This window comes from Rhipicephalus microplus, chromosome 10 (assembly GCF_043290135.1).
Source record: "Rhipicephalus microplus isolate Deutch F79 chromosome 10, USDA_Rmic, whole genome shotgun sequence".
NCBI classification, from domain to species: domain Eukaryota; kingdom Metazoa; phylum Arthropoda; class Arachnida; order Ixodida; family Ixodidae; genus Rhipicephalus; species Rhipicephalus microplus.
This window is the reverse complement of record NC_134709.1, coordinates 67,586,308-67,694,774: the sequence shown is the minus strand read 5'-3', so window position 1 is coordinate 67,694,774 and position 108,467 is coordinate 67,586,308. Positions and strand designations below refer to the sequence as shown.

At 47.6% G+C, this 108,467-nt stretch overlaps 4 protein-coding genes across 4 annotated transcripts; 1 reads left to right on the top strand and 3 right to left on the bottom strand.

The window, feature by feature from the left end:
• Positions 1–5,415: 5,415 nt before the first annotated feature.
• Positions 5,416–45,117, bottom strand: LOC119185131 (ATP-binding cassette sub-family A member 2-like). Its single transcript, XM_037434238.2, has 15 exons — positions 45,018–45,117; positions 43,807–43,916; positions 42,540–42,640; positions 40,947–41,223; positions 38,501–38,671; positions 37,312–37,508; positions 35,056–35,352; positions 33,452–33,577; positions 31,415–31,672; positions 30,145–30,298; positions 29,023–29,230; positions 22,253–22,611; positions 14,315–14,488; positions 6,959–7,181; positions 5,416–5,774 (listed from the first exon to the last, which is right to left on the bottom strand). Exons 1-15 carry the CDS (start codon positions 45,084–45,086, stop codon positions 5,547–5,549), a joined length of 2,952 nt encoding a protein of 983 aa, XP_037290135.2. The 5' UTR covers positions 45,087–45,117; the 3' UTR covers positions 5,416–5,546.
• Positions 45,118–47,962: 2,845 nt separating this feature from the next.
• Positions 47,963–69,883, bottom strand: LOC142774295 (phospholipid-transporting ATPase ABCA3-like). The gene is made up of 8 exons (XM_075874692.1): positions 69,598–69,883; positions 68,083–68,271; positions 67,324–67,505; positions 66,967–67,092; positions 65,267–65,384; positions 56,719–56,873; positions 49,576–49,731; positions 47,963–48,253 (listed from the first exon to the last, which is right to left on the bottom strand). Exons 1-8 carry the CDS (start codon positions 69,881–69,883, stop codon positions 47,963–47,965), a joined length of 1,503 nt encoding a protein of 500 aa, XP_075730807.1.
• A 2,102-nt stretch (positions 69,884–71,985) lies between these two features.
• On the bottom strand, positions 71,986–103,215 carry LOC119185132 (uncharacterized). Its single transcript, XM_075875783.1, has 4 exons — positions 102,844–103,215; positions 99,279–99,515; positions 94,487–94,572; positions 71,986–73,265 (listed from the first exon to the last, which is right to left on the bottom strand). The coding sequence occupies exons 1-4, from the start codon at positions 103,163–103,165 to the stop codon at positions 72,933–72,935; spliced, it is 978 nt and encodes a 325-aa protein (XP_075731898.1). The 5' UTR covers positions 103,166–103,215; the 3' UTR covers positions 71,986–72,932.
• LOC142774760 (uncharacterized) lies at positions 76,917–80,535 on the top strand. Its single transcript, XM_075875782.1, has 8 exons — positions 76,917–76,974; positions 77,893–78,022; positions 78,152–78,327; positions 78,781–78,840; positions 78,912–78,971; positions 79,035–79,140; positions 79,196–79,309; positions 79,618–80,535. The coding sequence occupies exons 2-7, from the start codon at positions 77,907–77,909 to the stop codon at positions 79,236–79,238; spliced, it is 561 nt and encodes a 186-aa protein (XP_075731897.1). The 5' UTR covers positions 76,917–76,974; positions 77,893–77,906; the 3' UTR covers positions 79,239–79,309; positions 79,618–80,535.
• Positions 103,216–108,467: the final 5,252 nt, after the last annotated feature.

Sequence of the window (108,467 nt, the reverse complement as noted above, 5' to 3'; positions counted from 1 at the left end):
CCCATCCTACCTGCTGACTTCCACGTCACCTTCTGGGGAGCGTCATCGACGGAGAACCTTATAAATTCGCCGGCTTGGTCCTGCAGCTCCAGTGGGCAAGGTGGCAGCGCGTCTGCAACTATGCGCTACAAGCCTTTTCTGTTTCTTATACACGTTAGTCATTTACCTGGAGATAAATCATTTAAAAGTAATGTCTTTCTCGTGCTGCTACTTTGCCCACAATGTGTAGAGCGTATTGTTGTGATTTGCCTGCACTTACTGGATTTATTATCTTTCTGTGGTGACGTTGAGTCGAATCCTGGACCCAAGGGATCTAGTGAGTCTGTGCGTGGCAAAGAATCATCATCAGAAAACTTAAGTGATCGCAGCCTACTTCTCGAGGTACTCGCGGGCCAAAAAGAGTGGATGAAGCGAATGGACAAATTTGACAGTTCACAGAAAGACATAACAAACACATTAGCTCAATTTAAATATCGACTAGAATCATTGGAATGCGGTTTAGAAAATCTATCAGTATGCCAAACCAAGGTTGCTGCTGTTGAGTTGCACGTAAGCACGATGAAAAGCGCCATTACTTCTATAGCAGAAAAAGTAGATGACATTGAAAATCGATGTCGGAGGAACAACATTATCATTCATGGTGTCTCTGAACCTCAAGATGAAACATTGCCATCGCTTACTTCACGCATAACTGATGACTTCTTTAAGGGCAAGTTAGACTTAACAGAAACCGGAATCGAAAGATGCCATCAGCTTGGCTCAAAGCGGCCTAATAAAACAAGACCTGTAATCGTCAAATTAATAGATTATCGTAAAAACTGGAAATTTTGAGGAACTGTGTCAAACTTAAAGACTCGGGCCTATATGTAACTGAGGACTTTTCACAAAAGGTGCGTCAGGCCAGGAAGAATCTATGGGACAGCACAGTTGTAAACAGGGAACGAAATGAACGTGTTAAACTACTCTTCGATAAGGTGTCTGTGAATGGAAAGCTGTTCGTTTGGGACGAGGCCAAGAATGATATGGTTGCCATTCCCAGGTACGTGCCAAAGTGACAGGAAAGCCTGCATTCATTGAAACTGTTAAATGTGAATTGCCGTAGCATTCTGAACAAAGAGCTCGATCTTGAACACCTGGTAGCACTTCATGACCTTGACGTAGTCGCGCTCACAGAAACATGGCTTCATGACGGTGTCTATGACAGCGAAATTGCGCCTTCGGGGTTCAACGTGTACAGAAGGGATCGTGGTTCCAGAGGGGGCGGAGTTGCGTTGCTGGTTAAAAATATTTACAGGATAGCACGCATGCCTGATGCCCCTGGCGTTGAGGTTTTATTTTGTAAGCTTATCGATCGAAAAGAAAGCCTTGTTATTGGAGCTGTGTATAGGCCCCCCGACTCAATCCCTGAGGTTTTAGAACAATTACAGCTGTATCTTTCGTCTAAAACAAATCAAACTACCAAGCTTATTTTATGTGGAGACTTCAACCTTCCAGGGATCAACTGGTCTTCGTTTAGCGCAGGAAGCTCTGATACCATTAACGCTGAAGCGCTTATTGACATTGCCTTCCGTTTTGATTTAACGCAACTAGTTAGTGATTGCACTCGTGTGCAAGGTAACAGTAAATCTATTCTTGATCTTGTCTTTCTGAATGGTAATATTTCCGGAAAAATTGACAGCGAAGTGGTTACAGGTATTTCAGATCACATGGCAGTCTTGGTTGAGCTTCACTCGCTGAAGTACAAAAATTATGTTAAATACACACGTGTGCCAGTATTTCATTCTTCCGACGATGCATTCATCATAGACAGACTGGAGATAGCCTACGACGAACTTTGCGAAAGTGTTAATCTGGGTTTGAGTGATGTTAAGGCTCTGTGGTTAAAGTATAAGAACACTGCGCATGCGTGCATGCAGCTTTTTGTTCCTTTCAAGAAAAAGAAGGTACATATGTCGAAACCCTGGATTACACGAGATATAATTCACATTAAGAGAAAAATTAATCGTCTTCGGAAATCACTAAAGAAGCACAGGAGTATCATAACACGTTCTCTGATCCGCGATCTGTCTCGACAACTAAAAGATAAGATGAAGATCGAACAACGCAGTTTTTACGATGTAAAGTTAACTCACATGATGACGGAATCGCCGTCTCATTTTTGGCATTTTATAAGGCCAAAGTCATCCAATAGAGACACGCTTGTTATAAATAACGTTTGCACATCAGATGAAACGGAAATAGCCAATGCATTTAACGAACACTTCGCATCTGTTCTTACTAGTGATGACAAAACCACCCCCACTTTTAGCAAGTTTAAAGACCTGCCTCCCATTGAAAATCTGGGAGTCACAGAAGCTGGCGTATTTGAATTATAACTGAATTTGAATGTAAGAAAATCCTGTGGCCCAGATGACTTACCAAATGCCTTTTTAAAGAGATATACTGAATGGTCCTCAAAATTTTTGACAATTATTTTTAATGAATCGTTATCCAGAGGTGTCCTGCCTGAGGATTGGAAATTCTCTAAAATTAAGCCTTTATTCAAACATGGAGATAAACAGTTGCTTTGTAATCATCGCCCAATAGCTTTGACTTGCACATGCTGCAAGTTATTGGAACACATAATACATAAACACATTTCCTGCTTTTTGGAGTCACACTCACTACTTTCACCAGCTCAGCGTGGTTTTAGGCGTGGGTTTTCCACAGCAACACAATTGGTTGAAATTGTCCATGACTTCGCGCTAGTCATAAATAACCAGTCACAGATAGATGCTGTTTTTTTAGACTTCGCGAAGGCCTTCGACAAAATCTCTCATTCCAGACTACTTATGAAACTTTGGGCAGTAATAAAAAACCCACAGCTTTGTCAACGGATACAAGCATACCTGCGATCTCGAAAACAGTATGTTGTTTTTAATGAACATTTCTCACAAAAGCTGCCTGTAAATTCGGGTGTCCCCCAGGGATCCGTTTTAGGACCGTTATTGTTCCTTCTTTTTATAATTGACATGGTGGATGACTGTGGCGTTAAAATAAGACTATATGCCGACGATTGTGTTTTGTATAGTGAGATAAATTCAACTTCAGATCAAAATGCACTGACATTTGAATTAGGTAAAGTGATGCGTTGGTGCAGGACGTGGCAGATGGCTGTGAATTACGACAAGTGCGCTGTAATGACCATAAGTAACAAGAAAAATCCTCTTTTATATACATATACAGTTGATCGTAAATCATTAAATCGTGTCAATGAGTTGAAATATCTAGGTCTTATTATAACTGATAACATTCACTGGGATAGTCATATCACAGCTATTTCTATTAAATCATTGTCTAAACATCATTTTTTGAGGAGGTCTCTCCAGAGGGCATCTACCATCTGTAAGCTCGCCACTTTCAAAGCAATAATCCTGCCAATTTTAGAATATGCAACTATTATTTGGGACCCGTTTACACAGACGAACACACGTAAGTTGGATAGAGTTCAGAGTAAGGATGTACGATTTATTTTTAACAGTTACGGTCCATCATCTATTACTCAGTTACTTCACCAAGCAGACTTAAAAAGCATTACAGTTAGAAATAAAATCGCTCGCCCTAAGTTCATGTTTAAAATTGTCAACGGTAAGTTACAGAGCCGAACATGTGACTACATTTATTTTTCCAGCGGTTATTCTACAAGGCTACGACATCCATACTCATTAGTGCCATTTAATTGCAAGAACAATGTTTTTAAATATTCTTTTTTCCCCGAACTGTAACAAAATGTAATGAACTCGATAAAGACGTGGTAACGGTAGTTGACTGTGATACATTTCGGGCTCTCCTTCAATTGTAACCCTGATGTATTTTGTATTACAAAAGGCTTGTCTGCATTGTCAGTTGAATTTTGTATTGTTTGAATTTGTTAAGAAACCTTGTTATATGGTTTGTACCACCCTGCTAGAGCACATATCATTGGGGTTAGCAGTATTGGAAATGAATAAAATACGTACATACATACATACATACATACATACATACATACACACACACACACACATACATACATACATACATACATACATACATACATACATTATTTAGATAGACTACGAATTCAAACGGGGACTATTCAAGGAAGAGCAGCAGAAAAATATGCAGGCTTCATGCGAATGTGCAACATCTGAAAAGTCAGTTTGCTTAGAAAAAATTATTTAGGAACACGCTGTACATGACATGTAATTGATTGATTGATATGTGGGGTTTAACGTCCCAAAACCACTATATGATTATGAGAGACGCCGTAGTGGAGGGCTCCGGAAATTTAGACCACCTGGGGTTCTTTAACGTGCACCCAAATCTGAGCACACGGGCCTACAACATTTCCGCCTCCATCGGAAATGCAGCCGCCACAGCCGGGATTCGAACCCGCGCCCTGCGGGTCAGCAGCCGAGTACCTTAGCCACTAGACCACCGCGGCGGGGCTGTACATGACATGTATGTCATTATTATCGTGTTACCCCCTGTCATTCACGTTCGTCCTACAGTCATACCAAGCAAAGCCGATTCCATTTCCTTTACTCACCTCGACAGCCCCGGAGTGGTGTTATTTAATCGGAAGTTATATAAACAAAAATTACAATATTTGTCTGCAAAAAAATCATGTTTCTTTCATAGGGGCAGGTGATGAAGTATTGGAAACTGGTGGGGCGGGAAAGGCTGTGCGATAGAAAAAATGACGATGACCAAGAAAATGTACGTATACGCACACAATTGGACGAGCAACGTTAGAATAATGGTCTGCGTGCAGTGCCCGTAGGAGGTAGGATGCAAGGTGTTCGGCTATAATGAAAAGTCACAGTACGACGGTGCACGCTGTGCTAGCGAGTCAAAACCAGAGTCTGCTTCTTAATGACGAATGACGGAGCGACGCACGGCACTTTTACGAGCATGGGAATGATGTGCGTAGTACACGTACTTTTGGATTCATTTGGCTTCACGTGGCTTAGAGTTGATTTGTTACGAGCCGACAATTGGCAAATGTTCAGCAGTCCCACTTCGCCACCTTAATGTCTTATGCTTACCATTTCAAGTTGGGTCACGAAGTTTCATACAGTCAGTTCGTTCTTTCTAAACGAAGCCACAAGTGCGTTACTCAGACTGCAAAGCCCGCAAGAACGAATACTAGGCAAATCTGTTTTACCCATCGATCCCATGGTCGCTTAACGATTGTAGTGTCAGAGTCCTCTCTAGGTAATTTGAGGAAACTCTACGGTAAATCTTATGAGAATTCAATGTGGGAGATGTATATTCGCGTTTGGGCCTATCCATTGTTTTATATGCGGGTATGTTCACGTGTTGAGTACTGCAAAGGTCACGTTTGAGAAATCGTAGAGTTTTGGTTGAACGTGGTGTGATGTTAGTCACATATGATAGCCATATGATAGAGTCACTTAAGAGCCATAATATCTCGCCATTTATGTTGCGTATTTTTGGCTTCCCAGAGAACGAACCCGCGGTTTAAATTTCTTTTTTTTCATATAACAACGCTTTTTTTCTTATCACCGGCGTGGAGTGTCGACGCGCGAGGGCACTCCACTGAGAAAGTTGTGCGGCCGGACGCCCGTGAATAGGATCTGTCGGCGAGCGAGTCCCACGAATATGTTCTCCAGGGTGATGTCGGAGATGGAGAACTCTGGCAGTTCCTGGTCGTTCTTGATGGCCACCATTTTGGTGAAGAGCTCGCTCCAGCTGGTGTACGTCTTGCCCACGGTGAAGCTCATCATGCCCTGCGCACAGTAGATGGGAGGAGGTATATGGAATTCAAATAATACAGCAGAGATGCTATACGCTCGCTGTTTGTCTTCAGTCGTACATTGCACATTATCATCATAAACTAGTGGGTCTCTGTTATTCCTCTTCATGTCCTCATTCACTGCCAGACCAAGTGCGCAGATTTGTCCGGCGTGAGCTCTGATGGGCGACAGAACGAATACACAAAGATAAAAAAAAATAGAAATAAAGGGAGCAGGAGATAAACAAAGGCAAGTGTTATGTCTGGGCTTGTTTTCGTCCCATACACGTACTCCTGGAACGGTATTGAAAGGCATAGGCAACCTTGAACGGTTAAAACCTTGTTTATTCCTACTCAGACGGGGGTGGCAGCCGAACTGCCGTGGGTAAACGAGCGGCGGATCGTTGTGTCGAGCGGGGGACGGAGGAGGAGGAAGAGGAGGAGTCTTAATGGCCGGAGTCGTTTGCAACCGGTCGTTCACCTCTTTATTGTGTACCGCTCGGAGGATTGCTCGGAACCCAGGGGTGGTGTGGGACACAACAGTATGAAAAGGCAAAAATGTAGACAGTTGAAGAAATAGAGAGAAATCAATTGAAAATGCAAACAAAAAAGAAAGAAGAGCTCGTAGATTCCTGTTTAGTGTAGCATTATAGCAAGGGGTGAACAAGCGACGGGTGAGGGGGTAAAAGCCGAGCCAAGACAGGACCAGCTTGGTGGCCGCCAGTCTTGATCAGAGCCAGCCTTGCGCGGCTTATTGCGTAATGTGACAATCATCAACATTACTTCACGAAGTAATGAACTTTGGAAATTCTTTTTAGAATATTTTCTTCAATAATGGTCAGTTTCAAGTTAGGACTCTTCGAAGAAACCAGGAGCGGTTGGGTGTTCTCCTGTTTGGTTTGATCTCGCCTTAAGCTGCTTGTGAACCTCAGCTGTGATATCCTATCTGGTACGTGACATCTTCTAAATGACGTCACGTAATGTTGCTGTAAACAATATGAGGTGAAAATTGACAGAAACTCGCAGTCCCTAAAGCACGCGCCCGATGGAACTCGAAGGCTAAGTCTACCCGTGACGCCATAGCGTCACTTTTCGAAGTTTTGTGCTTCAAGAGGATAGGCCAATCATACGCTCACGCCTAGTAGTGGCGTGTCTGGTAGTGTAGGATGCAATACACACCTTGTAGTTATGGTTGAAGGTGCACTGGTGAAACTCCTCCTGCATCAACTCGATCAGGCTTCTCTGGAAGTAGTAGTCGAAGCGCTTGTCCAAGGGCAGCCGCAGCGTCACCATGTAGCTGCGCCCGTACTTCTGGTTCATCTGCAAAGCGTCGCCCAGAGCCTCGATCTTCCCGGCCTCCATGACGCCCACCCGGTCGCAGAGAACCTCGCAGTGGGTCATGCTGCATATGTGTCATACACTTATTACGGCATATATACTAAAACCACCATGTCTTCGCCAATGACCTCCAAAATAATGCTCCCGTGAGCGTCTCCATTTTCCTGCTATCACTCATGGACCTCACCCTATTCTACAGGTCAATAAATAAATAAATAAACATGGTTGTTTAAACATGTAGGCTGCGTATATACAGGTACACCAGCGTCATTCTAGAAATACTTTGAAATTTTAGATTTGCCACACCATAAATTTTCTTCGTTTTGAAAGATACCACGTGGCTGCCGTAAGTGTTTTCACAACCGAAAGCGGAAAACGGAAAGAATAGGACGAAGGTGTGTGCAGGAGAGTGACCAACGTGAAGATCCTGAGCTTGGGAACGCTGACAGGCTGAGCGAGTGAGGTCATCGAGCCAGAAGCAGTACGATCGGCCCAAGGAAGCAGCCAGACTAAGCTGGTGCCATTATACCAGCAAGGAAGAAGCATGGCGTTTCGCTAGAGCGAACGAGCGTTCCGGTCCGAGCCCTGCAGGCTCTTCCTGAGGTGGACGTGCGCTCGGGCAAGGGTGATAAGCTGATCCCGCGCCAAGTGGTGTGTTCAACTATGCTACCAAAGCCGTGGCAATGGTGCTGAGTCGGCTCGGGTCCGCACAACCAACTGCCAAGGGGGGCGCTGCGAGCGCTCGACGGTGACGGACGCACTCCACATCGCCTCCGTAGATTTTCTGCTATTTCTGCGGACATCCACCTTGGTACCCCTGAAACTTGGATTTATCGTCACCGCCAAGTTCTCCGCTTCGCCTAGACAACACCTTCGTCCAGGTGGGTTCAGTTTTGACAACTTGAGGGACGTCCTTCACTCCCGGCTACAACGCCGCCTCGCTGAGGGCTCTCAGCCCGGCGATGGCGACCGCCAACGTGGTTACGGGCTATGATCCTACCTCAAGCCAAATGCTGTCCATGGACATTTCATCCTCCGAAAACACTATGCCATCAGAAGATGAATACCTCGACGACATGGTGAGACTGTGGCAACGCAAGCAAGCGAAATCGAAGTCTGCGTCTCAACAACAACGAGACGCCACGGCGGGCCACCATTCCCCAGCCTTGCAAGGAACGCCGGCGTGCCATCCCTCCAGTGGTGTGCCTACCTCTGCTCCGTCCTCGCAGCCAGCGAAGCAACGCAAGTGGCGTCTGCGTCAAACTCCTCGCCTCTCTCGCGACGACTACATCGTAGTAGTGAAACCTCGCGTTCCCTGCGAGCTACGCACATTTGTCCCGGCCGATCGCGCGGGCGACGCCATGCGCAGCTACCTCGGCGACCAGACTACCACGCAAATTCAAGTGTGGCCAATCTGGGAACAAAACATCTTGGTCTGTAGCACCACCATTTTGCCTATGGCACAGCGACTCCTCGGGGACTTCCAGCTGCAGGTGGGGGATCAGCAGCTGCCCGTTCGAGGCCACGCCAAGGCACCAGGGGATACATGCAAGGGCGTCATCAATGTAAACCCTGCTGAAAGCCCGGAGAAGATAAAGTCTGAACTTTATTGGCCTCAAGGTACTACCCTTGCGGTCCGCAAACTCGGAGATTCCGCGGCGGTGGTGGTGACTTTCGAGGGCACGAAGTTACCCCGCTTCCTCTTCTACCACTGCGTGGCGACGTATATCCGCGCCTACAAGAAAACGGTCCCTGTATGCACCAAGTGCGGTACCATCGGTCATCGACCACCTCAGTGCCCTCATGCCGCTCCAACCCAGTGTGCCAAATGTGGAACCCCCGCACCTGCAGGTCTCAATGCCCACGACTGCCACCCCAAGTGCCTCCTCTGCCACGGCGCCCAAGAGACTGGGACCAGTGGCTGCACGGCAAAATACCGAAAATGTCGGAAACGCAAGCAGCCCTCAACATCTCCTCGAGGGACCACCTCATGTTCGTCACAGCCAGACAGCAGCACAAACCTGCATCATTCGGCTCCACCACTCCACGCCGACTCGCAAGCATTCCTACCGCTCGAAGCACCAGCGGCGGTACCTCAGGTGAGCAGTTGGGCAGGGAAAGCTGCTGCTAAGCCTCTCTCACCCCCTTCTGTCGATCCTCTTTCTCCCGAACTAGCGGCCCTTCGCCAGCAAGTTGCGGCACTTCAAAAGCAAAATTCTCTTTTAACTAAACAACTCGAACTCTTAAATAAGCGACTTCAACCCCAACAACAGTGTACTGCAAGGCCATCCGGTATTGCCTCCTCTGTCCAGGCGGCTACGCCAGCTACGTCCAAGCTTAGTCCTCGCGCTAAGTCCACTCCCATTAAACCACCGGTTCAAGCAGCCATGTGTACTCCAGCACTCGGAACCGGTGCCACGTCTACTCCAGAAGCTCTTGAGGCTCCTGGGGCACCTCAGGTTCTCTTGCCCGCTAACCAAACTCTCCTTAGCGAAGAGCACACCCCGCGCGTAGAGGAACGCCTCACGCGCGTCGAAGCTTCGATTAATCACCTCCTCACCAGCTTCTCGGTCCAACGCATAGTAGTAGAGGTTACCCAGGCTATTCATGCCTGTGCAATCACCCAGTTTCAACCCAAGGCATCGCGTTCCCGCTCCTGCTCGGTGAGCAGTGAGGGTACAGCTCCACGGCGTCGTCGTAAGGTGGCTACCACTACCCCGCCGTCGGACAATCTGGCCTCTGTGCCCCTCCCTGCCTCTGAGGATTCCGAGCGGGACAGGGAGGACCAAATATAAAACCTATGACAGTCACGATGGCTACCAATCGTACGTCCCGTTCAAACATTGCGTCTAAATTCGAGATCATACAGTGGAACCCTGGAGGCTTCGGGAACAGGCGAAAGCGTTCACATCTTTCCCTTTTCCTCAGCTCACTTGGCTCTCAGCCGGCCGTCTTGGCGCTCCAAGAATCTGGCCCTGCTCCATCCCTTTCTGGATACTGCTCCTATGTAGGCGGCACCACCACATGCCTCCTCGTGCATAAAGCTTACACGGCGATACAGATCGACCTCGATCTGGATCTTCCTTACGACTACTGCATGATATCAGTGCTGTCTCAGCGGAGGGGCCAACCATCAATACATATCTTAAACGTGTACTGTCCCCCTCGCCTTGCGAGGGTTTCGTTTGCGCATCTCTTCCATCGGGCACTGCGTATAGCGGCCCGACAACCACTGGTGATTGTCGGGGACTTTAATGCCCCCAGCCCTCACTGAGGTTACGACTAGGAGAAGGCCCGGGGCAGAGAGCTCAAGGAGCTCATTTACTCGCTGAGCCTGACGCTTCTTACCGATCCGGCACAACCCACACGTTTCGGCAACTCGGTCACGCGAGACACATGCCCCAACCTCTCCCTCACCAGTCACATCAGCGATGCTACATGGGAAAATTGAGGCGAAACCCTAGGCAGCGATCACTTTTTACTCCGCGTTTCGTTCACACCGCGGCAGAAAATGCGCCAACACTGGGGCCAAGCCCGTCTCACCGATTGGACTCAGTTCAGAATGCAACCATTCCCTGCCGGCCTCTCCTCGACTGAATATGCAGCGTGGGCATCATACGCTGTTCATATGAAACAAGCGAACACTCACACCCTTACAACCTCTAATTTGACTCCTGCAATCGATCCACACCTCCTACATCTTTGGCACGCTCGCCGCGGGCTCATAGGTCGCTGGAAACGCAACAAACTTAATCGGAAACTTCGCGCTCGCATTGAGGCGCTCACTGCAGAGGCGGCCGCATACTCCGCACAACTTTCCGATGCTAACTGGGCAGACACCTGTTCGAAGGCTGCAAACCAGATGAGCTCTAAGAGTGCGTGGCGACTCTTTAGAAGCCTTCTCGATCCCTCCACCACCAGGGGAGAAACGCAACGCCAGCTCCACCGTGTTCTGCATGCATTTCAGGGCACTACGGATGAACTCGCGCGAGAACTTTGTGACCGCTACATCTGCCGCACAATTGATCCCGCAGGCCCAGCATATACGTATTCCGGCGCCCCTAACACCGACCTCGACGCCCCATACATGCTTTCTGATTTACGATTTGCACTCACGAAAATGCGACGGGGCACGGCCCCTGGACGCGACGGAATCACAGTATCGCTCCTGGCAAATCTTCCCGACCAAGCACACCTCTCGCTACTCCTGCTTATAAATTCGATATGGGACGGTTCTCCGCTTCCAACGGAATGGACCACATTGGTCGTGACATTCATTCCCAAATCGGCAAAGTCCGTCAGTATTGAGGCACTGAGACCCATCTCACTTACGTCTTGCGCAGGCAAACTCATGGAAACCATGGTTCGCGAACGCCTTTCCGCCTACTTGGAGGCCAGGAGCACCTTTGCCGACACGATGTTTGGCTTTCGCCCGCATCTATCGGCGCAGGACGTCTTGCTCCAGCTTAAACACGATATCATAGAGCCGACTACTATGCGCCATAACGATAAAGCCGTGCTCGCTCTCGATCTCCGCGGGGCGTTCGACAACGTCAAACACAGCACTATACTCGCTAACCTGTCTACCACAAACTGCGGGCAGAAGACTTTCAACTACATTCGCGCCTTTCTATCACATCGCACCGCCTTCATTCGCCTTAATTCTACCGAACACGGCCCGTACTTATTAGGCACGCGGGGTACACCTCAAGGGGCAGTCCTGTCTCCTCTGCTTTTTAACCTGGCGATGATGAACCTCCCCTCTCTTCTAAGCGAGGTCGAGGGAATACAACACGCACTATATGCGGACTATATCACAATCTGGACCAACACCGGCTGCTTAGCGCAAATCGAAGAACGCCTGCAAAAGGCTGCCCTTCTGGTGGACACCTACGCAGGTTCATGCGGCCTGGAGTGCTCTCCAGCTAAATCGGCTCTTCTTTCAGTCTCTCCGCTACCGCCGCCTCAAATTTTTCTTCCGTTCGGGCCCGTCCCGTCAGTGCAAAATATTCGGGTTCTTGGCCTTCACCTCACATCGTCCTTGGATCCAAAGGGCACAATAGCAGGCCTCAGACGCACCAGCGAACAGGTGAGCCGCATGATACGGCGAGTTTCTACCAAGCGCGGCGGCCTCCGCGGGTCTCAGTCCCTCCGATTGGCCCACGCGTTTGTGACCAGTCGCGTCCTCTACGCCTTGCCTTACCTTCGCCTGCGTCGTCGACACGAGCACCAGCTGAACGTCCTTCTTCGTTCAGTATACAAACGCGCTCTGGACCTACCTATTGCAACTTCCAACAGCCGATTCACGGCTCTGGGGACACACAACACCTTTGCAGAGATGCGCGAAGCTCATCGCGTTAACCAAATCAATCGACTGTCGCAGACACCTTCAGGGCGCCGTCTTCTACACAGACTTGGCCCTAACCCGATATCTGACCAAGACCCTCTGCAGCCGGTACCAGAGCTCTGGCGTCAAAAGCTATGGGTGGAACCTCTACCCCGTAATATGAACCCTGACCTCCTTCCTGGCCGTAGACTAGCACGCGCCGCGGCCCTTCATACGCGACACTCCGATCGTCCTGGTGTTTTCTACGTGGACATCTCGGGTCCCCCCCCCTCGGGTCACTTCACGGCTGCCGTGATTACAGAGGGCAAACACGTAGATGGCCTCTCCTTTCGAGCAGACACAGTAACGCACGCTGAAGAGGTTGCCATAGCTTTGGCCGCCTCTCACCCTGCCTCACGCACCATCCTGACGGACTCGCGCTCGGCCTGTTCTCAGTACCTTCAGGGTTCCATTGCTCCGCTGGCGGCTAGCCTACTACAGGCAGCCTCTTGGCGCTTTAACCCTCATCCCATTCGTATAGTGTGGACCCCAGGCCACTCGGGCCTGCCCGGCAACGAGGCGGCAAATGCCGCTGCCCGCGCTTCTCCGGTTCGGGCCGTTGCCCCTCCATGTCCCGAGACGGAATCTGGCAATACCAACCTGACGCGCTTTCGCGAAATTTTGGCTTATTACCGGGCTTCGCGCCGCCTCTACCCGGACCCCGCACGCGGTTTGGAGAATGTGGACAAACGACTGCTACGCCGCCTGCAGACGAACACCTTTATCAGTCCGGTGGTCGCCAGGCACTTTTTGCCGGAAATCAATGGCACCTGCTCGACCTGTCATGTCCTCGCCGACACATATCACGTCGTAGCATCGTGCCCAGTTAATCCCATCCCTTTCTCATTCCCTTTTCCTATCCCAACTAGAGAGGCTTGGGAGGAGCACCTGCTCGGCTGCTCTACCTTGGCTGCACAACGCTCCTTGGTGGAGCGCGCACGGGCAGCTTCCAGCTCCATTGGCGTCCCGGAATAGGGTCTTGCCACTCTAGCACGCCTATGGGCCACGTCGGCACTCTCTAGTAAACTTTTTCTGAAATAAATGTTTTTACCACCACCACCACCACCAACTGCCAAGGGTGTGGGCTCAGTGCCACGTATGTTCCAGTACGGTACAACCAATAGCTGCGAGCATGACCTCAGAGCTACGTCGGGTTGATTGTGTGGTGGTGCATTCCTGAGTGAACAGTGCTTAATATGCTTACGCCATCAAGACCCATCGCGTCGTCCCCTGCTCATAGCTTGCGTCACCATCTCTCAGTACTATGCTGACATCTGAAGGACCTCATAGACTCAATTCAGATATTAGAGACATCCTGGTTAATAGAGTGAGCGTAGGTGAAGGCTAAAAGGACGAAGCATTATTGGAATATTAACTGTATTGAAGACCATTTCCATTTTATGTATCTGCTACTTCGTGTTCTCGATAAATGTTTGCTTATCCGCGCATTGACACGAGCAGTTGTGCAAGATTACCGCATATATTTGTATATTACCAGGACAGTACAACTCTCGGACGTGTTGCCTACTAGTGGCTGATTGTTACCCCTCATCAGCTGCATCTGCTAAATGGCACCTGAAGCGGGGTAACACTGCGTGGCTAATATCTCAATTATATCCAATGTTGGGCAGCATTAGCATTAATTTCTGGATCGCCAGTGTTTCGCACAAAATATACAAATGTACAGAGACGTATACACGCACGCGCAAACACACGCGCGCACGCACACCAGCATACAGTATGCGCATGTGTGTTCAATGCTGGCCGTCACGCAGATATCCCTCGAAAATCAGCCATCGTCGAGCCCATACCGGTGCGACGTCATGATGATAGACGTGGCCTGGCTACTCTTGAGAAGCTGCAGCATGTGGATTATCTCGTTTCGGTAGAGCGGCTCGACGTCCGAGTACGGCTCGTCCAGGAGCATCACGGGAGGCACGCCGATGGCTGCTGCCGCAATCAGCAGCGTCTTCAGCTCGCCGTGGCTGCGTGAGTTTTGCGTATTGTAGCAATTGAGTAATGTTAACTGATTTGCTGTATCAAAAGTCTGCCTCTCACGACCCAGTCATACGAACATCAACACACTCGACCAAACTAATTATCTGCCCAGTTGCTGCATTAAGGTTCTCCTAAAACCACCCAACCATATCAACATCAACACATCCGACCGGAAGTTCGGTAATTTGTTGTGGTTTCGCAGTTGTGCATGGGCCTACAATATACACGCATACGCACCAGGATATTGTGCAATATTGCTGCAACAGAGATACAAATGCTTAATCATCGTAACATGGTCCTGGCTCGTATCGCACTTTATACCTCTACGCTGTGTTCACCGGTTGGTCTCTCCACCTCTCCAAGTGCCCCTCTTTTCTGTACCAATAAAAGAAGCAAAGAGCGCACATACCTACCAGCAGACGGACGGGTTCTCATTCCCTTCAGATCGCAAGATCAAACTAGTTCCATTACCAACATTGTGGATGCAAGAAAAGCCCGCAGTGGAGCACGGGGTGTTCTTTTTGTTGGGGGGAGGGGGAAAGAGGGGGGAGCTTGTTTTAGATTGTTAAGACGCATTCTGAAGGCAATGTGCGTATTTACTTGAAATGTTAAACAAATATTGGATGTTGTATCGGGGTTTTTTTTAACCAGGTATTATTCAACCATCATTATTGTCACATAACTGGGAGTGAACACCGGTGTTCTCTTTCGGGTGCATTATTCTAAGCGCACTCAAGTTATTGCTTCTCGTTACAATTAAAGTGCACCGCTGCGAGAGTCGAACCGGTGACCTTGCACCATCCATAAATTTCATGTATATAACCTAGCTTCTTTTATTCCCGCAAAACCATTTCGCGGTACTATGTATTCTTTTGACCCATTTATCACACGCGGTGCGGCCTGCGAACAGTTTTTGCGGAGTTTGGTCACGTCACAGCACAGCCAACAAGCGCACGATAGAGACAGATTCAGTAGCGTACCAACTCTTTCGTAAGGGGGGGCGGGGGGGGGGGTCAAATAGCTTAGTTCACACGTCAGGCGGGATATATATACATATATGAGCACACGGATCTACGGCATTTGTGCCTCCGTCAAAAATGCAGCCATCGAAAAGTGCTATCGAAAACCTGATAAAGATTTGTATATATATATATATATATATATATATATATAAGATAAGGGAAAGAAGTGTATATCTAAGGGCTCGTTTTTCCGTGTTTTGACACAATATTATAGAGATCTAACAGACAGTACTGCCAAGGAATGTACAGGGGAAGTTATTAGAACCAATGGAATGTAAATAAGAAGAAAGAAAAGTGGATGAAAAAATAACCAGCCGTGAGCAGGAATGGAACCTACGACTTTCAAATAACGCGTTCGATGCTTGAACCACTGAGCTACCACAGCGGCCTTCCCTCCATCCACTTTTTTGGGTTTAAATGTGAATGTAGAAGTATGAGTGTCAGTCAGCGCCATCTATAAGCCAAGCGACGAGTGTGACAACACTTTTTATGCGCATGTTTGGCGTCACGTAGCACGTGAACTTATTACGAGCGGGCAGCTGATCAATAGTCCCTCGTATACAACCTAATGACATCAAGTCTGCCAGTACAAGACCCTCGTTCAATGAAATAAGGGAAAGAAGTGTATACCTAAGGGCTCGTTTTTCCGTGTTCTGACACAATATTAATGAGATCTAACAGACAGTAATGCCAAGGAATGTACAGGGGAAGTTATTAGAACCAATGGAATGTAAATAAGAAGAAAGAAAAGTGGATGAAAAAATAACTATATATATATATATATATATATATATATATATATATATATATATATATATATATTGTAGCGATGCTGACGCCGACAGGTTAAGAAAACAAGCGTCTTTATTAGGGCGAACTTGTGCCCACGATTCTAAAAACTATGGTCGTCAAGTTCGAGTAGCCGAGTGGCACAGATCCGACTATCTTCCTCTTCCTCGTTGTTGAACGTGCGAACGCGTGGCGCATGCCAGCCGAGCCGGGTCTTGCTGGTGCTGGTGCCACGATGATTGTGGCGGGCCACTTGAATGTGGCGAGCCTGTCGCCTAGAAACGGGAAGTCTTCCTCTTCAGGTACACTTGGATCGACGGGAGAGCGTGATAGGCAGTCGGCATCGCTGTGTTTCCTTCCCGATTTGTACACGACCGTAACATCGTACTCCTGCAGCCTAAGGCTCCATCTTGCTAGTCGACCTGACGGGTCCTTGAGATTTGCCAGCCAGCATAGATTATGGTGGTCACTGACAGCTCTGAACGGTCTACCATAAAGGTAGGGTCGAAACTTGTTTATGGCCCAGATGACTGCGAGGCACTCTTTTTCAGTTGCAGAGTAGTTTGCCTCAGCTTTTGATAGTTTGCGGCTGGCATAAGCTAACACTTTCTCTTGACCATTTTGCCATTGGACAAGGATGGCGCCGAGGCCGACATTGCTGGCATCGGTATGGACTTCTGTGTCGGCTGTCTCATCAAAATGGGCAAGTATTGGTGAACCCTGTAGTCGTTTCCTTAATTCGTCAAAAGCTTTCTGTTGTTCGCTTTCCCACGTGAAGGGCACGTCGTCTTTTGTCAGTTTTGTAAAAGGTTCCGCAATCTTTGAGAAGTTTTCCACAAATTGTCTATAATAGGCAGATAAACCCAAAAATCGACGCACTGACTTTTTGTCTCTGGGTGTAGGGAACCTCTGAACAGCGGCTGTCTTTTCGGGATCGGGACGAACACCCTCGGAACTAATGACATGTCCAAGGAACCGCAGCTCTTCGAAGCCGAAGTGGCATTTTTCGGGTTTGATTGTCAATTTCGCTGACCGCATGGCCTCCAATACTGTGCGTAGTCGCTCTAGATGTTTGTCGAACGTTGCAGAGAATACCACCACGTCATCCAAATACACTAGGCATGACTGCCATTTCAATCCGGCGAGGACAGTGTCCATCATTCGCTGGAACGTCGCTGGTGCGGAACAGAGGCCGAATGGAAGCGCTTTGAATTCGTAGAGGCCATCTGGTGTTACGAATGCCGTTTTTTCACGGTCCCGCTCGCCGACCTCTATTTGCCAATATCCGCTTTTCAGATCTAAGGAGGAGAAAAACTTTGCGGATCGCAACCGATCTAGTGTATCGTCGATACGTGGCAAGGGGTAGACATCTCGTTTAGTTACACTGTTCAGTTTTCTGTAGTCGACGCAGAATCTAAGTGTGTTGTCTTTCTTCTTAACGAGCACTACGGGAGACGCCCATGGACTATTCGAAGGCTGGATGACATCATCAGAAAGCATCTCCTCCACTTGCTTCTTGATAATTTCCCGTTCTTTCTGTGACACCCGATATGGATGCTGGCATATAGGCCTCGTGTCGTCTTGCGTTATAATTCTGTGTTTCGTGATTGACGTGCGCTGGACCTTCGAGGTACTTGAAAAGCAATCAGAGAATTCTTTTACCAAGGCGTAAATCTGTTTCTTCTGACTGTCCGGAAGGCTCTGATTGACGGTCACGGATGTGTCGATGTTGCAGGCCACTGGTCGAGTGGTTGATGTCGTTAAGCTGCATAGTTCGGTCGCCATACAGAAGTCGTGTAAATAGGCGATAGCCGTGCCTCGAGCGATGTGTTGAAGCTCATTGGAGAAATTTGTGAGTAGGACATCTGCACGGCCATTCGTCAAGTGAACAAGACCCCTAGCTACGCAGACACCTTTGTTCAAAAACAGTCCTACATTTGTATCCGCTATGCCTTCGCGGTTGTACAATGCATCATTTTCTACGAGCACCATTATACTGCAGCGTGGCGGCACAGTTACGTCATCATGAACAACGCGTAGAGCAGTTAGGCGTCGTTCCTCAGATTCCTCCACAGGTATACCTCGTTCAGTCGAAAACGACACGCTGGACCTACGCAGGTTAATTACGGCGCCATTAGCTCGCAAAAAATCCATTCCTATAATGAGTTCTCTTGAACATTCTGGCAGCACAATGAAATCGGCCACGTAAATAAAGGCCCGTATTTCAAGTCTTGCAGTGCATCTGCCAAGGGGCGTAATAATGTGACCGCCTGCCGTGCGTATCTGCGATCCATTCCACTGAGTCACAACTTTGTTTAGCTTTTTCACCATCTTGTGACTTATCACTGAATAATCAGCACCGGTGTCGACTAAGGCATCCAGCTCCCATCCTTCCATTCTCAACCGCAAATCTGAAGTAACGTTTTCGTTGCTGCACCCATCTACCGGAAATACACCATCATCACCCTCAAACCAAATTGGAGGATCTTCGTAACGGACGTTATCAGCGGCCTCACCTCCACAGGTCGCTTGCTTCAGTTTTCCGGGTGTGGACTTGGAGAGCGATGACCAGGCTGCCTTGAAGGTGTACGTGGGCTGGATGACCGGTAGCGCATAGGCGATGGTGACCGTGACCGGTGTTGGCGTAGAGTTGGCGAGTTCTGGCGCGTCGACAAGTACTCCTCAATCTCCGCTGGTCGTTCGCCGTTTCGGGGGCACGGTGCATATGACGGGAAGCCTCTTAATCCAGCCTGTCGGTAAGGACAGAATCTGTACAGATGACCCGCTTCCCCACAATGAAAACACAGAGGCCTGCGCTCGTGATCACGCCAGACGTCACTTTTCCTGGGCCTACGCTCCACATAGTGATGTGTGCTACGTGCTCCTGGGGGCAGATAGGTAGCTGTCGGTTCCCGTGGACGAGGTGCGCTGTGTGCCGCAGGTGGGAGAGGAGTCGTTGCCATCGCAACTGCTGCATTGCTGTGTACCGTGGGTTGTCTGACAACCTCAGAGTATGTTCAGATAGGTCGAACCGGCTGCAGCTCACGCTCTGGCTCTCGTATCACCTGCCTCAGTTCGTCACGAACAACGTCCGTAACAGATAGTGCAGTTGTAGTCTGGGGCATATGCAGTCTGCTCAGTTCTTCTCTGATAACTGATCTAATTAGCTCTCGCAGGGCTTCAACGTCGTTTCGCACGCCTCCGGGGAATACCTGTGCAGATGCGCAGTTAAGATTCCGGTTGTACTGCCGAGCCCGCTGTTCCAGTGTTTTTTCGATGGCCGTCGCTTCCGAGTAAAACTCAGCAACCGTGCTCGGAGTGTTGCGGACGAGAACGACGAAGAGCTCTTGCTTCACTCCGCGCATTAGATGGCGCACCTTCTTATCCTCAGCCATGTTGTAATCCGCACGCTTGAACAGGCGGACCATGTCCTCAATGTACATAGCAGCACTCTCGTTCGTTAGCTGGTTCCTCGATTGAAGAGCTGCCTCCGCCTTTTCTTTCCGGTCTATGTTCGCGAACGTAGCCACCGCTTGTCGTCGAAATACCTCCCAGGTAGACAACGAGGTTTCATGGTTCTCAAACCATGTCTTCGCGAAGTCTTCCAGGGCGAAGTATACGCGACGGAGCTTCTCTCTTTCGTCCCATCCATTCAAGCTCGCTACTCTCTCGAACAGGTCCAACCAATCTTCAACATCCTCGTACGAGTCGCCGTGGAAAACTGGCGGCTGGTGCGGTTGGCTAATGAACACTTGTGCCGGTGTTACCTGGCTAGTCATAGTGGTGGCATCCATCGTTTGAATTCCCCTTGGTGTGAAGTGAAGAGGACCGAACTCAGGTGAGTCACCTCGAAGACGGCGACTTGCCCTCTGGTGTACAGGAGTCACTTCCACGGGGTTGATACGCTGGTCGTCGGGGCTACGCTGTCTTGAGCTCGTGGGGCTTCGATTCATAACCCAGCACTTCCACCAGAAATGTAGCGATGCTGACGCCGACAGGTTAAGAAAACAAGCGTCTTTATTAGGGCGAACTTGTGCCCACGATTCTAAAAACTATGGTCGTCAAGTTCGAGTAGCCGAGTGGCACAGATCCGACTATCTTCCTCTTCCTCGTTGTTGAACGTGCGAACGCGTGGCGCATGCCAGCCGAGCCGGGTCTTGCTGGTGCTGGTGCCACGATGATTGTGGCGGGCCACTTGAATGTGGCGAGCCTGTCGCAGCAATATATATATATATATATATATATATATATATATATATATATATATATATATATATATATATATATATATATATATATATATATATATGACACTCTCCTCCAGAAGGAGGAGAGTGTCTCTCCTTGCGGTGCCGTGTGAAATCTTTTGTGCACATGTCGTCTTTTGGAAGAGCAAAGATCTCTTTTCGTGGTAACTGCGCAGTTACTCCGAAAATGTATTGAATGGCGCCAATAACCGACTACATAGCCAACCTTTCCGTTATTCTACTCCGGAAAACTTTTTAGATTGTATGTGCACATGTACATCTCTGTGAGCTCATCCTTGCTGAGAGAGAGAGAGATCTCTGCCGTGCTGCACGTGTGTGTTTCTTTGCTGTCAAAGTTGTATTTTGAGCTGTAAAAGACCATTTTAGTTGAATAAAAACTAACTACCCGACTCCTAATTAGGCATGCATTGTGCAAAAAACCATTGTCTTTCACCTTCTCCCTGGTCCGGTGGGTCAAGCTGTGGAGTAAGCTTAGAAGCTGAGCTTCCTACTTACTCGAGTTCACTGCTTCTTCTTTGCCACTTTGCAAACTGCTGCCATCACTCCTAGCTACCGTAAGCAAGCCTGCTCAGATTCAGCAGACACCAAAGCGCCAACCTTATTGTTGCGCTTCTAGTGCGGCAGAGCTAAAGCATTGAAGAAGATTTGTCACAATCATCGGCTCATGGCAGCTTCAATAAAACAGCAATGACGCTATTTATTTTTTGATGAAAGAAAAAAATTTCCTGAAGCAGCAAATGCTCTGACTGGTCCATAAAACGATTGCTTGTTCACATTCATAACAAAGCACACAAGACGCTTTCGTGCCTTGTACTATAGCCCGCTTTACAATGCAGCACTTTCAAGAACCATTGTCACAGCAGAAATATAAGAAAAATTTTACTTTAGCAAAACATCCCGCGGTGACATTTTTATTTTCTCGTAAAAATTAATTTAAGTGATTATTGTAGTGAAGAAGATCTTCCCCTTAAATGTTGGTTAGCCAGTGTGCAGGTGACAGTGACCACTGTCATGTGAGGGGGTTCCACCCCTTCCCCCAACTTTTCTCAGTAGGGGGGGGGGGGGGCTAGCGCCAACCTTGCCCCCCTGGCTAATATGCCTATGTACAGAGCAGGTGTCATCGTAATCGTTTGCTCCACGTAGCCTGAAGCTCTTGAACAAGTATTACTTCTCCCAATGAGTGATGAAAGTTCAAAGTTCCACTCTGCCGGCTAAAACTCGTAAATATCTACACATACCACTTCTCTTACTGCTCGCATAGTGAACTTTCTCATGCAGAGGCATGTTTGCGTCACTCGTTTTAGATAGGTCGCAAACTTCAACGAACTGGTGAAGTTGAAAAATTCTAGGATCGCGGCTCAGCTATACGAAAAACTAGATTGTAACAACTAACCTCCGACTATTAATACATGTAGTACTCCGGAGACAACATTTTTTACGGTTCTAGCGTAAAACCACCAAGCACAACTGTCCCCATAATAATATTAATATTGCTACTGTCTTGTATATTCTGTGTTATTAATAGCTCATTCATGTCTGTATTTTGGATTTCCTATGAGCAATCATTTGACTGAGTAAGTAACATGCGAACGGCGCGTGCGTCGTGGCTCAGTGGGTGGAGTCGACATTGTTTTCTTAGGTTGTAATCGAGTAGGAGAAACGCCTTTCTCACCCGCACTTCTCGATCATCTGTTCCTCCCGAAGTCTCCCCGTGAGCTCCAAGAGGGCGCGCAGCGCCTGACGTCTCCAGGCGACGCCCCGCAGGTGGGCCATGAGGTCCAGGAACTCACCTACGGTGAGCTGTGGCATGCACCACTCGGCGATGCCGTCGGGCGCGTAGCCGATTCCCTGTTGCCACGCGCGCAGGTCACCGCCGAGTGACAGGGCGGCCGTGTAGGCACCCCCTCCGGAGGGCACCTGGATGCCGACCAGAATCTCGAGGAGCGAGGTCTTGCCGGAGTTGTTGACGCCGATAACCCCTAAGCACTCGCATCGGTTCAACAGGATGCTCACGCCGTCCACCTCGTCAACCTGTCACCAGGGGGAGCGTGAGTGAAGGAGCGGCACAAGTCACGTCGCGTTAATTGTCATAATTCACGGTGCCTCGGCGCAATTCCGCTAGACGCGATGCTCGCATCATTATGGTATAATCTCGTGAAACTTTATTCAGGAAGACAGCGAGGTTGCTGGCTTGGGCTCAACCACCAGGGGGTGGATAGTCGAGAGGGGTAGCCACTCGGATATAGTACTGGATCACTGGACAGACCAGAGTTGGTCTGTATATATAGGTTCCGAGCTGCTCAGCACAGTTTGGTCACACTCTTCAAGGATATCTGATTTAATTATATCATATTTGTAAAGAGCAAACTAGGTGTAAATCCTTATAGAATGTGACACATGGCAGCCTGAGCTTGCTGACACCACGGGCCGGCTGGACACTTTCTGTACTCAATTCTGAAACTCTATTCCGAAAACTGTGTTAGCACATCTATGAAGTTGTGCCTGTGCATAGGTTTACTGGGGCTTTCTAAAATGGTCAGGCTCTTATGAGAGGTCACGATGTTGTCTTTTTTGTGATGGATCGCATCAACCATTTCACTGTGCTTCGCCTTTGCGGTGTCACTTCGGAACCCTCAATACTGTCACGTTACTCTCGACAAACTTGATAAAAAATGGGCTCGTTTTGTCGACTACTCAAGCAGCGGCTCAGAGAGATCGTCTTTGTCTTCTTTCACTCTTCGATCTCACCCAAGCAAACCATGTGGCAATAGTCCCCCCCTTTGAAAGCATCGACTCGATGCTCGTAAATAAAAAAAATGAAGGTATACACACGCAGATATAGAGAACCAAAAGAGGGAGAGTGCCACTACTCGCAGCGCAAATGAGGAAGTTTCGCCAACGCTTCCGCCAAGCGCAAAAAGAAAGGGCACAAAAACACACGAGAACACAAACAGCAGCGGCAACGCAATGTCACGGCATGTCGTAGCACGTGAAACCACAAGGGCTACTGTGTGAAGTAGGGCTTCAGCCGAAGGACATGCATGGTTTCGGGCCGAAGCTGTCGACGAGAAGACGCTGCGCCGTCCGGAAATACCTCGTAGGTAAGATCTGTGATTCGTCTAAGAACCTTGTACGGTCCAAAATAACGGCTTAGGAGTTTTTCGGATAAGCCTGGTCGCCGGACAGGGATCCACACCCACACTCGGTCCCCAGGGTGGTAGGTGACATTTCGATGGCGGAGGTTAGAACGTCGGGCGTCTGCATCTTGTTGGTGCCTGGTGTTTATGCGAGCTAGCTGACGAGCTTCTTCGGCGTATTGAGTGTATTGCTCAGCATCTTGAGCAAGTTCATTGCTTTCGTCGCACGGAAGCATAGCATCGAGCATGGTTCGCACGTTGCGTCCGTAAACAAGTCGGAAAAACGAAAATCGCGTTGTTTCTTGCGTTGCCGTATTATAAGCAAACGTGATGTATGGAAGAATCTCGTCCCAGGTTTTATGTTGTACGTCCACGTACATTGACAGCATGTCCGCTATGGTCTTGTTAAGCCTCTCTGTCAGTCCATTGGATTGCGGATGATAAGCCGTTGTTTTTCGATGACTTGTGCAGCTCAGTTTAAAAATGTCCTCCATCATTCGTGCTGTAAACGACGTCCCTCTGTCCGTAATCACGCATGACGGGGCACCATGCCGTAGGACGATTTGGTGCACGAAGAACTGCGCGACTTCAGAGGCCGTGCCACGGGGTAACGCTTTTGTTTCAGCATAACGCGTGAGATAATCTGTCGCAACTATAATCCACTTGTTCCCAGAGGACGACAAAGGGAAGGGCCCGAGAAGGTCCATTCCCAAGAGGTCAAACGGTGTCCGTGGTGGTGCGATCGGCTGGAGCAGGCCCGCGGGTCTCACAGGCGGAGTCTTGCGGCGCTGGCACTCACGGCAGCCTTTCACATATCGATGTACACTAGTTGATAGTCGCGGCCAGTAATACTGTTGGCGTACTCGGGCGAGAGTTCGCGAATAGCCCAAATGTCCTGACGTGGGCTCGTCGTGGCACGCCAGAAGGATTTCATCACGCATGTCGGTAGGAACAACGAGTAGGAAAGCCTTGTCGCTACCACGGGCGTTTTTCTTGTAAAGAATGCCTCTTCTTAGACAAAAAGAGGACAGTTCGCGAGCAATGTGTTGAGGGACCTTAGAGTTGCGGCCTTCCAGGGAATCAATGACTGGGCGTAATTCATCGTCTGCCCGCTGCTTTGACATAAATTCGGAGTCACTAACTGCTCCGAGAAAGGAATCTTCATCTTCGGAGCCCCTGACAGCGTTCCCCACAGGTGCTCGAGAAAGCGCGTCGGCGTCTTCGTGTTTGCGCCCTGACCTGTACACAATCGTAATGTCAAACTCCTGCAAACGCAAACTCCACCGTGCGAGACGGCCGGATGGATCTCTGAGATTTGCCAGCCAGCAGAGCGAGTGGTGGTCAGTCACCACTTTGAAGGGACGACCGTAGAGGTAAGGCCGAAATTTGGTCGTCGCCCACACGACTGCGAGGCATTCTTTTTCTGACGTAGAATAGTTGGTCACAGCTCGAGAAAGAGTACGACTGGCGTAAGCTATCACATGCTCAACGCCGCCGTGTCGTTGTACAAGGACAGCGCCAAGTCCGACGTTGCTGGCATCTGTATGAATTTCTGTAGCAGCGTCCTCATCAAAATGGGCAAGAACAGGGGCTGTTTGCATTCTCTGTCGTAACTCTGTGAACGCTGTATCTTGTTCTACGCCCCAAGTAAAGGGTACGTCATCTTGGGTGAGTCGCGTAAGAGGTTCAGCTATCTTAGAGAAGTTGGCGATAAATCGGCGATAATACGCGCACAAGCCGAGGAAACGGCGTACTGCTCTTTTATCTGATGGGACAGGGATGGCGGCGACAGCAGCAGTTTTGTCTGGATCAGGTCGCACTCCATCTGCACTAATGACATGTCCCAGAAATTTCAGCTCTTCGTAGCCGAAATGGCATTTTTGGGGTTTCAGCGTAAGTTCAGCTGTGCGAATGGCTTCCAGAACCTTTCTCAGACGCTTCAGATGTTCTTCAAAGCTCTCGGAAAAGATGACCACATCATCGAGGTAGACAAGGCAGCTTTGCCACTTCAAGCCAGCGAGAACTGTGTCCATCATCCTCTGAAAAGTGGCTGGTGCAGAACAGAGGCCGAAGGGAAGAACTCGGAATTCGTAAAGTCCGTCTGGAGTCACAAACGCGGTTTTTTCTCGGTCTCGTTCATCCACTTCAATTTGCCAATAGCCACTCTTTAGATCGATGGACGAAAAATACTTCGCACGTCGTAACCTGTCGAGGGAGTCGTCTACTCGTGGAAGCGGGTAGACGTCCTTTTTTGTGACGCTATTAAGCTTCCTGTAGTCAATACAGAATCGCAGCGTTCCGTCTTTTTTCTTTACTAGAACGACTGGCGAGGACCAAGCGCTGCTGGATGGTTGAATAATCCCTTCATCGAGCATCTCTTTTACTTGTGTCTGAATAGCCTCGCGTTCTTTGGCAGAAACGCGATAAGGCTGCTGCCGGATGGGGCGGACGTCATCGTCGGTAATAATTCGGTGCTTCGTGAGGTGAGTTTGACGGACTTTAGAAGAAGAGGCGAAGCAAGATCTAAACTCCCTTAAAAGGTCGTGAAGTGCAGCCTTTCTCTCGTCTGACAGCGTCGAATTGATGTCGATGTGGTCTAGAAATTCCTTATCCTCATGCGTTTCCTCGGACGCGAAGCACTCCGTGACGTCGACAACAGGTTCTCCATAGGCTAGGGTGGTTCCACGGAAAAGATGCCGGTGCTCGTAATTGAAGTTCGTAGCTAGTATCGTTGACTGTCCGTCACGGACGCGCACTACACTTCGGGCGGCGCATACACCTTGGAGCAGCAGAAGTGATAAGTTGCTTTCAGCCACCACGTCGCCGTCTTGGAAGTCTTCACAAGTGACTTCGATGGGAACAGTTGCTCGAGGTGGCAGCGTCACACTGTCGTCAGCAACACGCAGCGCAAGTCTACGGCAGTTATCGGCGTCTCGATCTGTTGCGCCTTGAGTCGAGAAGGTCACGATGCACTCACGGAGATTTATGATGGCACCGTATTCACGAAGGAAGTCCATGCCGATAATCAGCTGACGCGAACAGTCGGGGAGAACGAGGCAGCTGAGCACAAACGTTGACGCACGAATTTTCACTCTTGCGGTACAGCGACCCAGCGGTGTTACAACGTGACCTCCAGCTGTTCGAATTCGCGTTCCATTCCACGGCGTGATCACTTTTCTGAGATCTTTCGCTAGCCTCCCGCTGATGATCGAATAGTCTGCACCAGTGTCTACCAATGCACTGACCTGAAGACCGTCAACCAGCACAGGTATGTCGAGCGACACGCGGTCACTAAGTTCAGATGCGGATGTCGGCGTTTCTTCGGCACTGCGATTATTCTCTGACGAAATGCCTTCGGCGTTGCGTGCAAGCATCGATGGGAGGTCTTCCGCACTTTGAGTCCCAGCGACCTTGCCCCCGAAGGCCGCTGCCTTCAGTTTTCCCGACGAGGGCTCGGGGAGCGTTCCCGTGCCGTCACCCCAAAACGTGGCCCAGTGGCTGTGGGTCTCCTCGGAGATGGTGACCGCAATTGCCGTCGTGTAAAGGGTGCACGCTGTTGCGCGAGATATTCTTCGATATCCCTTGGCCTTTGACCAATTCGGGGACGAGGGGAATTGACGGAAAATCCGCGCAGTCCAAGTTGCCGGTATGGGCATTCGCGGTAAATGTGACCAGCCTCACCGCAATGATAGCAGAGGGGTCGTCTGTCTGGCGTACGCCAGAGATCAGACTTGCGCGTCGGTGTACGGCGACTATCGATGTCCAAATCAGCGTGCGCTGACTGAATCGCGACTGACGGCATCATTGTCTGGATCGGGACGTATGGCATTGTCTGGATCGGGACGTGCGGCACTGTCTGGATCGGGACGTGCGGCACTGGCTGGATCGGGACTCCTTGACCCGAAAGAGGAGTGGCAGATCGCAAGGCTTCCGCGTACGTACGACGGCGACTGTCAGTAGACACAGGAGCCGTTTCCAAATCAACCGACGTGGGCGGAAAACGATGGGCGTGCAGCACCTGCTGGACCTCGTCGCGGATGACACTGGTGATAGACCCAACATCGATTTGCCTTGTCCCGTACATCTTTTCCATTTCTTCCCGGACGACAGATCGAATGATCTCGCGAATCCATTCGGGGCTCTTGCTCCCAGGGGTGGCGAAAATCTCGGGAGTTGAGGCAGCATTCACTTGACGGTCGAACTGGGCAGACCGTTGGTGCAGTACTCGCTCCATTGTTGCCGCTTCAGTAAGGAACTCAGCAACACTTTTGGGGGGACCACGTACGCACCAAACCAGCAAAAAGTTGTTCCTTCACACCACGCATGAGGTGGCGCAACTTTTTTTCTTCTGCCATAGCAGGATCCGCTCGCTTGAAAAGCCGTGTCATGTCCTCGACGTACATCGAGACGGTCTCGTTGGGCATCTGGATGCGTGATTGAAGTGCACGCTCCGCCCGTTCGCGGCGGTCGGGACTCCTGTAGGTCTCCAGGAGGCGACGCTGGAACTCGCGCCAAGATGTCAGAACATCATCCCTGTTCAAAAACCACGTCTTGGCACCGTCTTTTAGGCACGTGTACACGTTCCGGAGCTTCGCGGCATCATCCCAGTAATTGATCGCTGCGACACGTTCAAACTCACTCAGCCAGTCGTCAACATCTTCATGCTGCGCTCCGTGAAAGGGGCTAGGCATGAGCGGGTTCTGGACGGTGCAGTAGATCGGCGTGGAAGGTGTCGGAGCTTGCATGGGATCTTGTGTCGAAGTCATAGTCGCTGCGTCAGTGGTTGGTGTCTCAGGCGGTAGGCCTCGTTGGCGGCGGCTTACTCTATGAACAGGAGTGTGCACGGGTGCAGGGCTTGTGTTCCGGCTGCTGGACGGGGTCTTGGGCACCGGGTGGTTTGCGAGACGTTGTACCCAGCAACTCCACCAGTCTTGTCACGTTACTCTCGACAAACTTGATAAAAAATGGGCTCGTTTAGTCGACTACTCAAGCAGCGGCTCAGAGAGATCGTCTTTGTCTTCTTTCACTCTTCGATCTCACCCAAGCAAACCATGTGGCAATACATATCAGCGGACGGAACCGTCAACAGTTGTTTAACCGTTAAAACGCCTGTCACACCATGTGTGTTATTTTAAGGCAAGCGTGGTTTATTAGGCATTGATAGACAGGCGCGTCCTCTTGCTACGCATGCAGGGTACGTCTGTCTTGACCAGCAGGTGAACTTTTCAAGTAATGTTAGGATTAAGTGCACGTTGTACAATTAGCACCAAAATAGTTGGTTGTACGAGTCGCACTGGCCGCCCACCTGTTTGGCGTATCCGGTGACCTTCTGAATGTTGCGCACCGCCATGGCGACGTCCTTAAACGCCCTTGTGCGGCACACCTGGTTCACAAGGTTCACCTCACGTTCCACTTCGGGGTCCATGGAGGCGGCGATGAGCCGCGGACCATGCTGCTGCTTATCCAGCGCGTCGTCGGGCTCGTCTGAGCCATACATGCGACGGGCCACATACCTGGGCATGCGTAAATTCCTTTCAGCACTAGTACCGAACTATGTTAATCCTCAAAAGAAAAAAGGAGATCTAAAAACATTCTTACGAAGTCTGACATGCAGTGCAGTCTACATACGAGTCGGCTCATGTCTATGCCTTGTAATTCAGCCAACGCTCAGGTGCACTAGAGTACGGACGCGACGCGTATTCACGGCCACACTTCCTCATCGACTTCTTTAAACTAGCATCGGAGGTCTTTTTTAGCTGGGCTATAGTCAAAAGGGAAGTGTGAAAAGAATCCCGGAAAACCTATATTCATTAAGAAGGAAGCTCGGTATCTGGATGCGGCGTAACGGAAATTCGATGCACCAGTGACAAAACTGACCTGCCCTCTGTCGCTTCAATCATATAAAAAACATGGCTGACCCCCAGATCTAGAAATTGGTGTAACACAAAAGTGAAAGGTGTCTTCTCAGGGCAGTTTAGCGTTTATTGGGCACTGTTTCAGCAACAGCAACAAAATGCAAAGTCACGGTAAAAAAAAAACAGCAGGCAGCTCAAAACTTACAATATTTTAGATTTTGTTAGTATATTTTAGCCTGATTTTGAGAGTTATTTGCTTTGTTTTAAGCCTGTATTGCCCACTTCCTGAGACAGTGGACATGAGACATGACACAGTGGACAACGGGACGGCCAAGCCATTAGAGCTCTGCGTACCTAACAACCATGTTTCTACAGATGGCTTTACAGAAGTGCTTTACAGCTATGCACTAAAGCTGGTAGCGCGACAATACGTGGCGATTGGTTTTAGGAAATGCTCCTTGAATCATTGCTGAGGGTGCGGTTATACGCGACAAAATGCAGGCGCTATATAGTTGCCATCCGCGCTAGATGACCGGCAATGTCGAAAGCATCCTGGTCAATCATGCACTCACCAACGCAGGCTGTACATCAATGGCGAGTCGACAAGAGCAAGCGCGATCATGTAGAGCATTCCCTCGACCACCATGCTCACGGCCTCGTAGAAGCCCGTCTCGTAGAATGGTTCGAGCGGGTACAGTAGCCGAGCTGTGGTATTATCCAGGAGCGCTGCGTGAAGAAAAAAAAGAAAAAGTGTGGAAATAGAAAAAGAAAATAATGACAAACTTCAGCAAACCAGCGTGCAGAACAACTCGCCGATTGACTCACTGGTTCTATTACTGAAAGCAACAGAATATCGAACAAATAAAGCATAAGGGACATTATTCGCGTTACTGTCATGCCACGGACAAAGGGAGCAGACTATAGGTTCATGAGGACACTGTTTATTTCGCTGAACTTGTTGCTTGTAAACGGAGAGTTAGATTACAGCGATACACATTGGCGTTGCTGGTGGCGAATTGAGCGTCGGTATTCGATCAACTGACAAGTGCTTAAGTGCGTCGGCATTTATACATGTGCCATCAGATATTTTCGAATATTCCAGCCTTATCAACAGTCGTCGCGCAAGCACTGGAATAATCTCGAGTGTTCGCGTATTGCACGCAATCTTAACAAAATGATCTACAATAAACGCGAACCTTTTCGAAATATGAAGCGCAATTTGCGGTGAGTATTCGACAGGCTTTGTGGGTGAAAACTGAATGAAACAAAAATTACAACAAGATAATATCGTACCACTATATTACTCTAGTGTAATAATTCACGCTTAAGTTGAGAAGAATTGGACTCTGTGAAAAAAAATCACCCTTTGCGTTGGTGGGCGCCTGACCCACAACCTTCTAATTACGCTTCCGATTCTCGAACAGGTGGTCCTCTGTTGTCTACTTTTTGTGAGGCAAATTATGCGAGCTCAGTACGTTGCCGCGTTATCTAGCGTTTCTCGTTGCCCAAGCAGGTGCTTGTAGAACACTTTTTCTGACAGATGGTGCCATAGAACATGTGCCCGCAATATTCTGGTCTCCAAGAATCTGTTCCCGGCAAATTAATTATCAGCAAAATTGAAAAATTATTTGGCGCATAATAATGAAAAATTATTTGATTCATTTCAATGAAAGATACCGAGTACCTAGAACCTTCGCATCACCTGACGGTGCATATCTGAACCATGCGCTTCTTTCTGCGTGGCCTTCAAGATTCGCTTCGGCAGCAAAACCAGCGAATCCACCACGGCACATGGACGCCGATATAGAAGTGCCACTTCCTATCATTTTTTTCTAAACTCACCGTCGCAGCAGCGGGATATTCTCTTGTCCGTTGAGTACTGCGAGTCGCGGCACGCCTCGCCGAGCAGTTCGCCTCCTGTGAGGCAGATGGCGTTTAGCCTGGACAGAAGGATGACCTTGATGATGCCCCGCACGAGGGCGTATGTGGGGAACCAGCGGCACACAAAGCCCCAGAGAAAGAGCGCCGCTGAAGAGACCACCGTCGGGTGGTCCTGCGTGATGACGCAGAGGAGCTCTACACCCAGAGATCCCACCATCCCTGAAAGCCAAACGCATGTCCGAACGTTGAGCGATGAGTGGTGCCTCATAAATAGTGTGCTCTACATATTCGTTCACATTGATTGATTGATTTGTGGGGTTTAACGTCCCAAAATCACACACGCTGTAGAGGAGGGCTCTGGAAATTTCGACCACCTGGGGTTCTATAACATGCTCCCAAATCCGAGCACATGGGCCTACAACATTTCCACCTCCATCGGAATATAATAGTTCACATTAAAGAGACCAGTGAAAATCAAGGGGTAATGGAATGATAAAACTTCACTATATTCAGCTGAGCGTTAGAAAGGAAAAATTGTACCGGGCACCCCACCATCTCAACTGCACATGAAGAGGGCGGTTTCAAAGCTCACGCTTCACAAAAGGCTTCATCATAAATAATCATCACCAGTGGCAACATTGCACATACGTTCTGTGGAGTTCCGCAAAGTGGCAGAAGAGTTGCGAAAGAAGTCTTGAACCACACGTTCGATCCCTGGCCAAAACGAGTTTTTCAGCAACTGAGAAGATCCCATTCTGTGAAATCAGTTCAAATTTCTTTGTGTCTTTGTACTTCAAACGTGTCGTTGACAATTTATTTTCGCCAGCACCAGCATCAACAATGTTTAGGGCAGCCAGTACTGCCTTACTGGTGCGTATTGAACACCTAGCTGGTTCACAATGTGATGACTTATGGCCTGGAGCTCACTTCAGAACTGCACCTGCAGTAGGCTAGCGTCATCAGATACTTTCGAGTGGAAAAGGTTACGCACACACACGCACTTTCTTTGTGGCACTGTTGCGGGGACCATTGAGAGGCGAGTCCTTGCTAGCAAAGGAGAGGACGATACGAGAGGTGCCCGATGAAGCTGTTGCGTTCTACAATCTGACAAAAAAGGTGTGCTCATACTCTCTTTTTACCCACGTGAGAGCCGCATGCGTCAACTTCTTTTGGAGAGGTACGTTGACTCTCTTCAATAATGTCGTACATTAACTCTTCTGGAGTGTCGTGTCTCCAACGGGCCTCCTAAAGAGAGTCAACGTACCTCAATGCTACAATGCAGGGCTACACATGTGGTTCTCGCTTGAATGAAAGAACAGTCAAAGTTGTTAATACTTTCGAAGGTGAAGCCCAAGAAGGCTATACTCATTGAATAGCCAATCGGTACAATGGTTTGTCGGCACTAAAGCCCAACAAAAAAGGACGAATAAGATAACAGGGCCCAGAACAATACGCTAGCTTTCATCTGAAGCCTAATGGAAGAAATCACGCGAACGTAAATATACAGACTCGCCCTGCAGCGCCTGATCATCTCGTGACCTAACCGGCCCTGGCCTCACAGAGCCAAAGAAGTCAAACGTGTTCTACGTGACCAAGATTTGTCACCACGTTTGACTCAGACAGCAAAAATATGAACTCAACCAGGATAACCACAACGGGGTAGAATAAGATTCATTAAAACAATGAATGACTATGGTACACGCCTCTGCTCTCTTTCGAAAATGTTCCAGGCCTCCTGAAAGGTGGGTCTTTCTTGTTCCATGAAAAAGAAGGGGCCCACTACAGTGCTATTTCGTGTCTGCCCTCCTTTTCATCGTCCACGTTTATCACACTATTAGCAAAGGTGAATTGTTACCAACTCACCCAGTATTCCATCCTGTTCACTAGTGCGACGGCATGTCTGCAAACGTCCCCTACCTCCCCCCCCTGCCATCAACTCTACCGTCCCGGGCAAAAATAAACCCACGACTCCAGCCGTACATGCGCAATCACACCCACCTGCAAAAAAGAGCACCAGTGCCAGGAAGGAGAAAGCCCACGTGGTGTCACCGAACAGTCCAGTGAACAGGTAGGTCAATGGCAGGCTGGCGAATGCATTGGCCACGAACAGAAACAGGATGGCCACTGCAGTCGCCGGGTGGATGAGTCAGCGAGGTCAGCAAATGCAAGCAAATAATTTAGGCTGCGGTGTAGATTCTCGTCACGTGTCTGCCTTCTATACTCTTGTGGCAAAATGTCTTATCGTATCGGAGGAAAGGATGCACGTGTACAAATCATTCCTCGCCCAAAAATATATAGAAATTTACGACCTATAACTATATAGCCGCATGCTTCAACTAAGCAGCAATATTTCTTTCCTCGTTCTTTCAAACGCTTCGCTACCACTCATATTTGCAACCAAAGCCATAGTAGTATTGATGTTACATATGACCACATACAGCAATGAAGAAATCAATGAACACAGAGGCTCGCTGAAGCAAGAACAAGGGCTCTTTCATTCTGCCCACTTTAGCACGGCGTATCCTCTCTCCAACCTGAAAGAGAAGGGTAGGAAAGGGCACATACTATTTTGCTTGGTTGAGGGTAGTCGAGTAAATCATGGGGAGGTCAAGGAAACCCTGAACCCCCCCCCCCCCCTTGTGCTCAGACTGGGGAAAACGTCCCCCCTTGCAAGTGTCCCACCTTGAAATTTCTCTTTCAGGAGTCGTGTATCTGAATGGATCGGCAGTTACGTCTAGCGTGCACCCATGCTCTACCTCTGCTGTGCGAGACTTTTGTGAGACTGTTGAAGTCGCAACTCCCGCTCGATCAGTTTAATAAAAGACTTCATAGCGCAAGAAAATTACGTGAGCTGGGAACCAACATTCGTTTTTAATATAAATTTTTATATAAGTAGAAATAAAACATACTACGATTATAAAACAAAACGGCTGTCAGGGCAAGATGTGTGTCCTTGTGATTTTCTGTATTTACTCCACTGTAGCGCGAACGAATAAGCACGGGCACACACACCGCCGTCTTTCACTGCATTTAATGCTTTATTTTTCTCTATACCTGTAGTATTTATAGTTTGTAACTATTCATTCGGATGCCAACAGTGATTATTAGGTTTTTATGTACCGCTGCACAGTTTCTCATCCGCACACTTAAAAGGCATCTCTACCCCGCCACCTTCGTTCAGAGTATAGTAAAGTTGACCTCCATTGCAGCAGTGGTCCAAAAAATACTATTGGTCGCCAATCTAAACTATCCACGCAACATGACACATATGCCGACAAGAAAAGTGAATCACATCATACCCCTCATAAAAGCAAGTCTGTATTTGCTCAATGTATCTGATATTAGCGTGCTGCGCGGTATTTTTTCGTAAGTTCTGCATATGCTATCCTGAGAAATATGAGCTGTAACACTAAACTCGTGCCTTTTCAACGATTACTTATGTTTTAATGACATCCATATGACGCATTGTATCTCCAAAGATACCTTCCCGTCGGAGCACTTGATACGCTTGCAAACTGCGCTTAGCCGCAACCTTTTTTGAAAAGCAATCTCAGTGTTCCAGCTCACATAGCTCACTTCTGCACGTGCGCGAGAGGGCGTACAGTGATAATTGATGTTGATGTCCATGTTGCTGACGAAGATAATGGATGCCAGCGTGGCGCTGTTGAAGAGCGCCGCGATGGCGTCGAAGACGAAGTGTCCCATCCAATATAGGCAGCCCGACATGCCGGTCATCAGCTGCAGGTGCTTGATGCCGCTGCACCACTCGACCATCGGCGTGAAGACGTGCGTGGCCGCGTAGAATCCCATCGCCAGGGACACGAAGAACGAGTAGAGCACGCGCGTCATTACGTTGCGCGTCGAAAACAGCTCCAGTTCGTGGCCCAGGACCTCGTGGCCTGCGGAGATGCATGCACACATGCGTCAATACAGCTATACGTCTAAACAAGGCTTTCAACTGCGCTAGTCGGTACTTGGTCAAAACGGAGGTAAACATCAGCGGTAAACACAAGACTTGGTGAAAAACTAGCGTGTCCCGTCATTTTCTCCAAGATATGTATGTTGTTTTCCGCTGATTTTTATGCATTTTGACAAATAAGGCTATATACTTTATAAGATGAAAAGGTGCCCTTTGACTCTTTTCTTACACGTGCGAGAGTCACATGTGTAACACTGTCTTTCGAGAGTGATTCTTTTTTGTAAAGCCCATCTCACTATTGTTCTAAAGAGAGTCAGCTTTACTTTATAGGGGGGTAGGTCGGGGTAAACATGCTCTCTCTCCATATAGACCAATCCAGTTCACCCCAACGACGATACCTACAAACTTTACTAATATTAGGGGGGGGGGGGGGTCACATCGCACAACTACGATATGATTTTGAGAGACGTCGTATAGGAGGGCTTCGGAAAGATCGACAACATAGGATTCTTTTAAGTGCAACCAAATCTACGTACCGGACAACCTTCATCGAAATGCGGCCGCCGTGGCAGGATATGTGTTTTACAGATTTAGGTAAGCGTTACAGAACGCAGGTGGTCGAGCTTTCCGGGGTGCTGACACAGGTGTAACCCAGCAGCCACATCATCTCAGGTTGAACTATACCTGTGTTGAGAGTCCACTGAGCTTGCTCACTATGATGCATTTGTTAAAGGGGCCCTAGTAAAAATTTTTGAGTAACCATGGAATTAATTTACTGGAGAAAGCGTATTGACCCACAAATTCAACGCCGCGAAAATTTTAAGAATCCGTCTAGTACGAGCGAGTTACAAAGATTTGTCACACGCTGCAATCGCATTCTTGCTTCTCTCGTCCCGACGAAAGCGTTGGAAGATGGAAGGGGCAAACAAAACACGTCACGCACGCCTCGTGACCTTGAGCACTTTTCTCTTTTTTTTTCTTCGAATACGCGGCTTTCTCAGTGTGATCGCGCACGCATGCGTGGACAAGTGACGGCCTCTTGCGGCGACCTCTGTAACAACCAAGCACGCCATGTTCAAATAAGTCAATGGCTGATCGATGGGTAATCTATGTGTGATTGAGCATTTTCCGTCATTTGTCGAGGGAAGAGAAAGCAATTTTTAACTGACTTTGATAATTTATTGTGAATTCTGGGTCGCATGCTTCGCTATAACATATGGCTCGCGTGTTCACGGGAGCTTATACTACCGATCGGCAGCGTTTTCTGACCATGCTCAAAAAGTTTTGCAGGGCCCCTTTAAGCATGGGTGAGCAACTCCATGACCCGAGTTAGCTGAGTGCGTGTTTGTCACTATCATGCAGTCTGAACTAAACACTTCAAGCACAACCAGTCTGCCCAAGGTAAATCTTTCGACAATTAGGAAGAATCTCCTGCACAGCATCTTGAATACAATCAAAATATCTAGTTCTATGCTTCATGTGTCACACATCTTGGTTCATTGCATGAGATTGCGTAGTCGACTGGCAAATACTGCCAAGTTGTGCGGGAAAACGTTATATAGGCACGCTCGCTTTTTGCGCTTTTCAGAGGGTGTCCTGTCGTTCCTTGCGATCTTTCTTGAAGTATGCACAGCAAGTAAGGCCAACTATTCACACATCAAACTTTTTTGTGTCCCATTTCCCAAACTAATAATGCTCTGGAGTAATGCTGCATGCAGCTAGCAAATACTGGCACCCTATACAAGAGTTCATCGTTTGCTGAGTTCAGCATTCCGAACTTGAGTGACACTTTCAAGCAGTTTTCCATTGCCAGTCGTACTAGATATTTGATTTGTTTATTACAGGTTGACGATAATGTCTATCATCCTAGACCTTTCAATTCCATATTATTTGTCCAACATTGCCAGTGTCACACGTTCACCAGGTGCACTGTTCTTACCGGCGAGGGGCTCCAGCTGTCCGTACCGCCTCTCGAACTCAATCTTGGCCTCTTCGGCCTTCCTAACGCCCGGCGAATTAACGAGCGTGATGCGCGAGCCCTTGTTGCCTGTCAAGTTCCTCAGCAGTGCCGTGTGGAACAGGTTCAGGGAAATTGGCGCGCTGTGCGGGCACTGGCCGTTGAACCACACGACGGCCCTGGACGAAATGAACACTCGCAGTGTCATGCACGTTAATTAACTAAGCTAGCTTCACGAGTCAGAGGCTAATTAAAACACTATACTTTTTTGTGTTGGTGAAACATGCCATGCTCTTTGTAACCATATGAGGCCAAAAGCCTGCGGCTCGTCATATTAAGCCGTTTAGATGCGTTAAAGTTACCCTAACCATGTCGTTGTGAAAATGGCATGACTTTTTCAACCGGCGACAACACCAATGGAAACGACAGGGACGGTGTCGTTCTCATTGAGGGTGTACCTACCGTTCAAGTAGGCATTGTCGCCGGGCGAAAACGCCGTGCCGCTTTCTTTCCACCATTCAGAACGAACTAGTCTATAGATCTTGTTCAAGAACAGCATCAACTGACGATGCTGCAACATGATATCATGCAACGACGTCACGATAACCGCGCACATTGTGATTGATTGATTGATTGATTGATTGATTGATTGATTGATTGATTGATTGATTGATTGATTGATTGATTGATTGATTGATTGATTGACATGTGGTGTTCAACGTCCCAAAACCACCATATGATTATGAGAGACGCCGTAGTTGAGGGCTCCGAAAATTTCGACCACCTGGGGTTCTTTCACGTGCACCCAAATCTGAACACACGGGCCGACAGCGTTTCCGCCTCCATCGAAAATGCAGCCGCCGCCACCGAGATTTGATCCCGCGACCTACGGGTCAGAGGCCGAGTACCTTAGGCACTATAGACCAACGCAACGAGGCCTCACTAATGATGGGATGTGTTCACGCGCACTGTGTCACTGGTTTCTCACGTGATGTCATCACAAGGTCACATATTCCCGAAGTTTGTGTCGTTGTCACATCATCACGTTTGAATCATTTGGTTGTACTCCTCGTGGGCTAATCTACCGATTTATTGTCCTACCGTCTTTCGCTCGTTGTTCGGTGCAACTAGGCATACGAGGCTTTCGCCTTAACTGGAAAACGGGTCACACCTCTTGTCGCTGAGGATGCTGGCTCCGTACTGGTACTCGTAGAGGTACGAGTACACGTTCTGCTGGGCCCAGAAGAGCAGCTCGCGCTCCACGAAGCTACTCGCCGGAGAGAAGACGCGCACCGAGTGTTCGGACAGCACCGGCAGCAGCACATTCTCGGCGAACTTCTTGCTGCACGCGCGGAAGTGGGGTTTCCAGAGCGTTTTAAACCATCATCGAACACACAAAATGCCTTTGCTGGGGCAGCGAGAATGTTTAGGAAGGCCGTAAACATGTTTTGTATCGAAAGCTAGATCGAACAACAAAATGCTATTAAAATTATTTTCTTACAGCTAGAATAAACACAATTTCTTTCTCAGTTACACGCAGCATTTCTGAGTGGCAACAAAGAATGTTCAAAAGCCAGTCGAATCTGCCTAATACGAGAAAAAAAAGCAAGGCGTGGCTTTACTATCGTCAACCTTCTTCCTAGAATTCTTCCACCTTCCATCCCCTCTCTATATATATCATTGCTATGCTTTACTCTTTCTTTTCTTCCTCACCCTCACTTTAATTTTTCAACTCGACAATGATTTCATTCTCGCCTCCGCTTGGGTTATCCTATGCTATTCTCTCGCTGTGCGCTAGCCCTCTCTTCCGGCTTAGGCACGGCACGAACGACATCGCGGTACACGTGCATAGATCAAAGCTCAAGCACGTAGATGAAGGTCGGATTTCCGAGATGCAGGAAGTAGAATTCAGAAGGGCGCATTACTCAATGTCATAGAAAGAAAGAAAGAAAGAAAGAAGCAAAAAAAGAAAGAAACAAAGAAAGAAAGAAGGAAAGAAAGAAAGAAAGAAAGAAAGAAAGAAAGAAAGAAAGAAAGAAAGAAAGAAAGAAAGAAAGAAAGAAAGAAAGAAAGAAAGAAAGAAAGAAAGAAAGAAAGAAAGAAAGAAAGAAAGAAAGAAAGATGCTCAGTATTGCTCCGAGGTTTCTTAATATTCGGGACTCCGACCAAGCCCTCGCCACCTAGCGGCCGCACCTCACTAACAGGTACAACTTTGAAAGGAGATATGTTACCACTTCACACCTTGAGAAGCAGCCGCATAGTTCCTTGATTTTCATCATGCTGCCTGCGCGAACCCGAATTAAAAAAAAAAGCTTTCTCCAAGGAGCTTTGAAGTGTGTCGAAATGCATGGCATGGCAGTGGAAAGATGGCAACGTATCGTTAAACACTTCCCGAAGTATGTAAATGACGTGCGACTGAGAACGGCAAAAATCGGGAACTCACGCACTGTATAGAAGGTGATGGACACTACGGTAGTTTGTTCTAATCAATTCGCTCACGAAGACTCAATTCTCCTCGGTGAGTCTACCATTGTTTAGCGTCTGCGCATTCTTATCAATATTCGGGCTTCTCTAATAACGGAGTGTAATTTCGTTCACATAAGCGAGCGTATTAGTAAGTTGTTTCGTTACGTGTGTGACTGCATTTTTCACGTATGTTACTCATTGTTAAATTAGGTGGCTACGTTATCCTTCCCCCCGAACATTTTTTTTTTCTATTTCGAATGGGCGGGTATACGCGCCCACAAACGCGTGCATGCTCGTGCATGTTCGTGAGTATATCATATTCGTGCACTCGTAGCATGTTTAGTGTGTGCGCATACATGTGCTTTGTATATAAACTACTGCCAACACAAACAAGCAAGTGTCCGGGAGCACACGATCTTCTTCACCAGAAACTTAACAACAATCGCGAACAAAAAGGAAGCAGCACTCCTATTACAGTAGAAACTACAATTTTCCTCATCTCAAGATAAACTGGTCCGCATCACACCGTTTTGGGATCAAGAGAACGCCATGCGTATTCAGCCTTTGACTGTTAACTACAAGAGAATTCAATGGTATACACGCAATCGGCAGCACGAGTCGCAGCGTAGCTACCTCGAAAACTGTTAGGGCCTTGCCTGTAGCACTCTAGCAACGCAGCGCGAAAGTGCTAGCAGCTTTTGGAGAGGCCCGCTACACATGAGCAGTTGCCGTCTTCAACCTCGGTCTCGCTAGACAGGTTCTTCAACTTGAAGTAAATCAGGTGTGGTTCACACAAGAGGCTCGATGTTTGCGCGCACAGCGCCACTATTTCCGCTGTTTGGCGAGTACAATAATTGCGCCGATGGGAATGAGGAGGTCCGCGGCCAGCTACATTTCGGCTTCGATAAAGAAGCGTGATCCGACGCCACAATCAAGAAATTTGTACACAACGCCCAGTGAAAAAGGCGCGTTTTATCATCTTAAGCAGCCATCTTTGTTTTTTCAACCAGTGTTGCTAGCCCACGGAGTGTTTTCTGGAGTTGCTAATACGTCAATGCCACGTAACCACAGCCTGGTTTGGACCCGCGTTATCCCACACTTCTTTACGTTCCACGACGTTTTGCGACACGCATCCAATCGCGATTGCGTACCTGGCATTGTCCTTCTCTATGAAGCCGTAGGAGACGTCGAAGATGTCCTCCGGCTCGTAGGTGATGTCGCTGCCTTCCCAGGCAATGTCCGGCAGGAAGTGCCTCTCGCACAGGGCCAGCAGCAGCATGCACGCCACGGGAATGCCCAGCGACAGCGGCTTGGTCCACCACACTCGCAGCCAGATGATGCCTCGCTTGCGAAGCAGGGCCCACAGCACCGAGAACACGCCGGCCTTGGTGGAGCGTGCCGTGCACCACTGCCGAACGGCGTCTTGCTCTGCAAGTGCGCGAAACGTCGCCATATACAATTTAGGCGCAGATGCCTGCGTATGTTGAGTTTGTACGTGGTTATCAGATCCGCAATAATGTGACTAGAGGTCCGCGCGATCAGTCAGGTTACTCGTTATTCAACCAGCGAGGCCCGTAAGAGGTGTTCATGTAGAGCCTGTGGTACGGAAAGTGGATAAAGAAAAGACGTTTACAGCGTTGGTGAAAAAAAAAAGGTGAAGATATTGAGGAATAAATCAGCCGGGCTTGAATAGACCAACTAGCGTCCTACAAGAAGCAGGCCATGAGACTACTTGCCGCCAGCGCATAGACGCGGGTGGGGGTGGAGACCAGCGTGTCACAATGACCGAAGGTATCGCGAGGACCCCGTGATCGCTAAGCTATCACTTTTGTATCCATCACCAAGTTTGTTTTCTTGCACACTTCCCCAATCAGTGTAGGGAAGGGGTGTTATGCGGTAAACGTTTACCCTTTGTGGAAAACCCGAAGCTATAAGCATTCCTTTGCTTGCTGCCAAATACTTTCAACATGGGGAGACAACATCGGCACCATCACACACCATGGGAGTAATGAATCGAGGTACCCTTATCCGTGTGCTGATGCACTTGTCTACCACGTGATAGCACCACTACCCTCTACTTGGTGTGCACACTATAAGCATACGTCATAAAACCGCTTGAAGTCACAAAAACGAAGCTCAGACAAATTGACTTGCTGGCGGAACAACCAAGCTTGCTGGCTCTCACGGATGCTACCGCCAGAGGCATTCAGTGAATTTATGCAACCGTATTTCCATTTATACCCATTTACATGTGGCCACTGTGGCCTGCAATCAGACCTGCTATCTCATCCTCAACCCCTCAATGCCATAACCACTAAGCCAGCATTCCGAGAGCCTATTCTGAGTCTTTGCTCGTTTTATTTACTTACACTTCACGTACATCACCACAAAACACTTCGTAGAGCAGACAGCAAAGGGGGCATCAATCTCGACATAACACATATAGCCATTGGTTCTAGTACAGAATACGTGTTACGCAAAGCAAGCACAACACGCGAATTATGCCAAAATGTACAAATAATATTCTCTTTTCATCCATGTTTGCTTGTGTCACTTCACTGTGAGACTTGAGGACATATGCGTACACATGTTTACCTATCAACTGGTTCCGTTACTGCGCCGCAATATTGAAGTTAAAATAGCCTGATAATCCTAGGACTTAAGTGGCGACGGTCTTCTCCTACATTTAAGGAACAATATTGAGCCTAACCTAAACTCAATCTTATAATAATCTCGCTTATCACCTTGTTTTTCCTTAGCTGGGTCAGAGCCGTCAGCAGGAGTTGCAGGCGACTGAGCTTGGGTGTCGCCACCGCCCATGTTTCCTTCAGGGCCACTCACCATCCTGAAATGGCAGAAAACATTTTTTACATACAATGTACAATAGGAATGCCGTTAGAGAGCGGTATGAGATTCAATAGCACTATGTTTTCCTATTTATATCAAATTCATGGTATCATATGTGGGGCAGCTATAGTGAACTTGGAACATTTGGTGGTCTATAGCATGCAGCGGCACCGTAGAGCACTTGCCTTGATCATTTCGCCTCCATCAAAACGAGAACGCCATGGCAGAGCAAATAAATGCACGCACGACAAGTTATGAAGGCAAGCCTCTTAGATGCTTCATGAAATATTCAAACTGATCTTCGATTTCGGTGGCGTCATTGCGACGTTACATAGTGCAGCCACGCGTGATGACGTCGTCGCCTGCTTAGTTTGGTAAAGAAAGCTTGCCATTTCTCCGATTCTAAACGCTATTCAAAACCACGTAATGTTCAGAGAGCATTAGCAGAGGAGTCGCAGGAGGTTAGTACGTCCACTGAGAAGGTCGCCTTAGGCGAATGCTTCAGAGGCCCTGGGAGTCTCTACCAGGGGCGTAGCCAGGGGGTGGCACACCAGGCACGTGCTCCACCCCCTGAATTTTTTTTCACCATTGCATTGAGAGCAAAGAAATACCATTTCAAAGGGTGCCCCTCCCGAAATCAAAAAGTGCCCCCCCACCCCGAAAAAGAAATTCTATTTATGCACCTAGTCTCTACTATTTGTGAGGCAACAAAGACGCCCCAGTGGGTGAAATTGTTTTAAGTATGAAATTCGTTCAGCCATGAAGCCGTTTCAAGCTCATTCATAGATACTTTTTAAAGCACCTAGCACATATCCTCGTCTGTAATTAATAATGCTCTGTTTGTCTCTGCATGCTCTTGTGCATTCAATGATTGAGTTCTTGGTTGCGTTATTGGTTGCGTTTTTTTGATGACTTCATTCTTGTACTTTAGTTTGTTACTTCTGATTATATTTCCTACTATGTTCTGTTCTTGGAAGGATCGCTATTTTTTTCATGTACCTTTTTTTCCACTCCTGTAATAGCCCTTTGTAAGAGCTGACAGTATCCGTAAATATTAAATAAATAAATGAATAAATAAATAAATAAGTAAATAAATAAATAAATAAGCATCTATCTACTGCATAAAATCCGTTTTTCCTCTCTCCTTTTCTAGCTTGTGCTCACCTTATGTAGACGTCCTCGAGCGTGCAGTAGGTAAGGCTCATGAACGCGATGCCCAAGATGTCGTGCCTCTTCTCAAGGTAGTGGAGCATTGTGGCCATGCGAGTGACATGCTGCGAGCATAATGCGAATGCGCCTCATGTCTAACCACACGAGAAGCTTGTTGCCCATTGACCGCGCTTTGACAAGGGGGCTGGGTGAGACATTGCTGTCCCGCATGACTTTTTCTGAACAGTCTAGTGGTGATAACGGTGTTGGTAGTGGTGGTGGTGGTGGTAACGCTACCACCACCAACTACCACTTGCTGCACATTTATAGCTTATGAAAGGTTAGAAATTAGGCTACCTAGCAGAAGAGGAGGTATTCGTTGTGTCAATTCAATGTAATCCACAAGTCCCCTTTCAGGACACTCCTGAACAGGCATTAACTTTCACATATAGAGCGAATTTCATTAGTGCCCAGTATTACCCGAAGCCAACTTTTCAAAATCTATCTACGGGGATAGGCTCTTCAAGGGAAGGACTTGGATTCTCCAATTTTAGGTGACCACCTGTCTTCAATAAGGAAAAACGTTAATATGATTACCACTGAAATTTATGTCTCCATTCTTGTAAAGATGTGTACTGTTATGAAGAAACAATTATAAAGCCAGCAAGCAAATATTTCACTTTTAGTGATTTTTATAGGATCTGTGCACACGTTTCTTGAAGCACCCTGTAAATACACCATCTCAAAAGATAGAAGGCAACTGTCGATATATATAGATATTGAGACCAATGGGTTGTTTTAAAATGTGTGCTATTCCATCGGCGACACAACGTAAACGAGGAAGTTAGTTCGTTCATTGAAAGAAAAATTTAGTCAGTTCCTGAAGATGAATACCGTCACATAGCAAAGCTGTAATCACGTAAACAAATGTAATTGGCTAGAAAGAAAACTGACGTCGTCAATATAACAGTTATCTTCGTAATTTAGTTTGAATAACTTTTCTGTTCCCTTTCCTTTCATGGCACGTGAAATGATTAAAGCGTACTGCTATCACCACTACTAAAACGGTGCGTGATTAGCCAGGACATCTTCACACTCAAGTAATAAGAAACGCAGCTTCAATAACGTGAGCTGGGATCTCCTATATGGGCTTGACAGCGTAGGACGTGAGCATTGTTCTACAGTGCTGCATATGGTAATAACTAACAAGACCTCAGTATACTCACGTGTATAGAGTCGCTCAGGTTGTATACCGTCTCGAGCTTAGAGACGCGCCTTGGTGCGATCGCACCCATGTGGTACTTGACGACGCGTGTCACGTCACGCTCCCTGTGGCAAATCACGTCAAAGTCACTATCGCACTTTTACCGTAGATGAAACAGTCACCGTTAGAGAGATCACGAAATGGTTTTTGCAATACTCGATTGAAGAGCCAGCACAAAGTAAGTTATCGGGATCGTTAACAGACCAAATTAAGCGCTCTGTAAAGCTTTCGTAATTGAAAGGAAAGCCATTACATGCCCCGTGAAACGTGAGAATAGCCGTCGGCTCCAACTCACCAATAAAAAAAAGTCAAAGGTCATGACGACATCGCTTGTCGAAAAATGTGATGTCGCTATAACGTCACTGATTGCATCTGACATCACCATGACATCGTTGCATGGTCAAACGAAGACCAATCCCGGAGGCTATGCGATTCTACGCGAAATGCAGAAAGCATTAAGGAGGGAGGGGGGGGGGGTAAGGGAAAGTGGAGTGATCGGCTAAAATGACTAGGCGAATGCGTGAGCGAGCGGAGAACTTATTAGGTAACCGACTGTGGCGGCACCGCCACGCGGTAGCACCCTTTCAGCCAATAGGAGCCAACGAGAAATATCTAAACTCCATCGTTGTGGGGCACTGATAACAGACAGACAGACAGACAGACAGACAGACAGACAGACAGACAGACAGACAGACAGACAGACAGACAGACAGACAGGGTTGTGTGGGTAAAATGTAATCTTAAAATAATGAAAATGAAACAACAATCTGCTGTTTCAAAGTATTGCAGACTACCGAATTTTGAAAAAAAATGAATAGGACAAGTGTCAAATGGTAATTTTATTAAAGCGAGAGAGCGAGAGATAAACAAAAAAGTATAGAGCAGCACAACCACTTATTGCCAACCACTTCCAAAGAAACGAGCGAGGACCTCAGCGATATACTACACAAAACTATATAACCTAATGCAAAAATCAATATTCCGACTCGGTCTTACAAAAATGCCAATTTTGGCTCGTTTTTTTGGTATCTTAATTTCCATCTTCCATCTCCCATGCTGAACCGTCCGTCTTCCTTGTCTTTTCCTTCCATGTCCTTCGCTCCACGTTCTTGTGTATCCTCGCTGACAGCTGAAAGTGTCCATGTGATGTCAAATTGGGGAGTGCCACAGAAGGGTGCTCGATGTTCTTGCGTTTCGGTTTCTTCCATCATACAGCTGCACCACTGCTATACTCTACCTTTGCAGTGATGTAGACTTTTTGTAATCGCGCCGGCTTTTCACCAAGTGGCTGTTTTCGTGTGACACATGTGGCTTTCGTTTCATACAAATTTTACAACCTATGTTTCTAATATTTTTTTAGCGTGGGCCTGAATTCAGTACATAGGCTTTCGTGTATTCGCTTCCATTAGAAGGGGACCGTGACCTACGTGAATTAGCAAAACGAGTCCATATAACCACTAAGTCGTCATGGTGTGACTCTGCCGCTAATCGTTTGCTGACCATGAAAGAGAAGTATAGCCTGAAAATTTTTAATGTGAATACGCTTCTTAGTAGGGCTATGTCCGGCATTCTACGTTGTCCGCGGCGGTGTTCACGCGCCGGGAGGTGTTAGCTCTCCACTCTCACTCCCTCTCCCATACAACAGCTGCTGGCGCACACGCTTATTTTCGCCCCTAACAACCGGAGCAATTTGTGCGAGAGAGGATAGGGGAAGGCAAGTACAGTGATTCACCACTCCTTCTTTTGTCGTTCACTCTCTCTTCCGTGCACCCCACTCTACCATCCACTGGCGCCTCACTCTCAACCGTTCGCTGGCTGGAAGCGTGGAGACACGCGGATGTAGGACGCAGACAGCCTCTAGACCACGCCGACTTAACCTGACGGCGAGTAGTAGTCGTAGTAACAGACTTTTATTCAGCCAAATTTACAGGCCGAGCATTTCGACCGCCTGTGCGATCAGTCGACGCTGTTCTTCTTCCCCTTCGGCGCCGATCCAGTCGAGCCAGGAGGTGATGGAAAGAGATGGGGGAGGATAATAGCTGGATTGCTGAGCAGTTGGACAGCAAAACAGGCAGTGTGACAGGTCAGCGTATGGGGAGGGACAATTAGGACAGCAGGGGTTAGGAAGTTCAATTTGTCTATGTGTGTGTGTTAGCTGCCAGGAGGCAAAGCTTTATTTAACCAAGGGATTCGGGACCTACGTCCCGGGGTCCCCGCACGACCACACTGCACTAAGCGTTCATGAGTCAGTCTTCGGTTACACCCCCCAACACCCATACCTCTCACTACCCTCTAAATCTTCCCTTACCCTTCTTCCCCCTTCTGCGCCAAGTGACGCGGTTGTGGCGTCCTCTCCCGAGAGACAGTTACAGTGTCACTTAATTCCCACTCTTTATCTCTTTCATTTCAAGATTCTCTTCCCTCGCTGGCTGGGCACCTCTCAAGGACCTCCGGAAATGAATGCTCAAGACGCCTCTGTGAAACGCCAACGCCGAGCCGAGAACGCTGGTGCTTTCCTCTCCCGTCCGCTCGCTCCTCACTCTCGACTGTTCGCTGACTGGGCGCCTTTCAAGGCGATGGCAAAGGTCGGTGAAGGCGAACATCTGAAGGCAACGGCACTCTCTCTTCGCGCTCTAAATGCATTCACATTACCTCGCGATTCCTTTTTGAGAGGCGGGGGCATTTTTCGGGTGCTTCAGCCTTCTTTATTTATGTTCGTATATGTATATGCATGCGTGTGCGCATGTGCACACTTTAACACATCCCAATGATGCCTATGAGAGTACTTGCAAACGATGGAATCAAGTAAGACGCAAACATTTCAGGGAGGGAAGTTGAAACCCTCAAAGCAATGCTGTCTACGTCACAGCCATAGATAGACAAGGCATAAGCGGGTCAGCCCCTACATCAGTTCATGCGGCCCTGACCTTCAGCGTACCTGAAGTTCGGTAGCTTGGTGAACCGCAGGAAGAAGCCAGAGTCGAACCTGGTCTTGAGCCACGAGGGTGACCCGGCGCACACGACGCTTCCCTCGCGCATGATGACGAGCCTGTCCGCGAGGATCTCGGCCTCTTCGATGCTCTTAGTGGTGACAAGCACGCTGCTGCGCCGACTCAGGCGTGCAAGAACTTCCCACACCTGGTGGCGGCCCTTGGGGTCCATCAACCGGGTCGGGTCGGGAAAGATCACCAGGGGCGTCTGCGAATGCGTGGCGATGACCACGTTAATTCGAAGTTATTTCGGCACCTTCGTATAGATAAGAACCAGGACACTGCCGAAGCATTGACCCGTCATGGCAATTGACAAGGATTATTACAATTGTTGTTGTTTTGCGTACTAAAACCACCATATTATTACGAGGAACGCCGTTATGGGGGGTTCCGGAAATTTCTACTATCTGGACCTAGTGTGCACCTATATTTACGAACATACAAATCACCTCCATTGAAGTGCGGCCTTTGTGAACTTGATTTGATCGCGCGACCTTCTGGTCAGCGGTCAAACAAAATGAAAATGAGGGATTCGCAACTGGGTATGAAAACGCATTTGGTTCACGCAATGCGTGTTTAGGTTCCCTCCTTATTTTCTTAATGTTCGCTTTTCTTTCAAAAATTAAAAGAAAACACCTTAGGACTACTGAAGCTATGGAGCATGTGTCACGGGAATTCTCCTAGGAGAGCAATCGCAAGCTCGGTCACACACTCGGCGCCTTTGAAGAGCTACAGCGCCCTCATGACTCCAGCTATAGGCCCAAGTGCTTCAATACCTCCATCCCGGTTGTTATTGTTGCGCAGCCCCTTATGCAAACCATAATCCCCAACCAAAAGAATGCCCATATCCCACCCACCCTCTTTGAATGTGTGGAACCTTCATGAACAAGATTTCTTTGTATTTTAACTACTGTTTCCATGTTCGTCTAGAAGGTTCAGTCCAAGAGCGTCAGTATACGGTATTCCCTATATAATTAAGCACTGCGGTGCCACTGGCTTCTTCAAATCCCGCTCTTCCTTCGAGCCAATGACAAGCGTTCATCGCACAGCAAGTCTAAATGTGCAGTGCTGATAAATACACTAGCATGATGTCAGTGATACGAGACAAAGGCATTCAACGATTGGTGGGGAGTGCCGCCACCGAGCACCGCGACACTTGTGAAATGCACAACGATAGTGGCGAGGAGCACAGATTATTATACTCCTACGCACCTCACGTATAGACGGATTTCTTTGAGGTCACTGAAAGTACCATTTCGGACGACCAGCTTATGGGGAGGCGGCAATTCTGATGTCACATCAATGCTATAAAAACATGACATGCCGGTACTCTCATTTATTCACGCACAGAGAAGTCCTTGCCGCATCGTTCAAACACAGACGCAACTTGTTTGCCATCAAAGCCGCCATCGTGGAGTGCCGATTCCTTTTAGAAACTGCGTTCATGGCTTCACGTGCAAGTCATCTTTACGGACGCGTTCAGCCATAGCCTATACGTTAACATCTTCGCCGCAAAATTTGAGGCTTTACCTGTTCTACGGCGCAAGCCGTGATGGCGACGCACACGACCCGCTTCACCCGTGGTGGCAACGCGGACACCAGAGTGTCCTTGTACTGTTCGATGTTCAGCTGTCGCATCAGCATGGTGACGTACGCCTCGCCAGTGTTCACCGGCACCAGGCGCAGCTGCGCATTAGCGAAAGCAGCCACAATATTATATATATATATATATATATATATATATATATATATATATATATATATATATATATATATATATATATATATATATATATATATATATATATATATATATATATATATATTTCTTGGCATTATTGTCGGTTAGATCTTAATAATATTGTGTAAAAACACTGAAAAACGAGCCCTCAGGTATACACTTCTTTCCTTATTAACGAGGGTTAACGAGGGTCTCGTACTCGCAGACTTAGTGCCTTTGGGTTGTATACGGAGGATTATTGGTCAGCTGCCCACTCGTAACAAGTTCACGTGCTACGTGACGCCAAACAGGATCTAAAGAGTGTGCCACAATCGCCGCCATGGCTACTGGTGGCGCTGACTGACACTCCCACGTTTATTTCACATATAAACCCTATAAAGTGGCTGGGGAGATAGCTGTCGTGGTAGCTCAGTGGTAGAGCATCGAACGCGTCATTCAAAGGTCGCAGGTTCGGATCCTGCCCATGGCAAGTTATCTTTTCACCCACATTTCTTCATATTTACTTTACAATTTGGTCTAATATCTTCCCCTATACTTTCTTTAGATTTATTGTCTGTTAGATCTCATTAATATTGTGAAAAAATAGGTATACACTTCTCTCCTTATATATATATATATATATATATATATATATATATATATATATATATATATATATATATATTCACGGCAAGTTGTCTTTTCAGCCATTTTGCTTTCTTCAGATTTACATTACAATCGGCCTAATAACTTCCACTATAATTTCATTGGCATTATTGTCAGTTAGATATCATTAATATTGTGTCAAAACGAACCTTTAGGTATACACGTCTTTCCCATATGTATATACACACACACACACACACACACAGGTATATATATATATATATATATATATATATATATATATATATATATATATATATATATATATATATACAGGGAGAGAGAGAGAGGAGATATTATAGGTTACCTTTTTTAGCACTGCGGCTGATGTCTTGTCGCCAATCTCTATAACCAAAACCACGTGCGATACGAAGGACAAGGCTTCGCTTAATCCCGAAGTCAGGTGTTCAAATAAGTGTCGCACTGGTGTCAGTGGGCTATATGCTCGCAAGGGCGTAATATTGACGCAAGGTAGGCTGGCAACTATAGTAGCCAGCATCTGAAGAGGACAACGAAGTAGATCTGTGTGCGCGTGCTCTGGTGTTCGCGTTTCTGGCCCTTGGGTTGCGAAAGTAAACGCCCTATTTTGTACCTGCGTGCCTGTGTCTTTGTGACATTTTCTGGTGGAGGTGCTGGGTACGGTAGATGATACGGTCCCCTGAGAGCACCCCTGACGCAAGTCCATCGAGTAGCTCAGCCGAACTTACCCCTGTGCACGTACGTTCCAGCCGTCGTCTCCAGGGACTCGAGCCACAGCACGGTTTGCTGCCTGAACGTCAGAGGGCTATGAATCAAACCCCGCCTAACGTCACCGCGCCAGCACCAGCGCACCTGGTTATCAACCAGCCCAAGACGCCGAAGACATTTCATGGAGCTGCTTTTGAAGATGCCGACGACTGGCTCGAGCATTTCAACCGGGTCGCCGTCATCAACGATTGGACACCAGAGCGTAAGCTACGCTATGTGTACTGCTTCCTGGAGGACTCCGCGAAAACGTGGTTTGAGAACCATGAAGCAGCGCTTACGTCATGGGAGGAGTTTCAACGGCAGTTCCTCAAGGCATCTTCCCGAGAGGACAGGAAGGAGACAGCGGAGCGTGCTATAGAGGCAAGGGTTCAAGGCCCTAACGAAAGGGTGACGACCTACGTAGAGGACATGGATCGGCTTTTCAAGCGTGCGGAGCCCTCCATGTCCGAATCCAAGAAAGTTCGCCACCTAATGCGTGGTGTTAAAGAAGAGATTTTTGCCGGCCTGATTCGAAACCCGCCTGCGACACTTGTGGAGTTCCATGAGGAAGCCACTGCCATGGAGAGGGCCCTTCAACAGCGTGCCAGACAGTATAACCGTGGTGTAAACCCAAGTGAGGTCACTTCTGTCACTCTCGGCAATGACATCAGCGCGTTGCGAGAGCTTATCAGAGCTCTCATTAAGGAAGAGCTACAAAAGATGCAGGTGACTGCTTCACCTGCAGAGCAGCTCTCCGTTGCAGAGATGGTACGCGCCGAGCTACGGCAAGCCGTTCACGCTCTCCAACCATCCGAAGCGCCACAACAGAGGCACTGCGTCGAGATGACCTACGCGGAAGCAGTGCGACGTCGTCCATCGTGCAGTTCCACCAGCGTATGTTACCCCAATGAGCGACACGCTCAACAGATGGAGGTAGGCTTCCGCCCTCGCAGCTCACCGTTGATCGCCGAAGCAAGACCGAGAAAGAGTGACATCTGGCGTACACCCGACCACAGGCCCCTTTGCTTCCACTGCGGGGAAGCCGGACACGTCTACCGGACATGTCCATACCGTCGTGTGGGTCTCCGTGGATTTTCGCCTAATGCCCCTCGTCCACGACCTGGCGAGCGACCACAGGAAATAGAGAGTTTCATCTCGAATCGTCGCAGTATTGAACATCGGTCACAAGAGCCTCGCTCGTCGTCGCCTGCTCGCTACAGGTCACCGAGCCCAGCCTATTCACGCGGCGCTCCAAGACGCCGTTCACCCAGTCCTGCAAGTCGGGAAAACTGAGTTCAGCGACCTCCGGAGGTGAGGCCGCTGACGCTGACTCTACGGAAGATCCTCCACTACGACGACAGCGACAACAGCAAAAAGATGTACAGACGCAGTCAAACGGGATGCGAAGAGTGGTGACATCAAACATTGCGGTAACTGTGGACGACGAAGAAGTAATGGCGCTAATTGACACTGGAGCAGACACCTCTGTTATGAGCAAGGGTCTTGCCTGCAGGCTGAAGAAGGTTTCCACCCAGTGGGCTGGGTCGCAGATACGTACGGCAGGGGGCCATCTTCTTACTCCGGTGGGGCGGTGCACAGCGCGAGTCAGTATTCACGGATTTACGTATCTCGGAGATTTTATAATACTGCCGAGTTGCTCGAGGGACCTAATTCTCGGACTGGACTTTCTGCGTGATAATGGAGCCGTGATTGATTTGCAACAGTCGCAAGTGACGTTTTCTACGGCACACGCTTTAGCGCGCAACCCTCACGGCAGTTACGTCAATGCTCTGAGAATTGTTGACGATGACGTCACGTTACCGCCGAAGAGTAGCGTGTTCACCTTGCTAGCCTGCGACGTTTTCGACGACTTTGAAGGTATTGCTGAGGCAAATATCCCGCTGCTGCTCAAACGAAACATATGCATAGCCCGATGCCTTGTTCGGTTAGAGAATAAACGGTCTCGAGTTCTGCTGACCAACTTCAGCAATGAGTTTCAGCACGTTCCTAGAGGGACTACTGTCGCTTTCCTCAGTGAAATAGCCGACTTTTTCGATATCAGCACAATGGATACGACTTCACCACATGCAAAAGCTTGTGCTGACCTGGGAAGCCGCATTCACGTTAATCCAGACTTGCCAGATTCACGAAAAGAGCGGCTGCTAAACCTTGTGAGGGAATTCTCGGACTGTTTCTCCACAGCATCGAAAGTTCAGCGTACCACCGTTACAAAACACCGCATTGTTACCGAGGAGTCGGCGCGGCCTCTTCGCCAACATCCATACCGTGTGTCCCCGAAGGAAAGAGAGGTGATTAAGCGTCAAGTTCAAGAAATGCTGAATGATGACGTCATCCAACCCTCGACAAGTCCGTGGGCATCACCTGTTGTCTTAGTAAAGAAAAAAGACAACACACTACGCTTCTGCGTTGACTATCGACGGCTTAACAAAGTCACGAAACGCGACGTTTACCCCCTGCCACGGATTGATGACGCCTTAGACCGTCTACGCCACGCCCAGTTCTTCACATCACTAGATCTCAAGTCAGGGTACTGGCAAATTGAAGTTGACGAAGGCGACCGTGAGAAAACCGCGTTCGTGACGCCTGACGGGCTGTACGAATTTAAAGTGCTGCCTTTCGGTCTCTGTTCCGCTCCCGCCACGTTTCAACGCATGATGGATACTGTACTAGCTGGACTAAAGTGGCAGACGTGTCTTGTATACTTGGATGATGTCGTTGTGTTTTCAACCACATTTGACGAGCATATTTCAAGGCTAAAAAGTGTCCTCACTGCAATAAGGAGAGCGAACCTTACCATCAAGCCCGAAAAGTGCTACTTCGGCTATCAGGAACTCAAGTTTCTCGGCCACGTGGTTAGCCCGGGGGGTGTTCGACCAGATCCGGAGAAGTTGGCTGCCGTTGCCGATTTCCCTCGCCCGGGAGACAAAAAGGCTGTTCAGCGATTCCTCGGACTCTGTGCGTACTACCGCCGTTTTGTCGAAGGATTTTCGAAAATTGCGGAACCTCTTACAAGACTGACACGGCCAGATGTACCTTTCGTATGGACGGAAGAACAACAACAAGCCTTCGTAGAGCTGCGCAATCGACTGCAGACAGCTCCAGTGCTGGCACATTTCGACGACACTGCCGACACCGAGATCCACACAGACGCCAGCAACGTGGGAATCGGAGCCATTCTAGTTCAATGGCAGAACGGCGCAGAGCGTGTGATCGCTTACGCGAGCCACAGTCTCACAAAAGCAGAGGCTAATTACTCTACCACCGAAAAAGAGTGCCTAGCAGTCGTTTTGGCCATTAGCAAGTTTCGACCCTACCTATACGGCCGGCCATTTCGAGCGGTCAGTGACCACCATTCGCTCTGTTGGCTTGCCAATCTACGGAATCCATCAGGCCGCCTCGCCCGCTGGAGCCTCCGCCTTCAAGAGTACGACATAACGGTGGTCTACCGATCAGGACATAAGCATACAGATGCTGACTGCCTGTCTCGTGCTCCTATTTCCCCGACGTCATCTGACACTGAACAAGATTTACCGTTTCTTGGCATCGTCGATGTGGTGCAGATGGCTGAGCTTCAACGTGAGGACACTGAGCTACTTCCTGTCATCCAGCATCTTCAAGGAGAAGACGTTGTCGTCCCACGCCGACTCTCGCGTGGTTTGGCTACGTATTGCCTGCGGAACAATGTTCTCTACAAGAGAAATCTTGAGAGCAGCCAGGAAACTTTCCTCCTCGCCGTTCCAATGGCACTGCGTGAGGAAGTTTTGCAGGCGTGCCATGACGATCCTTCGGCTGGTCACTTAGGCTTTGCTCGGACATTAGCGCGCATCCGACAGAAGTACTACTGGCCACAGCTGTATTCGTCCGTTCAGCGCTATGTCCGCACCTGCCGTGACTGTCAGAGGCGTAAAGTTCCACCCGCAAAGCCCGCCGGTTTCCTCCAACCTTTAGATACACCTCGAGCACCATTTCAGCAAGTAGGAATGGATCTTCTTGGTCCCTTCCCTACGTCATCCTCAGAAAATAAGTGGATAATTGTCGCGACCGACTATCTGACTCGCTATGCAGAAACCAAAGCTGTGCCTAAGGGAACTGCAGTTGAAGTCGCCAGATTCTTTGTCCACGACATTGTTTTGCGCCATGGTGCACCTGCTGTTCTCATAACCGATCGCGGAGCAGCATTTACGGCAGAGTTATTGCAACAAGTCACCAAGCTGACGCACACCAACCACCGGAAAACAACAGCTTATCATCCCCAAACAAACGGCTTGACGGAGAGGTTAAACAAAACATTGGCCGACATGCTATCTATGTATGTTGACGTAGAGCACAAAACGTGGGATGAAATTTTGCCGTACGTCACGTTTGCCTATAACACCGCTGTGCAAGAGACCACAGACCTAACACCATTCGAGCTTGTTTATGGCCGTCGCGTCACAACACCGTTAGACGCTATGCTCCCTGTAGACCAGGACAACAGCGGAAATGACAGCGTTGACGACTTCGTTGAGAAAGCCGAGGGAGCCCGCCAGCTTGCACGGAACCGCATTCGCGCGCAGCAAGATATCGACGCTCGCCGTTACAACCAAGGCCGAAGGAGCGTCCACTATCAACCAGGTGACTATGTATGGGTGTGGACACCAGTTCGACATCGTGGGCTTTCGGAGAAGCTATTGCGGCGCTACTTTGGCCCTTACGAAGTTGTGCGCTGCCTCAGTGACGTGAATTACGAGGTAGTTCCCCAAAGCTCCGACACCAGTTTAAACCGAAGACGTCCACGTCCAGAAGTAGTCCATGTAGTACGGATGAAACCGTACCATACCCGCGACTTATGAACACTTCGAACTTTTTCCTTATTATCCACAACAGCGTGGGCTTTTTTTTTTCATTGACGTGATCATTTTTTTTCTTTCATGGCCACCTCTAGCATCTCAATCAATCGACCGGGACGGTCTCTCTTGAAAGGGGGGAATTGACGCAAGGTAGGCTGGCAACTATAGTAGCCAGCATCTGAAGAGGACAACGAAGTAGATCTGTGTGCGCGTGCTCTGGTGTTCGCGTTTCTGGCCCTTGGGTTGCGAAAGTAAACGCCCTATTTTGTACCTGCGTGCCTGTGTCTTTGTGACAATATTATAACTTATTGGAGAATTTTGTTCGTAATAATCTTTCGTTTGCAAATATACATGCTATGTTTCAGAGAAAACATTTCCCGTTCACAAATGTTCAACACAAAAGATAAAATAACCCAGTGAGTTCGTATTCTTCTTGATGACTTATTGGGATCGGTTCAGCCCTCTTATTGTGGCCACGTCAACCATGCTTACGGTTCAATGAAGCGTGAACTCATGCGACAGCGGAAGGCAAGCTAAAATAGGGGTCGCTCGAGCACGAGGTGGTCAGATTATGTCACTTCAGGCCACAGAGAAACGTCGCGGTTGGCTTGAAGCTTGTCTAAGATCTCAGTGGTGTCACAATTCTCATGGTGTCCCTTCAGGAATCAACTTAGCCTAATGACGTTTGGCGATTAGTGGGGCGTCACTCACGAACAAGAAGAAGAGCAGGTGCTCCTCGACGGTCATGTCATCGAACAGCTCTCGCTCTTCTGGACATACGCTTAAGTACTCCCACGCTCGGCCCGATAAACCGGAAGCGTCGAAGTTGCACACGTAAGCTTCTCCGCTTGTCGGACGCTGCCTCCCTGTAAAAACGAACACACTTATTGAAACATTTCCCTAGAATGCCAGCAGAAATCACTACATTGGTGTGTCCTCCACCAATGACTACATCTGTACAATTACACTGATCGAGTCATTCTGAGGAATGGCGGAAAAAGTCTCAATTTTCGTACCTATGGCGCTTCAAAACATTTAAATCCTAATAAGCGTCCCATGAGTAACATTCCTGCCATTACATTGACAAGGAGTTCCTATCACTCAACGGCGAGCTTATATGCGTGCATGATGAAGTCAGCCGTCGTCAAAAAACTTTGCATTCAGCCCCACAACATTGTGTGGGCAGAAACAGCTGATACAGAAAAAAATTACAAAAATTCATTTGTCTCCTTGCGCAGTCTTTCAGCCATCTCAAAAGGGTACTGATGAAAAAAATGGCCTCACGTTTTCTTGCTGCAGTGTGTTCCTGGGACCTGTTAATCGTAACACGACATATCATTTTCTGCAGCACGCGACAGACAAAGGCTCGTTATTACCTACTATAGTCGGTAATAACGAGCATTTGAAACCGAAACAGACACTATAGTGACTTTTGCGGTGTCAAAAGCGACAAGCCCCTGGGTGCTACTATCGCCACCTAGCGGGTACAACGCTCGATTACGTGAGAATACAACTATGACACCCTTCAACATGGTTTTCATGAACTAGTTTTTCGTACTGTAAACGGAATAGCAATGTCATCAAGCACAAAACTTTAAACGCGCTATGGCCACGGACTAGGGAGGAGAAAGCCTGACCAAAGAAAAACGTCGTAATAACATTTTGAAGTGTGCTCATGTGAGGAAAGTAGGGGGTCCCCAAGGGTCCCCTTTGAGGGTGTCAATATCGTGATGGAGTCCATCGCTCACGTAAACTTCAAGATTGATTTAAAATTGCTTCCAAGCTATATTCGCTATTGATATTTTGCAGATGATATACGCGTGCTCGCGGCCGAGAATTGATCACGCAGGCTATTTCGGCCACGAAATTTTGTGTAAGTAGCCCTTCAACTTTTGCTTGCATAACATATTAAGCAAAGAGAAAGGATACCTAGGGGTGATGTGGAGCATTGCGTTTTTGCGGCCCAAGCAGTCGTTTTTTTTTTTTTAATCAAGAAACTCGCTAGTAGACGCTACCTGCGTCGGCATTGCGAGTTGCCGCAGGGAGTAAAGCCTAGAAAAGAGAAGAGAGAATAAACTTTATTGAAGAATTAAAATTACGTGACTAATCCCGGGTGGAGCCCTCTTGTAGAGCCCCACTGGCCACAGCGGCTCGCCGGGCCTGGTCTAGGGTCACCAGTTGGCTCCCCAGTGCCAGCTCGGAAAGCCGTGCCTCCCAAGACCACGTTGTGAGTGTTTGTAGTGAGCGCACAAACCTAGATACTGCATTGGCTGGCCGCTCGGTACATTGGTAGGTTATGTGTGTAAGTGTGGCTGTGTGGTTACTACACCATGGGCATACCCCTGTTGTGTATATCTGTGGAAAAATTGCGTGTAGTTTTGATATGTGGGGGTATGTGTTCGTTTGGAGGTGGCGCCAATCCCGGGCTTGTTGGCTGCTTAAGTTCGGATGTGGAGGGGCGTACGTGCGTCTTGTAAGGCGTTGGTTTTCCAATATCTGCCTGCTTGTTACACTTTGCTCTTCATGATGCCCTGTGAGGTGTCCTGAGGAGAGTCCTGCGTCTCGGCCAGTAAGTCCGCGAGCTACGCAGTTTGCCTCCTCGTTCCCCCCCCCCAGGCCATCATGCCCTGGGCACCAAGTGACGCCATGTGCCTCCATCAACATGGACCCCAAAATATCAGTGACGCACCTTGGAAGTGTGCCTCTAAGGTATAAGCGACATGCAGCTTGTGAGTCTGTCAAAATATACGCTGAGCGCCCCCTTCTTTCGGCTTCTCTGATTGCCAAGGCTATGGCTGCTGCCTCTGCGGTGGCACTTGATCTGGTGCGTAGGGACGCGCAGGCCACGACTTTGCTTTGGTTAGTCACTGCCAATGCATATGCTTGTTTTCTGGAGCCTTGTGGTGGCGCGGGATAAAGACTGACGTCGGTAAAGTAAGCGTCTGGATCACTACTTCTCTGCAGGAGTTTTCGTGCTCGCGCTTGACGGCGCTTTTTGTTGTAGAGCGGGTGCATGTTTTTTGGAACTGGTTCCACGATTATTTGATCACGTATTTGCTTGGGTACAATGACTGTCTCATCGCCACAGTATTGAGGGGTGAGAGGGTATCCCAGCCTCTGTAGGAGTGTTCTTCCCTGGAGCGTAGTGGTGAGTCGTTCTCGCTGTGCGATTAGCGTGGCGGCGGCCAATTCTTCATACGTATTATGCATGCCGAGTCCCATGAGTTTTTCTGTGCTTGTGCTGTTCGGAAGTCGCAATGCTGCTTTGTACGCAATTCTGATGAGTCTGTCAATCTGCTCTATTTCGGGCTTGCGTGTTGATTGAAAGGGAAGAGCGAACGTGACTCGGCTGAGAACGAAGGCCTGTACAAGGCGTATCGTGTCGGCCTCTGTCATCCCATCATTACTTCGCGCAATTCTAGCTGTAAGGGATGCAATACTCTTTACGGTGTGTTTGAGTTTGCCTATTGCAGTCTTTACGCTGTTGTTTTCTTGCACGTGCATGCCTAATATTCGAGCTACTGGGGTCCTGTTGATGATCTGTCCGGCAATTTTTAGCTGCAGCGCGGGTGCACGGTTGGACCGAGTGCGTGGGGGTCTTATTTGCAAATATTCCGATTTGCTAGGTGCGCACGACATGCCTGCAGCAGTGAGGTAGCCTTGAATCATGTCTATAGCAGTTTGCAGTACATCTTATCGTTCTCCATAGGAGCCCTTTGTTGCCCATAGCGTAATATCGTCCGCGTAAAAGGCACAGCCCAGGTTTGGTACAGTCTCCAGCTGGAGGACTAGTTTCCGAAGGCCGATATTGAATAAAAATGGAGACAAGATGGAGCCCTGAGGTGTGCCTTTCAGTGGGAGGTCGTATGGTGATGATTTGGTACCAGCTATGCCAATCTGCGCCTTGCGATTTCCAAGAAAATCAGAGGCATAGTTGAATATGCGTTGTCCGCATCCTATGGCTGCAAGACCGTCTAGTATGGTAGAGTGCGCAATATTATCAAATGCTTTTTCGATGTCGAGTGCAACGAGTAGATTGTTGAGACTACCTGGCGCTGGGTTAAGCACTTCCTCTTTAAGCAGTAAGAAGATATCCTGGGTAGACACTCCTCGCCTAAATCCGTACATAGATGTTGGTAGAAGCCCCCGTTCTTCTGTGTATTGCTCAAGGCGAGTGAGTATAACTTTTTCGAAGAGCTTGCCAATGCATGACGTCAAAGAAATTGGTCGTAGCTGATCAAGGCTTCGCCGTTTGCCTGGTTTAGGTATGAGTACAACCTGTGCCAGTGTCCATTCTGCAGGTATCTTTCCACTCGGTGTCCAGACTTCCTGATTAAAGTGGTCTGTGATGGCTTGTAATGCTTCATCGCTGAGGTTCCGTACCATGGCATTTGTAATGCCATCCAATCCGGGCGCTGTATTTCTTTTGAAGCTTTGAGCCGCTGCATAAACCTCAGCAAAGGTTATGGGGGCGTCGAGCTCAGTGTTGGGTTCTCCATTGTATTCTTGACTGGGTGTTGGGCTAACGTTTCGCTTGCGTTCTCCTGTGTAGCGTTGTTTCAGCTCTTCTATTAACTGATCCGGATCACCTTGAAATTCCCCAGCTAGCCGTTGAAGGGTAGCGTTTGTTTCGGTTCTTGTTGCAGAGGGATCCAAAAGACTCCGTAGGATGTTCCACGTCTTTTTCGTGCTTAATGTGCCTTTTAAGGAATCGCAGAAGGTGCGCCAGTTGTTGTTGTAAAGTTCCTTTGAGTATGCGTTTACTTCCTCCGTGATTTTTGCTATACGGAGTCTGAGTTTCTTATTTAGCTTTTGTCGGCGCCACCGTTTCGTGAGGCCTCGACGAGCTTCCCAAAGATGTGTCAAGTGGGTGTCAATGGCAGGTGCGTCGGTAGTTGTTTGATATATCTTGGTGTTCTTGTCATAGAGACCCTTAATGTACGGTGTCCATTGGGCTATAGTTGTTGGCTTGGGCCCGTTTACTTCCTGTTGCTCTCTATATTTAGTCCAGTTAGTCAGTCTGGCTTTTCCGAGCGGGCGTCGCAGTCGAGCTGTTTCATATGTTATTTGCACAATATTGTGATCGCTACCCAGATTGTCGTCCAGCACACTCCAGCGCATGGTCGCGGCATTGTTCGTTATGGTAAGGTCGGGAGTGGTGTCCCTGTTGACACTGTTTCCTATACGAGTCGGTATGCCCGGTGTCGTGAGGAGTGTGTAGTCGTAGCGCTGTATCGCTTCTAAAAGTCGCGTACCTTTGGGTCTGTCTGCGCTATAACCCCATGTGGTGTGCCAAGCGTTGAAGTCCCCAGTGATGATCAAGCGGTCGCGTGGTTGAAGCTTGTTGTTCAAATAGTGGAAGATATTGCTGAATTCTGCTTTTCTGTCTTGTGGGGGACTGTATATGTTACATATAACCTGCCTCGGGCGTCCTTTCTTCGCTGGCCAGAGCGTTACGATAAGGTGTTGCGTCTCTTCGTTCGGTGCCGTTATGCATGTAGCTGCCAATTCTTTCCGGATGAGTGTTGCAATCTTAGGTGTATTTGGATCCATGTACAGTTTGTAGCCAGAAACTGTTTTAGGCCTGGCTCCCACCTCTTGCAAGCAGATTACGTCAGGAGGAACCAGCGCCGCCTTTATGTATAGAGTGAGTGTAGCGTGCTTGTTGTGCAGGGAACGACAGTTCCAAGACCATATAGTGAGATTCTCGTTTGCTATGCGTCGGTTAATTGCCATGATGCGAGGAGGTGGGTGTGCTTTCAGCGTCCGAGGTAAGCATGCTTTTGGCGTCGGACTCCTGGGACCGCGGTTGGCTCTGCTTACGTCGACGCTTCGTTTCTTTGTCGAGGCTTTCATGAACGTATCGCTTCAGGTCTTGAAATTCGACAAAGAACTGTTTCATTTGGGCTTCTGTTTGCTGCAGTATGTGCTGTTGCATTAGCTGCAGTTGTTGTTGTAAAGTGAGGTTTGTCGCTGTTTGTTCTGTTCCTATATTGGCTACAGGATCTCGTGGTGGTGTCGATTGCGGTTGGATGTGCCCATTGTCCCGTAGCTTTTCGCTTGGGTGGCTAGTTAGATTTTGAGAGGCCTGGACTGTAGTTTTCGGGGTGGCTCCCATTAATTGGGCCAGCTGTTTTTCGAGCCACATTATTTTGTTCTCGTATTTGTAAAGGCGTTGCTTAAGCTGTTTGTTTTCAGCGATTACTGCTTGATAGTGTACGTTTTGTGTGATGGGGGGAGTACATGCAGACTTGGGAGCCACGGCTTCCGCCCATCTTACCGGAAGTGATGATGCCTGTTGGGTGCATCCTTGATCCCCGCCGTTGCCTTTGGCTCCCCCTCCTGGAGGACCGCGGTGGAGGTTCTGCTGAGTCGGTGCTGGCGCGCTCTTCTTGGATGGCGAGTGCGGCTTTCTGCCCGGGGACCGTGAATGCGACCGGGAACTGTGCTTGTCATCGGCTGACTTGTAGGCGTTTTCTTCCTCTTCGGAGGAGAGCCAGCGGAGATTCTTGGTCCTCGGTGGGTCGTTGCTAGTGCCCTGTTGAAGCTTATCACTGTAGCCGGCTTGTACTTGCGGCTGTTTAGGCTTCGGCGGCTTAAGTCTTTTTTGCAAGTTGGATCTCCTGTGGGGTGAGCTTCCCCGCACGAGGCGCAACTAATAGAACACGGATGTCCATCCGTTGGATTAGTCAGTCCACACAGCCGGCAAATGGGGCGATCCGGATGCGGGCAAACGTCCGCGCGGTGTCCTTTTTCTCGGCAGACCTTGCAGACTTGAATCGTAGGTCGGAAGGGGTAGCAGCGGAGTTCACCCCCGTAATAGTAGACGGTACGAGGTAGCGTTGGACCGAAAAATGTAATGGCTGCGCTTTTCGTTGTGCCTATCATTCTGGCAGTGATGATCTCCACACCGTGCGTTCTGACACGTAGGTGCGCCATGAGAGTTTCGGTTGAGGTGTTCATCGGCACGCCGTGAATCACCCCTCTCAGAGTATCGTCTCCATTTGCGGCGTAGGCACGGACAGCGTGAGCCCTGCCGTTAAGCACAAGGGCGCGTATCAGACGCACTTTGTCCGCCACTTCCTCATATTTGGTCGACAGAATCGCTATGTTTGACCCTGGGTTGATTCTAAGGATGAAATGGTCATCTCTGATGCCAGCTTGGCATGCCTCGATGATTGCTTGCGCAAGCGTAGGAGTCAGAATGTTTCTCAGCGGGAGGCCCTGGTTTGGACGAATGACGATCTTGTAATCGTCATTCGGCAGCGGCGGTAGCTTTGGCAATTTCTTGAATGTTGGCGTGCCTGTCTTAACTTGGTCCTGGAGCCCTGCGCTGCCGCGCCTCCGCTCCAGTGCCTCTTGCTTGCGTTTCTTGGTGGATTTCGCTGCCTGCCAGCTAGCGTCCTCTTCTGCGTGCGATTGAGCGCCGATAGCGTCTCGGCTCACCGTATCGTGGTCACCCTGGAGTTGATCCATTTGGTCGTCTGCTGTACCATCCTGGTCTAGGAGGTGGTATTGTTGGTCGGTCGCCGCGTTGAGAGCCATAGCTGGATGAAGCTCCGACGCGGGCGTCCCCAGCGTCGGTGCAGCTGCCGGCGGCTCCCCAGGTCAGCGTTTGGTGAGCGTCCTAGGGGTGACGAGCTTTCTGAAGTCCTTTGGCACCTCCAAGTGGCAAGAAATCCTCTTGAGTGGTGCCCAGGCGTTCCTCGGAACTTCTTGAAGCTGATAGTAACGTTTTTGAGTGGTTGCAGACGGAAAACACCTCTAAAAATCATGAGAATCCAGAGCGCGAAGCGAGCGCGTCTGCACTACTTCGAGCCCCCTGGCGGTCTCCTAAAGCCTAGAAGAGATGGAGAGCGAGCGTATGTTAGCAGACGCTCCCTTCGTCGGCGTTGTGAGGCAGGTGAGGGGGAGCGCAGCAGAAGAGAGAGAGGGATGCGCATGAACAATGGGGGAGCGAGCGTAAGCACGCTGTAGGGGAGAAGGGGAGAGAGTAACGCTAGCTGTCGAAGAGAGGGAAGGAGGAGAATCGCGCTTGCGTAGTGTGAGCGCGGATGCCGGACGCGTGACATACCCGCGAGCGAGAGATGCTCTGCATGTAAAACAAAATCGGAGCATCTACGCGCTGGTGTTGCAAAGACGGGGGACAGGTAAGCAGGCAACTTTCCCCACTCCAAATCATCCCTTCCGTTCCCGCCATCACCGTTTTTCTATACTCCAGTATGCACGCCTATGATATGCCTTACCATCTGAACTCCCCCTAACTCCTCCCTTTCTTATCCCAACTCCGTACATGGCCATTCTGTGCTTTTTTTGTCTCCTTGTCTATTTCTTTTTGTTTTTTTTTCTTTTCTTTGTCTCCCTCTGTTACTCTCTTCATCTTTTTCTTGGTCTCTCCTCTTTAGCAAATCAATGGTATGGTTTCCATCAGTACTTGATCGGCTAGAGTGCCTGGATATCCGAGTGTTACGACACTCGCCATCGAATCATAGTCACCCGAGTTCCAATCCAACCTCACAAATGAATTTTATACCGCTTTCTTAATTTGTTTTTCTTCCTTTCTTCTTCCATCATGGTGCTCCGTCACGTTGCCTAGCAACGTGTGGGGCACCGCCGGACCTAGCTCGAGCTAAAACAGCCTCGCTCCTAAAAACTGAATTAGCTACCATAATTTGATGCCAGTCATAAGTTCGCCAAATGCGCTTCATACGCCCTTGGTGGTGTTAAAGTTGATTGCAGAACTTTTAGTTTACATAATATACAAGTTAACCGCATAAAAGATGCTTCACAAAGACGGTTCCCGGTGTGATTGTCATCTGGTTTGACAGCAACATCGGTAAAAATTAGGTTCAGTACAAATCGATTCATACAGAGAGATACTCAAAGAATCATGATGCCTATACACACAGTGTAGTTACGTATTTTTTTTTCAGGAATTGCAGTCAGCGAGGCTTTCGAGATCCGTCCGTTGTGAACCATCGCTGCTTCCATAAACACTAGAGTCAGAGCCTCCTCTATGGCCGATTTCCGCAAGAAACTATGCTTGTGTCATTTGCCCTACGAGACTTGGTAAGCTATTAATTTTCAGAGCTGGAAATGTATTTTTTTGTCAAGGTTTGGCTTGAATGTCGGAGTTTCATGACCACGCACGCTAAAAAGTCCTTCAGAAGCAATCCCAACTTTACATGTGCCAAAAGCTTGACAGCACAGTGGGCGCACTTTCCTGCTGGAAAGTGGTAAGTGAACAATGACAACTCACCAGTGATAATATCAAGAAGAGTCACGTGCCCACAATCTTGTGGTCCAAGTATCACAGTGATCTGCTTGTTGTAGATCGTGAGGATGATATTCTTGATGTCACCAGTTGCCTTGTTGGTCTGTTCAAAAAACTTACAGTGAGTTCGCAAAACTAGCATGGACATCACGCCTTCAAACAAGCTTAAGTCTATCGCGACTGTGTTCAACAACGCCATGACTAATCTGCAATTGCATGTTAATCATATTATCTTGGAGCCGAACTTAGCTAACTCTTTGTCATGCAATGCTCTCATAAAGATCACGACGTCATTGTATTCCTGTGAGCACGTGCTCCCATTAAGCTGAACAAATGTCTAGCTTGGCCTAGTTTAAAAACGCTTGGTCTAGTTTGAACGGAACACAGCTCTTCTTACACCGCACCAAGGTAACATGGAATGCAGCTTCTCTTCTAAATTTTGATCTCTGTCACTGCAATAGGTACTGTTTCAACATACGTCACCACTTTATTTCAGCGAACATGCTGGTAATCCAGTGTATTAAAATTGAAATTTTCTTACACAAAAGAAGTTGTGATAAGGTTGGGTAGGAGCGAAAGAGGACGAGACTGTTGCCATGTCACTTCCTTATACCAACACTTAACACTGGTGAAATTGTGAAACTGCTAAATGCTATTTTCATTGACTATGCGGTTCCGCATTGTAAAACTATTGAAACTTAGAAATCAGTGTATTTAAAGGTATCAAATATTCAAGAAATATAACATTGTTATGCCAGTATTTTCTTAATAAAAAGGAAAGTAAGGATGGAATGGTGGGGCTTATTTCTTTATAGCGCAACAGTACATTGCACGCTTCTGGACGTTCACTCAGTGAGGAGTACGCAAGCGAGTACTTTGTGCGCCTTCTCGAATACAGTAATGAAACAAGAGAATATAAGATTTGATGAGCAAGTACGAATGCAGGTTCCTTGAAGGTTGGAAAGCAAACTTTCTTCTGAGCTTCCACATAGTTAAATCAATGACAGTTCCTCTTATCTCTTCTGAGCTCACCTCCACCTTGAGGGCTTAATCCTGTGGACTTGCGCGGAATCGATGAGTTGAAATCAATGCCAGCTGTTTTATAGATTAGTCATTCACACTCGCTGTACAATCTCTTAACCTTGTGGCTATATATCTTAGGCGCCAGCGCAAATACACCGGTAGGCCCGTTGGCCCAATAGTTTGATAGCTGACTGACTGACTGACTGATTGATTGATTGATTGATTGATTGATTGATTGATTGATTGATTGATTGATTGATTGATTGATTTATATGTCGGCTTTAGCGTCCCAAAATCACCATTTGGTTCTGAGAGATGCCTAGTGGAGGGCTCCGCAAATTTCGGCCACCTGGGGTCCTTTAACATTGGCCCCATAGTTCTAATTCCTCAGGACAAAGGTTTTTTTCAGCCACGTCATCTTTTTGAAAATCCGAATAGGTTTCCGAAACAGCTTCAGACTACGCACATACTTTTAATCCCGTCCCGAAAGATGTGATAGATAACTAAGAGAGGAATCTCACGTTTTCAGACTTTATCTAGCACTTTACGTGCGAAGAGATTAAAGCTATCTATTGCTTGACAACATTTTTTCGTCATCAAAACCAATATAGGCTCGAGATATTCTAAAGAAATTATTCGTATCACAATTTGACCCAACTCACGGCGCTCAAGTCAATCAAGTGGACGATCGCGTCGGTGTTCTTGGGGTCTGCTTCGAAGTAACTTTTGTCCTGTGCGTAGTTCATATTTCGAATGTTCCACTTCCTGTATGGAGACCAGTAGTCGGTCTGCAAAAAGGAAAGTCGCCACCAATCACACAGTGATTCAAAACATTCGCTATCACGTCTATGAATGAGATATATCGGAACTGTTCGACCAACAAGCGAGACACAGTGGTGCAACGGCCACAAAAGTTGATATGAAAGCAATTGCTGAATCATTATCAGCGCTTCGGGCGTACAGAAAGGAAACCAACAAAAACACCAAGAAGGTCCGAAACCCCAGCACTGTGTACGTACGGAGAATATGAAGTAGAAAGGCTTGGGGACGCCGTATCCCCAGGGCACCACGTTGTCCAGGTACCAGATGAGGCCCACGAGGACGAGTGCCGCAGACAGGCTGAGCAGGCAGAGCTCGCCTACGCTCACGTTGTCCAGCGTGGTGCCGCTGTCGAAGATGTTCCTCCACGTCAGCTGAACCCCTGCATGCGCGACGAGAGATGGTGATGTGGTTGGTGCACAGCCAACACACCCGTATATAGCCATTGTGCCAGAGAAGAGAGCAAGTCGTGCCGTGCAAGTAAAGAACTGTTGACAACGTATAGTACTGACTATTGCTTTGCAGGTGCGAAAGCCACCGGTGCTTATTCAGTATTGTCTTTACTGTCTCTCTCTCCAGAACGTGCGAGCTTCATCAGTAACCAACTAAAGACATCGATTTAACATGTCTTTGAGCACAGAAACCAAGTTATGCAGTGTACATACAGATGCTACAGTTCCAAAAACCGCGCTGTGCATGGCATGCGTCTCAATTAACGTGATACGATAAAGCTTTAGTGAATGCATGGTTGATTCCTCCTTCACAGGAATTGGTATAACACGAAAGTGAAACATGCCTTCGCAGAATTTCGTTTATTGTACATTATACAATAACTTGATCAATGACTATTGGTGTGTGACAGCTATAGAACCATTTCCTTTTTTTTTTTGAGGTCGTGCTGCCCGATATTTATAACACCCTGTTAGTTAACAATGTTTCAGATTACTGCAGGCACTCACCGTATTTTTCGAAGCGCTCGATGGCCCGCAGGCACCAGTGCAAGTACATGACTGGGCTGAGCGCCGAGATCAGCTTGGTGGACCTGGAGATCAGGTAATAGCCGAGCCCGAACGGGTTCTGAAGCTGCGCGTATGGCAACAGGCACAGCGCGAACCAGTAGACGACGGCGGCCGCGAACGCCACCACGGCTGCATTGGACAAGCACAGGGGGTCGTTCTCGAATGAGACAACGTGACCAACCCTCATTATAGCATTGCACTTGTGGTGCTGATAGCGCGATTATTGTCACACCAAAGTAGCTGTGATTGGGGCCCACAAGTCCAAGTGGCTGTTTTGGGGTATAGGCATTGCTTCTTGTGCTAACTACATTGAAATATCAGTTTGCTTTCTTCTGACCTTGTGCTGCATCACTCAACGAAAAATTAACACTACATTATTGATTAAGTGATTTTCATTACGGTAAGCAACTCTTATGAAAATGACCCGATTTTTCATTTTCGGACTATGACCGAATGATCGACTCTATTGATCATCAATGGTTCCGCAATACTCATTGACTTGCTTCAATACTTCGTGGACAATATTTTTGTTGAGCACTTTGCAATAAAAATGTAGTTGACTCATTTCTATTGAAATATCATTGAGGAAGTATTTCGTAAACTGTTTCTGTTTTTTCTATATTGAGTTCATTGATGGCTTTTCAATTGAAAGTCGTGGGCCAATTTTCAATCTTCGTCAACAATTTCCTCAACGGTATGTTAATTGAACCACCATGTACTCTCAATGCGATCTGTCGTCATTGCTCAATAACTTGTATTTGTTTTTTATTAAGAACTTTTGTAAGAGAAGAGTTAGTGTATGAACTTTATTATGACTACTTGTGCAGTTCAAGCATCACCGCGGTGGTCTAGTGGCTAAGGTACTCGGCTGCTGACCCGCTTGTCGTGGGTTCGAATGCCGGCTGTGGCGGTTGTATTTCCGATGGAGGCGGAAATGTTGTAGGCCCGTGTGCTCAGATTTGGCTGCACGTTAAAGAACCCCAGGAGGTCGAAATATCCGGAGCCCTCCACTACGGCGTCTCTCATAATCATATGGTGGTTTGGGGACGTTAAACCCCACATATCTATCAATTGTGCAGTTCATACTCAGTAAAGCAAAAGAAACGAAGCAAATAACTCAACTGTAAACTGGACCAGAGATAACCATAGCACGACGTAGGTGCCTAGCAAAGACTCTTGTGTGCAGACCAGGAATGGCAGAGCATGGCCGTACATTTCGTGTTTGTGCGTCAAGCATTTGTCGGGAGTCGTTTTTGCGGCGTTGACAGTATAGAATGTAAAGCTGCTCATAGGTGACACTGCATATTTACGCTATACCAGCGTTATGGAAAGCGTTCAGTTATTCTGGTGCGTGGCTACTGCGTTGCAGAGAGAACCAGGGCTGTTTGCCCTAAATTCGTTTTCTGCATCTCGTCATGTCTAGCTGCCCTCAAAGCGCCATTTGGAGCCGCTTACGTCCCCAGAGGAACACGGAGAGTAGCATGGCGTGCAGGATGGTAAGCACGCCGAAGAGCAGCAGCACGGCCATGATGACCACCGGGTTGGCGAACTCGATGAACGCCGTGCCGTTGCCGTTTGGGATGACGAACAGCGGCACGTACATGAGCAGCACAGCGCAGAGGACTACGAAGCCGGACTCGAAGAAGTGGCCCATCCAGTAGGCCACGTCACTCAGTCCCGCGCGACGGAGCATCTCCTGGACGCAGAAATTGAACGCATGCAGCTTCTGCTGAGGCGACATGCTCATCTCATCGCATCACACCGAATAATATACGTTTATATTGCTAAATAAACCAATAAGTGGCACTACATAGGCTCGGCGTTACAAGTACAGGCATGTGACGTCACTCCAAAATACAAGTTACGTCATTCAAGATGGATGAGCAGGCAGTGATAGTTGAAAATTTGGTATTAAAGGCCGTTCGAATCTAATGCTGCACTGAGGGAAAAATTGAGCTTTCCTTAAGCTTCGCCTTTAATGGTTCGATGCTTTAGCGATATTCAGTCCCTAGTGAGTATACTTGAACTACTGAGTGCATATAATTCTCATTGCATGATGTTACTCGAGAAGTTTAAATTGCGGATTACCTAAATTTAATCAATAAAGTGGCTTGGGTCAGTGAACCTCCCACATATCGCTGAATTCTGTATAACGGCCAGTACAAGGCTTTAAACCACGAGCAGTTTTGCGCATGAATTGTTTTCGAACTTGCTGTGCACACTCTTCAGGGTCTCAGTGAATACGCTCAGTACCATGTGTGCCTCTTGTGGTGGGTGGTCAGTTGTTAACGACAATGTAGTTATAACCACATTTTGGACACACGATGACAATTTACGCTTTCACCAAGCAATTTAACTGTAACATTAAGTGTAGTATTGTGAAGCCTGTATACAGGAAACGTGTGTTTGTAAAGCATGAGTGTCCTTTTCACTGCCTTTCAAAGCAAGGAAAGTGCTTTTCGCTTTATTCCCAAGCCGGTCCGTGCCTGTTGGTTAGAACACCTACTTGCCCTGCCAACCACCCGGGTTTGATCCTCACCTGCATCTTTCCTGGTTTTTCGGTCACGGGCAAGGCGATTTTTGGCTCTCAACTAACAACGCCGACGATAAAGCCACTATTTCTTCAAAACGAGCTCTTTAACGCTTTCGCATTAAAGTGAACAAAAGTAATGGCATGGTTAAGAGGGTTCAATGATTGATCATGGCTACCGTGATGATGTGTGAGGGCAAGATTAACGATGTGAGAGGGATGGCCACGATGACTGTACAGATCATCTGCGGAATAAAGACGGCATGGAAATGCAACGGCGAAGACAGACAGAAGGCGTACTCAACTGTTAGAGACGGTACACAGTCTCTGTAATGACAAGTGGAATGAATGAATATGGCAGCATGGTTTCAGAACTGCTTCCAGGAAAACGGTCACAACAAGGAGGAGTATTGGTGAAAAACCATTGAAGATTCAAAATCACTTGCGAAATGGAGAGATGCAAGCGAAAACCTGCTTTGTTTCATAAGTAAAAAAATTGTGGCTTCCGGTGTCGACAGATGTCGGCACATACACAACTGTTCGGTCACGTGACCAAACGATGGCGTCTTTGCCCCATACTTATGACGACGTCATGATGTCACACTACGGTGACTATCATATGTGAATGTTACTATGTGAACGTTTGTGTAATTGTTGACTATCATATGTGAACTTTGTGTGTGAACGCTATAGTGCAAGGAGTCCCGTGCTATAGCATGCACATGTCTCCGTCTTCTCATAGCGTTAGCTAATGGGATTTATCATGAGCTTGAAGAGTCTTACGGAGAAAGTTTTTTTTTTCTTTTTTTCAGTTCAGAGTTTCTCAGGTGATATTCTTTAGCTTTGGGGAAGGGCAAATTTTTTCTTGATCAAGGAACAAGCATGCACTTTTCATTGCGGCTTCTGTCAAACCTAATAGGTTTCAAACCTCACAGATGAAGCTACGCGATTACGGCTGCGCGCTCTGCTTTAAATTTTGTCAGTCGCTTTTATTCGTATACCCTACACTACTAATAATCTGCCCCTCTTCGAATTTCAATTTCAAATTCTATTCTGAGACATAAGAACAGCTTGGACCACTCGTGTGTTTGGAAGTGTTCTCATACTGATATCAACCGCTCGCTTTATCATTAGGTAAACCTGCGCCATTGCGTATAATAGTGGAAAACAAAGTTTCACAAAAAAATGTGTTTCTTGTGGACATCACGAAACGCTGCTAGGATTATTTACTCTCAAAGCGGTGCCAACGAACAGTTTTATTTTTTTCTTTGACGAGTCTAGGTAGTCCATATAGACACTCGATACGCTGTAAATTTTGGGCAACGGGAAATTTATTATCGTAAACATTGGGACAAAGCGTACTTCGAACACATTGTCTCCAACTGAGAAATTATCACATGTGCACAGAGAGAAAGCAACGAATGTCAACACTGTAAGCATACACCAGTTATGCGATAATGTGCATAACCTCAGTACATCACTCTTTGCTTGCAATTTCATCAAACAGTGAAGGCCGGAATGGATAGTTGATTTTTCTTATCAAGATCTGGTACTGTAAATGCACAAATATCAATAAAACACTGATGCGCTCAAATTAATCACTTTCAGTGAGCAAGGATATGCGTCAAGTTTTTAAAATACCATAAAATGTCCGTGAAACAGGTCAAGGTTCATTTTGAATAATGCATTCAATGGACTCATCGCTAACATTTGTGCGTAAATTTTACACTCCATGCTAGCTATGCATGCAAAAATATTTTGTTCAAACATTAAACTTATCTGCGCACTATGTACAGTGAACGTTTCTGCATTTTATGAACACTGCAACATGAGCGGAAAACTCTTGCCATTTTGCATACGTGTACTACGATTACATAAGTACATGAGCATGCACAACAATTTCACAAACATTGCAGTGTCAGCATCTGTTACATACGTACCACGAATTCTCAATCTCGCGTACCACGAGTGAAGATTTGGGACTACGCGTCACTTGATTTCATGTGCCACCAGAATGATTAGAAGCATTCGACCACGTCCACGTAAGAACACTACGAATGTGGTGGAGTAAAAAAAACTGTTACATATGTCTCGTGAATTCAGACATATTATATGAATGCATAATACCACTTCAACAAAGATTATATTGTGAGCATCGCGATATCGACTCCACTTCCCATACCACGCCATTTTACGCATAGAGATTGAAAGGTAGAGGCGCACAATACCACACTAATAGAGAGTACAATATAGGGCATTGTCAACGACGTTCACATATCACGAGAGAAGCTTGCCACCGTACAATACCACTGTAACGTAGGTCAGGATACGGTGGCATAGGCGACATAGCGTTGGCATACATGTATATCACGCTAGCGGTATAAGTCCTCATCGTTCGACCACGGGGAGGCGCGTCAGGTGTGGGGGGGGGGGGGCGCACCTTGGCGCCGACGCGCTTCTCCTTCACCAGCTTGACGACGAGCAGGCAGAAAGGCACGAAGAAAGAGATGGCGAAGCGCAGGGAGACGAGGCTCAGCGTGTGGTCCTCGGAGCCGTAGAAGAGACGCGGGTACGGGAAACGCATCAGCTCCACCTGCGCAAGCGCGCCGACGACGTGTGTTACACGCGAGTGAGATAGCGATGAAAAATGTTTGGGTAGCTGACGCCAGTGGTACGAGGCTGAAATAGCAGTGGAGCTTGGAACCGACCTGGCAAAAAAACACTTAATTAGCAGACTTCTAATTAGCTGACGGACTTAATTAGCATACTTCTAATTAGTGCGGCCTTACTACGGTGGGGTGTTAACTTTTTTTTAAGTAACCAGTACAATTCTGAAAACCACCAATTCTAGCCAAGAGTCACCAAACGATGATGATACTTTTTTCGGTGTTTTGACTCGATAAAGTAAGTGAAGTTCAAGATTTTATTTAACCAACATTCTAAATCGATTTCTGTTGTAGCCAACGAAGTTTGACTGCGCTGCTGCCTCCCGACTATGCCACTGTGAACAGGTGAGTAGCTGTAGCGGACCTGTTTGCGGTGAACCTTAAGTGATCTGAGCCGTTCGGTGCCCCTTTGCCCATCTATAAGTGGAACAGAAGCAGTTCCTGGAACGGCCGCGTTGCCCTCTAAAGATCGCAAGGCCACAACCAGCATGATCCTGTAATGTGCTAGCCTCATTTATTGAAGCTCTTTTCAAGAATTCTACCGTTATAACGGTTTCCTAATTCTCTTTGTCTATTTTAGAATAATCTGCCTGTGCCATCTTTCCTTATATGCACTGCGCTAATACAAGCTAAGTTTATGGATTACCAACTCGTCCGAGCCACTACATTTCTGAACCAGTGGCGTTAATTTAGAGAGAAAGTCGAAAAACTGTGTCTTTTCATTCATCCAAGCGAAATTGCCATCTCTTTGGTGTCTTAGTGACCTTTTTGGAGACTTTCAAGCATTGAAGTATGTCATTCTAGATTTAAGTTATTACGTCTTCCAAGTAATACATATAAAAAGTTGAGAATCTCTGCTCAAGTCGTCGTTACATCATGTCAAAATCCCCGCCACGGTGGTCTAGTGGCTGAGGTACTCGGCTGCTGATCCGCAGGTCGCGGGATCGAATTACGGCTGCGGCGGCTACATTTCCGATGGAGGCGGAAATGCTGTAGGCCCGTGTGCTCAGATTTGGGTGCACCTTAAAGAAGCCCAGGTGGTCAAAATTTTCGGATCTCTCCACTACGGCGTCTTTCATAATCAAATGGTGGTTTGGGGCCACTGAACCCCACATATCAATCAGTCAATCAATTACATCATGACAAAATGAAAAATTAAAGCACAATGGCCCTGCTGTAGGAGCGGGTTTTATGCAAAATTTTTGTTATGAAAGACAATGCCACCACCATAATGCAGTTCTCAACAGAAGAAACTCGACTTTTCAGCTGAAAGCAAGCTATCTTGTGCCAAGGTGAAGCCGGTCTGTATTTGTTCATATGGGAGTAATACAACCTTTCTTGTCGCTGACTAACTCAGTAGGCCCCTTGATAAAATTTTGGTACCTTCGCAAAGCGGGCAAACCGTGGCGTACGGAAAATTTCCCCACATTACACTTGAAAGCATTTTCATACTACGACTGTTGATCCCACTCGCCACCACAGAAAGTGATTCAAAATATTCTTTAAGTATTAATTCAAAGAGTGCAAACTGAAAAGAAAAAAATGCCGAGAAAAGTTATCATTCTTCTCATAATAAAGCAGTGACTTTTCGCTAAAACTGACGACTTTCAGCATGCGTCCTGGCGACTTCGCCGATAAAAAAAGAAAGAAATCAACAACACTGTTCTGAGCTCTACCGCGAATGAAGTCCCCAAAAAGTCGCTATGACACCAAAGGAATAGCATTGTCGCCAGCAGGGTAGAAAAGACCACAGATTTACTAGCAAGATCACATGTATGTGTTTAGAATAAATGTTCGACGACTTAGAGTACGATGAACTCTACTATGGGAGAGCAATAAGGTGTTTCAGTCTCGAACGATATTCATTAGAACCTACCAACAGTATGTATTTAGAATAAATTGTGAACGCTTTAGAGAACTATAGACACTGTACTATGGGAGATCCATTAGCTGTAAACAGTTACGATAAGACTCGTGTCATTGATCATTCACTTAGAAAGAGTGCAGGGTTGTCACCAACTTTCGAGTCAAATTCGCCAACCGACGAGTGGAAAATCGTCAAAACTCGCCACTTTCTTTTTTTCAAGTTTCGCCAAAATTTCGCCACTGTACATATGTGTAACGGGCTCTAGTAAAAGCGCATGCCAATTATGTATAACCCCGTAGTGTACAGTACCGTTCATAATCCCTGTAGTATGATGAGGTATTTCAATGCCAGTCGCATCAGCCGCTTCACTATGGAAGCACTGAAAAGGGCATGCATGCATTAGCAGCATTCCTGAATGCTGGCGCATCATAACAAAAGTTTGCCGTGGCTTCAGTTGCACCAATTAAGGGCGAATCAGGCACTTAACAAGAGAGGGACTGCGTGCGTAGCCTTCCTGAAAACTTAGGAGAATTTTATAGAAGTGAAATCGTGTGTACCATAATTAAACAACCTAATTACAAAGCAACGGATATAAATTCGAAAGTAGGCGTAACCGTCGCAATGCCACACCACGCTTTCAGGGTGGTCCTGCTTACGCTACACAGTCACCTCAGTTCAGTTTCTTAAGGCTTGCCCACTTCTACATACCAAACAGGGGATACTGCAGGAATTAGGAAGTCGTCAAGCTATTCAGGGCAAGAGAGGCTGTGCTTGGAACACGCAGCCTAATCGTCCCCTAGCTCATTCAGCAGCGAAGCTTTAAAGAAGCTTAAAGTGTTCAAAGTACCTAAAAGCTTTATTATACCACCACCGCCTCGCGGCACGCGAAGCAGTCAGCCGGTATAAGTTTTGCTGGAAGATTGCTGGCGGGCGCACCTGTGCGCCAGCGCCTTAAGGATCTGTAGGTGAATTGAGGACATGTGCACGAGAAACGGGACAGACGTGCTGAATTGGGCGTAAAGCGCACCTTATACAAACGGGCTCAAAACTACGAAAATTGGCGGAAAATGTTGTCACCCTTTCGTTTTGAAGACGTTGGGTATGGAATGAATAACTCAGTCGACGTATAGAACGAAAATTACCAAAAAAATTGCCATGGGTCCATTCGTAATTTTATATCGCCATGGGTCTATGAAAATCGGGAATTTGGCGAAAAGTAGCCATCACTGGCAACTCTGAAAGAGCGGTTAAGAATTTTGAGTACTTAGTACTGAACTATGGGAGAGTTAGTCTGAAGTCGTCTCATGAGACCTCACACTTCTTGAATCCCTGGAGCTGTGTCTATGAAGTTGTTCGCAATTTAGAGTACTTCATACTCTACTATAGGATACCAATACGACGTTACGTCATAGAGAAAGAAGAAGACAAGAGCGGACACTCCGCGAAACCTGGCCTCAGGAAGTGCGTCACGACTACGTAACGAAATAGTGCTCTCACCAAACGTCGGAGGGCGCAAGCGCAAAAAAAAACAGTTATAATGAATGCAACAAAATTGTTTTCACAAATTAATAATTATACGCCCAAATTTAGTATGTTCTTCATACATAAAAACGATTTATTCACCACACCTTACGCGATAATTTTTCTTCAGCCGTACTGTCATAAACACCATCTACCCAGCGACAAGCCCATGCATGACTGACAGCGAGAAGCTTTCGTCGCTTTCGTCCACGTCGGCTGCGTCGGCGTTTTTGTGCGTGAGATAACAGGTGAGGCACGTTTTCAAGCGGAGCTTGTTGAATGACATGTTGTTGGTCTTGTTGGGTCATTTTTTCAGAAAACGGTTACGCCTGCGCGAACAAGACACCATGCAACAAACATAGAAAGATGCACACACACACACGTTGCGCTTCGTGTGTGCGAGTTTGTTTCTTACGTGGCGTCTCATTCACGCAGTTGTAACCTTTTTCTGAAGCTTGTAAGGACTGGGAGGTTCGCTAAAAAGAAAGTTTGGGGCTCTATGCGGCGGCTAGACGGGAACATTGTGCAACGTATGCAGTATAGCAAAGGCGGCACGGCGTCAAGCCGAGGCGACGCGTGCTGCGTCTGCCACGGACGCGAGCGTCTGTGCGCTGAGCATAGCTGGGCAGCAAGGTCATAGGCTCGGTGACTCGGTGCAAAATATTGAGAATCATTCGCTGGGCCTCGCATGCTTCACGACGCGTTTCCCGAAGGCTCGGAACACGAATAATTCTTGGTGTGCCGGAGGCAAATCTGGACTAGCCAAGTGGCCATCATCTTCGTTTTTTCGCTAGCCTTGTGCCACTAGTGCAAGCTGCTCACAAATTTTTTTAACGTTTCCAATATAATTTTACCGCATAAATTTCAACTACAATTTTTCTTCCCAATGTACTGCTGATACTGCGTACGTACGAAGATGTTCTAAAGTTCCTAGGCCGCGATACCATTGCATTACAAGGGATAGCGGCCTGGAAACTTCTGAATATCTTTGTACGTGGTCTTGACGTATATCTTTGTAAGTCAGAGTTTTATGGGTCAGAGATGTATCACTGGTTTTGTATTGTGCATCGATTAGCTAATCATTCAAAGGGGTTTGCTGGTACACTTATGACGTGCACATATCTTTTTCGTAATTTGACAGCGAAGCATCCACTTACTAACTTCAGATTGCGCTGATGCCATGCCGTCCGGCGGTCCAAGCTACGGCAGCTACTGCTGTGTATCGTGGTGCTTCAACAATGGCAGAACCCACAAGAAGCCTGGGACGAGTTTCTTCCGCATACCACGGGACGGCAGGTGTGTTAAAGCTTTTGTATGGTTTGCATGTCTTTAGGCTTACTGTTCGTACTTGCTTAGTGAGGGTAACAATAAAAAATCACTATTCAAGCACTTCTCCTTTCAGCTGATAGTTCATTGCCAATGCAGGATGAAAGCATGGATGCAGTATGCTGGACGCGATGATCTCCTGAGTAAGCCGGCCAGCCCATTGTACGCAACGTACAGGGTTTGTAGCGACCATTTTACTGCTCAAAGTTTCATAGACCCTGGGCACACAAGGCTTACAAGAATGGCTGTTCCCAGTGTGCAACCAGCTGCACCATGTGATTGACTGAAACTCAAATATGTGCAATAGCAGCCACTTGTATTGAATCAGTGGCGACAGTTAACCGTGAAGATCTTTGTAGCCGATGGAGAAACCTCACTATAGAAGTAACACTTGAAAAGTCTTAAATTTTGTGAATTGTGGGCTATTACCTTCCTAACAGCAGCTTTACATTTCTGTCGTTTTTTGATGCTCTGGACCTGCGCAACTTGTTATGAAAGACTTTAAAGGGCTATTTCACGTTATCTTCAAGCCTGAGTGCACATGTACGTATACCTTTCATCAGTGAAAGCTGTCACTGTTGATAATTCCAAAAATCACAAATTACTTGTTTCCTAGTTGGTGCCTTCTCTTTTCTTCCACGTTCGACCAATTTATGCGTTTGAAAGAGCTGTTTAAGTTTCCCCATGCTACAAGCTTTGTAACTTGTACCAACTGCACATATATGCAGGTTCTCTGAGCATCGCTTCAAGTAGTGACTGTGACATGGCTGCAAAAGCTGCGCTGCAAGGTGCGGATGAGATTCAGTTTGTGTTATTTTAAGCCTCTTACTGACACATTGTCGTAATTTCATTTCTTCAGGACCTGCGGTAGAGGCTTCAAAAAGCGGCTCGCACACATTGAGGTGCCCCGATGAACAGGGTGCGTTCAGTGTCGCGATTTCTTTTTTTTTACCCAAATTGACTGTTGACCAAACCTCTGCAGGTGGCAGCTCCCTTGTAGCTGGTGAAAAAAAATTCTGCTGGCTTCGTCTTGCCGGAGAAAACCTTAACCAGTCGTTCAGCTGTCACAAAAGGAACTTGTGTGACCGGTAAGTTGTATGTTCACTTCAACACCAGAGTGGATTGATATAGAGACTTCCGCAGGCCGCTCGCAAGATTGTTCCGACAGCACTGTCCGAGGCACTGAACAAGCTTCACAAGACCCTCCAGAAGACGTCTCCGCCAACAGCTCCACGCCTGAGTGCCCTAGAGAAAATGGTGACTATGCTTTTATTGCAGCTGTTTTTAATGTGCTATTTTATGTTTAGGACATTCTGAGGAAACTATCCTCAAAAGGACACTACGTGTGCACTTACAAAATGTAAGGGTGGGCTCTCAGTGATTTTCATTTTTTTTTGTGTGCATTGTCAACATTGTGAATGGTTTGTTTTTAGGTAGTGGAATCGAAAACTTTGCACCACAGAAAGTTGTGCACCTTGGGTCTGAAACGGCGAGGGAAGTGCTCGTATGGGATTAGTTGTTCTTCGCTTTTATTTTTTTTACATCCATTTTTTTGTTTATTGCAGTGCGTTCCTGTGTGCCAGCGACAATGTCTCCATCAATGAAGTACAAGCAAACCATTAAACATCTGCAAGCCAAAGTAGCAGCACAGCGGAAAACTATCAAAAGACTGCGGAGACAGCCTCACCAAGCACCGTCATCGACTTCAAAGGCCCTTGAAGTTATCCGACCGCACGTCACCGAGGAGGTTTTTAAACTTCTTTCTGCACATGTTCGCTTGAGGCCCAAACGCAAGGGCAAGCAGTTTCCCGTGTGGTTCAAGAAGTTCGCTCTTCACTTAAACTTCCGAGGTCCGCGAGCATACCGATTTCTGGCTCCATATTTTTCTTTGCCCTCCCGGCGTTCATTAAGGAGGAGCTAATGTAAAGATGACTCCAGGCATAATTCCAGGAATCCTTTCTTCCATTGCAACAAATACTCAAGCTTGGAATGAACGGGACCGAGTGTGCGCTTTAGTTTTCGACGAAATAGCACTCAAAAGGAATTTGTACTATGATGCTGCAATAGACGTTGTCCAGGGTTTTACAGATGATGGCACTCATCGCACTTCAACCATCGCTGATCGAGCACTGGTTTTTCTTCTTGTTGGCGTTTCGAGAAAGTGGGTTCAACCGGTTGCTTTTACTATAGGGCACACATCAACACCATCATCTGTTATGGATAACTTGCTGGTGTCACTCATTTTGGAGCTTAGGAGCATTAATATTGCAGTGAAAGCAGTCATTTGTGACCAGGGCAGTTCAAATGTAAGTCTCGCTAACCAACTAAGAGTGACTGTAGCAAAGCCTTTTTTTGAAGTTAATGGTGAGCGGGTATATTACATTTTGATGTTCTGCATTTAATTAAAACAACGCGCAACGTCCAAGCACACAAGTTATACACTGGGGATGACATCGTTAACTGGTCGCACATTGTAAGCATTTACCAATCCTCACATGAGATGTGGTTGCGATTGGCTCCAAAGTTGACTGAAGGGCACGTTCATCAGAAACCTTTTTCTAATATGAAGGTCAGCAGAGCAACTCAGGTCCTCAGTGCATCAGTTTCGATTGCTATCACGGCAATGGTGCATGCGAAGGTGCTGCCTGCCTCGGCCATCACTACAGCTCAATTTTGTGATCGTACGGACAGGATTTTCGATGCCTTGAACAGCTCGAGTAAAAAAAGAACTTCGCAAAAGCTGCGGCATGCAATCATGAAAAATGATTCAGAGCTGATTGACTTCCTCCGAGGCCAGCTTCCCTGGATTGCATCATGGCAGTTTGTTGGCAGACGTCAACCACAAACCATCGTAGGTTGGCAAATTACAATTCAGGCAATTTGTCAACTATGGGACGACCTCTCCAAAAATTACAATTTTGAATACCTGTTAACACGCAGGCTTCAACAGGATTCTCTGGAGAACATATTTGGCCACATTAGGCAAAAACAGGGTTGCAACACCAACCCTAATGTAGCACAATTTATTTGTGGCCTGAAGCACATCTGCACAAGAAAACTCTTCAAGCTGTCAGAATACGGAAATGTCGAGGATGATGAATGTGACCTCCTCCAAGAGCAGCTCTCGCCATTCTCCCTCACCAGTGCGTCTCTTGTGGATAATGAGGAGTGTGCACAGCCACAGCCTGACGACTTTCCCGCTCTAGACGATCTCTCTGAACTTGCGACAAACATTCACTCCCATATTATCGATGACTCCGCTGCATATTAGGTAGCTGGTTTTCTCATCAAACACTTCCTTCGGAATGCATGTGACGGTTGCAGTTGCCCACAGTTACTGAAAGACGACAGTGAGACGCTTAAGGGTACCCACCAGTATTTCACAATGCTAAAAGCATACCACTTCCCCTGCAAACTTTTTGGGAATCTCACTGTGCCATCAGAAGTAGCTTTTGCATACGTACAACAACTTGAATCTCACTTTCTTGCCATAATTGAGGCCACTGCACATCACCTGAAAGTGTGCGATGTTTTGTATCACCATCTGTCAAGTGTTGGCGATTTTCATTTGTGCTCTGCTGGGTGTCGCGCGAAGTTTCTGAAATTGTTTTGCCGGGTTCGTTTATGTTGGCATGTGCGTTTTGTGAACCGAAACTTAGATAGGGTTAGGTTCCAGTCTTCAATCTCAGGCATACAGCTTGACAAGTTCAAAGGTTAGCAATTAGCGGCGGGTTTACACTAAAGTATTCGAGTTGAGCCGAATCCTGCAATAGCTTTGTTATGTTATTACTTCGTTACAGCAGACTTCATTATGGTCTTATATGCTTATATTCAGCTCAACTGAACTAGCCACTCGTTCGTTGCGTACATTGTTTAGGTTACCCGCTATGAGGAGTAAAGACACTGTGTTTTCGCTCGAAGTGATTTGCATAACCCTAAAAAGAATGTTGGGTATCCTGTCTGTATTTTTGTAGCAAATGCGGGCGAACTGTACACTTTACTGTGGCTCGCTTGGTCACTGTGTATGCTTTGTCTCTCCAGCTCAAGTAATATATTGATAACAAAACCGCTTGTTGAAATGTCTTCGAGCGGGTAAGGAACAGAGTATGAAGTGGGCACGGTTCACGTTATCACGCTTTTCGTATTTCAGCTTCTCATCAACCTCCTCATCTCGCCCATCAAAATTTTCAAAAGAATACCCAAACTTCTAGCGTTTGATGGGGCTGCGGACGCTGCCATTTTATTTTTATATAGTTTGCGAGTGAAAACGTACGATGTAGAGCCTTTGTGAAAAATAATGAGCCAAAGTGTTTTCCTTCTGCTATTTATTAGCCCTGTAATACTGCTCTCGTAGCAACAATTAAGGTCCACAATTCTGGATAAAGTGATGACTACAATCTATTTTAGCTCGCAAGCGTCACAGCAACACCCAGACGCAAATCACTTGGGTTCTTAAGTTTTTGATGAAGGCAACGCATAACAAAAGCCACAAGACCTGCCAGTGTTGTAGCATAAAGTTTGTCTTTCACGTAGTGAGCAAGCTGCAAAGCCCTACCTTTCTGAGGACAAGCAGGCATTAAGTCTGCTTTTTTTCATTTTGGACTAGCTGTTCTTAAGCACAGCCAGCACACTGCACCTTTGCATTTCTGCTATATTGTGTCGTGTAGTTTCTGTGCGCTCTTTTTTTTCTATGCATTATTTCGGTTAACCCCAGGTGTGATTCGCGACTTCATTGCTGTGTATATGTCACTTCTTCCTTCATCAGCATTGTGCGCTGTGTTTTTGCCATAGATCCTTACTTACCCACTGGCCCGGTGTGTCATACTTCACCAGCTTCTCGGCTTCTGCCAACTCTAGCGATGTGTGCATTGTCTGTGTTCTCTATGCATTTGTTACAATATTTGTTACAATTTATTTGTAAGGCGAGATGCATTTGTTGTCTACCTTTGTCATATTGTGCTTTTTATATTCTCATACTCTACCTTGCCTTTGAATAAAACATTGCGGATGCTCTGTTTCTTTGACTGATATATACATTGATCACTTGTTCCAAAAGAAAAACACAAGCGCGATGAATAAAACCGTAGTGAATTATCATTACCTGCATCTCTCTTTATTATAACTTAATCGAAATAAAAATTACGTCACGACCGACTCGCACGAACCACTGAACAAAACAAAACAGGGAATCGCTAAATCAAATTGACCTACAAAAACTATCCATTTGGGCGATGAATAGTGGTCTGAAATTATGAACTTTCGTCATAGCCAAACGTCGGTTATGCAAAGTAATTCAAAATTTGCGCCAGTGAAACCGAAACAGGAAGCGCACGCCACTTGCTCTCACCAACCACTAGGTGTGCTAGGGTCGATTGGGCCGCTGGGGTCTACGGGAGTGTCCACTCTTAACCTTTATTTCTCTATGGTTACGTGGCCCTAATATGTGTTTAGAAAAAGTGGTTAACGATTTAGAGTACTTAGTACTCAACTATGGGAGATATGGGGGGGGGGGATTAGAAAATGGGGGTAACGATTTAGAGCACAGGGTACTCTCAATGGGAAAGCTTAAAGCCGTCCCTCTAAACAGCACCAGCCGATACCACTGGTGGGTGTTCCGTGGTGGCATATTCGTATCAGGGAGTTTTTATTACCTACGAGTGCAATAAATACACACACTCCACATCCATTGTGCCAACCACAAAGAATGTGCTGCCCACACGGCTTATTGTGCGCATTATTACTAGACGATAAAAACAAAATCTATAGAAACTATTTTCATTTCTCAAATAAACATTGTTAAGAGCAAATTATCTTTATTTACAAACTATTGTAAAATGAAGAGGACGAGAGCACTGTACAAGTTACATTGTTCGCGCTAGGCGCGATCTAGTTTTCTGTGTTGGCCGAGTTGCACAAAAAAAAAATATGCATTACCAACTCGCCCAGCAGTTGGTGCTTCTTAGTTTTCTAATTGCGCGAACCGGTGAAACAAAACGTAAAATAAACCAAAAAAGCAATTTTAAATGAAGCATTTCTTGGCAAACTTCGGCGAATTTGAGTCTGTCTATCTATCTATCTATCTATCTATCTATCTATCTATCTATCTATCTATCTATCTATCTATCTATCTATCTATCTAGCCTCCTACGACTTTCAGCTCTCCTGGCCGTTTCGATAATGGTACCGATACCAAACTTGGTATGACATAGCATGCCTGTAGGAAGAACAAATTTCACTTGTCATAATACGGAAATCATGACACGTATGTCATGAATGTCATGATTTACACGTCATGGTCCTGCAGCTCTTGCGGTGGTTTCGTTCATATGTATAAAGCATGTTTCAAAACTGGTATGGTATGTCATGATTGCATGGCGAACACAAGCGACAAGCTCTGAAAATCATGACATGCGTGCCATGTAACAACATGACTACATGCCACGCTCATGATGCACTCGCGGCCGTTTCGCTAGCTTCACATGTAACAAACTCTGTATTACGTGACACGAACGGTTGACATAGGTAAATGACACATCCGAACATTATAATCACGACATGCGTGTCATGTAACAACATGACTACATGCCACACTGATGATGCGCTCACGGCTGTTTCGCTAGCTTCACATATGCCAAATTTGGTATTACGGGACGTCAATGTATGACGAAAGCATGTGACTGGTGCAAACGTGATAATCATGAGATGCGTGTCATGTGAGAACACGACTATATGCCGCAGTCAAGGCGCGAATACATTTTGACGTGACGCGGTGCGCGTGCTCACCGGCGTTCGTTTCGTCGCGCCATGCTGGCGTTCCCACGACAGGCGCCGGTCTTGCCATATACTCGCAGGCGCACGCCGCGCTGCGTTGCTTTGACGCATGCGCGTTTCAGCGCGTCCAGCGTCCCTCCATCACAAAAAGGGGGAGACGCAGTGTTTTCTGGGTAACGCATCGGCGCGAATTGCAGCATGTCGCATTTCGTGCTGATTGCCGTCGGGCCGCGCCAACACCACCTAGACTATTCACAAGGCCCGTTCATACCCCTCTCTCCAGACGGCATACGTCACGCTAGTTGTCCGATGTTATGACCGGCACAGCAAGGAGGTGGCTTGCAAGGGACGCTCATCGGCGTAACGGTCAAACGCCGTCCGCGTCCTGCAGGAACGCGGGAGGCGTCTGTGTGCGCCGCAGGAAATGCACATCAGCGTCGCTGGGACACACAGTTGGCGTCTAGCGCGTGCACGGACGGCTATAAAAGGAGCGTGTCGGGAGTGCCCTGTGCTCTCTCTCTCTGGACCTCGCTGGCCGCCCGCTCGTCTCGAGTGCGCTCTGGGCCCTTGTGATGGAAAGGCGCGTCTGTACGCTCTCGTTGCAATGTACTTCTCTTGCAAATATGTAAATTAAACGCATCTTCTACTTGTTCGTGAGACGCGTCGCAAGAGCGCGTCGCAAGAGCCGCAAGATCCTGGGTGGCAGCCTCAATCACTCCCCGGACATATCACCGACTGTCCAGTGGCCGAGGACGCGTCGCTCAGGTGGTGGTGTTGGTCACCCCACGCACTTTTTTGCCCCGAACGGCGGACAAGCCACGACAGGTTTGCCTTTCATCGCTACCTGCTTCGCTGGTTAGACTGCGCTGGCTTGGTGCTGCATCGCACTGCTCTAAGTCTTCGTCCGTTCCCACGTGTCCTATTTTATTGGTGTTGTATTTGTGAGTATGTGATTAAACATCCATCAGTGTGACATGGGACGTTGTTGTGTTCCCGGGTGCCGCGGCAATTATGACAGTGGTCCCAAAGTGCGTGTTTTCGCATTCCCCAAGGATGAAGCTCGGAAGAAGTCTTGGATAAAAGCCATTCCACGAAATGATTTCACACCAAGCATACACTCCAAGGTGAGAAACAGCTGAAGTTTGTTGTCTTACCGGCTCTATTGCATTACTGGCGTTCTGGCTCTGTTACTATTGAACGGAGCGAGTATCGTGAGTGGTGATGGTAGTTTTGTCGCGCTTCAGGTAGGGCAGTGCGGTAAAATAGAACAGAAGTACTCAGGCTCGTGTCAAAGTTCCCATTAGCCCGTTTCGTATGAAAGTAATGAAGTCACTGTAATGCTTGGCACAGGTCTGTGAACTCCACTTCCTCGAGGCTGACTTCATCACAAAGCTGTCACATTTCGACGCAGCGTCGGGACGGACATTGACAGTCGACAGCGAGAGGGTGCGCCTAGTGTCAGATGCTATACCATCAATGTTTCCGAACTGTCCGTCCTACCTGAGCACGAACCGCAATCGTCGAGAATCTCCTGTCTTGAAACGAGCTCGAATGAAAGACTATATATAGCCTTGAGCAAAGCGATTAAGGACTCTATATGCGCGAAAAAAAGCGAAGAGGAAAGAAATGCTGTGTCCTCTTTCGAACGCTTAAGAGGCAAGCTTTCTGCTGTATGCAGTAATGATTTCTGGACCATAAAGGCCAAGGATCGTTGTGTGATGTTTCTCCGCATCGAAGATAATCCTTCACCGCACGTGAGGTTTTCCGTCACTGTGCTTGCTGATATCTCACTTGCAGTCTCAGCAGGTATGATCAAGCTGGTTTCATTACCTTGCGGAGGCGCAGTTCCAGACGCAGTGCGCGACATCCGGGCGTTGTCTTCACTGCTCCAGCAGCTGGAAAACCACATGACTGAGACGCCTGAAGTTGCAAGTCCATCGAAAACAGCGTCAGTGTTGCAGCATATCAGCTCCTTATTGAATGAACTGTCCCAAGACAGTGACACAACCGAAGAACACAGTGCTTTGTTTCGTTTGCTAAATGAGCAAATAGCTCTCGCACTCGCTGCCCCAATTCGTCGCTACAGTGCTGAAACATTAGGGTTTTCTAGCATCCTGCACTCCATATCTCCGCACGCCTATAACTTTGCCAGATCAGCGTCGACGTTGACTTTACCCCATCCTTCGACCCTGCGCCGCGTTTGTTCCAAGTATGGAGGGGATCCACTGAAGGAGCAAAACGAAGCGAACTTTCTCTCCTACATTTGAGAAAGAGTGAAGTGCATGCAGCCGCACGAAAAGACGGGGACGCTAATGGTTGATGAAATTCATATCAAGCCTTACTTCGATTATAAAGGGGGCTGCATAGTTGGATTTGCAGCCAATTCTCAAGAGGCAGCCACAACCGCTCATGTTTTCATGCTTCAGTCGCTCTTGTCATCAAACAAAGATGTGCTTCACATTCTTCCTGTTGCTGAAATGGCCGCCGAAATTCTACATGAGTTCTGCAAGAAAGTAATTTTAGAAGTGGAATCTATGGGCCTCAGGGTCATTGCTGTAATTACCGACAATAATTCCCTCAACCGGAAAATGATGTCGTTTTTCTCAGAGAAACAGGAAGTAAGCATTGTATATCCTCATCCAGCCAACAACAATCAGTCTCTGTTTTATGTCGTAGACCCTGTGCAGATACTGAAATGCATCAGGAACAACTGGATGAATAAAAAAATGAAGGAATATGCTTTTACTTTGCTGAAGTGAGCCTGTCAGAAATATTGCCCGACGGGCCGCCCAGAATGAAAGCAGCATCATTTGAAGCCGTACGGCAGCTGTATGCACTGGAGCAGACATCGCTTCTCAAGCTTGGCTACAAGCTAAATTCCAAGGCAATCAATCTAACACCTATGGAGAGACAAAATGTAAAGTTGGTGTTAAATGTCATTAATCCGTTTCTATTAAACGCACTTGAGACGCGTGGCGATGCCCTTGAAACCACATGTGCCAGTTGAACAGCAATCTTCATAAACATCATATCGACGTGGTGGAAAATCGTTAACGTGAAGACCCCTTCGAAAGGTCGCCGACTGAACGACACCCTTCAAAATCCAGTGAATTCTACGGTGGATCAACAGCTGGTTTTCCTTAGTGGCATGGTAGACTGGCTGGATGCTTGGAGCAGCGTCAACATGAGCCGTGGCTGCTTGACAAGGGAAACACATTCTGCGTTGAGACTCACTTGCTACTCCCTTGTTGAGCTGTCGCGGTACTGTTTAGAAGAACTGAAGTTCAAGTATGTCTTGCTGGCAAAATTTCAAACTGACACTCTTGAAGATCGCTTCGGTTGCTACCGTCAGCTTGCTGGTGCACAATATCATGTTTCTGTGCGGCAGCTTCTGGAGTCTCAAAAGAAAATTTGTCTGAAAAAACTGCTGATGCTTCCGCAGCCAGACATCAGCAGCGAAAGTGACACAGAAGTATCGCAACATAACTGCTCTGTTCACATCTCAAATGATGAAATTTCCAACCCAAAGCATGACATGGAGGTCGTTGCTAATATCGCTGGATATTGTGCTCATTCAGCTCTGAAGAAGCTGTCATGCGCATTTTGTAGGAGCGTGCTCGTCCTGGAGAGCAGGAACATAGATGTGGAAGGTAACACAATAATTGACAACTTGTCAAGAGGAAGCTTAAAGTTTCCGCAGCCATGTACTGTGCACATGGTGCTGGTGACATGTCGAAAATCTCACCAAGGGAGAAAATGCAAAGGCGTTCCTCGCGTCGAACAACCAACGTGGCATTGTAAGCTCCATTACCACATCACTGCTAGGAGATGTTGAGCTAGAGACTTGTGAAATAGGCCATACCTCTGAGACTATCGTGCGGCATGTAGTGCGTGTTGCAACAAATGTCGCTCTGAACAACTTTTTTAGACTTCGAAATGACACCATCCAAAGCACCGCACAAAAAAAGGCAGCTGACAGAAAAATCTAAACCTTGATTAAGAAATGAGGTAGGATGGTTTTAGCCTTTCGTCCTAATAAAACCACTTCTACAAATGCATTTCTGACTATTACAGTTTGATCACTAAAGTGTAAAGGCAGGCGTAAACAAATGCAGACCACGCAGGAACAAAAAAAGAACAAAAAAAGAAACACCGGCTTTCAATAAGTGCCCACAGCAGATATAACGAGAACGAGTGGCGACGACGGCCGGGGTGCAGGTGGGCAACTAGCGTGACGTCACGCTCTCCCTGGAGGGGCCTTGTCAATAGTCTAGGTGGTGTTGGTTAAGGGCACAAACAACATGTTGACGGTGAGCACACCGTGCATAAATCGCAGGGGGGCATATGCGACTGTGAAGACGCTCAAGGTGGGTGATCGTGACCTGCCGCTTTCGGCGTTCGTGGCGTCATTGGAGAACTCCGTGCGGGGATTTGCAATGCTTATAATGGATGCCCAGTGGAAGAAGTTCGGGCGGGATTCCTGAAGAAGAATGAAAGCATAGACATTTTGGACGCGAGACCTCTGGGAAAGTCAGAGGCGATTCAGATTACGTTCGGGGGAAAACGCCTACCCCAGCAGATTACTTACTGGAACTGTCTGTACGCTGTGATCCCGTATAGAAATTTAGTCGAGACCTGCTACAACTGCAGACGAGTTGGACATCGAGCAGACGTTTGCTATAGTCCGAAGAGTAACCTATGTCACCGTTGCGGGAAGTACGATCCTGCCCCGCCAGAAGGAGAGCCACCCACGTGCACGCCGGACTGCATCGTGTGCCATAGTGCGCATTACACAGGTAGCTGTAACTGCAAGTTTCACCTGGCTCGCAAGCCACCGACAGGCCGGCAGCAGAGCATCGAAAGGGAGATCGAAGCTGGCAACGATGAGCGGTCCTCGAGGGCCACGAAGCGCAGTCACCGAGGGGTAAAGAAGGCACAAGCAAAAGCAGGGACCGGTCAAGTTCCTTCCCGCCATCGCCAGGGCGTGGGGGTGGCCAAGATGGTGGACGAGTATCCAGTCCCAACAGCTACGCACGCGACACCAACAAAAAGGTGAGCTTGTCAGGCACGGCCTCCCAGAACGAAACCGCTCGAGAGAGGGAGTTAGCAGCGCTGGTTCAGTGACAGGGAGATTGGATTAAAAGAATGGAAAACAGAATTGCAGAGATGGAACGCGCACTTAGAAACGACCAACGGCAGGGGACACGGGCACCAGCAGTGCAAGGCCTACAGAAAGCGACGCAAGAGGCGTCTGCTCGCGTACAGGAGAGTGCAGCTATTGAAGTGGAGAATCGGGGGACAGTGAAGAGACCACTGCCGGGGGATGAGGTAGCTAACGCAAAACGATTAGCCGAAACGTCACCAGTAGACATGCCACAGCCTGTTTTTAAGGTCATTAATCTTAAGTCGGATGTAACAACACTTGTGGATAAAGTAGGCAAACAAGAGAAAAGACAGGATAGGTTGGAGGCTCGAGTCGAAAAGATCGAAGCCAGATTAGAAACAATAGAGGAGCGTCTCGGCATGCTCTCCACTGAATTTAGGGATTGCCAAACCCAGGTCATGGGCATGTTTCAGCAGCTTAAAGAGCAAACCTCATTAGCGCGAAAATGCACGTGACAGCGACGAGCGATGCTATGAGCGACAAAACAGGGCGTTCGCGCGACGTGTCGCGTGCTCGTTTTCGCGCGATCGCTCGGTTCTCCAGATTTGGAAACCGTCGCTCATCGCCCGGAAGTGCTGAGCTCAAGCCGCCAATAGCGAAAAACCGGAAAAAGACAAAGACTACATAGGTGCACGTGACCCTGCCCGAGTCACGTATGCGCAACAAGAAATAACGCAATGTTTACGCATGTGCATATAGAAAAAGTGCTGCAAGGCATTCATAAAAACTTTCCGTTTCATTACACAACAATATATCTTATTTTTAAATTGCATACCGCTCGCTACGTGGTTTTCTTGGTGCGAGTAGACGGCCTCATGCCAGCAATGGTGGAATTCGCTCGCCGAAGCCGTCGCGTGAATGAGGTTTGCCTGCGCTAGCGGCTGATCGCGCGAAGACGATCTACGTCGCATCGCTCGTCGCTGTCGCGTGCACTTTCGCGCTTTCGCCCTCATACTCTATTGGAGGCAAGACTGCCCCCGTGGATGGCCAAGTGCCATTAGTCAACCTGGTGCCTTATCATGGCGCCTCGCCAGCAAATTGAGGTTTGGCAGTGGAACTGCAGGGGCTTTCGTCAAAAGTGGGGTAACCTGCAGTTGCACGTACAAAATCTGGACTGTAAACCAGACATAATAGCCTTACAGGAGGCTAGTGGTTCCGTAAAATTATCTGAATTTAAGGCATTTACAGCGCCAGGAATTGACTCAAGGGACGTATCACGCGTCTTCACAGCCGTGCTAGTCCATCGCAACATCACTGCCATTCGGCATTCCGTAGATAGTAGCAGGAAAGACTACGTCCTGCTAGAGATTTTGCCTAAACGAAAGTATGAGAAGAGTCTGTTTTTACTTAATGTGTATAGTTCTCCAAAAGATAAGGGATTGGGCTTGCCACAACTCCTGATTCAAACTCAACGGGTAGCAGCTCGCGCTCCGCTTATAGTGGTAGGAGATTTCAATGCGCCTCACCCGGAGTGGTGTTATATTCGAGCCAGCCCAAAAGGCAATCGGCTTTGGCAAGTTGCCCGGGATCTGCGATGGACGCTGTTAAACAATCCACAAGATCATACGAGGATAGGCAACAGCATAAGCATGGATACCTCTCCAGACCTTACGTTCTTTAGAGGCATCAGTAATGCAAAGTGGATTAACACGGGAGAAGCCCTAGGAAGTGATCACTGTATCTTCTCCACGACGTTTAGCGCTGCGTAGCATAAAGACAAAGTGAGGGGGCATAGAATTACAGATTGGGACAGATTTAGGAAAAACAGAGCAGACACTGTGAACGGGAAAATTAATGACCTGGTTGCATCGGTAGAGGCACTGAAGGAGAATGTAAATAATACCACGGTAGAAGTGCCAGTCGAGCAGGAGGAGTTTACCGCTGACTCGAGACTATTACACATGTGGGAAGCACACGCGAGTCTTTTGAGAAGGTGGAAGAAGCGAAAACATAATGGCATCCTTCGCAGGACTGCCAAGTTAGATCGTAAAATCGAAAATTGTACAATTGAGTTGCAAGCCAATCAGTGTGGCCAGATTTGTGATCGTATGAATGGACAGTTTGAATGCAAAAAGACATGCCAGCTGTTAAGGCATCTTTTGGATCCGGCAGCAACAAAATTGGCGCAACGGGGACAAATGACTTGGTTAATGCATCAATATGAAGGCACAATTGGAGAGTTTATACAGGAACTCCGGAATCGGTACATAACTGATGGAGTAGACGGTTGCTTACCACACTACTCGGGGGTGGAAAACTCGGAACTAGATGAAGAGTTCACAATTGCGGAGGTGGAGTTTGCCATGGGGCAGCTGCGTACTACGTCTGCCGCAGGTCCGGTTGGGGTTACTAATAAAATGCTGAGAAACCTAGATTTCAAATCGGTCGGGGAGATCACTGACTTGAAAAATGAGTATTGGGGGGCCGGGGAGATCCCAGCACAATGGTAGCATGCTAGGATTATATTTATTCCGAAGCCAGGCAAGAAACTCTGCTTGGAAAACCTGCGCTTCATATCGCTGACATCATGCATGGGCAAATTGATTGAGCACGTGGTTCTCAACAGGCTTCAGAATTATGCAGAGGACAAGGCCATCTTTCCCCCAACTATGATAGGTTTCAGGGACAATTTGTCCACACAGGATGTCATGATACAGTTAAAACATGATCTATTCGATCCCTGGAATGGCACGGGCACCAAAGCTGTATTGGGGCTTGACCTGAATAAAGCTTTCGACAATGTTTCGCATAAGGCAATATTGAATAACCTATCGCAATTTGGCCCGGGGGTCAGGACATTCCCCTACATCAGATCATTCTTGAAGGACCGAACCGCAGAAATTTCATTAGGAGATATCAAATCGGACTCATTCGCTTTGGGAGGCAAAGGACGCCTCAGAGTTCAGTTTTGTCGCCGTTCCTGTTTAACCTCGCCTTAATTAAAATACCACCGAGGCTGGAGGAGATACCGGGACTCAAACACACATTTTATGCAGATGATATTATTCTATGGGTAACCAGGGGTAGTGACGCGCATCTGGAAGAAACACTACCCTATCGGAAAAAAACTAATGGTGGGCATGGTGTAAACCACCACCCACCGTTATAGTGGATTAATGCAGTGGGTGAATGGTGGGAAACGCCCACCATGGCACATGGTGGGATATGGTGGGTTCTGCAGTGCCGGCAACGCTTGAGCGCAAAATGGCGTCAGAATCACAATGACGAGCTGCCACAAAAAATAAAAAGAGTTCTATAAAAACGGTATAAAAAACATCCATCCCGTAAAGAAAAAAAACAAAAAGCCACGGAGGATCAAACGTGCAACCTGCAGTTTCCCATTCGGAGACACTGACCACTGCGCCATGTTGATTGTGTGGCAAATGGTTGGTTGACATACAAACTTACGGTTCAATTTCAGTTTTGTTTGTCGTGTACACGACATAAACCAGATCTGCACCTGCTACTAGCAATTGCACATTTATTAAACACAAGCAACTGCTGCCTGTCACGATTGCCACTGTGTTAATAATAGCACCAGTGCTAATTTTTTTTTACAATTCACAACTGCAAGAAAAAAAAAAACCAAGTGGACTGGGGAGCAGCAACAGTTTACCGGCGGGGTCTTCAAAGTTTAATATCCGTTTCGCGCTCGTTCTAAAGGGTGACATCTGCTCACGCTTTATGACGCTTCTAGGCTCATTCCATAGATACGCCCGCCTAATTTATTTGATTGAGTATTGGGATGCTTTTCGCGCAACGTAGAGGGCAGTCGTGCCAGCGCAATGGTGTAGCTCTTTCGCTAAAGCAACAAGTACATAACGGCTTGGCCAAAACGAATGCAGTGTGCCGGAAACATTACGCTATCGTATCGGTTCCCCAAGCATACGAATTGCCACCTACACTCCTTGAAGTTTGGGACAAGACTACTTTATTTTCCAAGAAAAACAGGCTTCGAAAGCGACAACCAAAAGGGGCGTGGCTGCGTATCTTCCGCGGCCCTCCGGAGATAACGTGAGGCATGTTGGCCGCGTCTGCGCCGTGCGCCTCGGCATACGAATTGGTATGCGCTCACAAATAAAATTATCGCGATCTCCAGCGTCATCGCCCGCTACCAAATTATATTCTTTTGATTATTTTCACATGTTGTTTCTCGCCGCCGATTTGTCGCAAAAAGCTACGCACTGACGCTGTAGTTTGGAACCAACCAGCCGGCGAAGCCGCCCTATTAAATTAGTGGAACAGAGAAAAAAAGTGTAGTCGTTGTGGCTCCAAATAAGAGATAAGCGATACTTTGTTACAAAGCCACCCAAGGGACTCGAATTCGTAGCACCCTTTTGTTCTATTTACTTGATTCCCTTTTATATACAACTTTCCTCTTCCATCGGCCCTGAGGGCAAAATAATTTTTAAATAATAACTTAAACAAATAAAATACATTCAATGGGCCTGGCGATAAGATAGGATATAATTTTCTGTCTCTCTCGCCATGACACTAACCTTTACGTTGATCGGTTTCTGCAGGGATTCGGCTATCATTTGTATGTACGCCGATTCGACGAAATACTGCAGCGGAAGCAGCAGCCCTGGGAAGAAAAATAGAAAATACCGGGTTAATAGATGCTCCTAATACAAGCGGTGTTTCGTTTTTTTTTTTTTAAAGCCAATGCAGAAACCGAAACTGAACTAAGTTTTACGGGAGCGTAAAGCATGTCTAAGTGTCTAACTTCTAGCACAGTTGAAATCAAAATGGGACGATTTCTTGTAACGAGAACTCAAGCAGGCAGATTGTCACGAAAAATTTAGCAAAATCCTGCATCTGTTCCAATCACACTGAGTCCTTTAAAAAATGGCAGCATATCCACGGGGTGAATGATGGATAGGGGGGCGAAGCATCCATCCGTCCATTCGTCCTTGCTTCCATCCGTCTATGCATCCGTCTGTGTGACCTACCATGCGTCCGTCCACCCGTCCGTGCGTGCGTCTGTTCATGCGTCCCCACGTCCATCTGTGCGTCTGTCCCTGCGTTCGTCCATGCATCCGCCCATGCGTCCATCCGTATGTGCAGCCATCTGTGCGTCCGTACATGCATCTGTCTGTGTGTCCGTTCGTCTACCTATTCAACACTCCAAGTACCGCCATGTCGCATCTTTTCATCATATATTCCCCATATAAAAGCACCGCCATCCAGCGGACATTCCGAGGACTAAAATAGAGGTGGCACACGCACACTTTCTTACAGCTTGCGCTTCGGGTCTACCTCCATCTTTAACCACCTCGAGTTCATGGTATATACTAGTTCACTGTATTCATGGCACTGCGGCCCAACGCTCGCTAAACCTTTCTAAAACCGAGCAGGTTACGCCCAGCGAGTATAACGTAGCAACCCTTTCTTGTTAGATAGTGCTCAATGTACATGCCAATGACTGCTAATGGGGAATGAGAGACAGGAGAATTCGGCTTTTAGTTAACGTGCACGCTGCGAATTTTTTATTGTACAACGATGCACAGGATACATCTCCCACCGGCTTCACCTTGCAGGTCAAAACGTAAGACTGGTTACACACCACGACTACGACTACTACGAAGGACGAACGAGTGCCGCTTCAAGGAACTTCGCCCCTAAAAGCGCTGCGTCCATAACCGTGACCAAAACAACGAACAATGACTCGTTCAGTCAGTTTTCGTTGCAGTTGGTTACAACCTAAGAATAAATACACGCGCCGCCCCCGGTACTGCGACACCAAGGCAACACGCCAGTCACTCAGCTACGCAACAGAGCCATGATCGGCGATTCCCGTTCTAACCATAGACGCATTTTTCCTGGTAATGTATATACTACCCAAATGTAAATTGAAATTTAGTCGTTCCCGCTTAAAACAGTACGTTTTGCAGAGCAGTGAAGTCGAAATGCTTGATTAAATTTGCCAAGAAGTGAAAACTTTTTACCGAAAACTAGCAAAATGAACATGAGCCTGTGCGGCCAAGTAATATGAATGAATTCGTTACAATTGCCTTACGTCACGTAAATAACCACCCGTAGCTGTATAAAATGTAGAGTACTCAGTAATCTAAATCGTTAACTACTTTTTCTAAACACAAAGTAGAATAATGTGTACTCTAAATCATTAAACACTTTTTTCTAAACACAAAAAGTATAGAGTACATTGTGATTAAAACCATCCACCCATTTTATCTAAACACACAAATTCTGCCTGAGTGTGTCGGTGGCCGGGTGCCTAAATGCATCGTTTATTTTCGAGTTTAGCGCTGCTGTACCATGTCCTTGTTTCACTGCAGGACAGCATATTTCAAATAATGAAAACATGAAATAAAAATTGAAGCACCACTCAATGCCTAGAAAAAAAGTGATCTGAAATGGCATTGCAGAAAACAAGCTCAGCATGTGAATAGCAAGTGGAGCCTTTTTCAAGGCGTTCACAGATGCCAAGAACATTAAAACGGGGTCGACAGTGCAGAATAGTGGACCTCTCACCAAGAATGACACATAAGTGAGAAGCCCGCGGGACGGCTTTATGCTCTTCCATAGGAGAATACCTAGTACTCACAGTAGTTACCCACTTTTTTTTTAAACACGCCTTTACAGGATTGACATCATAATTGGGAGAGCTAGGCGTTCTCCCATTCTAGCGTACATAGGGCTATAAAACAACAACGTTTTTTTTTTTTCTAAGCAAATCTATTCATCACATATGCCCGTGTGGAGAAGGTTGGCAGCGACGGACGCACAAGGAAGACGTTATATTATCTCAAAATATTGCTATGCCGTACACTCGAATCGTTCAAGACATATTTTACACTCTGATTCTAGCCCACACGAAATATTTTGATGTATAAGAGCCAAATACAAATTTTACCTCTGAATATCGACGATAGTGGGCTATATAGATTTTAACGGCAATGCAGATTTAAGGTATTCAAAGGGGCAGGAACACACAGGTAAATAAAAAAAATCACTGGAGCAGGCCCGGCCATATTGTCAGTAACGAAAAATAGCGTTTCACTCAGCTTCAGTCAAAGTGCATTTGGCTTTTTTGAAAATCAAAGTTCATTTTGCTTCTTGAAAAGGAATATGACGACCCCGCATATATGTCGTCGATGTCGGCTCTGGCATGAGAAATTTCGTCGATAAAGATCGCGGTAAATAGGAGGTCCGCAAAATGTTAACGGGGACACAAGTATCAGCCTCTAAACCAGGACTCTCAGGCCTACATTTCTCGAGGTATGCTAAAGCTGCTAATAACGTATCATGCACGCATGCTGAAACATGAAAAGAAAGAGGGTTAGATTCGTTTGAGCAATGTTGCTGGCTAATAGCTTAGAGTGACCCGCGGGCTTGCAAGTGAACATATATATAATTTGCCAGAGAGATCGATGCTGGGATGTTTCCGAGTATTCTGTATATCGCAAGGAAACGTGTAAGGGAGCATATGGAGCTGTTAAATGCATAACTTTGAACCAGAGGACGGTAGCGCAGTCGTTAGGGGCGGGGAACTCAACCATATACGTTGTCCCAGTTGATGCTAGCGTTCGCATGCGTGCGCGTACATATATACAGATGCAAGAACTAGAATTGTGGTGGCAGAAGGTTCTGAAACTTTTGAAGATTCCCTCCCCACCCTCTTGCAACGGCTCAGATAAGAATGAACTATCCCCATTTATGACGGTGCTGCTCGACTGCCGCACACTAGCGAAACGTGAGCATTCCGCCAATGTTCAGTGGCGAAGCCTCCCCATCTGCCCTCGGTGAGAGAGAAGGGGAGGCTGCGGAATCAATTATATGCGCAACAGTACGAGCGAGGTGCATGAAATAAATTCTCGTAATGGTACGGAATTCTCATAGTCAATTCAAGCATTACGATAAGTGTCTACAACGAAATTCACTCACTCTTGGGGCTGCCAACGTATGTGCTCTTTGCCCCACCTCCACGAGGTCAAAATTGGAGGACGGGGAGAATGTGCTCTGCTGCCCCCCCCCCCCGAACCCCACCCCGAAGACACGCGCCTATACTCCGTTCATCTCGTCTCACGCGCTCGTAAAGTCCACCATGGTTTCTGAAATACTATAAACTACCCACGAACCACAACGTTCTCCCTTCTGAGAGCCTCTGCTCGTGACAGTGGACCAGTGGTTATGATAATCGACAGCTCACACGCCGATCGAGGTGTCAAATTCCAGCCGTGGCGCCCGCATTTGCAACAGAGGCGATAATGGTGGAGGCGCGCGTACGCTAAAGAACCCCAAGTGGTCGAAATTTCAGGAGCTCTCCACTACGGCGTCTCTCATAACCACAAGGTGGTTTTCAGACGTAAAACCCTAACGATTATTATTATGAGGGCATTTTCTTCTGTTGGCATCTTTCACAAGAGCTTGTAAAGGAGGAGGAATAAAGTTTATTATAAGAAACCAGCAGGTTTAGGTAGCCAAGCCTAAGCCTCCCATAAGGGGACGTCAACGGCTTGCGTCGACGCCGGCTCATGCTGGGTCGCCCAGGTTCGGTCGTCAAGAGGGGGACTTGTAAACACGGGAAAAAATAACTATCAAATACCTAGCGAGAGCTGAAGTTGGCGACAAGCTTACCCGCGGAAAAAAGTATGAATCAAGCGGTGTGCGCGTGTGTGACGGGGATCGACAGTAGTGGGACCACTTGCGGTGTAATGGAAATCTTTGTCTGCAGTAAGCGCTCGTTTCTAGCCTCGTGTCTTCTCTAGTCTCCGTGTTACCTGCACTTTATGAAACTATATGGTCAGTGACAGCCCATATAGGAATAAATACAAGCTTGTAAACTGGCGAAGAATACCAGCCGAACTAGCCCATTTCATTCCGGGCCCCTAAGTACTTTCTCGAGCGCTAAGTTTTAGACATGTGCGTTCGTGACGTCACGTGCAAGCTTTCCTATTTTAATTACGATATTAACTGCAGCTTTACGTCCCAAAACCACGACGTGATCATGAGGAATTTCGTGATGGAGTGCCCCGGAAATTTTGACGTGCTGGTGTTATCTAATGTGCACTGACGTCACACAGTGCCTCGTCATTTCGCCTCCACTGAAATGCGACCACCGGGCTCGAACCCTCCACCTTCGGGCCAGCAGCCAAGCACCTTAGCCACTGACCCACCATGGCGGACATACTTTCACTTCCTCCCTCTTGGTCCGAGATAATACGCGAGAAAGGCTGTACGAAAATTCAACATTGCCATTTGTACCGTTTCAGAGACTCGGTTGTGTGTCAAAAATGTTGGCGCAAGGCCGACACAGAGTGACTCAACTGATCTCGTCCTGGAGGTCGATGTCGGCCGCTCCTGGCACGAGCAGGCTGCGCTTGTAGTCGTCGCGCAGGTCGAACACGGCGTTCCTAATGCGCACGTGGTACGTCAGCCGGTCGGTCTCCGGGCGCTCGAACCACACGGCCACGCGACGCTCTTGGCCGGTGGTCTCCGATGACGTGCCGTCCGGGGCCTCGACGTACTGCGCCGCCTCGTGCGCGTCCTTGAAGGGCATCGGCGCTGCGCATGGATGCTCTCGGTTAGCCCATGAAAAAAAAGGAAAAATTGGCCCCGTATCTACGTGGTATCTGCAAATGTCGTCGAAACACGATAGTCTTGCGTGTGGAGAGAGTGAACAGAACATTTATTTGATGTTCTGCGCAAGAAAATTGGTGAATGGTATTCTGGAGGCGCTGCGTTAGAGTGCCTCAAGCGGGCAGCGGAGGCTCACGAGCGCATCAAGTCATGTCACACGTGAGCCATGAGTGCCATCTGGCAGTTTCTTTTGGAAAACAAAGCACGTGGTCGTGCGCGCCCGTCTCAGAGGTGATAAGGTGTAGAACGCGAGGCGACAGGTAGGTGCCACCACCATCTCGTCTCAGCAAAGCGTTGGAAACACTTCCCGTTCCGTGCAAGCGTTGCATGGTAAGTGCAGCGTGATAAGTGCTACGGTCCTTAAAATTACTTATGTATGCGTTTTCTAGTAACAGATACATATGCAGAATATATGCATGTTGTTATGGTGCCCCAGACATGCGCAACAATTGCTTTTTAATTGACAATTGCGCAAGCATGAGCGCTCAACATTGAGCAACATTGGTGGTCGCTGCGGATGGCGTCGGCCGTTTCAAGTACCCGATGGCGGTAAGAGTGGACAAACAGACAAATGTACAGACAGACAGACAGACAGACAGACAGACAGACCAAAATTTTTGCGTTGAAGGCCTCCAAAAAAGACTATAGTCTTTAAAACTGCCCGCTCCACTCGCAGAAACAAGCGCCTGCCCTCAGTTACCTGCGTAAAGTGGTCGCGGCAGCTGGTTTTCGCGCGAATGGTATGAGTACGTTTGACATGGAAGCTGCCTAAGACTAGAGAATGTCTGCCTGTGTGGCCTATCGAAAAGTTATCATCATCATAAACCAATATGTGCCACGGAAATGGGTCGATCTTCTACTCACCACTAGTTCACTAAAAATAAAAAAAGGCAACAGTTAACCCAACAGATGGTAGTGAGCAACGGCGCGGAGCCGGTATCAATCCGGCCATAACGTCTATCCGAAACCCTGTAAGGGCCTCACGAAGGCGGAGGAGCGAATCCTCCTTCGCCTTTATACTAAAACTCTATTGTGCCCGGCAATCATAAAACACTTTGAACCCGCTTGCACGGGGAAGTGCCCGCATTGTGAGGAAAATTCCTCTGACATTTTCCACATGGTGTGGGCATGCCAAAAAACCCCAAACCTTACCCCACTACTCAACCCTTCGCGGGAGGACTGGGAGGCAGCCCTGCTCGGCTGCTCTGACCTGACGGCCCAACGGGCCCTGGTCGAGCGTGCCCGGGCCGCGGCCAACGCCAATGGGCTCTCGTAAGAGGGAGCTCACCTAGTGTTTGTACGGGGCGGCACCTTAAGGACCGTTCCCACCGTCCCTGTAAATAACATCTGTAAATAAATGTTTTTCAGCAGCAGCAGCGGAGCCGGGGACCCCATGGGCCGGTACACGCCACAAGAGAATTCAATAGGGAAAGGGAAAGGTTATAGCGGCTGCGCGAAGTACCCGAAGTTTTATCGTGCTTCTATCTGCTACTGCTTCCCTGTCACTAAACTCTCTCCAACCACAACTTATGCCATGTCCCTTGCACACACACCCTCCCCGCCACGTCTACACAGATGACTCCTATACCTCCCACGCATCCGAGTCTGCTTTTGTTGTTATCGACCAGGCTCACCAGATTGTAAAGGTATCCATTTTTTTTGTTATCAACGCTATACCAGCGCCACACTACCAAATTAATAGTTTTTCTCTAGTCAATGCTCTGTCTCACCAGATCTCGTCACCGTTCTCCTCTTCACTTACACACCGACTGTCAGTCAATGCTCGCGAAACTATCCGAAGAAGCTATTCTTGCGGTGTCCATCTAGTGGACATGTCCACTCCACACATGCGGCAAGCCGTGATGTCACTGCACTTTTGACCACGTCGACGCAACTAACACACATTCCCAGTTCAGCGTGAAGAGAACGAAAGTCGATGAAATGTAGATTAGCAGGACTCTCTCTTAACCTTGACAAGGCTGCACTTGCATATGAACGGGTTGAGATGTTTAAATTACAATGCAGGGAACGCATACCCACCTTCGAGTTGCGTCTGGTGGACTGCCGCGTCAAACCCAATTCAAGTGGCCCGTGTACTCAGATTTGGGTGCACGTTAAAGAACCCCAGGTGGTCAAAATTTCCGGAGCCCTCCACTACGGCGTCTCTCATAATCATATGGTGGTTTTGGGACGTTAAACCCCACATATCAATCAATCAATCAATCAATCAACCCAATTCAAGTGCTAACGTGATCGCAGTTCATGCAAGGCCTCCGAGATGTGCGTCCATAAGCGGATCTCTAGGGGCAGGATTCATTATGGCAAAACGCATTCCGCCTTTCTCATTTGTGTGGAGAGTTGGGAAAGCTCCGAGACGTCATGAAGACGTAACAAAAGAAAGACCAGGAACGGGCAGTGCACTGCTTGCCAAGCTCCATCTAATAGGTCCCGACACAAAAGTTTTGGCCCGAATATTTTGATCAAACAGAGAGGGATATTATGGAAGCTTTCTACGTGCATATCAGTGAAGGGTGCGTTGGCGTTTCCTCGATTGCTGTCTCAGAAAAAAAAATTTCCAGTTAAACTGTAGTGCTGCATACGTAATTCTTGACACGTTTCAGAGAAATCGTTCGATGCCCGGATACGTTTTCTTTTTCTTATTCTGTTTTCTATCACTGAATTATCCTCACCAATTTTTTTTCTCGTACACAAGGCTGAAAATGCTGCCGAACGCTTGCCGAGGATTCAGATAACCTGAGCCAAACATAACAATGCAACACGTGGCTTCGAATTTGTGAAGGAAATTCTCGAATTCACCTAGAAATAACTCCCTCCTCTCGTGAAATGATGCGGCAAATCCGAATGATTGCGCCATATACTCAAAGCCCGCGTCCATTGGCTGTTTTGACCACCGTGAGCACGGCCGGACTAGAAGATCACACTGAGAGCAAGTCGCGTGTTTTAAGAACAAAAGAAAAGATGATGCTAAAGGCCATGACGCACAGGTGACGTAACTTCTTTCCCCTGTGTTCTCTGCTTAGTTTCCGGCATGCTCATTGGGACGAGAGAAGACAGAATGCAATTACAGCATGCGACAAACCTTTAACTCCGCTCGTACTTCATGTATTTCGCAAGTCCTGCGGCAGCCGATTCGTGAGGCAGTCAACTACTTTATCGAAACCATTCGATGATTACTAAGAAAAGTGTTGCAAAACGCCTTCAACAGTCGATTTCCAATGCCACATCAACTCACTCCACTTAGAACCGAGCTCCTTGCAGACCCTGGCGGTCAGGTCCGCGAAGAAAGCTTCGTCGGGCGCGAATGCTAGCGTTCCTTCGTTCCAGGACTCGTTGGGACGACCCCAGAACTCGATCGCGTTTGCGCTGTCGAAGAACTGGTCCTTGTTGGGCCGTGCCCGGTACGGCGCCACCGACTCCTCCCACACCGAGCTCAGCATGAAAACCATGCACGTCAGCTCGAGCAGCGTGACCAGGTAGTGGCGTCGCACGCGCGTCAGCCACACCTGGCGCCACATCACCAGGCCCAGCTGGCTCCAGCATCCCGTGGTCTCCATGGTAACCTCCTCCTTACGTCAGGTTTTGAACCAATCGGCGATGCTACCAGCGGTCTGCAATTCATGTGCACAAACGTGGCAACTGAGTAGGTTATTCAAACTCTAAGGTCGCTTAATTCGACAACTTCTAAAGATTAACTACGCATATCAAAGAAATTAGAAACTTTGAAAATTTTTGACATTTATTTCAGCAAAACCAAGGCAGCACAATTTGTCAAGGGGACCATGAAAGAAGCATCGAAGCCTGACAGGGCGTCTATCCCCTGTAAACGCAAAATCCCTTCAAAAATGAAACAATGCTCAGCGTAAAATCAACAATGAACAAATAAATACGCATGACGAAGAATTACTACATGCAAATCACGCGTGTACAAATAAACAAAACAAAGGGGTAACCGTATTGCATCCAAGTACTGACATCAATAAGTTCTTCATGTGATTAACAAGTGAAATATTAATTGAAAAACATAACAAAACAGTCCTGTAAGGCTGGTACGCAAACATCACTGGCACGACGACGTCAGTAAAAAGGTTCCATCGCTTCGTGACTAACAGTGAGATTGTAGCGCAGCTCTAGACGTGTAGTCAATATGTTTTGTCATGATGCTTATTTATACGCAGCTTCCCAAGTACAAAGTAGCAAACGGGAGTGTTCCTCTGGCTAACCTCCCTGTATTTATTTTTATCTTTCTCTCCCTCTCTCTCTTTCTCTCGACGTGATTTTAGCCCAAGATGGTGGCCCCAAAGCATTGAACGCAAACTATTGTGCGGGAAAACTACAAACGTCACTCGTTCTAAACCCTCTCTGGCATAACGTGACGAGGTTTCTAACTGGTCATATACCATACCCCATTCATACATCTCTGTATTTGCTTTTCAATTCGTTTTCATGCTTTCCCTATTCCCTTTCATATAAGAACAGTATGAAACCCGCGGTAAGCGTGCGGAGCCTGTCGCAACTGCCTAAGCCTTCTAGAATGAAAAAGCTGTACCTCTGGGCATGGCAGGAAGGTCCAAAATGGTCAGCTCACGCCTCAAGTCACACAAGCACTCCCCCTCCCCCAAGCTACCCCAATGCTCCCCTCTCCCCCAGCAGTGATGCCACACGGGTCTGCAGCCCCCCCCCCCCCTCTACTATATCCTGCCGATGCCCATGCTGATACCCAGACATTGAAAAGAACAATTAAAAGGAGTAGTAGGAGACCAAGTGTAGCATTTGTAGACAGTAGGAGGCGAAAAGGTATTTGCAAGTTTCATAGCCTATAGGGGGCGCACAGGGTGGTTCATTATGGCGCCCAGAGAAAGTATCGGTTAAGGTCGGAATCTCTGAGCACATATGCGGCCTGCACGATGTTTTTTTTTTTGTTTTTTGCTTTGCGATGGCTTTACCCTTTTTGCAGTTGCATATTATGCGCGGCTTATACGCTTCAGAAACTCGGATACGATGCCTCGAAAAGGTCCCGAATTCCAAACACATCACTTGTTGCGGCGTGAAGGTGTGTAGCTTATATATTTGACGCATTTTCTAAAAACGTCACAGCTTTGCTGCAAAGACGAAGCAATGAACGCGATAGCAACAAATCGAAAGGTCAGTGCCGAATGGCAAGCAGATCAAAACGTGCCCCACGTTTCTTACGCAAAATGAGGCACGAAACGTACTCACAGATACAGAAAAACACGAATAAGCATCTCAGTTGTTACTTCGCTGTGTCTAAAAAACGCTCCCTTTTCGCAAACGATGACTACGCAACGACTGCAGTCACCTATGTGCACCCAGTACCTACAACAGAAACGTTCTAGTGAAAGCCCAACGCCAACCAAGACGTACCTGCACATGCTATGAACGCCACTGCCCCACCCCTACTCCAATACTCTTTTGAAAAAATTACGCTAGCGGCCGCGGAGCGGCGTGACAGTCTACGGAATTTGCGAATACTCCTTGCTGTAAAAGAACTGCATTAAAACGTTGCCTTCGTGCACTACTGGAGCACAAATTCGTGAAGATTACTAAATCGAGTTAGGCGAAAACTATCGCATTTTCAGCACCATTTAATGGCAACTACAGTTTTGGAAAATTCTGTAGTTACCATATTTAGTTATCGGTCTCACAAAAAGTATTGAAATGAACAAAACTGGAGGTGTTTACATGATAAAAGAATGACGATATGTCCATAAGCACGTCTTCCGAGGTCACCTGAGCATTCTTAGTCTTATTGTTCTTTCAATATCCTCTGGCGTTGCAGCGCAACGACTTCATCTATTCTGTTCCACAAATCTGAACCCACTTGTTACCCCCTTTTGCACATAGTGGTAAGCAGAAGTTCAGAAAAAGATGGAAGCTTGACATCAAAAATCCATGCACATGGGGTGCCGCTAGAGCGCACGTTTAGACGAATGTTTTTTTTTGTTTTTTCTTTCAAGGAAACAGTTGTCGATATAGGCGACTTTTGAAAAAGTAAAAGGAAGAAATAAGCGCAGTCCCGTTACTGCCTCCTTCTCAGTGGAGGGCACCACCACAATTCTGCGCACGGAGTAAGAGTAAGGAGGGATTAAAATAGGATATGGAGGAATTTAAGGTATAGAGATAAAGAGAGAAGTAGGAAGAGGGAGAGAGAAAGGCGCAGGGACCGCCACATACGGAAGTAAGGAGAAGATAGGAAATATGGTCCGATCGCAGAAGTCCGAGGACGGGACACCACTCTGCGAGAGCTCTTGTCGGCGTCAGGAGATGGCGTCGGCCAGAGCTGCGCTGTCGTCGGGGATCAGGGGGCACAACCGGTCGGCGCGAAATCCAGCGAATGAGTCCTAGCTCACCGTGTCTATGTGCACGCGTCGTATCTTATGCACCACACAGCCAAGGACATACGATGTGCACTCATGCAAGCGCTACGGTAAATAGTCCACCTATTCCATTTTTTCTGCACTGCGCTCTGGTTTTATATGGTAGGGTTTTGGTAAGGTCCAGGACAAATGGCACCTGCTAAACAAAGCACTCCTAGGTTAAGAGGCGTTTCGCGACTTCTTTGCTAGGGGAACGGCGCATGCGCTGTGCCATCGCGATAAAAGGTGTATCACTGCTTTGAGAAAAACGAGCGCATTTGTCGAAACGTTGGCCCGGCATCCCCCTCCTCCTCTCTTTAAAGGTTTATCTTCGCAGCCGGTTGGCGAACTTAACTCAGTGAATCGAAGAACACGCTAGAGTTCCTCACCAATACGTAAGGCTTACCGTGTCTTCGGTCGTAGTACGAAGAGGATGGTGGCCAGCACGAACGGACAGCTGAGCAGTGGTACGAGTGAGCAAGCCTTTCGGACCACCGTGTGCAGGCGAGCAGCGACCTCTCACAACTCGACCAACGGGTAAGGACGTTGCCTGCTATACTGCACTGTCCAGGAACGCCACGAGTTGAAGACCAAAATGCAAGGCGGTCTGTCTTCTACTTGCGCCTTTGATGAGCGTGTCACGCGCCTCCACGAGGATTACGTGGCGTCACGAGAATTTTCCGTTTCTTCTTCGTTTCACGTGAGGCAGACCAAGCTCGAGCAGGGTTGCTTGTTGTAGTTCCCCTATTAACTGTGATTGATTCGCCCCCACTGAGGGGGGGGGGTGAAAAGGGGCCACTAGTTGAGGGTCTTGTATTAGATCTTCCCTTAAAAGGGCCCCGAAACACTTTTCCGAATAACCATAAAATGAATCCACTGGAAGTGCGTATTGTCTCGTGAATCCGACGCCGCAAAAATTTTAAGAATCCGTCCAGTACGAGCGGAGTTACAAAGATTTGTCACACGCTGCAATCACATTCTCTCTACTCTCGTCCCGACGAAAGCACTAGAAGCTAAGCAGGGAGGAATGGGAGGGGCAAACAAAACACGTCACCGGTGCCTCATGACCTTGAGCACTTTTTTAATTTTTTTCGAATGCGCAATTTTGTCGATGTGATCACGTGCGCACGCGTTGACAAGTAGCGGCCTCCCGCGGCGATCATGGTAACGAGCGAGCGCGCCGCGTTCAAATCAGCCAATCGCTGATAGATGGGCTAGCTACGTTTGATTTTTGGCCATATTCCGTAATTCGTCGAGAGAAGAGAAAGCAATTCTTAGCTGACCTTGATAATTTATTGTGAATTCCAGGCCGCGTGCTTCTCTACAATATTTGGCTCCCGTGTTGTGGGAGCCTCTGCTACCGATCGGCAGCGTTTTCTGACCATGCTGAAAAAGTGTTGCAGGGCCCCTTCAAGGTCGTACTTGCACGGGTCAAGTTTGGTGGGTACCCACTCTGTAATCTTTCTGTAAGCACGGACAAAACATTTGGTCGCTACAATCTGCCCTGTCGCCATTTCGCGATTCCGAGAAAAGGAATACTATATGTGGTGACAACCTAAGAATGAAGACACGATACGTCCTCAGCCATAATTGTATCACCCACATAATAAACACATAGGTGTTTCATCCAATAAGTTTAAGTTTTCGACGTAATATCCTTATATATATATATATATATATATATATATATATATATATATATATATATATATATATATATATATATATATATATATATATATATATATATATATATATATATATAAGGATATTACGTCGAGAGAGAGAGAGAGAAAACTTTATTAAAAGGTCAGTCAATTGCTCAGGCATGGCCCGTTGCCCCTAGCTGTCGGCCGGAATCCCTTGGGACGCGGCAGCAGCAAGGGCTTGACTGATGATGTCGCGCTGGACGTTGGGATCTGGGCTGCAGAGCAGGGCCTCCCAGGATTCTACAGTGCGAGAACCATCGTTTTTACTTGGACATGTCCACACCATGTGGACCAAATTCGCTACGTCATCACAAAATTTACACTGGGACTGGAAAACTGCGGGGTGCCACTTGCTGTAAAGTGCGGGGTTTGGAAAAACCCCGGTCTGTAACTTTCGCCACAAAATCTCGTTTTTCTTACTTAGTGAGTTGTCCGCTCTCGGGTATACTTGCCGATTCAGCCTGTAGTGTGCGACGATTTCATGGTATGTGCGCATAAACTCGCTTCTTTGTTCGGTAACTTGGGAGGTTCCAGGGGTCGACCGGTAGGTGAGACCTCGGGCGACGGAATGAGCCTCCTCGTTCCCTCTAAGTCCTTGGTGAGCTGGAGCCCAGACAAGCAGAATCTGCTCTTTGGGTACTCCTACCATGTTTAATATACGGACGGCAGTCTCCGTCACCCTTCCCGATTCGTAATTTCTCACAGCGTTTTTGGAGTCGCTGATGACCACCCTGATCCCCTTTTGGCTGATGGCCAAAGCTATGGCCACTTCC

What these genes read in the sequence shown, in the direction of transcription:
- LOC119185131 (XM_037434238.2), bottom strand. Translation starts at nt 45,086, where the DNA reads ATGGGTGCGATCGCACCAAGGCGCGTCTCTAAGCTCGAGACGGTATAC. An exon ending in ATAGAGAAGGACAATGCCAG is followed by an intron (nt 38,672 to 40,946) that starts GTACGCAATCGC and finishes CCGCGCGTGCAG; the next exon opens with CAAGAAGTTCGCCGAGAATG. An exon ending in CAGATGATCGAGAAGTGCGG is followed by an intron (nt 14,489 to 22,252) that starts GTGAGAAAGGCG and finishes AAACTCACGCAG; the next exon opens with CCACGGCGAGCTGAAGACGC.
- LOC142774295 (XM_075874692.1), bottom strand. Translation starts at nt 69,883, where the DNA reads ATGTCGCCTCAGCAGAAGCTGCATGCGTTCAATTTCTGCGTCCAGGAG. An exon ending in ACCTGCTCTTCTTCTTGTTC is followed by an intron (nt 49,732 to 56,718) that starts GTGAGTGACGCC and finishes GCTAATGCGCAG; the next exon opens with CTGCGCCTGGTGCCGGTGAA. An exon ending in CGGCTTGCGCCGTAGAACAG is followed by an intron (nt 48,254 to 49,575) that starts GTAAAGCCTCAA and finishes ACGCATTCGCAG; the next exon opens with ACGCCCCTGGTGATCTTTCC.
- LOC142774760 (XM_075875782.1), top strand. Translation starts at nt 77,907, where the DNA reads ATGCCGTCCGGCGGTCCAAGCTACGGCAGCTACTGCTGTGTATCGTGG. An exon ending in TGCAAAAGCTGCGCTGCAAG is followed by an intron (nt 78,841 to 78,911) that starts GTGCGGATGAGA and finishes TCATTTCTTCAG; the next exon opens with GACCTGCGGTAGAGGCTTCA. An exon ending in GAGGTGCCCCGATGAACAGG is followed by an intron (nt 78,972 to 79,034) that starts GTGCGTTCAGTG and finishes AAACCTCTGCAG; the next exon opens with GTGGCAGCTCCCTTGTAGCT.
- LOC119185132 (XM_075875783.1), bottom strand. Translation starts at nt 103,165, where the DNA reads ATGGAGACCACGGGATGCTGGAGCCAGCTGGGCCTGGTGATGTGGCGC. An exon ending in GGAGCTCGGTTCTAAGTGGA is followed by an intron (nt 99,516 to 102,843) that starts GTGAGTTGATGT and finishes ATCCATGCGCAG; the next exon opens with CGCCGATGCCCTTCAAGGAC. An exon ending in CGACCTCCAGGACGAGATCA is followed by an intron (nt 94,573 to 99,278) that starts GTTGAGTCACTC and finishes TTTTCTTCCCAG; the next exon opens with GGCTGCTGCTTCCGCTGCAG.